Raw genomic sequence first — 138,490 nt, 5'->3', positions numbered from 1 at the left:
ATTTAAATTAGTTTATTATTATAAATGTTTAATTTGTTAGTTTAGGGTTTAGGGTAAAACAAAAAGCAGTTAATTAGTTTGTTAGTTTAGGGTTATATGATTGTTAGTTTAAGTTATTTAATTAGTATATGTTTGATAGTTATATAGTTAAAAAATAGTTAATTAGTTTGTTTTGTTAATAGTTAGTTATATAAAAAAAATTATTTAATTAGTTTGTGTTAGTTAAATAGTTAAGTTATATTTGTTTGTTGAATTTATATTATATAAAAAATTAGTTAGTAAGTTTATTAGTAGTATATTATAATGAAAAAATAGTTTATTAGTTAGTTTTAGTTATATAAAGAATATTTTATTAGTTGTTTAAGGGTTTAGTGTTTACGTTTAACTTATATTTTAAAAAGTTTAGTTTGTTAGTTTATTAGTTTATTATATTATAAGTTATATTAAAGTTTAGTGTTGTAAATTAGTTAGTTAGTTTATATTAGATTATTAAATGATTTTTTAAATATTGTGTTTAATTTTTTTTACAGATTCATTCCAATGGCTGACCAAATTCCACTGTTGAGGCTTGACAATGAGCATATTTCAAGTCATTTGGGAATAATGGTGAATAAAATATTTGTTTAATGAATTATAATTAATAAATATTTGAATATTATTTTATGATTGTGATAATTTTTTTGAAATATTTAATTGTAGGAGGACGAGCAGCGAGTCCTTTGTCTTCGACTACATAAAGTGCCCAAGCCACACCCACTGATAGAAGAAAATTTGCAAGAGGCTGGATTTTGGTATATAACATTTGTGCGAGATTACAAGTTGGTCCCAGGTTTGATCAGTGCGTTGATTGAACGTTGGAGACCAGAAACGCACACGTTTCATTTGCCGTGTGGCGAATGCACGATAACTTTGGAGAATGTGGCAATGCAACTCGGGGTCCAAACTAATGGGATGCCGGTGGTAATGTCACATGAGTTTAATAAGGTGGAACAACTTTGCAACTTGTTTCTTGGGAAAGCGCCCGTACCACCAGAGTGTAGAGGGTGGCGGGTGAGGTTGTCATAGTTGAAGAATGAATTTCAACTTCAACCAAATAGTACGGAGCACGAAATTATATATGCAACACGAGCATATATATTACAATTGATTGGGGGAATTTTGATGCCTGATAAACCCGGTAGTTATGTTCACACTCAGTATCTTCTTTTTTTAACAAATTTTGAGAATTGTAGGCAATATAGCTGGGGTTCGGCGATATTGGCGTTCTTGTATCGTGAGATGTGCAAGGCGTCATTAGTCGTGAATGATAATAGTACAGTAGAAATCGGTGGATGTCTGTTGCTGCTACAATCATGGGCTTGGCATAGACTTCCGTTTTTTACACCGATTAGTCGGACTGCGGTTGACTTTCCACTTGCCGGAAGGTAATATGAATCCTCTATTTTAATATAAAATATTAATTAAAAAATATTTATTTTGATTAAAATTATTGAACAAAATGTCTCTATTTTTGTTTTGATTGATATACAGATGGAGGCATAAAATTGAAGGCACAGGGTTGGTGCACAACAACATTAAAGAGTTCAGGTTGAAGATCGACATTAATGCCAAAAAGGAGGTATGCATAATCTGTATTTTTTAATTATTATTTAAATTAACTATATATTTGATTTAAATCAATTTATTGTTTTTGTAATTTTACAGTTTAATTGGAGACCATACATGAATGAAGAATTATTTGCGTTGATACCGCACGATATTTTAGATGGGTTTCAATATTGGTGTGCTGTTACACCATTGATCAATTTTGCTTTTGTTGAGATCCAATTTGGGGATAGAGTGCTGAGGCAATTTCACTTCCACCAACCTATTCCGCGGAGTCCATGGGATCATGACCTCCTCCAAAACTTAGATGGTCGTCGTCCAGTGAATTGGGTTGAGACGCATGACGACCTGCACAGATTTGATGGTCGTCGTAAAGAAAGCGTTAATTGGGTTGAGAAGCATGCAACCTACATTAATGCTTGGAACAATAGGGCTTCATTCATGCCAACTCTTGACGCCATTCAAGACGACGACTTTAATTTTGAGACTTCGGCTTACCTTGCTTATTTTTGGATAATGGAAAGTCGTTCCTCACAACAATAGTAGAGAGGCGACAATTTTGAGGTTTAAGAAAAGATTTGGTAAAGCTGAATACTCTCTACCGAGTGGGAGTGGGAGTTCATCTCTACAACCTGAAGCGGAAATGACCGATGTGGATAATAGCGCACCACAATCGTTGCATCACGCAGTTGATGATTCTACTGTCTCGGCATACATACCAGAGTTTGTGCAGCCTGAGGCACCCATCTATTCTCCTACGTTTTCGTCGACGTATGACTTTGAACACATGACAGTTCAAATACCCCCAATGAATGAGGGGGATAGGTACAATACTCCTGAGCCACAACGGCCACAACGTATCAGACGTCCGCCCGACATTATCATTCAACACACCCGGCATCGACAACAATTGTAAACTCGTTTGCTATTTATTACAAATTATTTATTGAAATTAGACTAGTTTTTTAACCTTAACAATGATTTTTAGTATCAAATCATTACTAGTATCAAATAATTAAATATTTAGTAAATCAACTATTTTAAATCATTAGTATCAAATAATTAAATATAACAATAAATCCTTATTAATAATAATTAGTAAATCATTAGTATCAAATCATTAAATATTTAAAAATCATTAATAAATTCGACTATGTATAAATTTAAACTCAGTAATCCACACTTGTACACTCATTTGTTAGTATTCTATAATTATTAGTAATAATTATTAAATCATTAGTATTAAATCATTATTATAAATAATTACTAAATAATAACTAAATCATTATTATAAAATCATTATTATATGATTATTATCAAATCATTACTAAATCATCAAATCATTAAATATTTAAATCATTATTAAATCATTTTATAATGATTATTACTAAATCATTATTATAATGATTATTATCAAATCATTACTATAATGATTATTATCAAATCATTACTAAATCATCAAATCATTAAATATTTAAATCATTATTAAATCATTTTATAATAATTATTACTAAAATTATTATATGATTATTATCAAATCATTACTATAATGATTATTATCAAATCATTACTAAATCATCAAATCATTAAATATTTAATCATTATAAATAATTTTTATAATGATTAATAAATACATAGAAATACATATATGATTACTAATGATGAGGCCTATATCTTGGTAAATTAGGACAATTGTTTTTTGAATGGCCTTCACCCCTACATAATCCGCATCTCTTTACTTGACCTCTCTCTATAGCAAGGAAATTCATACTGGTATGAATTCGAGTGGACTCAGGTCGACCCTTTGGACTTCTGCGAAGCATTGGATTTGGTAGCCATTCATCATGATCCTTTTGGGCCAATATGATTCATTTGGGATCTGTCGAACACATAGCTGTAGACATTTAATATCCTACGTAGGTGGAAGCATTCATCAACATAAGTGTATGCGCTTACACCAGCATACATACATGCAGCGACTGCATGAGCACATGGATATTTCCATGCCTGAAAACGACCACAATCACACCATTTGTTTCGTAAATCAACTCTAAATGTTTGGTCTTCTCCTCCGACGTTACGACGTATGCACGACACGACAAAAGTATGACCAACTCAGTCGAAATTATGAACAACCATTGATGTTGCCAATTGCTCTTTTGCTTCCATTGATTCCACCACTGTAGGAGCCCAAGTTTTACCTCTATTTATGAGACTCTCAATTTCCTTGCCTTTGTCCGACCAAACTTTACCCAGTCTAAAGTACGTCTCTTTCACCACACTCGCTATTGGGAGATGGCGTGTACCTTTTAGTACCGAATTAATGGCCTCAACAAGGTTTGTGGTCATATGTTCGTATCTCCGACCTTCATCGTATGCTTGCGACCATTTTTCCCGCGGTATTTTTGAAGCCCATTTCCAAACACGCTGATCATAGTAAAATACCTTCAAATTCTCCAATCTCTTGTCAAAATTTGGTCGACGTAGTTCGTATCCTGTTCCATAATATATTGTGTTAAACCGCAATTAAAAAAACCACGTAAAAAATACACAAATATTGAAAATAAAACTTACCCATTCTGACTATCTCGCTACGAATATGTGCGTTATGAAACTGGTCGATACTATTCTTGCCAATATGATGGATACAAAATGTCGGATATGCATACAGAGGTATCCAACGACTTCCTGGTCGTTTAATTGCCGCCAAAATACCCGTTCCTCTATCGGATATCAAGCAAACTCCATCTTTACTAACGACATATTGACGTAGATTGGTCAGAAAGAAATCCCAAGCCTCTGTTGTCTCTCCCTCAACAATGGCGAATGCAATTGGGAAGATATTTCGCTCACCATCTTGAGCAACTGCCATCAAAAGTACATGCCTATATTGACCATACAACCACATACCATCTACTTGGATACGTTTGCAAATGGAAATCCTTCAATACATGCCTTGAATGCCCAAAATAGTCTATGAAATATTTTCTTCCCTGGCAGAAGTTGACCTTCTTCGTCATATGCGGGCATGGTTTGAGACTTCACTATAGTTCCTGGGATAAATCGCTTCATTGCTTGTAGAAAATATGGTAGCTCATTGTATGATGTATCCCAATCTCCATACGTCAACTTCATTGCCTTCATTTTCGCATTCCACACCTTGCCATATTTTACTTGATATCCAAATTGGCTTCGAATAAATGCAGCTAACACTGAACAAGATATCCTTGGATCCTTTTCAACCATCGCCTTCACGTATTCACATATTACATCGGAGTCCAATAGTCGGTGGTCTTGTTCGATGGAGTTTCGCAAACATGTGTGCGAACCATTGTACCTCGTGATGACCAAAACATCGTGCCTTTGATTTTTCGACACTCTGATCTTCCACTTGCACTCTGGGCCATATTTTACACACTTTGCGTATAGGGTTTTCTGGTTGGACTCTGCAACATGGACATCAACATGGCATTTGATGCAGTACTCTTTAATCGCCAGCGTAGCTTCATTTTTTCCTCTGAATTGCACCCCAACTGAAAATTCACCAGAATTATCGAATGAGTCAGTCATTTGGTACGGAGGTAAATGTGGCATGTCTAGGAATTCAGGTGCCCTCATTGCATCATAGTCTATCTCGTACATGTGAGGAGTAGCTTCATACGGTGTCGGAACTTCATCAATTGCACCTCCACCAAAAATATTTTCGTCGCCGCCCAAAACGGGTTCTTCAGTTTCTTCATCTTCGCTTGAATCATCATGAATTTCTCCCCATCGATTTTCAGCGTCAATATCAACAACCAATTCTGGTATGTTTCTCGTCTCATACTCTGCTGCTACAGATGTCCCCCCGACTTCATTTACACTTTCCAATAGTTCCATAAAATTGTTTGGGAATCTGTATGTCGGCTCCTCAAACTGACTATATAAAGCCATTTCAGATGGATTTTGAGCCACACCTCTTGATGACCCAGGAACATCACATATGTTACGCACATCAACAAATAATTCAATAACTGCTATATTGGTTGACTCATGTAATCCAACCATGGTTCCAATATCATCATCTTCTTCAAGTGGAACTGCAGCATATCTGACTGGGTTAGAGCATATCATAAACCTATACCTCAAACCATCAACTGCAGCTCGAATTTTTCTTTCTATCTTATGCTTCATTTCTATAAATGTGATGTCTTTTTTGAACATCATATTTATTGTTTTTTCAGACTGAAAAACTACTCCGACCTCATTTTTCATAATCTGTCCATTATAATGGACAATCGTGAAAAAGTTGTTGCTCATTTTCTCTACAATAAAAAAATAAATTAATTTAGATTAAAAAATTAGATAAGATAATTTCATAAATCATTAAATATAATAATATACTATTATATTAATGATCAAATAAAATTTATTATTTAACTTGATTGATGCTTACTAATAAACCTAATAATGATTTGATATTACTATTAATCTAATGATTTGATATTTAATGATTTAATAATAATATGATTTAGTCATAATCACTAATAATTATTTATTATAAATATTTAATGATTTAGATTTGATACTAATCATTTAGTAATTATTACTAATAATAATGATTAGTTTGATAATATTTTTTATTTTTTAAAAATATCAAACAAATTTGTTAGGCAAAACTGTCGAGATAATGTTCTCGAAATAATTATTTCGCGAGATAATGCGTTGTCCGGATTATTTCATTCAATTAATTTTTACTCCTTACTAATATACACATACAATGTAAATTAAACAAAATATTTTTAAAACAACACTAAATGTTTTTAAACACAATATTTTTTAAAACGAAAATTATCTCGCACAAATTAGTTTATATAATCTAATATAAACTTACTAACTAACTAATTTACACATACACAACAACAAAAAATGGACAACAAAAAATAATAAATTACTCACGTCTTTATGCCTTCTTCCTTTACTTTCTTTTCCTGCCTTGTTTCTTTCTTCGAATCAATCTGTACTTGGGCAAATGTTGTGAAATAATGTCTTGTATGTGTAAACAAAATATTTATTTAAACAACAATAGCTTCCACAAATTAATTTTATATAATCTAATATATTATATATACCTTAAACTAATAAACTATTTCTTTATTATAATATAACTTAGTTAAAATAACAAACTAATTAAGCACTAATTAATTTTTTTATAATATAACTTCAACTTCAACGAACAACCTAATATACGTTTAAAGACACTAACAAATTAATTAATACTTTTTTTATATTTAATAACTTAAACTAAGAAACTAATTAACTAATTTTTTATATAATATAATATATAACTTAAACTAATAAACTAATATAATATAACTTAAACTAACAAACTAATAATTTATACTAACAAACTAATTAACTAGATTTTAGTTTTACCCTAAACCCAAAACTAACAAACTAATAATTTCATATAATAAACTAAATTAAACAATAAAAAAATTACCTCACGAACTATGTTTGAGCCTTTATCTTCTTTTCTTCTTCTTCCTTTTCTTTCTCTCGGCAAAGTTTATATGTGCTTATGCTTCTGGTTCTGCTTGTGCTTGTGCTTCTACCCTAAACCCCATATCCTTTATATAAAGCAACTGAGCGTTGGATAGAGTCATTAAATTTGACTGTTGAAGCAAATAATATTAGCATTGCATCGTATAACTATTGAGCATTGAAAGGCTGCAATTGAACAATAATATTTGCTGCATTTGGCAGCTAAATTAACGCTGTAATAACGCAACTATGGATGCAACACATGCAGCTACGGATGCAGGAATCTCCCAGCTATGGATGCAACGCATGCAGCTACGGATGCAGGAATCTCCCAGCTAGAATCTAGCTGCAACGGAGCTTGGTCGCCGAGACTCCATGGCGACCTACCTACCACGCCGTGACTCCATGGCGACCTACACCGTTCGACGTGCATGGCCCATGAACAGTTCCCACGTCCCATGCACAGCTCCCACATGCATCCCACAACTCCCCCAAGCATGCTCCAATACTATTTGATTGCATGGCGACCTACACCTGCTCCTTTGCAAAACACCGCACAGGTCGCTCGGATGTCATGGCGACCTCCAAGGTCGCCCGGATGCCATGGCGACCTCCAAGGTCGCTCGGATGCCATGGCGATCTCCAAGCTCGCCCGGATGCCACTGTAGAATTCACCCCATTTCAGCAATTAATCTGGGATGTGCATTATCTCGTGAATAAAAAAGTTCGAGAACATTATCTCGTGGATTCACCCGTTTTTAGTGATTAAAAAGTTTATCACTTTCGAACCAAGCAATCACGAGATACCCTTGAGAATCTCTGCTTTGAATTCATCTTTCTGCTGCTAAACCACCTTTACATGCCGTGAGAAATCTGAACCATTTTCTCTGCATTTCAAAAATACCATGAATTCGCTACCAATAACCAGGATCACTTGATAAATTCTCTTTGATTTTATCGTTTTTTTTGCCTGAGAAATTCATGAAACTCATTCTTCAGCAAATCCCATGTTTTTGAATCGGTTCATGAAGTTCCTGAAATCAATCCACACATTCAGAAGGAAGATACCTTTTGATTGTTTGTTTTGACACTAAACAGACACTTACCCTTTCAACTCCATATCACAAAACGAAAAGATTTCAATGGGAACCTCATGTTTCCATTCGTTTCGCCTTCGAAAATCAAGGAGCAAACACCTGCTGCAATTCCTATCGTCGTCTTCGTCGAAGAAACAGATGAATCCTGACATGGTGAACATGGAGAAGAGTAGATTCGATAGTTTGGAGTCGTGGTCGATGATTTTGGACTCGGAGAATGTCGAGACGTGGGAAGTTTCAAAGGAGGATCAAGAAGAGTGAACTGCTGATCTTTCTCAAGTGTTTATAGGCAACAAATTCGCATCCGGTGCTCATAGTAGGATCTATCGTGGAATTTATAAGTAGAGAGCTGTTGCTGTAAAATGGTGAGGATCCCAAACCAAAACAAGGAGACGAGATCGAAACTCGAACAGCAGTTCAAGTCTGAAGTAGCTTTGCTCTCACGGTTGCTTCACCCCAATATAGTTCAGTTCATTGCTGCTTGTAAGAAGCCGCCTGTGTACTGCATCATCACAGAATACATGTCACAAGGGACTCTGAGGATGTACCTGAACAAGAAAGAGCCTTACTCGCTCTCGACGGAGACGGTATTGAGGTTAGCCCTCGACATATCTCGGGGAATGGAGTATCTTCATTCACAAGGTGTGATCCATAGAGACCTCAAATCGAACAATCTTCTGCTAAACGATGAAATGCGGGTTAAAGTGGCAGATTTCGGTACGTCGTGTCTCGAAACACAGTGCCTCGAGACTAAAGGAAACATGGGAACGTACCGCTGGATGGCACCTGAGATGATTAGGGAGAAACCGTATACTCGGAAAGTCGATGTGTATAGCTTTGGGATCGTGTTATGGGAGCTCACTACATGCTTGCTTCCCTTCCAAGGAATGACCCCTGTGCAAGCTGCTTTTGCCGTGGCTGAAAAGGTATTACACATAAAAGCTTGTTCCTCTATGCTTAACCTTATGATGCAGCTCCTCTGACGTCGGTACTCTTTTCGGCAGAACGAACGGCCTCCGTTGCCCGAGAGTTGTCAGCCGCCAGTTGCACACCTCATAAAGCGCTGCTGGGCAGAGAACCCCGCAAAGCGGCCGGATTTCTCCGACATTGTTTCCACCTTGGAGAAGTACGACGAATGTGTAAAGGAGGGCTTTCCGTTAACTTCACACTCCAGACTGGTCAGCCGAAATGCCACTCTCGAACGGTTAAAGGGATGTGTGTCTATGAGCTCATCTTCTATACCTGTACTAGGTTGAATCTTTCCTGTATGATCAAGATTGATTCATAATAATTTGTACATATTTGATGTTCTTTTAATCATCCGAGGCTGCTGGTGGAGGAGTAAAGTGAGTTTACACAGTGATTTAGGGTTTGAACTAATTATTCTATCGTTCTATGGTTTACTGAACTGAATGAATGTTCTTTGTTTTCTTTAAAGAAAACCCTAATATAGGTAAACATGCAGATTTGAACATTTGATTTTTACTAATTTGTTCTATATAAATTGTTTAACTATTGATTTTCAGGTCAGCCATTCAACGGCAATGGTTATCAATGTTACGCATTTGATAGACTTCTCCACAAATTAAAGTAAAAGGATTGACTTTGCAATTTTTACAAAAAAAGGGATGAAATTCAAATTATTCCTTTTTATTTTCAGAAAATGGAAATATATGAAGTGTCTTTATTTATGGTGAACTACATCATTGGTGACCATATTAGTACCTCTCTCCTATTTTAGTTACCATCCTTTTTTTTTACATAATCAATCACTGACATTACATTTTTTATATTTTGATCATTTACCGTTTAATATTTATAAGAGAAAGTGATGTGGTGTGGTATGGTAACTGTTTTAGTCTCCTGAATTTATACATTCTATCGATCTTATAGGAGAAAAACAATGAAAATATTTAACGGAAAAAGCGACCAAAATAAGGGGAAAACATAATGTTAGTGACCAATTACATAGAAAAAATAGTATCCCGATCAAAATAAGACAGTTAATAGTATGGTGATCAATGATGTGGTTTATCCCTAATTTTTAGGTTTTTCGAGGTTAGAATTCAGAAACGGGGGAGTTCCCAACGATTTCCTTCCACTTGTAATATTGTGAAGGGAAGACAAAGGGGGAAAAAGAGATGAAACATTAGGGTTTGGTTATTTGAACGAAATAACCAGGAAATCGTTGGACAATATAAGAGAGACACAAAGACGTAAAAGATGTCACATGCATGCAAGTCTTTCATAAAGTAAAATTAAGATAAGAACCCTTCTTTTCACGTGCATGCCACTGATGGGACGTATACATGCACGTACGTCTTACCTGTGGATTAATGATGTTTTTTCTGTTGCGGAGACAACTATTGAACGCGGCTGGCCTACACCGGGAAGCCTGAATTTGGGCCACACATTCAAAGCTATAATGGCAAGACAAAAGCTATGATGATTACTTAGATCATCGTCAAATATACTCACTTGACTTTGTTCAAACCGGGTGTATTTGTATTTGTTCTTTCTTCCCTCTCGCTTTTCAGTCTCCACTGCCCTCCCTCGCCTCATTTTTTTTTCGGAAGACGGCTATCGGATAGAGTAAAATTGCAATTAATAATTTGAGAAAATAAAAATAAAGATAAAAGAGACACAAAATTTACGTAGGAAACTCCTAAATAATATAGGGTAAAAAACACGGGTAACGGTAGAAAAATTTCACTATGAGAAAATAGGAATTACAACTTCTCTCGATCTACCAAGAAGAAAACAATGATAATTCTCTCTTGATAAAAAGGAGAAAACAACTCTCAAGAAACTCTCTAAATTCTCTCTAGTATTGGAAGAAAGCTAGAATGCTTTGGGATGGTTTTGAAGCTAAATGAGCTAGGGTATTTATAGTTGAAGCTAAATGAGCTAGGGTATTTATAGTTGAAGCTTAAGGACTAATTTGTAAATACCCTAAATTACAATAACTAAAATTTGTATTTTTCCCTTTCATTTTTTCAACAAATTCCAGCTTGAATTTGGTGCAATAAATGCACCACTTTCACCGAAAGTTTCCCAACAATTTCCACCGAAATTAGCCTACAAATGTTGACTTTTCAATAATCTCCCCACTTGAAGATTTGATTGGAACAATCATATCTTCACACCATTCTTTCTACCTTGTACCTTCATGTTGCTTACGTCTCTGACAGGCCACAAGAGGATCGACACCAGGTAAATTTATCAGCATTGATTGCCTTCGTCATGAAATATGCTATGTTGTCTTTGGTATGGATCTTCTGCATATCTACCGTTCATTCTTCCACCTTTTCACGAATGAAATGGTACTGAACTCGTATGTGCTTTGTCCTTGAATGAAATGTTGGATTCCTTGCTAGATGCAAGGCACTTTGACTGTCACAAAACAGAGAGACATACTCTTGATTGTGCCCAAACTCCTCCAATAACATCTTCAACCAAATTGCTTCTTTACTGGCTTGTGTAGCTGCTACATATTCTGCTTCTGTTGTGGATGTAGCCACAATTAACTACAATTTTGAAACCCAGCTTACAGCTCCACCAACAACTTTGAACACATATCCTAATGTAGATTTGCTTTTATCCAAATCCCCTGCATAGTCAGAATCTACATACCCATTTATTAGTAAGTTTGATCCTCCGTAATATAATGCAACATTTGAGGTCCTTTTGATGTAACTCAAGATCCTCTTTACTGTATTCCAATGCTCTTTGCCTGGATTCGCCATGTACCGACTAACCACTCTCACTGCTTGTGCAATGTCTGGTCTTGTGCATATCATAGCGAACATTAAACTTCCCACTGCCAATACATACGGCATTCGAGACATATACATCCTCTCTTCTTCACTGCTAGGACTCATACTGGAGGATAATTTGAAGTTAATAGGAAGAGGGGTAGAAATTGGCTTACAATCTTGCATGCTGAATCGTGACAAGATCTTCTTCAAGTAATTCTTTTGTGAAAGCCAAATCTTCCTATTACTTCTGTCTCGATGAATTTGCATCCCTAGAATCTTGTTTACTGATCCCAAGTCCTTCATTTCAAATTCCCTAGCCAATTGGGCCTTCAATTCTTCAATATGATCTTTGTTGGGTCCTGCAACCAATATGTCATCCACATACAACAACAATTTGACAAAATCATTATCACCAGACCTCTTGAAATAAGCACAAGGGTCTGCATTAAGTCTATTGTATCCAAGGCACATAATGAATGAATCAAATCTCTTATACCAACACCTCGGCTGTACAGAGATTTCCATACAGAGATTTGCTCAACTTGCAAACCAAGTTCTTCTTTTCTTTTTCTTCAAAACCTTCAGGCTGGAGCATGTAAATCTATTCTTCAAGATTTCCATGAAGAAAAATTGTTTTAACATCTAGCTGCTCTAGATGTAAGTTCAATGTAGCACACATTGCCAAAACTAATCGAACTATTGTTAGTCGAACCACAGGAGAAAATATTTCATTGAAATCAATACATTCTTTTTGAGCATATCCTTTGACCACGAGTCTTGCACGATACCTCTCCACTTGATCGTCATAATTTCGCTTGATTTTGAAGACCCATTTGTTACCAATTGGTTTCTTTCCTTGTGGTAGTGGCACAAGGTCCCATGTATTATTTTTATGAAGGGCTTTAATTTCTTATTGCATCGCCATCATCCATAGTGAAGCATCTAAGCTGTTTATTACCTCCTAGTATGTTGATGGTTCACTGTCCTCTGTTAAAAGGCAGTATGCAACATTTCATTCTATAACATAATCTAAGTACCAATTGGGACGTCTTCTCACACGATTTGATTGACGAGTTGTTGGAGCTTCAGAACTCTCTGGTTCTTGTTCATCATGTGCTGGTTCTGCTTCAGAAGAATCTCATTGTTCAACCTCTTTTTTCACATGTATCTGTATAGTCTCTGACTTTTCAACGCTATCATCGTCTTCTTTTCTTTGTAGTTTATCTTCTACAAAGATAACATCCCTGCTAATGATCACTTTGCAGGCAGTGAGATCCCACAAGCGATACCCACCCCTTTACACCATCAGCATATCCCAAGAATTACATTTCCTGGATTTTGGATCCAACTTTGAAATTTCTTGGAAGTTGTACATCATATACACAATACTTCCAAATACATGGAGATTTGAATAATCAGCTGGTTTACCAGTCCACATCTCCATTGGTGTCTTCAACTCTATTGCAGTTGATGGAGCTCGATTCACCAAATAACAGGCGGTATTGATTGCTTCTGCCCAGAATGATTTTTCTAGGCTTGCATCCCTCAACATTGCTCTTGTTCTTTATAACAAGGTTTTGTTCATCCGCTCTGCCACTCCATTTTGTTGAGGAGTGTTTACCACTGTGAACTGTCTTTTGATGCCTTCTTTCCTGCAAAAGTCATCAAATTCTTCACTTGTGTATTCTCCTCCATTATCTGTTCTGAAACACTTGATCTTATTTTCATAATCAAGTTCCACCCACGCTTTGAAGTTTTTGAAAGTTGAAAACACATCTGACTTCTTCTTAATAGGATACACCCAACATCTCCTGGAGTAGTCATCAATAAATGAGACAAAGTATTTTTCTCCACCTAGGGATGTAACTGGTGCTTGCCATACGTCAGAATGAACCAATTCTAGAATATTTTTTCCTTTAGAATTTGATGTGTTGAATTTCAACCGGTGTTGCTTACTTGTTATGCAATCCTCACACAAAGTAAGTGATATCTTTGTTAAGCCTGGAAGTAGCTTTTGGTCCATAAGGACTTTCATTCCTTGTTCTGACATGTGTCCAAGTTTCTGATGCCATAGCATTGCAAAATCTGAACTACATGAGGCAACAGAGGCTTCTGCTTCTAGCAAAGTTTCTCCCTTCAGCATGTACAAGTTTACTGCTATCTTTTCGCCTTTCAACACCACAAGCGCTCCACGGAACACCTTCATGATTCCTTTTTGTGTTTCAATCTTGCTTGCATTATTATCCAACAATCTGTAGGATAATAAATTTTTCTTCAGGCCTTTCACGTGCCACACATCTCAAACAACTTTAATTGTTCCATCATACATCTTCAATTTGATGGTTCCCACGCCAACGATATCTAAGGCATGATCATTGCAACTATACACAGATCCTCCTGAGACAGGTTCATAATGATGGAATCATCTCTTCTTGAAGTCATATGATATGTTGCTCCCGAATCAATGAGCCATATATCTGCAAATCTTTTTCTGCCTTCCACGGTGGTTGACACTTCACAACATAGAGCATCTCCATCATCTGAAGTGTTTGTGGTATTGCCTTGTGGATTGGAGTTTTTATTTAGACTCCAACAATCCTTCTTCAAGTGACCCTTCTTTCCACAGTTATAACACTTTAAATTCTTCTTGCTCCTCGAATTCAATTTACCATGTTTGTGACTGATGCTTTGGCCACGTTCTGTTGATCTCCCTCTCATCGTTGTCATCGTTGTCAACGCTTCTGCTTGTTGTAGATTTACTTGTTTGTCTTCCTTGTTCCTGCGTCGATTTTCTTCTTGTAAAACAGCAGCTGCAACGTCATTGAAGACTAGACTGGTGACATTACTGTTTGTCAAGTTGATGATGAGTTGATCATACGAATCCGGTAGACTTTGAAGTAGAAGTTCAGCACGTTCTTGTTCTCATATTTTACAGCTTAAGGATGTAAGCTGAGAAAATAAAGTGTTTAGTGTATTTAAGTGATACGTCACTGAAGTAGATTCTGGCATACGAAGAGTGTACAATTTTCTCTTAAGGAAAATTTTATTGTGCAGTGATGTGGCCTCGTACAGTTTGGTGAGATGATCCCATATCTCCTTAGCTGTCTTCTTCTCCTCGATGCTTGATAATACTTCATCTGCTAATGCTAGATGAAAGTTTGTCATAGCATTCCCGTCCATTTCAATCCATTTGTTGTCATCTGTGAAATCTACTGACCTTTCACTGATAGCTGCTAGATAACCGTCTTTCCTCAGGATAGCTTTCATCTTCAATTTCCACAATGAGAAATTTCTCTTATTGAATTTTCAATATCAAATTTCGTTGTCATAACTTCTATTACAGATAGCTCCCACTATTTCACTATCATGAATAGTTCTATGGAACCTTCAAAGAATGGGTAATACCTTCTTACTTTCTTATGTTGGAGGATCCACCTTTTGGTGGCAACCACAAAGAAAATAAGCATATATTACACACTCAAATCTGGCTTTGATACCAATTGTTGCGGAAGACGGCTATCGGATAGAGCAAAATTGCAACTAATAATTTGAGAAAATAAAAATAAAGATAAAAAAGACACAAAATTTACGTGGAAAACCCCTAAATAATATAGGGTAAAAACCACGGGCAACAATAGAAAAATTTCACTATGAGAAAATATGAATTACAACTTCTCTCGATCTACCAAGGAGAAAAAAATGATAATTCTCTCTTGATAAAAAAGAGAAAACAACTCTCAAGAAACTATCTAAATTCTCTCTAGTATTGGAAGAAAGCTAGAATGCTTTGGGATGGTTTTGAAGCTAAATGAGCTAGGGTATTTATAGTTGAAGCTTAAGGACTAATTTGTAAATACCCTAAATTACAATGACTAAAATTTGTATTTTCCCTTTCATTTTTTCAACAAATTCAAGCTTGAATTCGGTGCAATAAATGCACCACTTTCACCGAAAGTTTCCCAACAATTTCCACCGAAATTAGCCTACAAATGTTGACTTTTCAACAATTTTCCCCTCTTCCCCGTTACTATGATATTATAGTGTCCTGATGAACTTAAAATCCATTATGATGGAATCGCTATATTGCATTACGCCTTTAATCTTGAGGAAAAGCCAGTTCCGGATATTGTAAACAAATGATGATCAAATCTGCCAAGTCCTTTTTTTCTTGGGCAATTTTTTTTTATAAGTATAGGATGTCTCACTAAAAAACCCTCTTTCATAATTACCAATCCCCGGAGTGTTTGGTAAAAAGCAGAAGGGGAAAAGGGTACCTCATTTTATTATAAAATTGGCTTAAATGGCCCAAAAATACAACAAATAGTCTATAATAACCTTACAAAAACATAAAACCTTACAAACCCTGAAACAACTACATATATAAAACCCCAACCATACCCAAACTATCCTATTCCCTTTTTAGCTAAGTCATCGGCTTCCCAATTGGGCACCTACTAATCACCTTGATGGTAATATCATCTCTACGAATTATAGAACCTATCTCCTTTGCTAAACTAACGTAAGGAGCAGGGCATCCTGAAGGATCCTTTATCCACATAACAACGTTGCTACAATCGTAGTCCAAAATTAGTTGACCAAATCTACAACCACTGGACGAAGTTCCAATGATAATACCCTCTTTAACAGCTTTTAGTTCTGCAAAAACTGAAGGGACCGGACTAACTGGAATTGAGGAGCCCAAAGTTTGACCACACGAATCTCTTACCAGTCTGCCAATACCACCCTTTTCCCAGTCCAAATTAACAGCACCATCAACATTTACCTTGTAATAGCCTGGAGGAGGATGAGACCAAGAAACAGAAGGAGCAGCAGGCTGCCTCCACAACGGACTTGAATTTACTAGTAAGGGATCGCAAATCAAAGGATCCAGACTCAATCTAGAAATAGGGAACTTAGCTACAAACCAGGAGGCCAAACAATATCTTGCTACGAAGTATAAAGAAATAGAATCATCTGATCCATTGTCGAAAACCAATGAGTTCCTATATTTCCAAATTGACCAGATAACTACCCCGGGATAAATGGCCACATATTAGATTTAGGAATTATACTATCCCATTATGTCAGGAGGGAAATAAGATCCTCCGGAATGACCACTGATAAACCCTAAAAACTAATCAAATAATTCCAGAGACCCCAAGATATAACACAAGAAAGAACAGGTAGGCGGGAGACTGTTTCGAGGCACGATTTACACAGAGGACATAGCACATTTTCCACCGCTATGACCCCTCTTTTGATCATCTTCAATTTAACTGCCACCTTCTGAAGAGCTACTTGCCACAACAGTGTCTCCACCCTTGGAGGAACCGGTCCCTTCCAAACGTAGCTTAGTCCACAATGCCAATCTCCCTCATTACTAAGTAGCATCTCTCACCATTCCCCATCCGAATCATACCATCTTTAGCATCCAAAACAGGACTCACACTGGATAATAGAGTCATTAAGTTTACCCACTGATTTAGTTCCCAATCCGCTAGGTTCCTTCTCATCCGGATATTCCAAACCCAACACGCTGAATTAACGTTTCCATATTCTTCTATCTTCCCATCCTTACTCAGTGAGAGAAAATTCTGGGAAATTGAGACTTCAAAGGGGTATTGTCTAGCCAACGGTCTCCACTTAATATGGCTTTGATAACACATTCCAAACCTGTCTTCTTTCGTATAATTCTCAACAATCGCTCTCCATAACCACGAGGCCTGTTTGAAAATGCAATTAGTCAAAAATAATGACTGAGGATCCAAATTATATCTACTGCATATTACATTTTTCCACGATGAATCTGACCCACTGCCGAATTTCCACACCCATTTTCCAAGTAACGCTTGGTTTAGTGTTCTTGGGCAAATATCAGTCATTTTGCCTTCTTGTTTTACTTATGATTAATATTCTGAGCAATAGAATTGTTCAAGCATTATCTGCTGTGCAAATTTGTAATTTGATAACAATGTTTCTTTCTTCCCTCACTTTCCAAGGGTTTTAATTCAAAGCCCTACAAGCATAGGCTACCTACCAATGTCATCAAGAATTTGTCCTATTGAAACTCTAGGAAGAACGCTTAAAACAAGAAGGCTGATGTCTACTTATCATCGCATCTATTTCCTGAAACCACCTGCAAGGCTATACTCAATCATGTCCAAACTGCTACCCGATTTCGCTCTTTCCAATTCTGCATTGCGATTTGTTTCCGAATCAGACTTGCCATCGTTTGCCGTTCAACCCAAACTCAAATCCAACTTGCTTTCATTCAGATCTTGCCGCACTATTTTATTTTCCTCCTGAGACAGAAAATTGGGGTTAAAATTAAACCTTCTCTATGAATCAGTGCGATAGAGATGTCATTTATCATTCATGTTTTACGTTTTAGTTTCTTAAAGAACTCATTTATCATTCATGTTTACGTTTTAGTTTCTTAAAGAACTTAAACGACAAGGACCTGCAGGTCCTGTCCCAATCCCCCCAGCCTCCCTTTCAAATGACTGAATGAGTGTAGAATGAGAGTTTGCTGCTCACCTGACTTTCATCCATCGGTGTGTAGTTAATGTCCGGTTTTTCGTCAAAACCATCATTCCTGGAAGTTGGCTCTGCAGCACTAGCGTCATCCTCACTCGGTTTAGCTTCATCATCAACGTTTCAGCAGCTTCCATGTTCTGTTCCTCTAGCACAACAATCTACATGTTCAAACAGTCAAAATAAGTATACAATCTAACAATCTGAAATGATCTTATAACTTATTTCCACCTAGAATTGTTATACGAAGCAATTTGACAAACCTGTGAATGTTAGCATATCCGGATTATCCAATCAAAAACTTAAAAAGAAATCACAATAGGCAGACAAAAGCACCCATTCTCGGCGGTTGATATGAACAAGAGCAGAGAGACATACTAGATTAGATCAGATAGGTCTAAGCATTACAACAACCGTGTTCAACTTAAAGCAACTGCATATGGTGCCATTTGAGTTTAATTAGTCAGAGTAAAAGAAATGAGATGCTAGTCTCGGTCCTCTTCCCTTTCCACCTCCACTCCAACAGTTCCACTATCATCAAATTATTGGTTTCAAAGCTTTCCAGACTTCGGACTCGATCTAAGAGCATAAGGATGGCAAGCAGCTCAACTTTGTACCCTTATGGATAATTTTCAAAATTAGCTATCGAATTAAAGCTTAGCTGATAAGGAAGCTATGGTTCTAGGAAGAAATTATGACGAGTGAAGCAGAAATGGAAACTCCAATGCATCAAGGCCATGCCAAACTATAGTGAACCGATGTTGCTCAAACTCTTCATATGTTGCTCGGACTCTTCATTCTTCTTGAAATGCACATGTTTGACACATGGATTCGAGTATACGTCTTCCCGGTATATGGAAAAACTTGGAAAAATCTAACCGTACTCGTGTAAAATACATATCCAAATTGGGTACTCACACCTAAATTCGAGTAGCATAGTAGCGAAGAACAAACATTTATATGCTAAATTTTCAGTCATTTATCAATAAAATTCCCTTATAAACCATTTACATCTTTCCACACACATTAAAGCACTTAACAGCAAGCCAACTCATAGTTCCCTTGAAGAAACACGGAGCATTATCAAACCAAAACCCAGCTAACAGATCAACCAATTATACAGAAGACACAGCATAATAAAATCCTAAATTCCAGCAACAACAAAAAAAACACCAAGAAACTGACTTCAGTTAAAACAAGGTAAAATGAGAAGGAAAATTCGACATTGATGAACACCCAAGGAAGAGAATACAAGGATGTCTTTAAATTTCCGCCTCGGAGGCTCCTCGGGAGACGCCACGTCATCGTCCTTGGAAGAATCGTTGGGGCTACTGTTGTTGTTTTGGCTTTGTGATAAAGGGGTCCATTTAAAAAGCACGAGATGAGAGCCGTTATTACCGTTAGAAATACCGTTGGTGCTGTGGTGATTATTATTGTTATTTTGAGAGGGATTATTGTTGTTGCTGCTGCCAGTGTTAGATGGGAAAACGTGGACCCATTTCTTCTTCCATTTCCTGACCGGCCCAGTGAGCACCGTGGCTGGTCCGTACCGGGTGGAGGACCGCCCGAATCGAGCCCCCACTCCTTCCATTGACTCGTTCGCGTCAGATCGGTATCGTATTCGCTGTGAGCCTGTGACTCGGCTCTATGTTAAAGAGAACTTTTCTTTATTTCCCTCACCAGAAAACCAAAACATTGCAAACAGGGCAAAGACTAAAACCCCATTCATCAACTAAAGAAATATCAAAACTAGAAACTCTTCGATATCCAAAAAGCCTTAGCCTAGTATCAATTTTAATCAAAGAAAAAATATCAGGACATTGACGTATACTAACCACCATTCTTGCCAAATATGTTGAAAATCAAAGCCACCGGTTTTTTTGAATAAATTGGGGTTGTTTTGAATAAATGGACTGCTTTGATTTCAAAGTTTGACATCCCATTTTATTGAATTTGAGCAAGGGTTAATCATCAAATTGAGTCATTGAATTTTAAGGTATTTATAAGATTAGTCTTCAAGCTTCAACTATAAATATCATATCCTATTTAGCTTCAAAATCATCCTAAATCATTTCTTTCTCCCAATACTAGAGAGTTTTCTTGTGAGTAGTGAGTGTTTTATAAACACCTGTAAATTTTCTCTCTTAGTAAAAGATCTGCAGCAGTCCGGAGACGTAAGCACAATTAGCTGAACTCCGTTATCAATTTCGAGTATTATTTTTCCGCTTGTATTTCGCATTCTCACTAATCTGGTTATAGAAAAATTACTCGTACTCGGTTTATTTCCTAACAACTAGTAATCAGAGCTTTTGGTTGTCAATTTTGTCAATTTTTGCGAGGTTACTATTCACATAAATAGTAAAAAAATTATCGACGATACGAATTTGTCGACGGAGGTGTTCTAATACACGGTGATTCGCAAGAATTGTCAGAAACGATCCAAACGAAGCCATATTCGAGTGGGAGCGATGACTGCAGACGAAGGGAATGTGAAAATTGAAAAGTTCGATAGTGCGAACTTTGGCTTTTGGAATATGCAGATTGAAGATTTTCTGTACCAGAAAAATCTATATCAACCCCTCTTAGGAAAGCAACCAAAGTGCATGAAGAATGAAAACTGGGCTCTTCTAGACAATCCCTCAGAGTTATCCGACTGACGTTATCCCGCAATGTTGCTTTTAATATAGCAAAGGAAAATACCATGGCGGGTCTTATGGTGGCTCTCTCCAGTATGTATGAGAAGCCATCGGCCTCAAACAAAGTTCATATGATGAGGCGATTATTCAATTTGCGGATGGTGGAAGGGCCATCGGTGGCACAAATCCTAAATGAACTCAACACAATCACAACCCAGTTGAGTTCAGTGGAAATTGAATTTGATGATGAAGTTCGAGCTTTAATTATCTTTTAATCTCTACTAGACAGTTGGAATGCTACTGTTATAGCAGTCAGCAGCTCGTCGGGACACAACAAATTAAAATTCGACGATGTTCGGGATTTGATATTGAGTGAAAAAATTCTACGAAGAGAATCGGGTGAAGCATCAACCTCCTCAGCCTTACACACGGAGTCTAGAGGGAGAACTTCAGAAAGAAATTTAAATCGTGGCAGATCCAAATCCAGAAGGGGAAAATCAAGAACGGGAAAGAAATATTATACCTATTATAATTGCGGCAAGAAGGGTCACTTTAAAAGAGAATGTCGAGCACCAAAGAAAGATACTGGCGTACAGGAATCTGCCAACATGACAAAGGAGACAGGTGATGCCATGATTTTAAGCGTCAACAGTCCGATTAAATCATGGATCTTGGATGCAGGGGAATCTTTACACTCCACCCCATGCCAAGAAATCATGGAGAACTATGCCAGTGGTGATTTTGGGAAGGTTCATCTAGCTGATGATGAAACCTTGAAGATCATCAGAAAAGGAGACATCCGATTAAAGTTGCCAAACCAGACCACTTGGACGCTGAAAGGAGTGAGACATATTTCTGGCCTTAAAAGAAATTTGATTTCTGTAGGACAGCTTGATGGAAAGGATATAGCACAACCTTTTCAGGCTGTGAATGGAAGATTACCAAAGGAGCACTCGTCATTGCTCGTGGTAAGAAGACTGGTACTCTCTATATAACCTCAAATTTAGAGAACATCATTGTAGTAGCAGATACTGATGAAAAATCAAACATATGGCACCAAAGGCTTGGCCATATGAGCGAGAAAGGGATGAAGACACTTTTGTCAAAAGGGAATCTGTCGGATCTAAAGAACGTAGATGTCGGACTATGTGAAGATTGCATCTTTGACAAACAAAATAAAGTCAGTTTTGCAAAGATTGGCAAGATAACCAAGGCTGAAAAATTAGAGTTTGTTCATACTGATGTATGTGGACCATCTCCAGTTCCATCTCTTGCAGACTCACTATATTATGTCACCTTCATCGATGATTCAACAAGGAATGTGTGGGTTTATTTTCTGAAGAAGAAATCAGAAGTCTTTGATACCTTCAGAAAATGGAAGATCATGGTGAAAAATGAGACTGGTTTGAAAGTCAAGCGGTTGAGGTCTGACAATGGAGGAGAGTACAAAAATAGTAGATTCAGAGATTTCTGCACAAACAATGGGATCAAGATGGAGACAACAGTTCCCATGACATCGCAACATAATGGCGTAGCAGAGCGCATGAACAGAACTCTGAATGAACGTGCCAGAAGCATGAGGATACATGCCAGATTGCCCAAATTGCTATGGGCTGAAGCTATCGACACTTCAGCTTACCTGATCAACCATGGGCCCTCAGTTCCCTTGGATGGTGGAATACCAGAGAAAGCTTGGAGAAGAAAAGAAATAAACCTTTCACACTTAAGAGTGTTTGGTTGTATTTCTTATGTACACATAAATTCTGCTGAAATAAGTAAACTTGACGCCAAGTCCAACAAATGTGTCATTGTTGGTTATGGTGGTGATGAGTTCGGTTACCTGTTTTGGGACTACGAAAATCGGAAGATCATCAGAAGCAGAGATATCATTTTCAATGAGAATGTGATGTACAAAGACATGTCAACCATAAAATCAAGTAGCTCCAATACCGAAGCTGAAACAAATGAATTTGCTGAGTTCGAGGAGATTTCTGGAAATGATGTTCAGATCAATCCTGAAGCAGTTGAAGAACCAAGCACACCAGAACTGAGACGCTCCTCCAGAATTTCTAAACCAACCCAGTGTTATTCGCCTTCTTTGCACTACTTGTTGCTGACTGACAATGGTAAACCAGAGTGCTACGAATGAAGCAATGCAGGTGGAGGATTTAGTCAAGTGTGAGTCTTCCATGAAAGATGAGATGGACTCGCTTATGTCAAATCAGACGTGGTAATTAGTTGAATTATCACCAGGAAAGAAAGCGCTCCACAACAAGTGGTTTACATGATCAAAGAAGAGCATGATGGGAGCAAACGCTACAAAGCAAGATTGGTTGTCAAAGTTTTTTAGAAAAAAAAATGTATTGACTACAATGAAATTTTCTCTCCAGTTGTAAAACTGTCTACAATCAGACTGGTGTTGAAAATTGTAGCTGCAGAGAATTTACATCTTGAGCAGTTAGATGTAAAGACAACTTTCCTTCATGGTGATTTGGAGGAAGAAATCTATATGAGGCAGCCAGAAGGCTTCATAGAGGCAGGTAAGAAAAACCTAGTATGCAGGTTGAAGAAGAGTTTGTATGGTTTAAAACAAGCTCATAGACAGTGGTACAAAAAGTTTAATAGTTTCATGAGTAACAGTGGTTTTACCAGATGTCAAGCAGATCATTGTTGCTACATCAAAAAAGTTCGACAACAGCTTTATTATTTTATTGTTGTATATTGATGACATGCTCGTTGTAGGCTTAGACATGCAAGAGATTATAAACTTGAAGCAAAAATTGTCGAAGCAGTTTGCAATGAAAGATCTGGGTGCTGCAAAACATATTCTTGGGATGAGGATTAAGAGTGACACAAAGTCGAGGATTTTGATGTTATCACATGCTGAGTACATCAACAAAGTACTCTCCAGGTTTAACATGCAAGATGTTAAACCAGTAAGTACACCTTTAGGTGTTCATTTTAGACTCTACAAAGAACAATCACCAAAGACGGAGGAAGAACGTGCACACATGGTGAAGGTGTCGTATGCCTCAACAATTGGAAGTCTGATGTATGCCATGGTTTGTACCATACCAGATATTGCTCATGCAGTGGGAGCTGTTATCAGGTACATGAATAATTCGGGCAATGTACACTGGAAAGCAGTCAAATGGATCATCAGATATCTGCGGGGTACTACAAAACAAAGCACTTTGTTTCAAAGGTGGAGATACGATACTGACAGGCTATGTAGATACTAACTTAGCCGTAAATGTTGACATCAGAAGGAGCACTACAGGGTATGTCTATACTCTAGGAGGAACTGCAGTGAGTTGGGTTTCTTAACTACAGAAGATAGTTGTTCTCACCATAACTGAAACAGAATATGTCGTTGTTACGGAAGCCAGCAAAGAGATGGTTTGGCTCCAAAGTTGTTCTCACCGTAACTAAACGCACACCAATCGATGTGGATAATAGCAGCCCTCAAATACCTTTATTTCCCAAATCTTTACAGCCAATCAAGCAAAACTATCTAATACTTATGGGAAACAGAATAACCATAAGCCCGTAAAATCAACTGTCGAACTTGACTGGAATAGCAACACTCAGCAAATAGATGATCATGCGTTTCTAAAACATCTCCACATAACAAGCATAGAGGATTAACTTGACAGCCCCATCTTATCATCCTACTCCTAGTTGGTAATCTATCTTCAACTACTAACCAAGCAATAAAAGAATGACGGGGAATAACCACCCCCTAATGATTCTGTACCCAGGCACTTTGCCCTATTTGTGCCTATATAACTCCCAGGCCTATCTTGCCTCCCTCCTGCAAATTACCAACAAGGGCCAGATCATCTTTAAGCCGAATCAATTTCTTCCAAACCCAACTATGACTAGCCTTAACTTGGAATTGCCATATAATACAACTCTTTTAACAAATATTTATCCACCCAAGACATCCAAAGAAAACTGGACTGGAATAAAATCAACCATAAACACTTCATTACACAAGCCTTATTCTAGATGAAGATATCCTTAACCCCAAGTTCCCCTTCACATTTAGGATGACAAATTATCTCCCAACTAACTCTAGCCCCATGAGTAGAAATATCATTGTATTTCCAAAGAAAAGTAGCACAAACCTTATAACTTGTTTTAAGACATTCTTAGGCAAAAAAAAATCCTACACCAAAAGTTTTGAACACTAAAAATCACTGTCTAAATGAGTTGTAACCTACCAGCAAAAGAAAGACATTTCTCAGACCAACTCCTAATTCTTCTCACTATTTTTCCCACTAAACCCTCACAGTCTACATAAGAAAGGTTCTTAGTAACAAGGGGAACACCCACATAGCTCACCGGCAATGAACCAATACTAAATTCGGATACCTCAATAAGACTTCGAATATCAGAAATCTCTATACCATAACAGAACAATTCACTCTTAGTTGCATTCATCTGTAGCTCTGACATCCTACGAAACACTTCCAACACATTTTGGTCTGCCATAGCAGAAGAAAGATTCTATTTTGTAAAAATCAAAAGGTTATCATCAAAACAAACTTCAGTTAACTCAATCTTTCTATATTTAGGGTGGAAATCAATACCTCCATGCCAACCCCCGTTTAAGCACACATAGAACTTAGACCTAGTTATACAAGCACAAACCCACCCCCTAAATTGTTTTAGAAATCCCATCATCCTTAGAATCTGAGAGATAAAACCCCAGTTAATATAGTCAAAAACTTTCCTTAAATCAGTCTTCAATGCTAGGAGACAAACATTTCCTTCCATAACCATTCACAATTTCATGAGCTAACATAACATCTTCCACTAATCTCTACCAGTTAAAAAATCAATTTGATTAGGCAGAGTTAAAGAAGGCAATCACCGCTTTAACCTATTAGCCAGAATTTTTGTAATGAATTGAAAGCATTATGAAGAGAGATAATAAAAAAAGTATTGTACCACTTTCAAGAAGTCCTCCCCTACAATCCTCCAAGAAACTTAAAATTTTTTTGCAGAATAATCATCTAAACTCGAAGCCTTCTTTCCGTTCATAGCAAACACAACATCTCTAATTTCCTTTAGAGTAATAGGATCAACCAACGAATTCTGCATATCAGCGGTCAACTCCACTCCCAAAATCTCCCTCAGTAAACCATCAGGGACCAATTCCACCAACTCATCAGTAGAACATAAGGAATTTGAGAAAAACTGGACTAAATTAGTTGCAATAGCTTCCAAAGTATCCACCTTATTACCCTGGTTGTCTTTAAGTACATGAATAGAATTAGTTTCTGCCTAATACTAACTTGTCGCGAGAAAAAAATAGACTTTTGATCACCCTCCTGAACATATTGGATCTGAGACTTCTGCTTAAAAAAGATTTCTTCTGTTCTATCAACGCCCCTAACTCCTCTGTAACTTTCTTTTCCTTCCCAATAACTTCCACAGTAGGATTAGCCATCAATAACTTTTGAACATTAGCAAGCTCAAGTTGCTTTTCAAAAACTCTCTTGGAAATATCAATGAAACATTTTTTACTAAGCCTTTGAAGAGGCTCTTTCAACCTCTTAAGTTTGGTAAACAGAATATGTAAGGGATTACCCGAAATAGGCACCTTCCATGACTCCTCATCAATAATAAAGAATTCTGGATGGTCCACCAAAACACCAAAGAATTTGAAAGGTTTAAGAGGCTTAAACATAGCAACTTCCAAAACAAGATGACAAGGGAATTGATCCGAACAGTCTGGTGATAAAAACTCCACAGTTGCCTTAGGAAAGTAACAAAACCAAGCTTGATTCACCAACAATCTATCAAGCTTTCTAGATAAAGAAGCCTCCTCTCTTCCGTTACACCAAATAAACAAAGAACCATTAAAAAGATGATCAACCACATCAATGCTCTCCTGACAATCCAAAAATTATTGCATTGCTCCAGTAATCCCTTGACTTCCATCGAAATCAGAACTCTTATTTGGACGATTAAAAATATTAAAGTCACCAGCAACAACCAATGACAATTACCAATCTTATCTTTAATAGAGACTAAACCCCTTCTCAAGCCCTTTTTCCCTCCCTGTCACTACTTCCATAAACAAAGGAGAAGAAAAAATAAACATCAATTTTCTTCAACAAACAATGTAAAACCTACTCCTACTGGTCAAAGACATCAATATGCCAACCCCCTATATACAACACCCAAATCCTTTCATTCGAAGCATCAATATAATTATGTAAGAAATCTCAACCCTAAAAATTACTCTAGACAATACTGCCAGTATTTCCTTCTTGAACTCTAGTTTCCAAAACTCAGAGAATGTCAATATCCAACTTTTTAACAAGACGAATAACTCTTTTCTATTTTGAGGGATCATTAAACCCCCTAACATTCCAAACAAACACCGTCATTTTAAAGAAGGGGACACCCTACCCTTGGACCACTGCTTTTTCTTATTTACCTTTAGCCTTAGCTTTTGGCTTCAACTACTCCATTAACTCAGCAACTCCCCCTGCAACAATTCTTTTTCGAGGAGATTCATCCACCACCACAGAATTTTCATCATCAATAGATAACAAATCAAACATATTTGGACTTTCCACCACATAACCTCTTAAAACAACACCATCAACACTTACTCCCATTCCAAGAACCACACCAGAAACAACCGACGAACTAGCTATATCACAAGCTGAAACAACAACATGTTGACCTGTCCCAAGCTCAACAACCAATTGACCCACAAAGAAGTTGCACCATCAAAAGCACTAATAGCATGCCCTACCTCATCAACCAATTGACCCACAACATTAACCTTAAAAACAAAACCAACATAGGCAAGTCACTAACCATCTCCACGGGAACAACAAATTTTGCTTAGCACTTCTCCTCCAAATGACCAAAAATAACACAGTGACCACATCTTGAGGGAAACCAAACCAATTTCACACCAACATCAACAACATTCCCCTCAACCAACGCCACCATTATAGAAATTGGAGGAGAAAAACTAGCACTAACCTCAACATAATTTTTGCATACTCAACCTGTTGCTTCATCGTTGTCGGTTTATCAATATATAACGGCTTCCCAACATTGTATTTTTTAAAAATCTAATCATAATATAAACAATTTATAGCGTACTTTACTCTATATTTTTATAATTTATTCTGTCAATTGTCATTTCACTAGTCAAAACCTGTAGTAGTGTTTGATAGATATGTCTGAAACGTGAAGAATAACGATGATATTCACCGATTGACGAAGAGGTCCAATGAATTTCGATTTCTTTTTATCATCATCCCAATTCATTAGCCAGTACAAATGCAATCCTGCTTACACTATTCAAATGAACTAATCAACAAACATAAACAAAATGATACTCACTAGCAACATCCAGTCTTTTCTAAAACTTGAATTGCTTATTCTAATATATGAACAAATGTAAGCCTTGTTAGTGCCTTCAAAGTTCAAAGGCAGCAGCTAAATATCAACTTTGAACCCATCTTTGCTAGCAAAATCTTCCCTGCAGCGGAACGATATCGTCGGCCGGACCGGAACATCATTGACGGTACGCTTGTAAAGACCGAACCATTTGGACTGCATGTAGCCGCTTCGCCGCCACGGCGGCAAGTGCATGTCTTCGGCTTTCATGGATTCCCTCATTGCTTTGCACAGTAGTTTCATGACCTGCTTCAGCTCTTTGGGTTTACCGACGAAGATCGGTGGGATAAGTTCGAGTAATGAGGCGTAACTGGTTGTTGGTCGAGCTATTTTGAATTGAGCCACGAGATTTACTTCCACAATGTACTGAGATTCATTGGTATACACATCTACGTATTCGTAGGCTCCCGAGAGTACATTTCGTCCAATTAGTCCCACCGGGACTTGCACAGACCAACATCAAAGCCCTTGTCGCGCAGATGAGACATCAACCGACGCTTGAAATCATCAAATAACCCTCACCCTACGGGCATCTCACATGCATGTTCTGTCTCTTTCTTAACCATTTGCTTCACATCGTCCTCTTCTTCGTAGTGCAGCAAACCCAGCAACATACTTTTCGTCTCGGAATCCGACCAATAACCATCGGAGACGTCTCGCTCTCGATGAAACGTCGCCGTTTCATCGGTTTCGTCCTCAAAATCACCACCACTCTCAAAGAACAAATCATGAGATCCGACAGGTCGGACTCGGTCGAGTCATCGCGCAGTCATTCAAGATATTCTCAGAGAAAATCATGGAGATTAGTAAGGTAATTATTTGTTACAGACTGTACAACGGCTAAACACAATGTGATAAAGCATTGACGTGCAAGTACTGTTGAATTAATGAATCTGTAATCTTCTTTTTCTTTAAACGGAAACTGATATATTTCCACGTAGTTTTTGTAATTATATATCTCAATAAAAGAATAGACTATAGCGGGATAGGCCAGGCGTTTGAGATAAGCGTCCTTGCAAGTTCCACAAGGTTTACACGTGTTAGATTACACCAGTGCCTTGTCAAACTATGGTGCCACGTGGTATACATGATTCTACATTTCTACTCTTCTTTGTAACTTCCACGTGGAAATTATTCTCATAATTTATTTATTGATAATTCATCCTTCATTATTTTTAGTTCACTAGTCACTACCGCTAGTATTCGACCGACACGTCAGGCTGCGACGTACGCCGATATTGATCGAGTGGTACCTCGACAATGATAAAGAGGTCCAATGATTTCGATTTCTTTGATCAAAAACATTATCCACATCCTAGTTAGATAAGGGTTAGAGGATTAGGACAATAACGTTACAAGTAAAGACATAAAGGCGTAAATTTAATAAATTATATTAAAAATTTAAAAATATAAAATATAAAATATTTAAATGTGATGTGTTTTAATTTGAGTATATATCTTTCCTTACACTTATGTGGAGAGGTATAAAATAGGATGATAAACTGGTATAATTTCGTAGATTTCGTACCGTAACCGTTTCAATTGGGATAGAGATGGGTATAACTTTAGTGGGTAATGGGCGGGTGTGAATTTAGAAAGTGATACCCGTCGTGGATAGTGGACGAGTGATAGGTTTGAGACTTTATTCACCCCGCATCCGCCCGCCCACTAAATACCCGTTAAATTTTGGATCATTATGAATTTATGTATAATTTTAGAGACTAATTTATAAATCTTATTGTATAAGATATAACTTATAATTTAACCAAATATTAGGTATAATTTTAGAAACTAATATTATGTTTTTTAATAGACGTGTTTGTTTTATGTTTGTTTCTTATGTATAACTTAAGGTTGCTATCAGGCGGGTCTAGTTGGGGTATGTCTCCAGTTAGGTAATTGGTGTGGGGATGGATTTGAGAATGTACCCGTGTGGGTGGGTGTGAATTTGAAAAATTTTATCCATCATGGATGGTGGACAGATGATTGATTTAAAAATATTAGGTGTATATAAGAATAGAGGAGAATGTATCCACACCCGACCTGCCCGTTTACTATCACTAGCATGAAATAAGAGCATAGGGAGCAAATTAAGGAGAGAAATAATATAGGCCCAAGCTTTTCCAAACAGGCAAAGCGAAGCGAAAAGAGAGACTTGTTTTGTTACGTATTAGTAATATTTTGAAAAAATTATTAGATGGACTTCAATCTTATTTATAGTCCTAATTAATAAAATTTATATATCTTATTTTGAAAAGTGATTTTTATTCTTTCATACATATAAAAATATAAATAAGGAGTGAATATTTATTTGATAATTATTTTGAGATAGACGAATCAATTGTGACCATGAATTACGTAATGAGTCGTATTTTGAGATATTAAAAAACAAATAGAGGTAAAAGTTCTTTCAAAGTCCCTATACTGTGGGAAGAATTTCATTTTTATCCTGTACTTTGGAAATGAGAAAAATGTTAATTCTACATTACGAATAAAATATACACGCAATATCTTTAACTATGTCCGTACAAGTGGGAGGGAGAAAGAAACAGATCCGAAATAGAGATATTTCTTCTTCAACTTCTTCAAGAAACACGGCACTTTTCAATACAAAAAGCATAACCGATATAGGAAATTAAACATACATGGATCGGGTGTCGCACGATTTTCATGCCACACAACTGCATTTGCACCGCGACATGCATTTCTTGCAGTCAGAAAGTGTTAGCTTGCCATCTTTACAGCCACAGTGGTTGATACAGTCGGACCTGGCGGCGCCACCCCACAAGCACCGCGTCATGCAACGGATAACCGGCACACACGACGGACAACCGTAGCTCATCTGCTGAACGACGCAGTCCTTGCATCCAGTGCCGTCGCCTTTCGACGGGCATGCCACGGCGGGAGAACTGATCGACCATACTACCATTAGAAGAAGCATCATGGGCAGAGCAAAAGTAGGCTGCTTTCTCCCCTGCATTATCTCTTCCAATAACTATGGCTATTTTCTAGGGTGTTCATTTCTTCTTCAAGATTTGTCGACTTATGGACTTAATTAAGCAAGCAAAAATAATCAAATAACGCGCAATGTTGTCCACACTGTGAGGTGAGCTGGCTCTGAGTTTAACTAACAGCCGTTCGATGAAAATCTGGAGGACTGCTTAATCTGAATGCGCTAGTGTGAATGTGAGACTTATAATTTCCAGTATTATGGGTGGGTTGGTTCTACACAACTTATATTTTCATTCAATTATCTCATCAATTGTGCAAATATCCCATTTATTCAGTTATATTTCACTTTACACATGTTCGATATCAGATAATCATAAAAGTTTTAAATAAATTCATATTGAATTAGATCAAAATCCATTTCATAAGTTAAAATGTTTTTAATATTATTCTTTATTTATAATACTCGAATTCAAAATATTAAGAATTCTGGCGCTACGTTCAAGTTCAAAAACATAAGTCCTACAAAGTACGCATGAATTGAGTACTTTTACTGATCGGGAGATGTCTATAAATGCATAAATTTGATCGTGCTTAGTTTCAAATACAACTTAGATATCGCATTCCACATTACTATTGACGGATTGAAATATGATATCGAAATGGTTCTCCACTAATCGTACAACAAGTATTGTTCGTTTGTCTCATTATAAACATAGATGGTTGTATTCGAAATGTCTTGTTGCATTAATTTCATCCTGCTCGATTATACTTATATATATACTAATATTATGTGGAGAGGTATGAAATAATATACTTGTATATATACTAATATTATATATATATATATATATACTCATAAGTATAATATATACTTACATACATTATATATAAATGCACACCTATATAAGTACATACATCATATATGCTTAATTACATATATACTCATATAAGTACATAAGTATATTGTATATTATATATATATATATATATATATATATAAACTATATAGTTTTATACATAGTATATAAATATAAATATATAATTTTATATATAGTTTATATGTATTTTTACATAATATATAAATATAAACTATATAAAAAATTATATAGTTTATATACTATATTGTTTATATATAATTTATAACATATATAGTTTATATACCATAGTATATAAATATAAACTATATAGTTTATACATATTATATAATTATATAATATGTATATATATATATATATATATTAATATATTATAATTTTTTCAATTTTTTCTTCAACTTTTAAAATGAATGTAATTTAGTCTATTTTATAATTTTTTCACATTTTATAATTATTTTGATTTGATCCCTTTTGTTGTTTAATTTATTTAAATTTTTATTTGTAATTTCATATTTGTTCAATTTAATCCTTAAAATTATATTTGCATCTGAAATTGACCCATACTTATCACTTATTTTTATTTTTGTAACTGACCCATAACTTTTTAAATGGGTACAATTTAGTCCATTTTGATATTAATTTCAACTTCACGTTTTAAAATTATTTCAATTTGGTCCCTCATCAATGTGTGTTGTCTAGTTTATTTAAATATTTTTAATTTCATGTTTGTTCAATTTAGTCCTTAAAAATATATTTTATCCAAATTGATCCATAATTATTTATATTTTTTGTAATTTACTCCAAATCATATACAATTACAAATTGCAATTCAACGTTAATGAAAGACGAAAAATAATTAATCAAAAAATAAAAAATGACCCGACCTGAAGTCAGTCCATATTCAGTAAGATCTTATCTGAATTTTATCTATCAATGATGTGACACAATCTGAACGAGATCCGACTGAAGTCCATCCGAACCTGAATTAACATGTTATTTAACTGCTTCAGACCTGAACCATTTTGACCTGAACTGACATCAATCCGAACTGAAATTAACACGACTTGAATTCGAACTGAATATGATATCAAATCAGCCTAAAAATGACCCGAATTGATCTGACCTAGACCCGACTTGATTCGAGTCGGACCATTAGATTGACCTGACATGACAAGTATCCGATTTTATCTGACCTGATAGGATCTGACAGAAACCTGAACGATTAACTGCTTTTACATCCCTAGTTTTGAGTTTAATCAGATTTTATATTGATGCTTTGGTAGGGTGAACGTGGTTCAAATTCGGTACGATTCTTGAATTTTTGGAGGTTAGGTGGAGGAGGAGGAGGAGGAAGAAGAAGACATGTGAGTTTGACTTTCGTTAAAGGGTTAACGGGAATTAACGATGGAGAGACTTAAACGGGATGGACTAATAACGTTAGAGACTTAAATCGAACAAATCGATAATGTTAGGACCATTTACCTTTAATTTTTAAATTAATGCTAAACTCGATCATACAAAAAATAAAGGAAACTATTAGCATAGTTTAGCCTATTATAATTTACCCTTAAAGAGGGGTGAGCATTCAATCGAGTCGAGTAAAAAATTTTTGAGTTATTTGAGTTGATAAGTCATATTTTACAACTCGAACTTAACTTAAATTATTTTTGAGTCGAGTTTTAGAAATTCGAGTCGAGTTATTTGAGTTTCTGTACTTATTTATTATAATTATTTATAGTATTATGATAATGATTTGTTCCAATTTTTTTGACTTTATCTAACCATAATATATATATATATATATATTATTCTATCATAATATAATGTTGTTTAATATATCAAATACAATCTAAAATTATGAAATATATTCATAACATTATATTTTAAAGAAAGTATTTTGAGGGAAAAATATTGATGAGGGCATAAATGAGTCAAGTAATTGATGAGAAGAAAGAATTTGCAAACAATTATAGTTAAAAGACCAAATTGAGTAAAATACAAAGTTTAGGGACTAAATAAAAAGATAGTATATTTGTAGTTAAAAAATAACAATTAAAGTTAGATAAGTATTCTATTGTGGTATATGTGCATGTGGTTCAAATTTGGTAAAAACAACTTAAAATAAATCACAAATTGAAGGAATAAGTAGATTATGAAAAATTGAAGGACTAAATTGAAAAATAAAAAATTTGTTATCAAAAAGAGAAATTAAAAGTACACATGTATTATACTATGATTTAAGAGCATGTAATTCAAATTTGATAAAAAGGGGACTTAAAATAAATGATGAATTAAAGGAATAAAGAGATTATGATAAATTGAAGGACTAAATTGAAAAAAAAATTTATTATCAAAAAGAGGAATTGAAAGTACATATGTATTCTACTATGGTTTAGAAGCATGTGGTTCAAATTTGGTAAAAAATGAACTTAAAATGAAGGAAAAATTGAAGAAATAATGAAATCAGATACTAAATCATAACATTATCAAAGTACTTGGTCAAATTTTTTATTTTTCGAGTAATTCAAAAATTCAAAATTTCAACTCAATTCCAAAATAGAATTTATAATTCGAATTAACTTGAATAAATCAACTCGAATAACTTAAAATTAAAAAAAAAAAAATCAATTTTTAGAGTTTATATTAACTCAACTCGATTTTACTCACCTCTACCCCTTAATAATAAGACACACAAGCAATACGACACAGGAAACAAAGCTAAAGTTTTGGATCAAAGATCAGAGTAGGATTCAACGATGGCGGAAGATCTAGTTCTCGATACGGCGATCAGAGATTGGGTGTTGATACCTCTTTCAGTGGTAATGGTTCTCATCGGCATCCTTCGTTACTTCGTCTCCAAGCTCATGCGCTCTTTTCAAACCCCCGATCCGAAGATCGTCAAAGAAGGGCACGTCTCTCACAACAACACTGTTTTTCATATTTTTAAAAAAAAAATTAATTTCGGTAACCTTACTAATAGGTCTCATGTTCACTTATTCTCGAGTTTCTATTTTGCAGACAAGTAATCGTTAGGGCTCGGAATTTGCGAGCTGCTGCAAATTTTATCACTCCTAAGTCTTTTCGCTCTCGTAGGGTTTATTTCAGCAATGAGGTTTGCTTTTCTTCTTCTTTTAGAAAATCTATGATAAAAATTTATTCTTGTAATTGTTTATGTTTGAAATCGGTGTTTATTTATTCCTTTTTAAAACTTTGTTGAACTGTTAGCTGATTATGTGATTAAGTATCAGATATTGTAATCAGGTTTCGGTCAGTTTAGTTTCTTTTTTAGAAACAAATTGCAATTAATGAAGAAGCTGTGAATTTCAGCTAATTTTAAGTTTAATTGAGTGTTAAATCTAAAAGTCTGGTTAAATTGATGAAAAGAGTCTATTTTATATATTGTCTTAGAAAAGGAGAAAATTGAAGTATCACATGTTGTAATCAGGCTTCAGTTTAGTTTCTGTTTAGGAAGAAATTTCAATTAATCAGGAATGTGTGAATTGGAGCTAATATTAAGCTTAATGGAGTGTTAAAAGTCTAGTTAAATTGATGAAAATAGTGCATTTATGTTTGTATTTGTCCCCAAAGGGAGAAAACTAAAGTATCACATGTTGTGATCAGGCTTCTGTCAATTTAGTTTCTGTTTACGAAGAAAATTGCAATTTATCAAGAAGTTGTGAATTGGAGCTAATATTAAACTTAATGAGTTGTTAAAAGTTGGGTTAAATTGATAAAAACGACCCATTTATGTATGTATTTGTCTCAGAAAAGAAGGAAACTAATGGAATTTATTCTGGACTTTGTAGGAAAATGGATTACTGTTTGTCCCCAAGGGCCAGGCTCAAAATCTGCAAGCTCAAATGTTCTCTGACCCTAACATGGCTATGGACATGATGAAGAAAAACCTATCTATGATTATACCTCAGGTATTTTTATGATGCTTAGACCTTTACTGTTCATATGCTTTGGTTTGATTGCTCTTGTTTTAGAATTGACTGTTTTGTGTACACTGTTATTGCCAGACTCTCACTTTTGCCTGGGTCAACTTTTTCTTCTCTGGATTTGTTGCAGGTTTGATTCTTTACTACTGTTTCACTTCCAATATTTCTGAGTATTTTCCATTTAGTTCTACACCCAAGATTGAATTTACATTTCTATTTACGAAATTGATTCATGCATCTGTAGAATTTGCTAAAGTTAACTGTTTCCTATTAGATTGGATTTGTTTTATTTTCACTCTTTATGACACGGTGATGGGCACAATCTTTTGTTGTATTGGAATCAAAATTCTAACTTAACTGATCCCGTTATGTACTATTAGTAAATGGTAATGTGATTTGTCTTTTACTTTTCTGTATTCCTATATTGCAGCCAAAATACCTTTCCCATTAACTCAGAGGTTCAGATCAATGTTGCAGAATGGAATTGACCTTAGCACAGTTGATGTGAGCTATGTCAGTAGCCGCTCATGGTATTTTTTTTCCTTCTCTGGGCTCTTTTTATAGAGGCTTTCTTCGCTTGATACTACTATTTATTCACAAACTCTGTCACTTCCAGGTATTTCCTCAATTTATTTGGTTTGAGGGGTTTATTTAGTCTGATTCTGGGAGAGGAAAATGGTTGGTATCTGATCATGAACTTCCTGTCACGTAGTTTTATTATTTATTCAGTTCGTCTGGTTATTGGATTAGTTATCTATCTGTAGGGTTTCATTTGTAAATTGTGATTTCTTTTGGCAGCAACGGATGATACACAGCGAATGATGCAGATGAGTGGGTTTGGCTTTGATCCATCAAAGGTATTAAGTCAATTTGATCTCCTATAAGGTCAAATCAATTACAAAATGATGAAAATTGCATGGAACTTTTAGTTCGATGAGAGATCAACTCATCGAAGGTATTATCGTTTTAGTTGGTTTATGTATCGTTTAAATTTGTAAAGCATCCGAGAAAAGTTTCCAGTGAAACAAACTTTGCTTTGTTTCTCAGCTACAAGCAAATATTCATCTGAGTTGACTATTTCCAATTCTTGACCTAGCATGCCTCCCTAATCATTTGATTTTCTTCATTCATGGCAGAGCTTGAGTGCTGAGAAAGATGGTCTTGACATAGTCCAACATGAATGGGCACTCCCTAAATTCGAGCACCGAGCTGAAGCAGTGTTGAAAAAACTTGTCAGCTGAACATTAAGAGCGTGATAAACAACTGTCCAAAGGGGGTGGCTCGATCGAAGTGTTCATCTTACGAGCTCACTGAACTGTAAAAGATGAAACACCTTTAGAAACAAGGGTGGGCTTTGGTTTATATTCCAGTTCAACGAGAAGCAAGAAGAGATTTTCCAGCTTCCTAATTTTTTGCTCTCAGTAATTTTATGTTGAATCTTTGGTCGGCCGGCTGGCTAGCCCGACCAGTTCACATTTCCTTAATACATCATAAGTTGGTTTTAAAGTTGAATAATTCTTATTTACATTTTGATTATTATCTTGAGTCCTTGACCATGTAAATATCAAATGATCCTCAGGTCCGTTTGGTTTGCGAAAGAAATCATTATCAGGAATAGTCTTTTCGAAATTATATTTCATATTTGATTCACGAAATTTTTTTTATTAAAGAATAATCTTTTTTTCAATAATAGCATTTTTATTTTGATAAAATTATGGGAATGTCTAGGGATGGGCATGGAACCTGAACTCGATGGGTTCCGACCTGATCGAGTCGATTTTTTTTTTTAAATCGAGTTCAGGTCGGGTTGGATTTTTTTAAAGTTTTGTTTGGGCCGGGTAAAGTTTAGGTTTATGGTGAAAATACTCAATCCAAAAAAATTGTAACTTTACCTTATATATTTAAAGGTAATTGTAATAATATCATTTTATATATTATTTTATTTTAATTAAATCCATATTTTTATTGAATAAAAATAATTGTTTTAATAAAATATATTATTTTGGATTGAGATGGGTCGGATTCAAATTTTATCTCAAAAAATATGATCAAATTTGAGTAGAGGATTTAAATTTTTTGAGTCGGGTCGGATGGATCGAAAATTCGACCCATTCCTAAGAATGTCATTACCTTCTATTTTTTGGGCAAAAATACTTCTAAATTAGTGGACTTTTTTTATGATGATCATTTTCAAATTTTATTAATTGTGTTTTATTTAAAACTATAAACATAATAATAATATACAAAAGTTTGATTTAGTAAAATATAATAAATTTGAATAATTAAATTTATTTTTTAATTTTAATATTCAATATATTAATTATAATTTTATGAGGTAAAAAATAATATTATGATAAAAATATAATTTATTAAAATAATATTTAGTTTTGAGTTACTAAAAATGAATGGTATATATTGAAAAATAATATTTTTTTACTCAAGATCATAATATTATTTTTTAAATTATATTTTATATAAAAATTAATACTTATAAAAATTATTTAAAAATATAATTGTAATATATTAATTATATATTAAATATTTTTTTTTTCAAAAACTAGATTGTGTAACGATTAAACTATTTCTATGAATTTTCATTTAGATATTTATAATTTAATATTAAAGTTTAACGGGTTGGAATAAAACATATATCACAATGATAATTTGGTAAAATATGCATTTAAGTAATCGTATATTCCTCCAATCAAACATTGTAATCTTACATTCCTACTAAACAAATCAAACAAGATAATACAATATTCCCAAAGTAATATTACATTCCAATAATTTTGTTTTTAAAATTAATCTTTCATTTCATGAATCAAAAGTCCCAGAAATACATCACGTATCGCAAATAGAAAGAATTATTAAATTTAAGGAATAGTGTAGACTAGAAAACAAGTTAAGAGACCAAGTTTGATAAATTGTCAAACTTAATCGCCTCATATAAGATCGTACAAATAAAATCTAATTTATTTCTAACGCATATGTGCTCGTTTTCCACGTACCTTACATCAAATCCAGACTTAATTAGTGATGATTCACTAATAAATGCCAAAATCCAATTCCAATTATAAAATCCCAACACCCAAATAACAGACTTCAACGGAAACAACAACGCCAAGCAGCACTTGCGACATTTCCTTATCCTCTTGTTGTCTCTCTTTTCCCTTTCTCTTATTCGGGCCGATGTCGAAAAATATCCGGCGGTCGGATGGACACCTATAAAGAATGTCAACGATCAGCACGTGATCCAGATCGCGAAATTCGCTGTTAGCGAAAATAACATGCGGTCGAAAATAAATTTGGAGTTGGTGGCAGTGGTGAGAGGCGCCACACAGGTGGTTTCCGGGAAGAATTATCGGTTGTTGTTGAAGGCCACGGACGGAACCGCTACCAATCTATACCGTGCTATTGTTTACGAGAAGGCATGGGAAGGTTACAAGAAGCTTGCCTTCTTTGAACCTGCCCAAGGTTAATCTGATTAATAATATTGAAAATAAGATGTTGGCGTTACAGCGATAGAGAGTAATAAAATCTTAAGCATGATAAGATTAATCTTTATTTAAATCATTGAATGAATAAATGAAAGTATTCATGATTAATATAAAAAAAGTTAAAAATAAAATAAAAATAATATAATAATTATTTTGTATCTTTTAAAAATTTAAGAAATAAAACAATTATTTAAAGGGTAAACTACACAGTTGGCCACTAATATTTGAGTAAGTTTTCATTTTCCCCACTGAAGTTTCAAAAATAAAAAATCTATCACTAACGTTATAGATTAGTTACAAAATGACCACTCAACGTTAATTGTTGTTAACAGGCATGATGAAAAACACAGTTAGCGTGTTAACTGCCTACATGGATAGGGTTGACTGGGTTAACCACCACATTGGGAAGCCATATATTCTCCTTTAAAAAAAATCTCAATCCCTAAACTTAAATTAATATTTTTCATTCATATATATTCTTTAAAAATTGTCTATAAATTGTAAGAGAAATCCCGTGAAGATAGAAGACTTTATAGATGTTTCGCTTTGCAATTGTGGATTCCCAGTTAAGGTGGCCACTGCTTGGACTAATGAAAACCGTGGGAGGAAGTTCTTTGATTGTCGAAACTATGAGAAGATGATGACAAAAAAGTCTCTTTTTTCTTTGGATGGATCCTCCCATAGTATCTTGGGCAAGTTTTGTGTCAATATTCAACAAATTTTCAGATAAAAGCACTCTCAACAAATTTTCTAATAACATATCAAACATACAAACAATCATAAGATCAACATATCACAAATTTACAATTGCATATCACAAATGCTTATCATAAATTAATAATTGCATATCACATGCGCCTTAAACAAATACCATAAACAAAAACCCTAAAACCTCAACATACATTCTACTAAACATTTTATTAACAGAGAATATCATTTTGTTAACAGAGCATGCATGCATTAATATACAAAAGGTTCATATTTCAGAAAATCAACAACATACACTACATCAAAACAGGCTTTTGCGACGTTTTTTTTTACCTTTAACGGCGTTTATAAGCGCCGCTAAAAACACATGCGTTGTTAAGACAAACGCCGCGAAAACCGCTGTTGAAAATAGCACCGCTAAAGTTCGCGACGTTTTTTAACAAAAAACACCGCAATAGGTATTGATATTTAGCGGCGTTTGTGTGACAAACGCCGCAATAGGTGTTGATATTTAGTGGCGTTTGTCAGAAAAACGCCACAATAGGTGTTGATATTTAGCAGCATTTTTAAGACAAACGCCGCAATAGGTGATGTTTAACGGGGATTTTCTCTAAAACGCCATAGATTATTACCTTCAAGTAGGAGATCGACCATGGAAGGGTATGGAGCAATAGAAGTTCCTTTCGGGTCATCATCGAGTTTTGACGGCGAGATCGGACCGATAGCCTCCCAACGATAATTTGATCCATCGTCAGAATAAAGACGCAACGTAGACATTCCTACGATAATTTCTCTTCCTCAAGGCAACACCTGCTCCTTTATTTTCCAATACGTTAGCTTTCTGGGTTTTCCCCATTTTCAGAATACCCACAAAAACAAAAATGAAAAATATCATTAATTTAAGAGGGATCAAACCGTGCAATTGTGTTATAGTTCATCGATCAGAGGGCAGATTTGGTCGTCGGGACATTCAAAAGACGACGTCACTTGGAATCGTACTCAGCCTGTTGTTGTACCAGAGAAGAATGTTTGAGGGAAGAAGAGTTGAAATGATTTTAGGGTTCAGGTAAGAGAAAAGAAGGACCATATATTTAACATTTTGCGACATTTTTAAAAAAACGCCACTATATCACATACTTTTGCTACGTTTATAAAAAAACACCACTATTGATTAATACTATTGTGGCATTTATCTAAAAATGACGCTAAAGTATTAATTATTGCGGCGTTTGAGGTATAAACGCCGCTAAATTACCGTTATATTGTGGCGTTTGGCCTAAAACGCCGTAAAAATTCTTCTCTATTACGGCGTTTCTTATTAAAACGCCACTATATGTCCACTATATTGCAACGTTTGTACATAAAACGCCACTAAAAACAACCATATTGCGGCGTTTATCAAAAAACGTCGCACCATTAATACTCAATAGCGGCGTTTTTATACAAACGCTGTTAAATGACTACTCTTTTGCGGCGTTTGTTGATAAAACACCACTATAAATACTCTATACTGACGTTTCTGCCATAAACGCCGCTAAATTACCACTCTATTGCGGCATTTTTTGAAAAAATGATGCTATATTATCATTTGGCGGCGTTTGGATTATAAACGCCGCTATATTTCAAAATATTGTGACGTTTACTCTCCAAACGCTGCTAAAAACGCCGTTACAGAACCCTTTTGATATAGTGATATCAAAATCACTAAAACCTCAACTGTCATATGAATTTTCCATAACAAAACTGCAGATAAACCTAATATTCTTTTTTGTTAAAACTTAGGTTTTATTTATTTTTTCTATCAAACCCAAAAGAAGCTTACCGTAAAGCATATCATTGTCCCCTTTGCCGTATCTCCATGTAAGTACCATCTCCCCTTAAAACTTGGTTTTTTTCTCGATACTTTGCTCGTTAAATCAAAGTATTCATTGTTTCTTTGTTTTTAATCACTCGGACCCTCGGTTTTTCTCCCTTTTTCCCAAACGATTCTATTTTTTTTTGACTAGTTTCCTCTCAGACTCTCTCTAGACTAATTTTCTTAGACGAGTGGAAGAAGAAAGCGTTTATGCATTGGAACTTTTCGTTTCCCCCTTTTTTATGACTAGTTTCGTCAGTATAATCTTAAAAGTAGTGTTCATAACTTTTTGTTTCCCCCTTATTTATTAATCAGTTAAATATTCATTACATATTAGTTCAATTGCTGGTCAAAGTGATTTTATTTATTTTTCAATGTGGCGGGCAACCCATCCATGTAATCAATTAACACGTCAACTGTGTTTTTAACAACGCTTGGTAACGGCTGTTAACGTTGAGTGTTTGTAACTAATTGATAACGTTATTGATTGATTTATTACTTTTGTAATTTCAGTGTGAGAAACGAAACCCTATTAAATATTAGTGACAAAATATGTAGTTTACCCTTATTTAAATTTTGACCTACATTATCCATATTTTTTTAGTAAAATAACTTACGACGATAAGTCTTGTTGATTTTGATAGAAAACCCATCGTCCAATTCAAGGAACAAAGTGCCGGAGTCAAATCAGAAATAGGTCCCACAATTCAACTATACTTTTTCCGTGTCCATGTATAATAGGCTTTAGCGGAAACGTGATGTCGTCTTATACTACGACAGTCCGCACGAAACTATATCTCATCCGAACCTACCAAGTCTGCAGGCAAAGCCAAGCAGCACATAAACTAAAGGGTAAAATTAAAAGAATGGCCAATAGTATTTGAATATGTTTCTGTACGCCACTAAAGTTTTAAAATAACAAATTAGTCACTAATATTATTGATTTATATCAAAATGCTCACTAATATTATCAATTTATAACAAAATAGTCACTCCACTATCATCTTTATTGCATTATTGCTATGACGACATTAATAAAAAGGTTAATATTTAGTTTCACCCCTAAATTATCGCTAAAACATCAAATAGGTTCTTGAACAATGATTTTATATCTAATTTACTCTTAAAACTTTCTATTTTTTAAAATAAATATTAAATAAATATTTATTATTATATTTAACCTTAATTTTTATTATTTATAATAATATTATTTTAAATAATACAAATATATTTAGTATTTATTTTTTTATAAACTTGTCATTTTTAGGTATTTTAATTCTTAATTTTTATAATTTTAATATTTTTATTTTTAAAAATTTATTCAAGTATAATTATAAATTTTTGAAAATTATAAAATTTTAGGGAATACTAGATATAAAATCATTGTTTAAGGACATATTTTATGTTTTAGTAGTAGTTTAAGGGTGAAATTAAGTATTAACTTTCTTTTAATGTTACCACTTCATCAATTTAACGGAGATAATGGTGGAGTAATCGTTTTGTTACAAATCGATAAGACGATAACGTTAATAATCATTTTGTTATAAATTGATAACGTTAATGACCAAATTATTACTTTTGAAACTAAAATAAAAAAATAAAACTTAATTAAACTTTAGTGACCATTTGTATAGTTTACACTAAAATAAAAAAGCACACTAACCACCAACGACGGGTGACTCATATTGAAAGGAAATCCCAAAGCTTAGTTAAACTATTGGATGATATAGTAAAAAGTATCCAAAATTAAAGAGATAATAGAAGTTGCGAGAGATTTTTTTTGAAAAAAAAAATTAGACTTTGTTTGCCGAATCGAGCGGTGCGGCGAGTGGAAGCTCCGGTAACCTGCGGTGCTACTGGAAACCTCACTAAGTCATTGAGCTGAGATGAAAGGACTCTTCAAATCCAAGCCGCGAACTCCCGTTGATATCGTGCGGCAAACGCGCGATCTGCTCATCTATGCCGGCCGCTTCGCCGACAGTCGTGATGGTAAGCGGGAAGAGAAGGTGAGTTTTCTGATACTCCTTCACGAATAACACATTAATTATTCTTGAATTCAATTGGCGTGAGCATTTGATGATAAGCGAGAACTTTTTTTTTTCCAGAATTTGAGCAGCTATTTTTTATTTACTGAAAGGAACATGAAAATTCAGTATCCAATATTTAAAATTGGTGGTAATTTTGATGCAGATGGCGGACTTATTTAAACATATAAGGGAGTTAAAGTGTATTCTTTATGGAAATAGTGAATCCGAGCCAGTCTCAGAAGCTTGTCAACAACTGACTCAAGAGTTCTTCAGAGAGAACACGCTACGACTGTTGATCACTTGTCTTCCTAAATTGAACTTAGAGGTAATACTTACTATGATTTGGTTTTGATAACCAAATTTACCATAGCGTGAGTTATTATTGCAGCACTGTTGTGAGCTTATTTTAATTGTTGCTTCTTTGAACTTTGATAATTCGAGAGGAATATCCTTTTTGCAGGCGAGGAAAGATGCAACTCAAGTTGTTGCAAATTTGCAAAGGCAACAAGTGAATTCACGGTTGATTGCTTCTGATTACTTGGAATCGAACATCGATCTCATGGATGTTTTAATAGCAGGGTAAGTGGCAATCTGAAAAGATTTACAGATGTTAAGATCTTCTGTTACAATTTTTTTTATTTTCTTGGTGTTAAAGAGTTCAATGTGATTTTAATAGCTCCTTGTATCTTTGTCTCTTTGTTGTTGAGTTTCATCAACATAATGCTAGAGCTAAGATTATGAGTTAATGATGGTTTTCACTTTCCAGTATTCTGTTTTATTCTCTGATTAAGCAAAAGCAAATTTGGAGGTATTTCTGTTCAGGGATTCTACTTATTAACCAAATCACATGTGTTCCAAACATTTGCCTGGTTTATAATGAAGCTAGAATTCTATATCATATATGATATCTAATAACGCTGCCTTTTGGTTATGCTGTCAAATTGAGCTTTATTTTGTGTCTATTATTTTATTACTATCTTCTAAGTCTTAAGTGTTGTATTTTCAGTTATGAGAACACAGACATGGCTTTGCATTATGGTGCAATGTTGAGAGAATGCATAAGGCATCAGACTGTTGCAAGGTTTGCATAGTCATCAACCTAGTTAATTCATACCTTAATGACTTGGCTTCTTAACCTTTTAGTGAATATAATGATGCCCTAAGTCATTTCTACTTCCTCTATCTAATCCGCCAATGTTTTCAAAATGTTAGTACTCGAGGCAATCTTGTCCATTACTTACATTTAAAAGCTTTTCCTTTTTAGTTACATTTTTTATTTGGGAGCCTCATCTCCTACATTTTTTAGTAAAAAAATTCAAAATAATTGAAGATTTTCTGATATACTAATACCTGATTGTGGCACGTTTTGCCATTTCTTTTGCAGATATGTTTTGGAGTCACAGCACGTGAAGAAATTTTTTGACTATATACAACTTCCAAATTTCGATATTTCTGCTGATGCTGCTGCAACTTTTAAGGTTGATAACTGCAGATCTAATTATATGTTAAAATAATCTTTCTTTCTTCTCTCAGTTTCTGTCTGTATTTTCTTGTTGCACTTCTGAATCTGCATTTGCACTTGAATCCTGTTTCAGAACAACCTGTTTTGAAGTTGGGATCTGATTCCTTTTCAATCTTATATTGTTGAAACGGAGGTCTTTTCATTTTCAGTACATCAAGAAAAGTTGTTTTGTTTGAAGTTGAGTCATCATGGCATGAAGTTCCCCGTCTTCCTCCTTTCTTCATAATTTTAAAAATAGTGTGTAAAATTCTGATGTCATGTCATGTAACATCATGTTTTCTTGCAGGAGCTCTTGACAAGGCATAAGTCCACTGTGGCTGAGTTTCTTTCTAGGAACTATGACTGGGTAAGTGTTGTTCCTCCAGTACCGTTGTCCTTTAAATTGTGATTTTGTTATTTTATACTTGAACAATCATGTCAGCTCATAATTATTGGTAGAGCTTGTAAATTGTTTCCATTAGAAGCACATTATTATCTTCCATGTTTGACTAGATGTTTCCAATCACAAGGTTTTAATTTGTAATGATGCTAAAGATAGCTACGATAGAATTCTCTGAATTTCATCTCCATGCCTCTTTTACGTTGAAAGTTTTTATTCGTTGGATCTCAATGAACTCAGCCGTGTTTGTTGTTTCAGTTCTTTGCAGAATATAACTCAAAGTTGCTGGAATCTAGCAACTATATTACTAGAAGACAAGCAATCAAGGTACGACCCTTTCAAAAATTAAAAAGAAAACGAGTATTACTTCAATTTTCCCCCAATCAAAACAAAAGCTTGGTGCATCTAAACATGCTTGACTTCACATTAGTATTGCCAAAGGGTTCATTTGCTTATCAATAGTTTGCTAAGAGAGGAATGACCAAAAGTGCTGGTTTAGATTTGATAACTCAATCAAATTGAAGTTCCGATTTTAAATGTTGAAATCATAGTAGTATGATGGCTGTTTTATTTCTAAAATTTACTGAATAATATATGGCAGTAGCAATTGCAGTTATAATTTTCTTTGCTAAGGAGACCTGCCATATTTTATATTTCCTCTTCTTAATGCCACAGTTGTTGGGAGATATTTTGTTGGACCGGTCAAATTCTGCAGTCATGACCAGATACGTGAGCTCAAGGGATAATTTAAGGATTCTCATGAATCTTCTAAGGGTATGAAACTTCTCGGTCTTGCTTTTGTTTTTCTTTATCCCTCATTACTATGGAACGATCAAACTTTCTAAGAGTCTGATGTGTTGGATGTTATTCTATTATACCATCCTACATGAAATAGCTCTCAGAATGACACGCTATCAACTATTGTAAAAAATTTGCGGCAGATATTAACAAATATATGATTGTGCAAGTAGCTGCAACTTCTGAGATATTCCTATTCAAGTAAAAAGATCAACTACAATGTTTAAGTACTAAACGGTGAATTCCGTATACACAGGAATCGAGCAAGAGCATCCAAATAGAAGCTTTTCATGTTTTCAAGGTACGGTGCTAAATTTCTTCTACTCCGGGGCACACTTGATACATTAAAAAATTAGCTGACCCTTTTGCCCATATATAATGGGGTAAGGGGGAGGTAGGATAATAGGCTGCCCCCAACACCAGGTTAAGAGTAGCTTCCGTAGGAGACCTCCAAATTATGAAATGCCCTCCGTAGGACTCGATCCCACACCCCAAGGTTAATAGCCTTGTACTCTACCAACTGAGCTGGATGGTCATTTCACACTTGATACATTAAGTTGCTTACAATACCCTTTTGTGTATGTCTCGACAGTTGTTTGCTGCAAACCAGAACAAGCCTCCAGACATTGTTAGCATACTGGTTGCAAATAAAAGCAAGCTTCTACGTTTGTTTGCGGATTTCAAGACCGATAAAGGTGCGAATAAGAAACACATGTAACATTACTTTTGGTTGAGAAAAAATTTAGGCTCAGCACTTCTTATTTATAGTTTGGAGCGTTGATGGATTATCATGTCGTGCAGAGGATGAACAGTTTGAGGCAGACAAGGCTCAAGTTGTGAAAGAAATTGCTTCCCTTGAGCTTAGAGACCGGCCAGAGTGAGCTCTTGTATGCTCAGAATTGAATAACATTCTCCTAGTAATAGACTTGTAGTGCTTTCGGAAGGGCATGTAATATGTAAAAAAGAAGGCTTTTCATTTCTGTTTCCTCGTTCATAGAATCTTATTATCTATAATATGCAGTGTGTGGGGATGATTGCCGACATAAACGTCGGCGGAAAAAAAAAACCCGGATAGGTAGGGTGGATATAACATAATATTATGTATTGTAATAAGATGAATTCGATCAATCGAGATACTTAGATCGATTCAGCTCTACATTCGTGATTCTTAATGCTTGTTTCTGGTTGTTAATTGTTATGCGCTCACCGTTCCAAATTTGGCCGTACTTCCAGGAATTGCACACGGATTGTTTATAGATAGTCGTCTCTAATTGCTAGTTATGACATTCGAAATTTCGAATTAAGTCATAAATATTGTTTAAAGCTCAAACTTTAAAGCAATATTGCAAAATAGGAAACACATTTGATGTATTGATAATGATACATCCAACAATAATACTGATAAAAGCAGAATCGAATATATTAGTCGATTGAATTAGTTATCGGTTATTTTATTGATTTAATTAACGTTATCGAATCAGTAAACTATGGATGTTACTACAAATCGAACAGATCGACCTTGATGTATCATAATGAAGTATGCATGACATTATCTGATGCGAATTATTATTTGTTTTGAAGGTAAAATAAAAAAAATAACATATCGATAAAAAATGATTATTTGATCGGATTTAGAAGGGAAGTTGGGAAGGAAGTTTCAGTTGATGCCCCGTTTCGTTTCATGTAACTTTCAAATCAGATAGATAAGTGGGTGGTAGGCACATTGGCGCATTCGATGAATCTCCTTTGATCTTGAAACAACTACAGTTTCATCACAGGATAAGTAATAGGTCAAATTCTGTTGTTAGTCCCTGTTATATATAAAGTTGTAATTTAGCACTTATATTCTAATTTGTTTAATTTATGTATTTTAGTTAAAATATTGAAACTTAAAATAATCAAATTAAAAACAATAGTAAATCTAGTACTATTGTTTTTTTTTTTTAAATTGAAAAGTGGAAGCTACAAAACTATTGCAACAAAGGAGCAGCAACGGAGTCTTGTTCCAACAGGGAGATCACTTCGGCTGGAGGGAGGGATAGGCAAATCAGCTCCAGGGAATGAGGCGTAGCAGTTCTGGCAAGGTAGTCTGCTGGTTTATTGCATTCTCGAGGGGTCCAAACAACGTTTGTAGCCCTAGCGCTACATCTAATAGCATCAATGAGTCGAACTAGAGATAGGGGGTTACGACTCGCATTCGGATTATTCACCATGTCAACAGCTTTAGCACAACCAGATTGAATCTGAACCATTTCAAAACCTTCCTTTTGGTCACACTGAAGACCAATGAGAATCGCCCAAGGTTCGACTTGAATTGTAGAAACTATCCCAATAGATTTCTGAAAGCCGGAGATCCAAGTACCTCTGTGATCCCAAAAATGGCCACCAACTGAGCTTATACCTGTCGTTGAAGAGATGGCAACATCGACATTCAAGCAAAGCCATCCTGGGTTCGGTCTCATCCATTTGGCGGGTTGTTGAAGTGCAACAGGAGATATCGGAGGTACATGACTACCATGATAATACATGGCCCAAGTAATCCATTTTCTTAAGATGCCGACAGTGGAGACTTTCGAGATGTTTAAGACGTAATCATTCCTCGCATTTAAGAGCTGCTAGATTATTGACGAGAAAAGAGTTGGCCAAGGAAGCTTCTAGCTTGTAACAATAACGTTTGATAGGAGACAATCCCGAAACCATTAATTCATGCAAAGACATGTTAAAGAAAGAATGTAGGAGATTAGGCCGGAGCAGACGGTGCCATATAACCCATGCCTCTACAATCATGCAGGATGTGAATCGAAGATTCTTCAACTGAAGAACAAAACACGCAAAAGAGGGAAGACACTATAGATCGGCGGCACCTCTCCAAGTTGGTCATTAGTAAAAGTCCGAGAGAGTTTACCATAATCCCATTCCCCACGATTATTAGTGAAATCCATAATAGAGAAATCCAGGAAAAGGAATTCAGCATTCACCTCACGCTCGCTCAACAAGCCGAGCGAAGGTACCTAAATATCTTTGATAGGTCGAATAGAGATGCCATTATGTACAGACCAAGATATCCCCGCTTGGAGATCCTTCCATAACTTTGCTAAAGCTCGCTAGAGGGGGGTACAGTTGGTTCTCGAAATTGAATCCGGACATCGGTTAACCATCATGTATTTTTCGTGCAAGAGACGAGTCCAAAGAGAATTAGCGTTGGTAATCAAAGCAAAACCAATTTTGAGAATAAAAGCTACGTTAAACTCATTGACCTTCCTTAAACCAAGACCCCGTGATCTCGAGGCTGATAAAGAATTTCCCAATTAACCAATGACATTTTGGGGGTTTCAATAGAAGAGCCCCAAATGAATTTACGGACAAGTTTTTCAATATCAAGACAAACTCTCTTGGGAAGCATTGTAGGCTGCATAAAATAAACCAGAATAGCTAAAAGGGTTGAATTGGCAAGAACAATACGACCAGCCATAGTAAGAAAGCGAGCAGCCCATCCTGAAATACGATTACGTATTTTGTCAAGAATAAAATCATAATTTGAGCATTTGGTTCTCCTGTGTAAGACTAGAATCCCCAAGTATTTTCCAAGGCAATCAAGCTCCTGAAACCCAAGAAAATTACTAATATCAGAACGAATCGAAGGATACGTGTTGGGGGAGAAAAATATATTAGTTTTCTTGCATTAACGTGATGGCCAGATGAATTTCCAAAAACTGTGAGAGTGTCCTTAATGATTTTTGCATGGGTCATGACTGCACGAGAATAGAGAATAAGGTCATCTGCAAAGAACAGATGAGATAGTGGGCTGCCATTCTTCACAAATCTGAAAGGTTCCCAATCTTCCGTAGAGACGGAAAAATTAATCAGATGCCCTAAACGTTCCATCGCAAAGACAAAAACATAAGGTGATAAAGGTTCACCTTGTCTGATGCCTCTATGAGGACGGAAAGGCTGAGATAGAGAACCATTCCACTAAAGCTGAAAACTAGTGGAAGTAATATTATCCATGATAATGCGGCGAATGCCCGAGGGCAGTCCAGCGTCCAGAAGGGTACCGGCGATAAAGTTCCATTCAAGCCTGTCGAATGCCTTCTCCAAATCAACTTTAATTGTCATCCAACCCTTCTTAGTCTTTAAGGAACGCATAGACTGGATGACCTCCTGATTAACAATAATGTTCTCCATAACAGACCTACCGGTGATGAAACTGGTTTGATTATCTCGAATCAGCAAAGGGAATAAAGGCTTTAGCCGACGAACAAAAATTTTGGATATCAGTTTGTAAATAACCATACACAAACTGATAGGTCGAAAGTTGGCGAAAGATTTGGGATGGTCCCTCTTCGGAATAAGGACAATAATGGTGTTATTCAGAGCCCGCTCTAAAGGAATGCCACCGAATATTCTTTGGATTATTCTGCAAACAGACGGACCCAGAATCCCCCATTGCTTCTGAATGAACTCCGCATGTAACCCATCCCAACAAATGATTTTAGAGGAGCCATGTCCTTAAGAGCGTCATGAATCTATTGAGGAGAAGAGACCGAGTCCAGGGTCATAAAAAGGGTAGGATCAAGAAAGGGGAAAACACCCGAAATCGGAAACGGTCCGGCATTGTTGGAATCGCCAGTGAAAATATTGGTAAAGAAATTTATCGCAACCTCTTTAAGGGTTGTATCATCGTTGCACCAATCACCATCATCAATTTTTAGGGATGAAATTCTATTTCTTTGTTTCCTGCCAATATCTCGCCGATGAAAATATTTGGTGTTGCGGTCACCAAGCAAAACTCGATCCAATCGGGACTTCTGCATCCAAATAACCTCTTCTTGGTCAAGTAAAATTTCAAGCTCGATAAGAAGATCAGATTCCAACTTGGAGAGATAAGCTGAAGAACGAGCTTGAGTGGCCTTCTGAATACCACGGATACGAGCCATGAGGGTGCGTTTTTTAACTCCAATAAAACCAAAGACAGATTTGTTCCAATTGTCCGCTGCCGAAATGAAATTGGATAAGGTATCCGTCATGCAAAAAGAGAAGTTCCAGTTTTCTGAGATCATCCTACTGAAATCTTCGTGAGAATGCCATGCATAGATGTAGCGAAAAAGGGTTATAGTTATTTCTCCTAGGAGAGTGACCCACTTGCAAAAGAATTGGCCTATGGTCATAACGAAGACGGAGAAGATGCTGATGAACAATAGATTCTGGATAGTCTTCATCACAATAAGAATTACATATGAATCGATCCAAACGAGTGTGGCGAGACCTCTCGACTAAGTAAAATTCGGCCCAGAATAACCTATATCTCTTAAACCATAGTCAAAGATTAAATTGTGGAATGCGCGAATCGAAATGGTAATGGGATAGAAGCAGTGATTGTAGCGTTAAAGTCCCCGAAAATGATCCAAAGCGATCGCATGAAAACAACTATATATTTCAAATGAGGCCATAAAATCTTACGACCCGATCCCGAAGGGATAGCATAGACGACAGTAGCATAGAAAGAATTTCCACTCTGCTTGGAGGTGATAAGACAATGGATAAATTGAGTGTGATTAAAAATAACCTCCACCGAAATCGTATCATACCAAGCTAACCAAATACCACCGGAAAACCCCATGGCCTCAATGCGATGGGAATTTTAAAATCCAATAAACGCACTAACTGAATCTGCTTTACTGCCACTGATACGAGGTTCCACAAATAAAACCAAATTCAGATGAAAATCACGCAAGAATTGTTTGACTGCGAGAATAAATCTAAAGTGCCCACATGCCTGAACATTCCAAGACAAATTTTTTAGATTCATAAGATAAACAGGAGAAGGAAATTGAGGTTACCGTGCTTATTCAAGCATTGCCACGACATGATCACTTTCAAGCATTGCCACAGCATGGGTGTTGCGGAAGACGGCTATCGGATAGAGCAAAATCGCAACATATAATTTGAGAAAATAAAAATGAAGATAAAAGAGACACAAAATTTACGTGGAAAACCCCTAAAAAATTAGGGTAAAAACCACGGGCAACGATAGAAGAATTTCACTATGAGAAAATAGGAATTACAACCTCTCTCAATCTACCAAGGAGAAAACAATGATAATTCTCTCTAGATAAAAATGAGAAAACAACTCTCAAGAAACTCTCTAAAATCTCTCTAGTATTGGAAGAAAGCTATAATGCTTTGGGATGGTTTTGAAGCTAAATGAGCTAGGGTATTTATAGTTGAAGCTTTAAGGACTAATTTGTAAATACCCTAAATTAAAATGACTAAAAGTGCATTTCTACCATTGTTAATTTTCAACACAAATCCACCCTTTTTGACATTTGCCATTCGGTGGATTAATTAAATCCAACTTTCCACCGAAAGTTGGTTTAATTTTCAACAATCTCCCACTTGAAGATTTGATTGGAACAATCATATCTTCACACCATTCTTTCTACCTTGTACCTTTCATGTTGCTTACTTTTCTGACAGGCCACAGGAGGATCGACACCAGGTAAATTTATCAGCATTGATTGCATTCGTCATGAAATCTGCTATGTTGTCTTTGGTATGGATCTTCTGCATATCTATCGTCCTTTCTTCCACCTTTTCACGAATGAAATGGTATTGAACTCGTATGTGTTTTGTCCTTGAATGAAATGCTGGATTCCTTGCTAGATACAAGGCGCTTTGACTGTCACAAAATAGAGAGACATACTCTTGATTGTGCCCAATCTCCTCCAACAGCATCTTCAACCAAATTGCTTCTTTACTGGCTTGTGTAGCTGCTACATATTCTGCCTCTGTTGTGGATATAGCCACAACTGACTGTAATTTTGAAACCCAGCTTACAGCTCCACCAGCAACTTTGAACACATATTCTGTAGTAGATTTGCTTTTATCCAAATCCCCTGCATAGTCAGAATCTACATACCCATTGATTAGTAAGTTTGATCCTCCGTAACATAATGCAACATTTGAGGTCCCTTTGATGTATCTTAGGATCCTCTTTACAATATTCCAATGCTCTTTGCCTGAATTCGCCATGTACCGACTAACCACTCCCACTGTTTGTGCAATGTCTGGTCTTGTGCATATCATAGCGAACATTAAACTTCCCACTGCTGATGCATACGGTACTCGAGACATCTTCATCCTCTCTTCTTCACTGCTAGGACTCATACTGGAGGATAATTTGAAGTTAATAGGAAGAGGGGTAGAAATTGGCTTACAATCTTGCATGCTAAATCGTGACAAGATTTTCTTCAAGTAATTCTTTTGTGAAAGCCAAATCTTCCTATTGCTTTTGTCTCGGTGAATTTGCATCCCTAGAATCTTATTTGCTGATCCCAAGTCCTTCATTTCAAATTCCCTAGCCAGTTGTGCCTTCAATTCTTTAATATGATCTTTGTTGGGTCCTGCAACCAACATGTCATCCACATACAACAGCAATATAACAAAATCGTTATCACCAGACCTCTTGAAATAAGCACAAGGGTCTGCATTAAGTCTGTTGTATCCAAGGCACATAATGAAGGAATCAAATCTCTTATACCAACACCTCGGCGCCTGCTTTAGACCGTACAGAGATTTGTTCAACCTGCAAACCAAGTTCTTCTTTTCGTCTTCTTCAAAACCTTCAGGTTGGAGCATATAAATCTCTTCTTCAAGATTTCCATGAAGAAAAGCTGTTTTAACATCTAGCTGCTCTAGATGTAAGTCCAATGTAGCACACATTGCCAAAACTACTTGAACTGTTGTTAGTCGAACCACAGGAGAAAATATTTCATTGAAATAAATACCTTCTTTTTGAGCATATCCTTTGACCACCAGTCTTGCACGATACCTCTCAACTTGATCGTCACCATTTCGCTTGATTTTGAAGACCCATTTGTTACCCATTGGCTTCCTTCCTTGTGGTAGTGGCACAAGGTCCCATGTATTATTTTTATGAAGGGCTTCGATTTCTTCTTGCATCGCCATCATCCACAGTGAAGCATCTGAGCTGTTTATTGCCTCCTGGTATATTGATGGCTCACCGTCCTCTGTTAAAAGGCAGTATGCAATATTACATTCTATAACATAATCTGAGTGCCAATTGGGACGTCTTCTCACACGATCTGATTGACGAGTTGTTGGAGCTTCAGAACTCTCTGGTTCTTGTTCATCATGTGCTGGTTCTGCTTCAGAAGAATCTCCTTGTTCAACCTCCTTTTCCACATGTATCTAAGTAGCCTCTGACTTTTCAGTGCTATCATCGTCTTCTTTTCTTTGTAGTTTATCCTATACAAAGATAACATCCCTGCTGATGATCACTTTGCGGGCAGTGGGATCCCACAAGCGATACCCCTTGACTCCATCAGCATACCCCAAGAATTTGCATTTCCTGGATTTTGGATCCAACTTTGAAATTTCTTGGGCGTTGTACATCACGTACACAATACTTCCAAATACATGGAGGTTTGAATAATCAGCTGGTTTACCAGTCCACATCTTCATTGGTGTCTTTAGCTCTATTACAGTTGATGGAGCTCGATTCACCAAATAACAGGCGGTATTGAATGCTTCTGCCCAGAATGATTTTTCTAGGCCTGTATCCCTCAACATTGCTCTTGTTATTTCTAACAAGGTTCTGTTCATCCACTCTGCCACTCCATTTTGTTGAGGAGTGTTTGCCACTATGAACTGTCTTTTGATGCCTTCTTTCTTGCAAAAGTCATCAAATTCTTCACTTGTGTATTCTCCTCCATTATCTATTCTGAAACACTTGATCTTATTTCCAGAATCAAGTTCCACCCGCACTTTGAAGTTTTTGAAAGTGGAAAACACATCTGACTTCTTCTTAATAGGGTACACCCAACATCTCCTGGAGTAGTCATCAATAAATGAGACAAAGTATTTTGCTCCTCCTAGGGATGTAACTGGTGCTCGCCATACATCAGAGTGAACCAATTCTAGAACACTTTTGGCTCTAGAATTTGACGTGTTGAATTTCAACTGGTGCTGCTTATTTGTTATGCAATGCTCACACAAAGGAAGTGTTACATTTGTTAAGCCTGGAAGTAGTTTTTGCTCCACAATGACTTTCATTCCTTGTTCTGACATATGTCCAAGTTTCTGATGCCATAACATTGCAGAATCTGAACTACATGAGGCAACAGAGGCTTCTGCTTCTAGCAAAGTCTCTCCCTTCAGCATGTACAAGTTTGCTGCTATTTTTTCGCCTTTCAGTACCACAAGCGCTCCACGGAACACTTTCATGATTCCTTTTCGTGTTTCAATCTTGCTTGCATTATTATCCAACAATCCGTAGGATAATAAATTTTTCTTCAGGCCTTTCACGTACCGCACATCTCGAACAACTTTAATTGTTCCGTCATACATCTTCAATTTGATGGTTCCCACGCCAACAATCTCTAAGGCATGATCATTGCAACTATAAACAGATCCTCCTGAGATAGGTTCATAATGATGGAACCATTCTCTTCTTGAGGTCATGTGATATGTTACTCCCGAATCAATGAGCCATATATCTGCAAATCATTTTCTTCCTTCCACGGTGGTTGACGCTTCACAGCATAGAGCATCTCCATCATCTGAAGTGTTTGCGGTATTGCCTTGTGGATTGGAGTTTTTATTTAGACTCCAACAATCATTCTTCAGATGACCCTTCTTTCCACAGTTGTAACACTTTAAATTCTTCTTGCTCCTCGACTTCGATCTACCATGTTTGTGACTGCTGCTTTGGCCACGTTCTGTTGATCTCCCTCTCATCGTTGTCATCGTTGTCAACGCTTCTGCTTGTTGCAGATTTACTTGTCTGTCTTCCTTGTTCTTGCGCCGATTTTCTTCTTGTAGAACAGCAGCTGCAACATCATCGAAGACTAGACTGGTGACATTACTGTTAGTCAAGTTGATGATGAGTTGATCATACGAATCAGGTAGACTTTGAAGTAGAAGTTCAGCACGTTCTTATTCTCCTATTTTATAGCTTAAGGATGTAAGCTGAGAAAATAAAGTGTTCAGTGTATTTAAGTGCTCTGTCACTGAAGTAGATTCTGGCATACGGAGAGTGTACAATTTTCTCTTAAGGAAAATTTTATTGTGCAACGATGTGGCCTCGTACAGTTTGGTGAGATGATCCCATATCTCCTTAGTTTTCTTCTTCTCCTCGATACTTGACAATACTTCATCTGCTAATGCTAGATAAAAGTTTGCCATAGCATTTCCGTCCATTTCGATCCATTTGTTGTCGTCTGCGAAATCTACTGGCCTTTCACTGATAGCTGCTAGACAACCGTCTTTCCTCATGATGGCCTTCATCTTCAATTTCCACAATGAGAAATTTCTCCCATTGAACTTTTCAATATCAAATTTCGTTGCCATTGCTTCGTTTACGGATAGCTCCCACTATTTCACTATCGTGAATAGTTCTCTGGAACCTTCAAAGAATGGGTAATAACTTCTTACTTTCTTATTGGAGGATCCACCTTTTGGTGGCAACCACAAAGACAATAAGCAGATATTACACACTCTAATCTAGCTCTGATACCAATTGTTGTGGAAGACGGCTATCGGATAGAGCAAAATCGCAACTGATAATTTGAGAAAATAAAAATGAAGATAAAAGAGACACAAAATTTACGTGAAAAACCCCTAAAAATTTAGGGTAAAAACCACAGGCAACGGTAGAAGAATTTCACTATGAGAAAATAGAAATTACAACCTCTCTCGATCTACCAAGGAGAAAACAATGATAATTCTCTCTAGATAAAAATGAGAAAATAACTCTCAAGAAACTCTCTAAAATCTCTCTAGTATTGGAAGAAAGCTAGAATGCTTTGGGATGGTTTTTGAAGCTAAATGAGCTAGGGTATTTATAGTTGAAGCTTTAAGGACTAATTTGTAAATACCCTAAATTAAAATGACTAAAAGTGCATTTCTACCATTGTTAATTTTCAACACAAATCCACCCTTTTTGACATTTGCCATTCGGTGGATTAATTAAATCCAACTTTCCACCGAAAAATGGTTTAATTTTCAACAATCTCTCACTTGAAGATTTGATTGGAACAATCATATCTTCACACCATTCTTTCTACCTTGTACCTTTCATGTTGCTTACGTTTCTGACAGGCCACAGGAGGATCGACACCAGGTAAATTTATCAGCATTGATTGCATTCGTCATGAAATCTGCTATGTTGTCTTTGGTATGGATCTTCTGCATATCTACCGTCTCTTCTTCCACCGTTTCACGAATGAAATGGTATTGAACTCGTATGTGTTTTGTCCTTGAATGAAATGCTGGATTCCTTGCTAGATGCAAGGCGCTTTGACTGTCACAAAATAGAGAGACATGCTCTTGATTGTGCCCAAGCTCCTCCAACAGCATCTTCAACCAAATTGCTTCTTTACTGGCTTGTGTAGCTGCTACATATTCTACCTCTGTTGTGGATGTAGCCACAACTGACTGCAATTTTGAAACCCAGCTTACAGCTCCACCAGCAACTTTGAACACATATCCTGTAGTAGATTTGCTTTTATCAAAATCCCCTGCATAGTCAGAATCTACATACCCATTGATTAGTAAGTTTGATCCTCCGTAACATAATGCAACATTTGAGGTCCCTTTGATGTATCTTAGGATCCTCTTTACAATATTCCAATGCTCTTTGCCTGAATTCGCCATGTACCGACTAACCACTCCCACTGTTTGTGGATCCCTAGTCATAGTTTGAAGAAACAAGTGTGTCAACATCGCATCTCCACCGGGATGTTGTACTTTCAGCCATGGCCCGAAGCAAGTATCCTCAAACATTTTTTTTTGTGCAGGTGAAAGCTTCGACGCAATTGTTTTGGCCAGTCTGACTTTATTTCTTAAGGTCAATTGAGCCGAATAAAAGTTCTACAAAAACAATAAACATACTAAGTTAGATATACAAAAAACTACACTGTGAAGATATACCAAAAACAATAATAAACATAAAGAGTAGTAGTTTATTCTTCAAACTTAAATTTGCAACACTGTGAATTTCGTATTTGTCTTTGTTTTTTGGTTGAAGTAATGCAATTCATTCAAGTTTCAATTTGCAGAAGAAGAATAGTTTCTGAAAATGAAAATCGCAACACGAAAATGACTATCGCAACGCGAATTTGATTATCGCAACGAGAGAATCGCAACGCGAAACTAAAATCGCGTTGCGATTTGCATTTTGCGTTGCGATTCTCGGTTGATTTAATAAGAAATCTAAGTGAAATGGTTAATCTATTATTGAAATTACCAGTAAACGTATCATCAATTTCAATATGAAAAACCTAATAATAATGCAAAAATTTCAAAAAGAAAATAATTAAAAAAACTAACCCTCGTTGGTTGATTTGGTTGATTTTCCATTTCTGATTGTGAGGGTGGCTATGAGAGATGGAGATAGACGGATTTCGCCGGAGATGGGGACGGATTTCGTCGGAGATGGGTGAGAGAGTGAGAGATGGAGATGGGACTGAGTTGTGATTTTAGGTTTTAGGTTATGAGTTGCGATTACGGGATATACTGTGGACGGTTCAGTGTTCCAATATATTAATATTCGTGTTAGGAATTTAAAAATAAAATACTTGGCCAGGATACTAATGGCGCTTTGAAAATCGCATTGCGATTATGTATTATCGCGCTGCGAAAGTCAGAATCGCGTTGCGAAAGTCAGTATCTCGTTGCGATTTTGTATTATCGCATTGCGATAGTAAGTATCGCATTGCGATAGTCAGTATCGCATTGCGATTTTCCCAATTCGTGTTGCGATTTACTTATTCGCATTGCGAATTGGGAAAATCGCAACGACACTGTAGACCATCGCAACGCGATTTTCAACTATCGCAACGCGAAATGCAACGCGAATTTGCGATAATGGAGATCGCGTTGCGAATTAGCGATCGCATTGCGATTTTGTTGGTCATTTTGGCAAATCCGAAAAAGTTGGTTAAAATCGTATATTATGGGAATTTTGGTCACTGAGGCAATTTTCTCTTAATTAAATCCAACTTTCCACCGAAAGTTAGTTTAATTTTCAACAATGGGTACTATCAAGCATTGCCACGACATGGTCACTAGCCATAACAAGATGATCTCCGTTAAGATGAATACTCGACAGGGGTCTATTTTCTGTTGCTAAGGGAGGGACCTCTGGCTATAACTCAGTCATCTGCCTGCCATTATCAAGAGGATCTCCCGAGGGAGAATTCTATGAGTTGATGGCAACTCGACCTGCATCCGCGAGATATCTATGGTGTTTGGGTTAGCATTCTCATGTATCACAACGACCGAATGCTTGGATCCATCTAGAAGAACTGTTTTAAAGGTGAAAGCAGCAAGACGAGAACCTTTAGCTTTCCCAATATTTCGAGTAAGCACCAAAAAGTCAGTAAGAGTTGTGATGAGGGGTTTGCTTACATTAACTGTTTTGGATCGGTTGGTGACTGCCGAAGCTTTTCCTTTGTTTCTCAGTCTGGGTTTGGCGTGGGCATTGGTTGGTTGTTGAATTTGAACTTGAGGGGGAGTCGTGGCATCAACATTCTGCACATCGCCAACTTCGTTTTTATTATCAAATATCGGGTTGAATATTGAGTCAGTGAAACCCACAACATTATAAGTGCTCGGTAAGGTCTCCGATTTCTTTGTATTTCGGCCCTGTTGTCTTTCGACAATCATCCAAGGAGCAAAAGGTCCATCATTGGAGGTCTGGTTTATTGCAATAGATGGCTCACCAGTCGATTCCTTCTATTGCTCAGATTGACCTACACGACAGCCATCCAAGGTATGTCCATACGTACTGCATTTGAAGCAAACGATAGGAATAGACACATATTCAACAATCTGAGTTCTTTCATTGATGATAATTTTTGAAATAAGGGGTTTACTGAGGTCCACTTTAACTGCCATATGATCGAAACGACTTCTCCTACCGTTCTTAGTCTGGTAATCAATTTTAATGATAGGATCAATGCACTCGCCTATTTCCGTGATAATGCTTTGTTTATAGAGGGTGATCGGGAGGCTAGACAATCTTATCCATGCCATGACAGTCTTCGGGTAGGGATCAGAGGAGGAAACATTTGGAGTCCATGGATCCACTGTGAGATAATGAGCAAACACAGTCCACGGACCTTCTGAAAGAGCCTTGAGATAAACTGAACGGGTTTTGAAGGTAACGAGGAAATAATCATTTTCGATGTCCATAAGTTTTATCGTTTGTGAAGGCTTCCATAAATCATAAATCATATTTCTCAAAGTTATGTAACCAATCTTGCGTCCCAAAAACTTAACCACAACGGTTTGTTTAAAAGATTTTTGGACCAAGGACAGAACTAGAAAGTGATAGTCGGCAGACCGTCAGAAGTATTCCTTACGACATTGTCTTCCTCAATATCAATGTCTTCTTCATCCATAATCTCATCATCTTCGTTTGGGATAGAAGGATTTTCCTTCAAAAGGGAGTCTTTGTAAGAAGGAGCAAGACCTGAGTTAATCGCTTTGGTAGTCGCACTATCGATCCCCCCACGATAAGGAGGATCATCATCAATTCGTCGTTGCTTCCAGGGTTGCGTGGAGTGGAGGCACCGTCTTTAGAGAGAGTAGTCATTAGGTTTTTTTTAGAAAAAGTTAATCTAGTACAGTTATTAATCACAAAATAATGTGAAGAAGTAAAGGGCATTTTATTTCCAGTAAATAGTAAAAAATCAACACGAGTCTCATTTTGTTTGTTAACTCTACTGTTTGTTCTTCTTTTCTGAAAATGTCTCCAACCCGATTTCTGAAACACCCACAAATACATCATCAATATGTTACGGAATACCGCTATCGGATAAAGTAAAATTGCAACTGATAATTTAGAAAATAAAGATGAAGATAAAAGATACACAAAATTTACGTGGAAAACCCCTAAATAATATAGGGTAAAAACCACGGGAAACGGTAGAAGAATTTCACTATGAGAAAATATGAATTACAACTTCTCTCGATCTAACAAGGAGAAAACAATGATAATTCTCTCTTGATAAAAAAGAGAAAATAACTCTCAAGAAACTCTCTAAATTCTCTAGTATTGGGAGAAAGCTAGAATGTTTTGGGATGATTTTGAACCTAAATGAGCTAGGGTATTTATAGTTAAAGCTTAAGGACTAATCTTATAAATACCCTAAAATATAATGACTAAATTGTGATTTTACTATTGTTCAAAAATCAACATTTTCTTCACATTTTCAGTGCCCCTTTGGCAAATTAATTTGCATGCTTTCGGTGTTATGTGCACCAATTTTCAATAATTTCCCACTTGAAGATATGATTGGAATAATCATATCTTCACACCATTCTTTCTACCTTGTACCATCATGTTTCTTATGTCTCTGACAAGCCACAAGAGGATCAACACCAAGTAAATTTATCAGCATTGATCGCCTTCTTCATGAAATCTGCTATGTTGTCTTTGGTATGGATCTTCTTCATATCTACCATCCCTTCTTCCACTTTTTCACAAATGAAATGGCATTGAACTCGTATGTGCTTTGTCATTGAATGAAATGTTGGATTCCTTGCTAAATGCAAGGCGCTTTGACTGTCACAAAACAAAGAGACATACTTTTGATTGTGCTCAAGCTCCTCCAATAGCATCTTCAACCAAATTGCTTCTTTACTGGCTTGTGTAGCTGCTACATACTCATACTGGAGGATAATTTAAAGTTAATAGGAAGAGGGGTAGAAATTAGCTTACAATCTTGCATGTTGAATAGTGATAAGATCTTCTTCAAGTAATTCTTTTATGAAAGTCAAATCTTCCTATTACTTCTGTCTCGGTGAATTTGCATCCCTAGAATCTTGTTTGCTGATCTCAAGTCCATCATTTCAAATTCCCTAGCCAGTTGTGCCTTCAATTCTTCAATATGATCTTTGTTGGGTCCTGCAACTAACATGTCATCTACATACAACATTAATATAACAAAATCGTTATCACTAAACCTCTTGAAATAAGCACAAGGGTCTGCATTAAGTCTGTTATATCCAAGGCACATAATGAAGGAATCAAATCTCTTATACTAACACTTCGGCGCATGCTTTAGACCGTACAAAGATTTGTTCAACTTGCAAACCAAGTTCTTCTTTCTTCTTCAAACTTCAGGCTAGAGCATGTAAATCTATTCTTCAAGATTTCCATGAAGAAAAACTGTTTTAACATCTAGCTGTTCTAGATGTAAGTTCAATGTAGCACACATTGCCAAAACTACTTGAACTGTTGTTAGTTGAACCACAGGAGAAAAGATTTCATTGAAACAATAAATTCTTTTTGAGCATATCCTTTGACCATCAGTTTTGCACGATACCTCTCAACTTGATCGTCACCATTTCATTTGATTTTGAAGACTCATTTGTTACCAATTGGTTTTTCCTTGTGATAGTGGCACAAGGTCTCATGTATTATTTTTATAAAGGGCTTCAATTTCTTCTTGCATCATTCATCCATAGTGAAGCATCTGAGTTGTTTATTGCCTCCTGGCGTCCTTTGTTAAAAGGCAGTATGCAATATTTTCTTCTATAACATAATCTGAGTACCAATTGGGACGTCTTCTCACACGATCTAATTGACGAGTTGTTGGAGCTTCAGAACTCTCTGGTTCTTGTTCATCATGTGTTGGTTCTGCTTCAGAAGAATCTCTTTGTTCAACCTCATTTTCCACATGTATTTGTGTAGTCTCTGACTTTTCAGGGCTATCATCATCTTCTTTTCTTTGTAGTTATCTTCTACAAAGATAACATCCTTGCTGATGATCACTTTATGAGCAGTGGGATCTCATAAGAGATACCCCTTTACACCATCAGCATACCCCAAGAATTTACATTTCCTGGATTTTGGATCAATCTTTGAAATTTCTTGGGAGTTGTACTCATGTACACAATACTTCCAAATACATGGAGGTTTTAATAATCAGCTGGTTTACCAGTCCATATCTCCATTGGTGTCTTTAGCTCTATTGCAGTTGATGGAGCTCGATTCACCAAATAACAGACGGTATTGACTGCTTCTGCCTAGAATGATTTTTCTAGGCATGCATCCCTCAACATTGCTCTTGTTCTTTCTAACAAGGTTGTTCATCCGCTCTACCACTCCATTTTGTTGAGGAGTATTCGCCACAGTGAACTGTCTTTGATGCCTTATTTCCTGTAAAAGTCATCAAATTCTTCACTTGTGTATTCTCCTCCATTATCTGTTCTGAAACACTTGATCTTATTTCCAGAATCAAGTTCCACCCGCACTTTGAAATTTTTGAAAATTGAAAACATGTCTGACTTCTGACTTCTTTTTAATATGGTACGCCCAACATCTCTTGGAGTAGTCATTAATAAATAAGACAAAGTATTTTGCTCCACCTAGAGATGTAATTGGTTCTTGTCATACATCAGAGTGAACCAATTCTAGAACACTTTTGCCTCTAGAATTTGACGTGTTGAATTTCAACTGGTACTGCTTACTTGTTATGCAATGCTCACACAAAGTAAGTGATACTTTTGTTAAGCCTGGAAGTAGCTTTTGCTCCACAAGGACTTTCATTCCTTGTTCTGACATGTGTCCAAGTTTCTGATGCCATAGCATTGCATAATTTGAACTACATGAGGCAACAGAGGCTTCTACTTCTAGAAAAATCTCTCCCTTCAACATGTACAAGTTTGCTGCTATCGTTTTGCCTTTCAGCAGCACAAGCGCTCCATGGAACACCTTCATGATTCCTTTTCGTGTTTCAATCTTGCTTGCATTATTATCCAACAATCCATAAGATAATAAAATTTTCTTTAGGCCTTTCACGTGTCGCACATCTCGAACAACTTTAATTGTTTCATCATAATCTTCAATTTGATGGTTCTCATGCCAACGATCTCTAAGGCATGATCATTGCAACTGTACACAGATCCTCTTGAGACAGGTTCATAATAATGGAACCATTCTCTTCTTGAGGTCATGTGATATGTTGCTCTCGAATCAATGAGCTATATATTTGTAAATCTCTTTCTACCTTCTATGGTGGTTGACGCTTCACAACATAGAGCATCTCCATCATCTGAAGTGTTTGCGGTATTACCTTGTGGATTGGAGTTTTTATTTAAACTCCAACAATCCTTCTTCAAGTGATCATTCTTTCCACAGTTGTAGCACTTTAAATTCTTCTTGCTTCTCGACTTCGATCTACCATGTTTGTGACTACTGCTTTGGCCATGTTCTATTGATCTCCCTCTCATCGTTGTCAAGGTTTTCTGCTTGTTGCAGATTTACTTGTCTGTCTTCCTGTTCTTGTGCCGATTTTCTTCTTGTAGAACAGCAGCTGCAACGTCATCAAAAACTAGATGGTGACATTACTGTTTGTCAAGTTGATGATGTGTTGATCATACGAATCCGGTAGACTTTGAAGTAGAAGTTTAGCACGTTCTTGTTCTCATATTGTACATCTTAAATATGTAAGCTGAGAAAATAAAGTGTTCAGCGTGTTTAAGTGCTCAGTCACTGAAGTATATTCTGGCATCCGGAGAGTGTACAATTTCCTTTTAAGGAAAATTTTATTGTGCAACAATGTAGCTCGTACAATTTGGTGAGATGATCATATCTCTTAGATGTCTTCTTTCTCGATGTTGACAATACTTCATCTGCTATGCTAGATGAAAGTTTACCATAACATTCCCGTCCATCTCGTTCCATTTGCGTCATCTATGAAATTCATCGGCTTTCACTGATAGCTGCTAGGCAACCGTCTTTCTCAGGATGACCTTCATTTTCAATTTCCACAATTAGAAATTTCTCCCATTGAATTTTTCAATATCAAATTTCGTTGTCATAACTTCTATTCGGATAGCTCTTACTATTTCATTATCGTGAATAGTTCTCTAGAAACCTTCAAAGAATGGGTAATAACTTCTTACTTTCTATGTTGGAGGATCACCTTTGGTGGCAACCACAAAAGATAATAAGTATTACACACTCTAATCTGGCTCTAATGCCAATTGTTGCATAATACGGATATCGGATAGAGCAAAACGCAACTGATAATTTGAGAATAAAGATGAAGATAAAAGAGACACAAAATTTACGTGAAACCCTCCTAAATAGAGTAAAAACCAAGGGCAACGTAGAAGAATTTTATTATGAGAAAATAGGAATTACAACTTCTCTCGATCTAACAAGGAGAAAACAATGATAATTCTGTTTTGATAAAAAGGAGAAAACAACTCTTAAGAAACTTTCTAGTATTGGGAGAAAGCTAGAATGCTTTAGGATGCTTTTGAAGCTAAATGAACTAGGGTATTTATAGTTGAAGCTTAAGAATTAATCTTATAAATACCCTAAAGTATAATGACTAAATTATGATTTAATCTTATAAATACCCTAAAATATAAAGACTAAATTATAATTAACTATTGTCCAAAAATCAACATTTGCTGCACCTTTTCGGTCCCCTTTGACAAATTAATTTGCACGCTTTCGGTGCCATGTGCACCAATTTACACAATCAACATTTCTTAAATTCTATGTAACCAACCATTTTAACATGGCTGACAATGGTAGGAACTTGATTAATTCCCCTCTCTTCATTTTTTCTTTATCTTATTTATATTTCCCTTTCTGGGATTTCGATTTCTTATTCATAATCCTTTTTCTTTCGTAAATTCTATGGATTTCAGGTTCCCATGAAGAGTTCTTGGCCACTGCAGTCGATGCAGCTAAGAAAGCCGACGAGATTCATTAAAAAAAGTTTCATTTTCATTTTCTTCTTCTTTCGTAATTTACTTCATCGATTTATTCACTTCATTTCTCTCACCTTTTTATTCGATGTTTATAAAGATAATCCGTAAAGGATTTTACCAGACCAAGAATGTGGAGCATAAAGGCCAGGTTTCCTTTTTTTCTCTATCTAATTCTTTATTTTTGTGGTCAATTCTGGTTAGCTTACTATGAAAGACATGTATGTTGATAAGGTATTTAACTTTTTCTTTCGTAAATTCTATGGATTTTCAGGTTCCCATGAAGAGTTCTTGGCCACTGCAGTCGATGCAGCTAAGAAAGCCGACGAGGTCATTAAAAAAGTTTCATTTTCATTTTTCTTCTTCTTTCGTAATTTACTTCATCGATTTATTCACTTCATTTCTCTCACCTTTTTTATTCGAGTTTATAAAGATAATCGTAAAGGATTTTACCAGACCAAGAATGTGGAGCATAAAGGCCAGGTATTCCTTATTTTCTCTATCTAATTCTTTATTTTTGTGGTCAATTCTGGTTAGCTTACTATGAAAGACATGTATGTTGATAAGGTATTTAAAATTATTAACGTTGGTTGATTATATTGTTAAACCAATGCCCTCATTGATTAGTGCTAGAGTAGCCAATGAAACTGTATTATCTAATCTTATTAGAGGTTCTGGGGTAATTTTTCACTACATTTCAAATTGATTGTGATTCTATCTTTTAAATTGTAGACACTGCAACTTTCCAATTTAGAAATGAAAATACCTACTTAAAAGTTGCTTATTTGATCTAAATCCAGGTGGATTTGGTCACAGAGACTGATAAGGCATGTGAGGACCTTGTTTTTAATTATCTCAAGCATCATTACCTCTCTCATAAGGTTAGCGGGTTTTCTTTATCTAATATCTACCATGTATCTATCAAGATTTGAATACGAGTGTTCTCGGAAGTGAACCTTTTTCTTGATACAGCTATAAATGATGTTTGTTTTAGTTCATGGGGAAGAAACCATGCTTCTTGTGGTACATCAGAGCTGACTGATGAGCCTACTTGGATAGTTGATCCTCTTGATGGAATAACTAATTTTGTGCATGGGTGAAGGCTTTTCTTTTACTTGTCCTATATTTGAGTCTTGGGTGTTCGTGTTCGGTCATCTAAATATTGATCGTTGCAATTGTGTAGGTTTCTATTTGTGTGCGTATCCATTGGTCTTACTGTTGGGAAAGTTCCTGCAGTTGGTGTTGTTTAATCCATAATGAATGAGGTGAGAATTGCCCTTTAAGAAGATGTTTAAGTTTTTCTTAAATCTAGAGTTTTGTCTTTCTTTATCACAAGTTAAATGAATGTTACTGGGTTTATGGCATGCAGCTCTTTGCTATTGTACTTGAAAAATGAGCATTTCTCAATGGGACCCCTACAAAAGGTGAATCTAATGCTCAATGATTACTATATAGGTCCGAAAACTTGAACTGAAATCTCTTAAAGATTTTTCTTCTGCTATGAAATTTTGCAGTGTCATCTCAAACTGAACTTGTTAAGTCTCTACTTGCAACAGAGGTTTGTGTTGGGAAATAAACAAGTAACGAGTAATTTCCCTATAACCAGATTAGTGAGAATACAAAATAAAAAAGGGAAAAATAATACCGAAATTGATAACGGAGTTCAGCCAATTGTGCTTACGTCTCCGGACTGCTGCAGATCTTTTACTAAAGAGAAAATTTACAGGTGTTTACAAAACACTCACTACTCACAAGAAAACTCTCTAGTATTGGGAGAAAGAAATGATTTGGGATGATTTTGAAGCTAAATGAGCTAGGGTATTTATAGTGAAGCTTAGGGACTAATCTTTGAAAATACCCTAAAGTGCAATGACTAAATGTGTGATTAACCAAGCCTAAATTCAACAAAATTAGGCAACCACCTATTTAACAGCCCATGTGTTGCATGTGTTGCCATCCAACTTTGACTTCCAACAATCTCCCACTTGAAGACTGATTTTAATATGTCTTCACACATCTATTAATGCATCAGCTTTCTTGTCTGTTATTTAGCATGCCAACTGAAGCTGAACACAACTTCAGTTTGTCCGTGGTCACCGTCTTTGTCAACATGTCTGCCGGATTTTGAGCTCCACTAATCTTTTCAAGTTTCAAAATCCCATCTTCCAGAAGAGACCGGATAAAATGATATCGCAATTGTATGTGCTTCGTTCTGGAATGAAAAAATGGATTTTTCGCTAGATGGATAACACTTTGACTGTCGCAATACAAGACATTGTTTTCTTGTTTCTTTCCTAACTCTTCCAAGAAACTTTGGAGCCAAACCTTCTCCTTGTTGGCTTCCGTAACAACGACATATTCTACTTCAGTTGTGGAGAGCAACTATCTTCTGTAGTTGAAAAACCCAACTCACTGTGGTTCCTCCTAGTATAGACATACCTTGTAGTGCTCCTTCTGATGTCAACATTTCTGGCTAAGTCAGCATCTACATAGCCTGACAGTATCGTATCTCCACCTTTGAAACAAAGTGCTCCTTCCAATTGCTAAGGCATACGGCACCTTCACCATGTGTGCACGTTCTTCCTCTGTCTTGGTGACTGTTCTTTGGAGAGTTTAAAATGAACACCTAAAGGTGTACTTACTGGTTTAGCATCTTGCATGTTGAACCTAGAGAGTACTTTGTTGATGTACTCAGCCTGTGATAACATCAAAGTCCCCAACTTTGTGTCTCTCTTAATCCTCATCACAAGAATCTACTTTGCAGCGCCCAGATCCTTCATAGCAAACTGCTTCGACAATTTTTGCTTCAAGTTTATAATCTCTTGCATGTCTGAGCCTGCAACGAGCATGTCATCACATACAACAATAAAATAATGAAGTTGTTGTCGAACCTCTTGATGTAGCAACAATGATCTGCTTGGCATCTGGTAAAATCACTGCTACTCATGAAACTATCAAACTTCTTGTACCACTGTCTAGGAGCTTGTTTTAAACCATATAAGCTCTTCTTCAACCTGAATACCAGGTTTTTCTTGCCTGCCTCTATGAAGCCTTCTGGCTGCCTCATATAGATTCTTCCTCCAAATCACCATGAAGGAAAGTTGTCTTTACATCTAATGCTCAAGATGTAAATTCTCTGCAGCTAAAATTTTCAACACCAATCTGATTGTAGACAGTTTTACGATTGGAGAGAAAATTTCATTGTAGTCAATACCTTCTTTTTGCTGAAAACCTTTGACAACCAATCTTGCTTTGTAATGTTTGCTCCCATCGTGCTCTTATTTGATCCTGTAAATCCACTTGTTGTGGATTGCTTTCTTGCCTGGTAGTAATTCAGCTAATTCTCATGTCTGATTTGACATAAGCGAGTCCATCTCATCTTTCATGGAAGACTCTCACTTGACTGAATCCTCCACTTGCATTGCTTCATCATAGCACTCTGGTTCACCATTGTCAGTTAGCAACAAGTAGTGCAAAGAAGAAGAATATCGCTTGGTTGGTTTAGGAATTCTGGAGGAACGTCTTAGTTCCGGTGTGCCTGGTTCTTCTTAAACTTCTTCAGGACTGATCTGAACATCATTTCCAGAAATCTTCTCGAACTCAACAAATTCCTTTATTTCAGCTTCGGTGTTTAGCTACTTGATTCTATGGTTAATCTGTCTTTGTACATCACATTCTCATTGAAAATAACATCTCTTCTTCTGATTATCTTCCGATTTTCATAGTCCCAAAACCGGTAACCGAACTCATCACCGCCATAACCAACAAAGGCACATTTGTTGGACTTAGCATCAAGTTTACTTCTTTCAGCAGAGTCTATGTATACAAAATAAATACAACCAAACACTTTTAAGTGTGAAAGGTTTATTTCTTTCTTGCTCCAAACTTCCTCTGGTATTCCGCCATCTATAGGAACTGAGGGCCCACGGTTGATCAGGTAAGCTACAGTGTTGATAGCTTCAGCCCATAGAATTTTGGGCAAGCCGGCATGTATCCTCATGCTTCTGGCACGTTCATTCAGAGTTTTGTTCATGCGCTCTGCTACGCCATTCTATTGCGGTGTCATGGGAACTGTTGTCTTCATCTTGATCCCATTGTTTGCGCAGAAATCTCTGAATCTCCTATTTCTGTACTCTCCTCCATTATCAGACCTCAACCGCTTGACTTTCAAACCAGTCTCATTTTCCACCATGGCTTTCCATTTTCTGAAGGTATCAAAGACTTCTGATTTCTTCTTTAGAAAATAAACCCACACCTTCCTTGTTGAATCATCGATGAAGGTGACATAATATAATGAGCCTACAAGAGATGGAACTGGAGATAGTCCCATACATCAGTATGAATCAACTCTAACTTTTCAACCTTGGGTGTCTTACCAATCTTTGCAAACCTGACTTTATTTTGTTTTCCAAAGATGCAATCCTCACATAGTCCGACATCTACATTCTTTAGATCCGACAGCTTCCCTTTTGACAAAAGTGTCTTCATCCTTTTCTCGCTCATATGACCAAGCCTTTGGTGCCATAGGTTTGATTTTCCATCAGCATCTGCTACTGTAATATTCTCTAAATTTGAGGTTACATAGAGAGTGTCAGTCTTCTTACCACGAGCAATGACAAGTGCTCCTTTGGTAATCTTCCATTCACAGCCTGAAAAGGTTGTGCTATATCCTTCTCCATCAAGCTGTCTTACATAAATCAAATTTCTTTTGAGGCCAGGAATATGTCTCACTCCTTTCAGCATCTAGGTGGTCTGGTTTGGCAACTTTAATCGGATGTCTTCTTTTCCGACGATCTTCAAGGTTTCAGCATCAGCTAGATGAATTTAGGTGGCTGCCTAATTTTGTTGAATTTAGGCTTAGGTTAATCATACATTTAGTCATTGCACTTTAGGGTATTTTCAAAGATTAGTCCCTAAGCTTCAACTATAAATACCCTAGTTCATTTAGCTTCAAAATCATCCCAAATCATTTCTTTCTCCCAATACTAGAGTTTTCTTGTGAGTAGTGAGTGTTTTGTAAACACCTGTAAATTTCTCTTTAGTAAAAGATCTGCAGCAGTCCAGAGACGTAAGCACAATTGGCTGAACTCCGTTATCAATTTCGGGTATTATTTTTCCGTTTTTTATTTCACATTCTCATTAATCTGGTTATAGGGAAATTACTCGTTACTTGTTTATTTCCCAACAACTGGTAATCAGAGTTTTTGGTTGTGAATTTTGTCAATTTTTTGCGAGGTTACTATTCACGTGAATAGGCGATTATTCAATTTACAGATGACGGAAGGGGCATCAATTGCACAACACCTAAATGAACTCAACACAATCACAACCCAATTGAGTTCAGTAGAAATTGAATTCGATGATGAAGTTCGAGCTTTAATTCTTATCATCTCTATCAGACAGTTGGAATGCTACTGTTACAGCAGTCAGCTCGTCGGGAAACAACAAATTAAAATTCGACGATTTTCGGGATCTGGTATTGAGCGAAGAAATTCGACGGAGAGAATCGGGTGAAGCATCAACCTCCTCATCCTTGCACACGGAGTCCAGAGGAAGAACTTCAGAAAGAAATTCAAATTGTGGCAGATTGAAATCCAAGAGGGGCAAATCAAGAACAGGAAAGAAAGATCTTATCTGTTATAATTGTGGCAAGAAGGGTTACTTTAAAAGAGATTGTCGAGCACTGAAGAAAGATACAGGTGCACAGGAATCTGTCAACGTGACAGATGAGACAGGTGATGCCATGATTCTAAGCATCAATAGTCCGATTGAATCATGGATCTTGGATTCAGGGGCATCTTTCCACTCCACCCCATGCCAAGAAAACTCTCTAGTATTGGGAGAAAGAAATGATTTGGGATGATTTTGAAGCTAATGAGCTAGGGTATTTATAGTTGAAGTTTAGGGACTAATCTTTGAAAATACCCTAAAGTGCAATGACTAAATGTGTGATTAACCCAAGCCTAAATTCAACAAAATTAGGCAGACACCTATTTAACAGCCCATGTGTTGCATGTGTTGCCATCCAACTTTGACTTCCAACAGTTTGAAGCTTCTTATGATCTGAAATTTCATTTTACCTTATTTTGTTCATTGTTGGGTATAACTGAACTTGATAATGTTTAGCTTCAGTTTCTAATCCTGTTTTAGAAAATATTATCTTGTTACTGCTGGCTGGTTGTTAGCTGATAATAGTATGGGACTATTCGACACAATTAAGATAGGAGCGTTGTAAGCATGTAAAAGCTTTGACTAAATTTTTCCTGTTGAGCAAGTTGGAACAAAACGAGAAGTGTTAACGGTGGATACCACTACAAATCGAATCAATAACTTATTTTTCAAGGTGACATAAACTAGTGATTTTTTCCTTCTTTTGTTACTACATGTTGCAAACTTGAAATACATAGCGATTTTCTTTGATTAAAAGGTGAGATCACTTCGAATGAGCGGTTCATGTGCATTGAACCTTTGTGGAATTGCATGTGGAAGGTTTGACCTGTTTTACGAACTTGGATATGGTGGCCCGTGGTATGCGTTTAATCATTTTAATTTTGATGAAGGTCTGGGTTCAGTAAATAATTGACAGTGTCGGCCTCTTTGTTCAGGGATGTAGCAGCTGGTGTTTTAATCGTTAAAGAAGCCAGAGGCCTTGTTTATGATCCGTAAGAAGCTAACACGTTTAACCAATCATATCTTTGTATTTCATTTTTGTAATCTAAACTGAAAGTTTATACTTGATGTTAACCGGTTGCGGCTTTTGTTTTTGGGTTAGGTTTGGTAAAGATTTCGAAATCACAGTTCCCAAAGTTACTGCTTCAAATCCATTCCTCAAAGACGCATTGTCGAGGTTTTGAAGCAAACGGAGTGAGGTTGCTTTTGTGTAATCTACCATTATTTGATTTGGATATGGATATGGATATGGAAAGCCTATATTGAACTTATAACTCGCGTCATTGCATTTGCCAATATAAATTTGCTTTTGTTGAATGATTATTAGTTGGTGATTGATCAAATTTACCGGAATCGAAAACAATCTAATGGGAAATTATAGTAAATTACTGACCATTGTTGTTCAAATCAGATCGTACTGGTCGGTTGAATGGGAAACCGGTGGTTTATCGAGGCAAATCCATTGAAAATGTCCCTAAACTGGTAACGCTATACTGCCTAAGTGACATGTCGCTATAAAGATTCAAAGCTGATGAACTCTCAGAGCTGTGTAAATCCTGTTTATCGAACAAAAAGTGAGTCTCCTCACGGTTAACTTGATGCCAAGGATATTTGTAAATCTGTCTTGACCCGGCGAGCTCTAACACCACTTCTTTCATTGTAGGCTGTTCTTCGCCCTTCAACCAAAGACATCTCATTCCAAGATCTGCAATGGCTTCAAGTTGTTCTATGTTCCCCTCATTTGCAAGTCTGGCTCCAGGATTCGACAAGACGACCCTGTTGCATTGCTTGAATGAAGTAAGAAGATAAATTATTTGGGCTTCAGGTCTTTGAGATGACACCGGCAACTGCCCTGTCAGTAGTTCCACTAGCACCACCCCAAAGCTGTAGACATCACTCTTCTCTGTCAGTCGGCTTGTTTGGAAGTATTCTGGATCCAAGTACCTGAGGGTTCCTTTAACCAGGGTCGTTATTTGAGACTGGTCAGCAGGAATCGACCTTGAAGCTCCAAAATCTGCGACTTTCGCGGTGTAGTTGTCGTCCTATAATATGTTGGAAGATTTGATATCACGGTGAATGATGGGAACCTCGAATGCAGAGTGGAGATAAGCAAGAGCACTTGCAGTTTCGGTGGCTATCCGTAATCGATCTTCCCACGAGATCAACCTTCTCCTGGTGAGATTATGAATATGGTAGTGAAGGCTCTCATTAGGAGCATATTCATAAACCAGTAGCGGAACCTCGGTTTCCAAACAATATCCCAAGAGCTTAACGACATTGTGATGATTGATTTTAGTGAACACAACAACCTCATTGATGAACTCATTGATACGGTTCCTGTTGACCATTCTCGACTTCTTTACGGGGATGACCCGACCGTTGCATAGAGTTCCTTTGTAAACTGTTCCACTGCCTCCTCGACCAACCACTCGACTCTCTGCGTAATTATCAATGGCCTCTGCTAACTCTTGTATAGTAAAGATTTTTGGGGGTTCTCCGGAACCTTCATGGAAAGCAATTTGCTGCAATAACGAGAAACCTCTATTTTGTCTGAAGTACTTGTTTGAGGTTCATTAACTCCGTCTCTTTGTGCACATGTATACAGATGGGGCTAGGAGAATCTCAAACAAGAGACAGTCAAAAAATGTGACGTATTTGAATTCGTTAGGTCGTGTAAATAATTATTTTACCCTCTGAATCATTATATCAAAGTATGAGGTTACCTAGAACAACCGGCAATGGAAAGCTGCAACTATAGCTACCAAGTAAATTAGTGCAAGTACCGTTCCCTTGAGCAATGTGCTGTTTGTCTTCGAGAATCCATGTTCGACACTGTGTTAGTTGATAGTATAACTTTGCTAGATGACATAAAAGATTAATCGAGTGTCGCATCATCAAAATGATTAAAGATTTACGTACCTGGGCATCCTGAGCTGAGATAAGGGTTCCCTGTGTAACCATGTTTGCATCTGCAACGATAACCTCGACTTGTACTACCTGATTCATATCTGACACAGTCGATGTTCATTCCTTTGCAACTTGTTCCAACTGCTTCACTATTCTCATTGGCTATAACCCAATCGAGAACCAATGAGGAATTCTCAATCTTCGATGAGGAACAACTATCGAGATCCGATGCCTTGAACCTGTAGCTCTCTTGGTCCACCACGAAAGCATACCACAATTATCATTAGCCGTGGAGACATTGTATAGATCATTTATCTTGGAATCGTTGAGAAGGTTCTCAATAATATCTACGTGAATCGTAGTAGTACCCTCAGGAATGGAGTCTTGATAGCATCCGAGCCCCGAGCAGGGCCCACTGGTAACATCCTGATACTTGTCGTTGCACACTGAGAAGCAGCCAGTAGTGATATTCACATCCTGAAGGTATAATAAACCGAGGGAGTTCTAGCCTATGACCGTGAACTGTTTGCAGTGTTGTGAGAATAAACGGTGTATTGGTCAAAATGATGTTGGCTACACTCGAAACTGGAGTTCCGTACCCTGTGCCACAGAACATGCTGTTCCTTACACGAACCTGGTTACAAGCTACGGATATATCGACTACCTCATGCAGATCAGCCCCCAAGCGTAAGAATGGCTTCGGTGAATTGTAGGAAGCGTTGCAAGTTATTTCGAAGTCGTGCATAAAACATCCTTCACTGATACCGAAAGGGTAATCGATTGAGAAATTCCCACAGCTCCGTTGGCAGCCGGGCTTCGGGTCTCCTGTTGCCAATGATAAAAACAATGCCAAAATAATCCATGGAAGCCTGAGCAAAGGACGATGAGATGAAACCATTCGCGTAAGTGGTGTATAGAGTAGAGCACAATACGAATTATGATAAAATGGAGGACAATCATATTATTAAAGATCATAAGTGTCGCTCTCCGAATAAACAAAGAAAAAACCTAATAGTTTAAACTATATTAATGCCCTTTCCTTTTCTAATACGTTTATGACATTATCACCTTGTTTATCATATAAGGTAAAGTGATTGTATAGAGACACTTGTCACGTACGAGGAAATGAAATCAGATCAAGTAACATAAAAAAATATGTAGAGATAAAGGCAAAAGTCCCCCCTCTAATTTGTTTAATACTAATCTACACATAGTTTTGACCATACATAATAGTAAAATGTGTTTGAATTCTTTAAACAATAAAATTCTAAAACTAACAAATTTCAAGTTCAACGCAATTTTTAAACTTCCTTTCACAATTTCAATAGTTAAGTCATTAATGTTGATTGATTATTATGGTTAAAGCAATGCGCTCATTGGTTGGTGTTAGAGTAGCTGATGAAGTTGTGTTGTCTAATCTTGTTAGAGGTTATTGGGTTGATTTTCACTACATTTCATAGTGATTGTGATTATATCTTTTAATTAGATATAGATGTTATGAATCAATGAGTGCAGTTAAATTTTTGTTATCAGGCTGTTGTTGATTGTGCTGCACCAGTAGTTAGGTTGTTAGGCTTCTGTTAGTATGCTCTTAACTGGTCATTTGCATCCATTCATTGTATAAGTTGTTGAAAATCAATTCAAAGTTCACGGCTGCTGCTTTGGTCAAATTTGGAAATTCATGGCTGCTATTTTGGTTCAAATTGGGCAGTAAAATGGCTGAAAATTAGCAAGGTACAATTACAATTTTAGTCACTGTAATTTTAGGGTATTTATAAGATTAGTCCTTAAGCTTCAACTATAAATATCCTAGCTCATTTAGCTTCAAAATCATCCCCAAAGCATTCTAGCTTTCTTCCAATACTAGAGAATTTAGAGAGTTTTTTTAGAGTTGTTTTCTCCTTTATCAAGAGAGAATTATCATTGTTTTCTTCTTGGTAGATAGAGAGAAGTTGTAATTCCTATTTTCTCATAGTGAAATTCTTCTACCGTTGCCCATGGTTTTTACCCTATATTATTTAGGGGTTTTCCACGTAAATTTTGTCTCTTTTATCCTCATTTTTATTTTCTCAAATTATCAGTTGCGATTTTGCTCTATTCGATAGCCGTCTTCCGCAACAATTGGTATCCGAGCCAGATTTGAGTGTGTAATATCTGCTTATTGTCTTTGTGGTTGCCACTAAAAGGTGGATCCTCTAACATAAGAAAGCAAGAAGTTATTACCCAATCTTTGAAGGTTCCAGAGAACTATTCATGATAGTGAAATAGTGGGAGCTATCCGTAAAAGAAGTTATGCAACGAAATTTGATATTGAAAAATTCAATGGGAGAAATTTCTCATTGTGGAAATTGAAGATGAAGGTTATCCTGAGGAAAGACGGATGTCTAGCAGCTATCAGTGAAAGGCCGGTAGATTTTACAGATGACAATAAATGGATCGAAATGGACGGGAATGCTATGGAAAACTTTCATTTAGCATTAGCAGATGAAGTATTGTCAAGCATCGAGGATAAGAAGTCATCTAAGGAGATATGGGATCATCTTACCAAATTGTACGAGGCTACATCATTGCACAATAAAATTTTCCTTAAGAGAAAATTGTACACTCTCCGGATGCCAGAATCTACTTCAGTGACGGAGCACTTAAACGCGAACACTTTATTTTCTCAGCTTACATCCTTAAGATGTACAATAGGAGAACAAGAACGTGTTGAACTTCTACTTCAAACTCTACCTAATTCACATGATCAACTCATCATCAACTTGACAAACAGTAATGTCACCAATCTAGTATTCGATGACATTACAGTTGTTGTTCTATAAGAAGAAAATCGGTGCAAGAACAAGGAAGACAGACAAGTAAATCTGCAACAAGCAGAAGCGTTGACAACGATGAGAGGGAGATCAACAGAACGTGGCCAAAGCAGTAGTCACAAACATGGTAGATCGAAGTCGATAAGCAAGAAGAATTTAAAGTGCTATAACTGGAAAGAAGGGTCACTTGAAGAAGGATTGTTGGAGTCTAAATAAAACTCCAATCCACAAGGCAATACCGCAAATACTTCAGATGATGGAGATGCTCTATCCTGTGAAGCGTCAACCACCATGGAAGGTAGAAAGAGATATGCAGATATATGGCTCATTGATTCGGAGCAACATATCACATGACTTCAAGAAGAGAATGGTTTCATCATTATGAATATGTCTTAGGAGGATCTGTGTATAGTTGCAATGATCATACCTTGGAGATCGTTTGGCGTTGGAACCATCAAATTGAAGATGTACGATGGAACAATTAAAGTTGCTCGAGATATGCGGCACGTGAAAGGCCTGAAGAAAAATTTATTATCATACGGATTGTTGGATAATAATGCTAGCAAGATTGAAACACAAAAAGGAATCATGAAGGTATTCCGTGGAGCGCTTGTGGTGCTGAAAGGCGAAAAGATAGCAGCAAACTTGTACATGTTGAAGGGAGAGACTTTGCTAGAAGCAGAAGCCTCTGTTGCCTCATGTAGTTCAGATTCTGCAATTCTATGGCATCAGAAACTTGGACACATATCTGAACAATGAATGAAAGTTCTTGTAGAGCAAAAGCTACTTCCAAGCTTAACAAATGTATCACTTACTTTGTGAGCATTGCATAACAAGTAAGCAGCACCGGTTAAAATTCAACACATCAAATTCCAGAGGCAAAAGTGTTCTAGAATTGATTCACTCTGACGTATGGCAAGCACCAGTTACATCCCTAGGCGTAGCAAATTACTTTGTCTTTATGATGACTACTCCAGGAGATGTTGGGTGTACCCTATTAAAAATAAGTCAGATGTTTTAACTTTCAAAAACTTCAAAGCGTGGCTGGAACTTGATTCTGGAAATAAGATCAAGTGTTTCAAAATAGATAATGGAGGAGAATACACAAGTGAAGAATTTGATGACTTTTGTAGGAAAGAAAGCATCAAAAGACAGTTCACACTGGCGAACACTCCTCAACAAAATGGAGTGGCAGAGCAGATGAACAGAACCTTGTTAGAAAGAACAAGAGCAATGTTGAGGGATAGGCCTAGAAAAATCATTCTAGGCATAAGCAGTCAATACCGCCTGTTATTTGGTGAATCGAGCTCCATCAACTGCAATAGAGCTAAAAACACCAATGGAGATTTAGACTGGTAAACCAACTGATTATTCAAACCTCCATGTATTTGGAAGTATTGTGTACGTGATGTACAACTCCCAAGAAATCTCAAATTTAGATCCAAAATCCAGGAAATGCAAATTCTTGGGGTATGTTGATGGAGTCAAGGGGTATCGCTTGTGTGATCCTACTGCCCGCAAAGTGATCATCAGCAGGGATGTTATCTTTGTAGAAGATACTACAAAGAAAATAAGACGATGATAGTACAGAAAAGTCAGAGACTACACAGATACATGTTGAAAACGAGGTTGAACAAGGAGATTCTTCTGAAGCAGAACCAACACATGATGAACAAGAACCAGAGAGTTGTGAAGCTCCAACAACTTATCAATCAGATCATGTGAGAAGACGTCCCAATTGGCACTCAGATTATGTTATAGAATGAAATGTTGCATATTGTCTTTTAACAGAGGACGGTGAGCCATCAACATACCAGGAGGAAAAAAACAACTCATATGCTTCACTGTGGATAATGACGATGCAAGAAGAAATTGAAGCCCTTCATAAAAATAATACATGGGACCTTGTACCACTACCACAAGGAAGGAAGCCAATTGGTAACAAATGGGTCTTCAAAATCAAGCGAAATGGTGACGATCAAGTGGAGGTATCGTGCAAGACTGGTGGTCAAGGATATGCTGAAAAAAAAGGTATTGATTTCAATGAAATTTGCTCATGTTGTTCGACTAACAACAATTCGGGTAGTTTTGGCAATGTGCTACATTGAACTTACATCTAGAGCAACTAGATGTTAAACAGCTTTTCTTCATGTAAATCTTAAAGAAGAAATTTGCATGCTCCAGCCTGAAGGTTTTGAAGAAAAAGAAAAAAAGAACTTGGTTTACAGGTTGAACAAATCTCTGTACGGTCTAAAGCATGCGCCAAGGTGTTGGTATAAGATTTGATTCCTTCATTATGTGCCTTGGATACAACAGACTTAATGCAGACCCTTGTGCTTATTTCAAGCGATCTGGTGATAACGATTTTGTTATTTTTTTGTTGTATGTGGATGACATGTTGGTTGCAGGACCCAACAAATCATATTGAAGAATTGAAGGCACAATTGGCTAGGAATTTGAAATGAAGGACTTGGGATCAGCAAACAAGATTCTAGGGATGCAAATTCACTGAGACAAGTAATAGGAAGATTTAGCTTTCACAAAAAATTACTTGAAGAAGATCTTGTCAATTCAACATGCATTGTAAGCCAATTTTTACCCCTCATATTAACTTCAAATTATCCTCCAATATGAGTCCTAGCAGTGAAGAAGGGAGGATGGAGATGTCTCGAGTACCGTATGCATCAACAGTGGGAAGTTTAATGTTCGCTATGATATGCACAAGACCAGACATTGCACAAGCAGTGGGAGTGGTTAGTCGGCACATGGCGAATCCAGGCAAAGAGTATTGAAATATAGTAAAGAGGGTTTTGAGATACATCAAAAGGACATCAAATGTTGCATTATGTTACGGAGGATCAAACTTACTAATCAATGGGTATGTAGATTTTGACTATGTAGTGGATTTGGATAAAAGCAAATCTACTACAAGATATGTGTTCAAAGTTGCTGGTGGATATGTAAGTTGGGTTTTAAAATTGCAGTCAGTTGTGGCTACATCCACAACAGAAGCAGAATACGTAGCAGCTACACAAGCCAGTAAAGAAATTTGGTTGAAGATGCTATTGGAGGAGCTTGGGCACAATCAAAAGTATGTCTCTCTGTTTTGTGATAGTCAAAGCGCCTTGCATCTAGCAAGGAATCTAGCATTTCATTCAAGGACAAATCACATATGAGTTCAGTATCATTTCATTCGTGAAAATGTGAAAGAAAGAACGGTAGATATACAGAAGATCCATACCAAAGACAATAGCAGATTTCATGACGAAGGCGATCAATACCGATAAATTTACTTGGTGTCGATCCTCTTGTGGCCTGTCAGAGATGTAAGCAACATGAAGGTACAAGGTAGATAGAATGGTGTGAATATATGATTGTTCCAATCAAATCTTCAAGTGGGAGATTATTGAAAATCAATTCAAAGTTCACGGTTGCTGCTTTGGTCAAATTTGGAAATTCATGGCTGCTATTTTGGTTCAAATTGGGCGGCTAAAATGGTTGAAAATTAGCAAGGTACAATTTTAATTTTAGTCATTATAATTTTAGGGTATTTACAAGATTAGTCCTTAAGCTTCAACTATAAATACTCTAGCTCTTTTAGCTTCAAAACCATCCTAAAACATTCTAGCTTTCTTCTCATACTAGAGAGTTTCTTGAGAGTTGTTTTCTCCTTTTTATCAAGAGAGAATTATCATTGTTTTCTCCTTGGTAGATAGAGAGAAGTTGTAATTCCTATTTTCTCATAGTGAAATTCTTCTACTGTTGCCCGTGGTTTTTACCCTATATTATTTAGGGGTTTTCCACGTAAATTTCATGTCTCTTTTATCCTCATTTTTTATTTTCTGAAATTATCAGTTGCGATTTTGCTCTATCCGATAGTCGTCTTCCGCAACATAAGTTACCTTAGTTCTCGTTTATGAAAAATCTCATAGTAATGCCTCTTTCTTCTAATGGTGAATCCAACAGTATACATTGCTACTTTCCTATTTAGAAATGAAAATGGCTACTTAAAAGTTGCTTATTTTACTGATAATGCATGAGAGGACCCTGTTTTTAATCATCTCAAGCAGCATTACCCCTCTTATAAGCTTAGCGATTTTTCTTTGTCTAGTTATCTACCATGTATCAAGATTCGAATACGAGTGTTCTCAAAAGCAAAACTAAAATTGATTAAATTATGGATTTGATTATATTTCGTATTTTGCGATTAGGTTGAAGATTTGGATAAAACAATTCAAATCTTATGATAGCATGATCTTCACAAAATCCCCGAATTAAAGAGGAAAATCGGAATTCAAGAAGCTAGCAAGACCAGAGAAGGTTTTCGCGTAAGGCGTGGGCACGGCTTATTCATTCTGAATACCGTAGAAGAAGTCTACAGTTAAGGCGTGGGCGCGCTTACCAGTTCGTACAACCCTAAATTAGGGTTACAATTTCAAGGAAAAAGAGTAATGCGGTTGGAAGACTCTTTTGAATTATTCTTATCTTTAGAAAAAGATGAGGGCATTTAAACTCCTATTTTTGTGGGATTTTCTTTAAGGGAAACTTCTTATCTAGAATAGGAAAATCCTTATAAAAGGGGAGCTAGGGCCATTAGTTTTGCATCAAGTTTTACATTAAGTTTTCTTTATTTTCTTTTGGTTTTCTTTCAATTATGAGTAGCTAAATACTTTTGTTCCAATAGAGGATATGAAGCTTTGGTTCTTCAAGGATTGTGAGATCTAAATAATTTTCATTGTTCTTTTACTTCTTTGCTATTTATATATCTTTTATTTTTATTAAGAATTATTGTCTTGATTGATTGTGCAAAGGATCCGTTGTTCAATTATCAAGTTGATAAATTGTCATTTAGAACTTAAATCCGTAATTGTTTAAACGTTCTAATATTAGTGGTAAAGTAACATGGTTGATTATGATTATGTATGAAGGTATATAACCTAGTCTAAATGAATCGAGCTTGTGTATTCGTTGGCTAGAATTGGTGGTCCCTCTAGTGATTAATGTTGTTGGTGGATTAAATCTTAAGAGCTTGTCTAGGGTTGTTCATTAATAGGGAAATAATCAAGAGCTTTTCTTGATTATCGAGAAACTAAGGAGAGACAGGTTGTTAGAGCTTCTCATAGCCATAACCAATTTAGTGAAAAGTAAAGATTTATCATTGCATCTATAATCAATTCTCTGAACCAATTCTGAAATTACACTTTAGTTGAATATTTGCTTAATATTAATTTCTTTAAATTCTTAGTTAATATAATTGTTTTTTTCTTTTTATCTTCTCAATTTTAAAACCCCTTTTCTTTGCTTTAATTTTCATTAAAAAAATCTACTCAATCCCTGTAGATTCGACATTACTTATCGCTGCTACAATTTTATATTTCCAAAAGTAAGTATTATTATTTGTTGGATTCAAACACCTACCAATTAGATATATCAATAAAATATAAAAAAAATTTAAAATATAAAAGAATTTAAAAATTTTAGGAGTTCGACCGTACCCAACCCTCAGTCGATCCCAGTTCCTACAGTTGGTGTTGTTTACAATCCAAAATGAATGAGGTAAGAATTGCCCTTTAGAAGACGTTTGTCTGTTCTTTATCACAGTTAAACGAATGTTCTCGGGATTATGGCATGCAGCTCCTTACTGCTGTACTTGGAAAATGTGCTTTCTCAATGGGACCCCTGTACATAGGTCCGAAAACTTGAACTGAAATATCTTAAAGATTTGTTCTTCTGCTCTGAAATTTTTTCAGTGTCATCTCAAACCAAACTCGTCAAGTCTCTAATTGCAACAGAGATTTGGAGCTTCTTATATCTGAAATTTCATTTTACCTTATTTTTCATTGTTGGGTGTAACTGAACTTGATAATGTTTGGCTCCAGTTTCTAACCCTGTTTTAGAAAATTAGCGCTGGCTGGTTGTTAGCAGATAATAGTATGGGACTATGCGACACAATTAAGATAGGAGCGCTGTAAGCATGTAAAAGCTCGACTAATTTTTCCTGTTGAGCAGGTTGGAACAAACGAGATGTGTTAACGGTGGATACCACTACATCGAATCAATAACTTACTCTTCAAAGGCTTAATATCTATGAACAATCGTGAATCCTGATAATAAATAACCCAACAGTAAAATAAAAACGACCTTTGTCAAAAGATCTGCTATAAGATTCATGTATGTCCACACACTATACTACACTTGGCGATATTATCTATACTCCTTTTCATATACATACATGTAATCTATATAAATTTACATATGCATATGCATATGCATATGCATATAGAACAAATACAAAATTTTATACTTAATATATTATATATACAGCCCGCATAACACATATTTTAGCTAAACACTTCCCTAAAAACTTCTAATATAAGAATGATTAACGAGGGAAATCCATTGAAATTGTTCCGAAATTGTGAATGCTATATTGCCCAGTTGACATGTCTCTGTAAAGATTCACTACTGATGAATTCTCAGCGATGTGTGAGTCCAGTTGTTCATCGAGCAAGCAGTGACTCTCCCCATGGTTAACTTGATCCCAAGATTTTTGTTGATCCCTCTCGTCCCTGCAAGCTCTAACACCACTTCTTTCATCGTAGGCCGTTTTTCACCCTTCAATCGAAGACATCTCATTGCCAGATCCGCAACAGCTTTGTATTGTTCTTTTTTCCCTTCATTTGCGAGTCGGGGGTCGAGAATTTGAAAGAGACGATCCTGTTGCATTGCCAGAATGAAGTAAGAAGATAAGTTCCTTTGGGCTTCAGGTCTTGCAAATGATACTGGTAACTGTCCTGTTAACAGTTCCCCTAGCACCACTCCAAAACTGTAAACATCACTCTTTTCTTTCAGTTGCTTGTTTGGAAGTACTCCGGATCCAAGTACCCAGTGTTCCTTTAACCAGAGTCGTAATTTGAGTCTGATCAGCAGGAATAAGCCTCGAAGCTCCAAAATCTGAGACTTTCGCGTTGTACTTGTCGTCCAATAATATGTTAGAAGATTTAACGTCACGGTGGATGATGGGAATTACAGCTGAAGAGTGGAGATAAGCAAGAGCATTCGCAGTTTCTGTGGCAATCCGCAATCGATCTTCCCACGAGATTAACCTCGCCTTGTTAGGATTGTGAAGATGGTAGTGGAGGCTGTTATTGGGAAATATTCATAACCAGTAAAGGAACCTCGGTTTCCAAACAACATCCTAAGAGCTTCACACATTTCGATGGTTGATTTGAGAGAGAACAACAACCTCATTGATGAACTCTTCGATATGGTTCTCATCGACCATTCTCGACTTCTTTACCGCTACCACTCTACCGTCAACTAGGATTCCTTTGTAAACTGTTCCATTGCCTCCTCGACCAACTACTCGACTCTCTGCAATTGTCAGTGGCCTTAGCTAACTCTTGTGTTGTAAAGATTTTTGTGGGCTCACCAGAACCTTCATGGAAAACAATTTGCTGCTGCAACAATAAACCTCCATTTTGTTGGAAGAATTTTTGTTTGAGGTTGATTAACTTTCTTCTTTTTATGCAAATGTATAAAGAAGGAGCTAGGAGAAGCAAGAACAAGAGACTGCCAATGCCTGCAAGAATTAAATCATGCATAAGGTCCTTCTTTTTCTCACTGGAACGAATCATTTATTTGTCAAATTGCTTAGGAGGTTTACCGAGAACAAGCTGCAATGTTGGAAACTTTGAAACCTTGCAATGATATCCACCAGCTAAGTTAATGCAAGTCCCTTTGCCTTCACAAGGGTTGTGCGGAGCTATACACTCATCGATGTCTTCAAGAATCAATATTCCAATATTATGTGTTAGCTGATAGTAAACAATTTGCTAGATGAAATACAAAACATACATCATACGATGAGTGAAAATGATTAGCAAGAGATCAAACTTAGAATTTGATGTCAATTAGGAGTTGAAGAAGATGTTGGATGACTAAAGCATGGTACAACGTTCACAGTGGCGAATTCAAAAAAAAATTATTAGGTAGGCCAATAAAATATAATAAAAATAAACATAATATCAAAAGTAAATCATAATGTTGATTAAATGATCATTTTGGCCCCTATTCAGTTTTTGGAGCATTTTGGCCCCTAGTGTTTCGTTTTAGGGCCAAAAGCTCTCTCTATAGATAAAAACTATCAGTTAACATATAAATTAATGCTCCAAAATAGAAGTTTTTTAACCTAAAATAAAACGTTGAAGGTTAAAATGTTCCGGAAAAAATAAGGGACAAAGTAATTATTTTATCAAATGATAGGAGTTTTTTTTGTTCTAAAATGAAACTTTGAGGTCAAATTGATGAATATGACTTAAAATAACTATTTTAACAATTGTTAGATATTAATTTTGACACAATACTTAAAAAAAAATTATCTTAGCATAATTTATATGTATTTTTAAATGTTAAAATATAATGAAAATAATATATACTTAGACTCAATCTAAAAATATATATACCATGCCAATATAATTTTTAATATAAGTTATATTTTTTATTTGAATTATATTTTCATTTTTTAAATTTTTAAAACATGAGGTGGGTTATAGGCTAGGTAGGCCCACTCTTAGATACGTCACTGAACGTTGATATCTTTTAAAGATCATGGTCTAATTCGAAAACGTGAGAGTTTTAAGCAAAGATTTTCATACCTTGGCATCCTGATTTGAGATAAGGGTTCCCTTCATAACCATGTTTGCAACTGCAACGATAACTTGGACCACCATCCGGTCCAGATCCAACACACTCGCTGTTCATCCCTTTGCAGGCATAAGCACCCCTACTTTTTTCAGCTTCCTCACAAGTCTCGTTACCAGTAACCCAATCAAGAACCATGGAGGAATTTTCGATCTTCAACGTGGAACAACGATCAAGATCGGATCCTCGAACGTGTAGCTCTCTGGTCCGCAACGAAACCATATCCACAACCATTAGGCCTGGAGTCGTGTGATTCGTTGTACATATTCATGATCGTCGAATCGTTAAGAAGATTTAAAAAAACCATGTCGATTGTTTTAACACCCTCATAAATTGAGGTCTGACAGCAGCCACGCCCAGAGCAAGAGCCCTCGGTAACACCCTCGAGGTTGTCGTCGCACAGAGACAAGCAGCCTGTCGTGATGTTTCCATCAAGGATAATAAACCAATGGAGTTGCAGCCTGTGACGGTGAACTTGTTTAGAGTTTTGTTGAAAACGAACGGTGTATCGGTCAAATTGATGCTGGCTTCACTCAGAATTACACTTCCGTTTCGATGGAACCCTTTGGCACTGACCATAGGGCTCCTTACACGTACCTGATTGTGAGCTACGGATATGTCGACAACCTCGTATTGGGTAACCCCGAAGTGTAGGAATGGTTTGGGTGGACTGTAGGAAGCATTGCAGGTTATTTCGAAGCCGTGCATGAAACATTCTTCTCCGATACCGAAAGGGTAATCAATTGTGAAATTCCCACAGCTCCGTTGGCAGCCGGGCGTCGGGTCTCCGGCTGCCGATGATAAAATTGATGCCAAAACAACAATGGACCATATTCGAAACCTGAGCAAAGGATGCTGAGATACAAACATTTTGTCCTAAGCAGGTCAATAAAGTTGGCGAGCATTAGTTATTCTTATATAGTGTAAGGAAAGTAATACATAGGGCGAAAACGAAAGCGATATAGTCAAGTGAGACGAAAGTTCCGTTGGTCAGCGATATATGATAACATTTCAAATTCTATGTTCGGCGTCCAGACGCCATTTCCAAAGAAACATCAACGTTACTAAACCGTGTGTACATTATCCCTTTCAGTTGGAATTTTTAGTTATTGAATTACGCACCACTGCTATATTTTGATATTTTATTTTATTTTATTAGAGTTGAAAATTTTATTTTTAAAATATTTATACCTAACAGCTGTTATCATATATATATATATATAGGGTGAATCCACGAGATAATGTTCTCGAACTTTTTTATTCACGAGATAATGCATATCCCAGATTAATTGCTGAAATGGGGTGAATTCTACAGTGAGCTTGGAGGTCGCCATGGCATCCGAGCGACCTTGGAGGTCGCCATGGCATCCGGGCGACCTTGGAGGTCGCCATGACATCCGAGCGACCTGTGGGGTGTTTTGCAAAGGTAGGTCGCCATGCAATCAAATAGTGTGGTGTTTTCATATTCAATTTTTAAAGCATTTTTAGTCTATTATTGTATTTTATTTACATTTATTTATAATATACATTTAGGCATCTTTGTTTCTCTGTTTAATTTTAAGATTAACAGAGTGTGTATATATAGAAATTTATTATTGAATTTAGAGAAAAAGATTAATTATGAAGTCTAGCATTTGTATTGGAATGTCCAGCGTGAAACGTTGTTGTAGGTCGCCATGCACGTCCCAACACGCTGGGCATCCGAGGCCATCCGAAAGCATTCGATGCCATCCGAGAGCATCCGAGGCCATCCGAACGAGCTATGTGAGGGCATCCGAGGGCATCCGAGCGAGCTATGCGAGGGAATCCGAGGGCAACCGAGCGAGGGTAGGTCGCCCATGTCGCCATGCACTCCGGGCGACCTTGTAGGTCGCCATGTACTCCGGGTGACCTACCCTCGCACGGTTGCCCTCGGATTCCCTCGCATAGCTCGCTCGGTTGCCCTCGGATGCCCTCGCATAGCTCGTTCGGATGGCCTCGGTCGGATGGCCTCGGATGCCCAGCATGTTGGGGCGTGCATGGCGACCTGGTAGGTCGCTGGGCGTGCATGGCGACCTACCCCAGGGACTGTAGAGATCACCCTATCTGAGCAATTAATCTGGCGAGGGCACTATCTCGTGAAAAAAAAATCAACGCATTATCTCGTTGATTTTGCCTATATATATATATTAAGTATATAAATATATTATAATATTTTTAAATCCGGACGATATCACCTTGCTTATAAATCTATTATGTTTTTTTTAGGGTTGGAAATTTTATTTTTTAAGACACTTGCTTATAATATAAGGTAAGGTGATTGTATAGAGGCACTTGTCGCGTTTGATGAAATGAAATATGGCAAAGTAGCACTAAAAAAGACTATGTTTGAAATTTGTATTCTATACAATACTAATCAACAAATATAGTTTTGACCATAAAATAATAGTAAAATATGTTTGAAATTTATAACGAAGAAAATTCTATATAAAAAAAACAAGTTTAACGATAATTTTAAACTCCCTTTGACAATTTCAATAACTTAAATATAAAAATATTTATATTAATTAATAGTACATTTTAATAATACATGTTGAGATAAGTAATAAGATATTATATGTTTCTAAATTAAATCTAAATTTTTTTAATAAAAATAAGATTTTTAAACCGTTTTATACAATCATTTTCTCTATTCTTGGATTTAAGATTAGCACTTTTTATTCAACAATACAATTGTAGCTGAATTATAAGGATACGAATAACAAAAGTTATCGTCAGCAAACTGATGAGAAGGACAGATTCCAGTTAGCTTCTGGTTCCTTCGTCAACCCTTGTTTCGGCACCTTAGCCTTACTCTTTTCATCCTTAGTCTCTTACGAGATTTTCCTAAATACTTTTGGCCAAAAACCGGCCAAAAGCAGCTTCTCCACCTCCTCGAACTGCAACCCTTTGGTTTCGGGTACGAACCAAAAGATGCAAGTGAGTCCAATGACACAAAATAAGGCAAACAAGAGGAAAGTACCGGAGGAGCCGAGTGCTTTGGTGAGCGTCAAGAATGTCTCGCTCACGATGAGATTCGACACCCAATTCGCAACTGCAGCCAATCCACGGGACCGTTCGCATCCCGGGGGAGTATGCTATGATGTACAATCCAAGGAATGCCACCGCTAAAAATCCGAATCGGCTTGGACAACCATCCTTGTACCAGGTACGACGTTTCACGCGACATGAAGCCCTTAGATCATCGGTCAAAGCCAAGCATGCTCCGGAAGTATACTTCGAAAAGAAGGAAGAACGGATATGTCCAATGTCAGCGATTAATGAAATTATGTCAAATTTGAGGGACTAAATCTAAATTAAACCAAAAAAATAATAATCACTTTGTTTACCCCATTAGCACAGAAACCACATTCAGCTCTCAAGCAAGACATGCAGTTCTATGATGTTGGGTTATTAGCTTTGACAAAACTCGAACATGAAGCATTTAGGGAATAGTGTGTGGATTCGAATTGGTCAATTTTCGGAGAATGCATGGCGGCTTGAGAGAAGATAATCGACAACGCCAAAAGATCACAAGCAATGATCCCGATCATCGAAACAATCATCATCATCATCCTCCCATATCTGTCCACAAAGGTCATGCCGACAATAGGGCCGACAGCATTGATACCGGAGGTTATGAGAGAAAGTGCCAATGCCGTCTTGTTTGAAGCGAATCCGGCGAACTGGACTATTCTGGGGCTATAATACATGACCGTGTTAATGCCCGAAAACTGCTGAGCTACTTGAACCGTCACACCTGCATATAGTCCCCTTCGGACAACGACATTCTTAAAAGCACCCTTCAATTTTTGTCCTAGATTGTCCCCAATGGCATGCTCATTGGCCTTTTCGGCTTCTACTGAGACTTTCAAGGCATACAACTCGCCTTCAACTTCATCAGCAGGATATATTCTTTCTAGGATGCACTTTGCCTCGTCTACCTTGTTCTAAACATCAACACTTATATTATTAGGTCCAAATCCGTTGCTAGTCCCTGTACTAATGTTTTATTCTTAAAAAAGCTTTTACCTTTCTGCAAAGCCACCTAGGAGACTCCGGAAGTGACAACATTAACACAAACTGAACCGCAGCAGGGACTCCAGCTATTCCAAGCATCCAGCACCAGGTTCCTGTAACCTGAAAACACATAACGAAATATTAATTAATAATGCTATTAATAATATTATATTTTAATTTTTCAATTGAGTTAAAATTTAGAATTTCATCTCTTTACAGTTACATTAAATTTTATAAATTTATTCAATATCAAGCGAAATTTAAGTTTAATCGTGTATAACAAACAACAATTAATAGTATTATTAATTTAGACTTAATAATAATAATATAAAGTAAAATATTTCCTTACATCGACCGTATCAAACTTGGGCTTTACAATGTTATTTATAGTATATAGGGTCTAGGGATCTAGAGATTTAGGGTTTAGACCAGTTTGTGATTTAATATTTTAAGGTTTAGGATTAAAATAAATAAAGTTTTGAGCAAAAGGATTAAAATTATAATTAAACCTACTATTATCAATACGAGTACGACATACATGAGTGAAAGCCAGATTGATACAGTAAGACAGGAATTGGCCTCCTGTGATCAGCAAACCATTGGTGCTAACAAGTGCACCTCGGATCCGAGCAGGTGAAGCTTCAGAAATATATAGAGGTACGGTCATGGAAGCCATCCCGACACCGAAACCAACGAAGATTCTTCCCACGATAATCATCCATGGTGCCGGTGCCAATGCCATCACTATTAATGCCCCAACAAAGAACAGAACATCGGCAACCAAAATTGGCATTCTTATCCCGAACTTGTCGTTCATCCAACCTCCCAATCCGGCTCCAACGATAGCACCTGCTACAGTCATACTCACTATGTTTTCCTGACATATAATGTACTATTAATACAACCGACAAGGGCCGATGATGTTACGGTTAGAATGATCAGACATTATTGTTTCTTCTTACCTGTAGCCATGTCTTCCTATCAACTTCACGGAAGTTCTCACGGATATAAAGTAGTGCACCAGAAATCACTCCTGTAATACAACATTTGTGGTTTATTTCAGGTTAATTTCACCATAAATCCCTGTGAGTTAATGCTGGAATTAACAAAAGAACTCCATTGAAATGATAATTTAATTTTACGATTCTTTTTGAAGTTTAAGTAAAAAATTAATAGAATTTGATAACTAGTTTTAAGGGATGTGTAACCAGTGTCATAACCAAAGAGGAACCCTCCAATGCCAGCAGACAGTGCGAGCCTCATTATATAAGGTGTCTTCCATGTTGTCTTCCAGCACTCAGTAAACTGTGTCTTGTCTGGTTTTGAGATACCATGTTCCACCATTTTTTTTGACACAGCAAACTCAAAATCTTCCTTGGCTCAAAAGGGTTTCTTCAACAATTATCTATATATGATCCAATCATAATATAACTTCAAGTTCTAAAGCATCTGGATAATTCAGTTTATTAAATAAAATATATCAATCAGAAGAGAATTAGATGATAATTTTTGTCGTAATTGAGAATTGAACATGCAAATTCACTCTTCTTTGGATGAAAATAATAGTATTCAATCATTAAAAACAATAAAAGAGATGAAAAGCTAGTGTACAAAGTATTGGGATAACTAAAAAGTCGATTAGGATAAATACCTAATTAATAATATAAAACGGGTTTTAAAAGACTAAGTCGCGTAAGAAACCTGATTTTCCGGGTGTTGGGTGGGATTGTTCCCAAGCTGTGGCTCCATTTGGTTTAGTTTTAAGAGTGTGTAACAGTGATGATATAATTAGTAAGCATGTGTGCTTACGCGTAAACATATATTTAGAAAGATTAGAAGTCAGTGAGTTACAGAAAAGAAAAGAAAATATATTAAAACTAGTGTAAAGTACATAATTTATGAACTTTGACAGGTATATAGTTTATACCACTGAATTTTTAATTGCTTCAATTATAAAATTAAATTCTGATTTTGACTTTAATTATACCACTAGACTATTAAAATCCAAGCGATGTGATGACATAAAGAAAATAACGTTGTTTTGGTGTGACAATTGAAACTTAAAACGGTGTGATTTTAGGCATTGAACTTTAAGGAATTATTCAAAGAAAGAATTTATGGATGTATCGATTTTTTCACTATACTTTTAAACGGTTCACTTTTAGACACGTATTTTTCAGGTCGTAGTGGTAGTGAATTGTCGATTGGCCGCTACTGGTCACCATTCGTAGAAAGATCGATATCAAAACATTCATTTCACTCATCTTTCTTCTCTTACGATTGATTTTTCATGAAATTCACTCAAAATCAAAGAAATTTTAATAGCTTGTCGATTTTAAGTATATTTTATAAAAAATTAATCTGATATAAAAAAATAGAAATGAAATTTAAATAATTTAATATCAATTTAATCACGAATGATGACTTGATATACCAAGTGGAAATGATGATATACCAAACGGAAATGGTGGAGCATTTTTTATGAAGTGGATAGGCTGTCCAGGGTCGTAGCTCAAGTGCAATTCTTGTATGTTCCGAGAATTCAAAAAGGTATGGCAGACCTTTTGGCGAAAGAAGGTATATCGAGAGAAGAATTATTCAAAGCATGGCCGCATGAGGTACGCACAGAAAGGTTTTTGTGTTGGTTGTAGCTTGGGGGTGCTGTTTATCAAGTTTGAGTGGTTGGCTATGTAAAATATTGAGTAGCGTTTTTTACTGAAACAGTGGAGTCTTGAGTAAAGTTTAATTTGGAGTTTGCACTTTCTCAAGTTGATGAGTACTCTTTTACTCTAATCAGAGTTAGAGATTTTTAACGAGACACTCGACTTTAGTTCTTAATAACTAATAGTTTTTGCTGAGAGAAAGAAAATATACCAAGTAATACCGATAACCAAAAAAAATTCAGTACGTAAAATTGAATTATTTTGAAATGTCCGATTCTGAGTGGTCCAAACATAAAGAAAACCCAGAATGGTGCAACGTACGTATAAGATACCGAAAGTATTGGACTTATTGGTATCCCTAAAGCTCTTTCAAACTGTCGGCAGTCTATCTACCAATGTGTATCACCATGGTCGTCCTATATATACATATAAAGCTTCTGTTGATGTATAGCTATACAATGCAGAGAAAGCAAGTGTTCTGGCACTGATTATAGCGTTTAAAGGGAGCAAAAAAGTCGAGAAAGACAATGAATGGTGGTCCAGTGAGGAGGCAAACTATTGAATATAACCACATGGAAAGGTGGCCAAGGTTTCTGGTTTCAGCTCAAGTATCGGTGCATGGCCAAAATAAAACTGGTAAAGGCAGCTGACACGTACGGTTTGACATCGACAATGGCGTTGGCGTTGCCATTTCATTACTGCAACTGCAACGCCAATTCAACGAGGTTGGCAAATGCTGCAGACCACGAGAGCCTCTGGTTTTGTGTAGCTTAGCTGCTACTGCCGCTGCTGCTGCAAAAATTATATACTCAAGGGCGTATGGCCCTACAATTTATGAATTTAATGAACATGTCATGTCAACAGCTACTAAATCAAAGTTTCACGTACCTGATGAACATCCCTAGGGTAGGGCTATGGCCCTCCACTCCCAACATTCCTGTTCCATTTCAACTATAGTTTCAGAACACAGTTCTCCCACAGTATAACCATCTTTCCATTGGCATTGGAAATCAATTATTTCCGTAAATCATTGAAGTGCCTGGCCTGCTTCTCCTACTTGTTCTCTCTGTCCTAGTATTTATGTGCTTTATCTATACTTCATATCATTAACACGTCATTCATATTAGATTTAGATATTTGATTTTAATTTACACCCACAATTCTAATTCATTTTTTAATCGATATTTTTGTGTGTGTGGTAATTATAAGAATTTTAATTAGGTATAAAGTTAAGTAGAGTTTAACCTAACTCGGGAATAAAGTTTTTCCATTTAGCACTTACAGGATTAAACCTCAAGTTTGACTTAATTATGATAGTTTAATCTAATAAATTAACACTTAAATTAGGATGAAGATTAAATTGATAAAATTTTTAAATATCAATGATTTATTATTTTAAATTATGATTAAATTTATAGAATATATAAGTTTGAGTCAAAATTGTCATTATATCATGTCATCTCACAATTTTCATTAAGTTTTTAGCGACTGATAACTAAATATGAAAATAGATCATGTTGTAATAGTTTAAAAAATCCAATAATTGTTTTGTAATATTTAAAAAAATTTAAATCTACATATAATCAGTTACGAGTTTACCAAAAAAAAAGGTTGGTTGACCAAAGTAAAAAATTATTATTGATATAGATTATTTTATAATAGTTCGACAAGCTTAATGATTATTTTAAAATATTTAATTTTTTTCAAATAAGAAAATAATTTTTACATAGTTCAATAACTTCTTATGTACTTTATCTTATATAAAATTGTAGAGGAACAAACAAGTGTCGAGTTGAGAATTTACTCACTTGAACTCAATCTAATTGTTATATTCATCATCTAATCAGATTTAAAGAGGATCAATTTGACCCAAAACTTGATTTAATTTTGGGATAAAAATTTACACACACATCCAACCCAATATTGATACATATACATATATATATTCTTATTTTTAATCAGTACAGTAGAAACTTAATTGAGAAAATAGATAAATATATTATTACCATTATCCACAATTATTTAAGAGATAAATATATCATCTCGAAATAGGTCGGTCCAATATTTTCACTATAAACTTGAATATGATAGAATCTAATATTAATTTTTTAAAATCTAACTCAACCAAATCCAAATTCAATTTTTTTAGATAGAAAGTCGACTCTATAAAAAACTCTTCCTTAACATAATCTTAGGTAGAAAAAGAAGGCCCAAAAGTGGGCCCAGTAAATTATAGGGGATAGCTATACCGGTAGGCAGAGTAAATGCAAGAACGAAAAATCTGGCTGGCTCTGGCCCCCGACTCACTACTCAGCTTGAGCCTGAAGCCTGAAGCCTGAAGCCTGAACCTGAGCTTCCTCCTCGTATCACCTCCTTGCAATTTGCGTCTAACCCTCTTTTTTATTCCTCCACTTGATCAAACGAACAAAAACATTAAAATCATTTGATTTTGTTGTTCTCTCAGCCCATTCGCCGTTACCCAATCATTGCATTTTTCCCACATCAGATCCTTTCTTAACGCTTACCATTTTAGCCATTTCATCGTCGTCCACACACGAAAGAAGGGCTCCTCTGCTTTCAGCTTCGCAGCTCGTTGTACAGTTGGTGAGTACAATGAAAACGCGATCTATTTCTTTAATCTTTTAGTGTATTCATTGTTTTTTATATTTTACAATTTGGTGCGGCAACAATGGCTTTGATTTATAATTTTTTATTAAGAAAAGTTTATCTCGTTTTTTGTTTTTTACTCTGCAATGTGAATTCCTTTGGCCATATGTGAGACTTTGCTGGTGCTGTTAGGTACTTAAACTTGTTTAGGCCAACTGCAAATTATATATTTTGATAGTAGTTTGCTTGGTGACTTGAATATCTAATGGCATCTCTTTGATGGAAAACTGAGTCTAGATAGGTCATAATTCCATTTTGTTTGTTCATTGCTTGTACTCTATGATCAAGAGCATATCTCGATTTACTATTCTTTGGTTGTTCCAGTCACTGTTTATTAGTTTTCCCGATCATGGTTTCTTTTTCTCAGTGAAGAGTTTATGGGCTGCCTACATAGCAGTAAAGTTTCGGGATCTGCAATTTTAACTCTTTTGAAAAACTTTCCTGTGAAGAAATAAAAAACTTTTAATGACTCAGTTTTCGGTATCTGTCATGACCCATGAGGCGCATTTAGGGATTGCTGAAGAAGAAAAGGGGAATACGAGGAAATTAGGGATTGAAATTAGGAAATTAGATGAAGGGCAGAAGGATATGGTTGTTATTACCTGATGGACCAGGAACTTTGGCGTGGGCTGATGAAGCTAAGGAGGGAGTGCTTAGTGGACCTGAGAAAGAAAACGAGCCCAATAACCTACATCAACAGTAAAAGACAAATCTGTTAAGGGAATCTAGTTTGTTGATAAATAATGGACAGCTGGCATTCTGTTATGGCTATTTCTATAAAATCAGTTGAAATGAGCATCAAATTTTATGAATGAAAATATTGAGAATTCTGTTTCTTCAATCTCTCTTCTCTTTTTTCTTAATCCTTTCTAAAATTCTTGAGCAAATCATCACAGTATCTTTAACATTTTAGACAAGGAATAAGACAAGAAACCTTATTGATGGAGCCCCACATGCACTTAAAACTGAAAGTACAAGGCTTCATATATAAATAAAGTTTATGTTTGCGGATCACATTTGAGAGGTAACGTTCAGACTTCAGAGCGAGCCTATTGAGCTATGATATTTATCTTGTATGGTGCAATGCATAAGTTCATTCTTATTTCAATAGTATAAAGTATCTTATACTACAGTTGTAGGTGATAATGCAATATTGATTTCTTGAAGATCTTCGTTGCTATAGAATTTTTGTTCAAAGAATATTAAGAAACCTTATCTTCCCCGTTCTTGCCTCCCATTTTTTGTTATTTAATGTCACTTTTGTCTGTAATTTTGAAGTTTATACAAAAAACCAGTAGGATGTTTTACTAGTTAATAGGCAAAGTGGAAGCATAGGAATCTTAGGAGCACTACTATTTGGGATGAATATGTAATGTATTTTTAGTTCCAGTGTAGTAGTCACATATTGTATTAGCTCTTGTTTGAGACTTGTAATATGGCATTTATGAGATTCTTTTCAGTATCCTCTAAAGTAGCAAGTTGTTCAAATGTGATTCCCACTGATGACCAGACATTTATCTTATGTTCTTGTTTTGTGCTTTAAAGATCCAAGTCATAGAAGGAGCGTAAGGGGGATTGCATGTGCCAGGCAAGTTAGAAGCATGTTCACCGGAGGGATAAAGGTATTGTTCCTTGTCTTCATGGGATTACATGTGTAAGACCTTAATTAGTAGCATGTCACTTGTCGCACCAAACCAGATGCCTTTCTTTACGTTTTATGTTCTGATGAAAAATTTACTTATCATGAATCTTTTAGCTGAATTATATGTTGTATGCTCTTCTGACTAGTATTTGCTGTGAGTTGCAGTATTTGTTGATGGTTTTAGTGTTTCCCTATGGCTTTTGTTGTCACTGCAGTGAACTTAACACCTAGAGCGTTGAGGATAGATTTTCCTACTCTACTGGATACAGAGTGGATTAGAAGTTACCGATTGATGCAATATCTGCTTCATAATATCAGCATTTTCTCAGATTCTGCATATAAGCAATTGCTGAGTAGCATTTTGTACTTATTATACCTTCCCTTCCTTTCAAGTTTCCTTTTCCAGCTGCTTTTGCTCCTTTATTCTCTAAACCCATATTTATTCTTGAATAGGAAAAGGTTGGCTTCTCCTATGAGATAATTTTAGTCCCAGAAAAGAACCTGAATGCTATTCATTATTGATATGATTGTATAGAGTGACAATCTTTGGAAGGTTGGAAAATGGCTTTTGTTTCGGAGGAAGAGACAACTAATGAGTACCTTTTCAAGATTGTATTGGCCGGTGATTCAGCTGTTGGGAAATCGAATTTACTTGCAAGATTCGCGAGGGATGAATTCTACCCTAATTCCAAGTCAACCATAGGAGTGGAGTTTCAAACCCAGAAGGTGGATGTAAATGGGAAAGAAGTCAAGGCACAGATCTGGGATACAGCTGGTCAAGAGCGCTTTAGGGCTGTTACATCTGCATATTACCGAGGTGCAGTTGGAGCTCTCCTTGTTTATGACATCAGCAGACGACAGACTTTTGAAAGCATCGGCAGATGGCTAAATGAACTTCAGTGTAAGAACCATGATGAACTTTTGTTTTCTTGATTACACATGCTTACTATCCAAGTATAAACCTTCTCAATATGAATCTCATTTCTATGCCATCAAAAGTCACTTGAAGTTCAAAATGTGCTGGCTCGATCCTGTTTTCAGACTTCAAAGGGACTAGTTGCCATATTATGGCATATTTTACCAACTACAAAGTTTTTCCCTTTTGATTTCCTTTCTTGGGAATGTTATAGAATTATCAGTTTTGGGCCTTGATAGTTAAGTACTAACTTGTGCCGTTTATCGTTTTGGACAGCTCACTCGGATATGAATGTAGTCACCATTTTAGTAGGCAACAAGTCGGATCTCAGAGATGCGAGGGTAGTATCCACTGCTGAAGGAAAGGCCTTGGCGGAGGCACAGGGTTTGTTTTTCATGGAGACTTCTGCTCTTGATTCGTACAATGTAGTAGCCGCATTTCAGACAGTCGTAAAAGAAATCTACAATATATTGAGCAAGAAAGTTATGATGTCTCAGGAGCTGAAGAAGCCGGAGTCATCTTCATTTAACGGGAAGACTGTGGTTCTACAGTTGGAAGAGAACCAGCAAACTGATACGACTCCAACTGGTGGTGGTGGGTGCTGTTAGTCCTAATGCTTCATAAATATAAACCCTATGCTCCGGTCCAGTAGGTTCAGCCTAAAGTTTCAAACTGGAACAAGTTGCGGTAATTTATTCTTGCATTGTTCATTTTTTGATGCACTGCTGGTAAAATGTTAATAAACATTTGTTCGACTTGTTCACGGTAATCTTATGGTGGCCGAGAGTTGCAAAAAGAATGTAAATGGAATGATTTAATTCAAAGCTTATTAGATTTTGCAAATTAAAATTATGGATTTAAGTACTCTGTCTGTCTTCCAAATTTCGATGTACCAAATCCAAAATAAATAAATAATAGAAGCATTAAAGAAGAACCCTTTCAGTCCCAACACTGTTGGCACATTGCAACCTATACGCATGCCACTCATTTCAGTAACTTAAAGACAAAGCATATTTCGAAAGAGAAATAGTGCATGGATGAATACATGCATGCATGTATGCCATTACCGGCCCTAACCTATTATTCCATCAAACATGTCCTTCCAAGCTCCAATTCTATTACATGTGCTATACATACAAAGAATATTATATAAATAATTTCAACATTCTTTTTGGACTCTTCTTCCTTTTAACGTAGCTTTTGCACCTTCTCACTTAGCTTCCGCATACACTAACGCTTTCCTTTTGGACAATGCTGCTTTCTGCTTAGCTGCCGATTCTATTCCCTTTCTTTCAAATCATTGTTTATATCTCTATGCCTTCAACTAATTCAACTAACCATGCACGGGAAACCATGTCGCCAACATGGATCCTACTATATATAGCTATAAATTGAGTACACACGTAAAGCAAACCACTCAAGCCAAGGCTCCTTGCATAGCAAAACATCGACTATATAGAGTATTTGAATTTGGCGATGGAAAGCATTAATGAAGCTACTGTCATGCAATCATCCATAGCTCTACTGCAAGAGAGATTCAAGCAGTTGGAGAGAATGAAGGAGAAGAGAGAACGGAATAAGCTACTGCTACTTCAAAGGCTGCAGCCTAAACAGTTGACTTATAGCTATGAGTCGCCGTCGGGGTTGTTGTTCTTCCATTTCCTGCCTACTGTAGCAGCGGCTCATCATGGTGGTGGTTTTGGGTGCATGGACGCACCATTTTTTGCTAGATTTTCTCCCGCTGTCTCGGAGGAAACCTGTTCCATGCATGTCTCTCGGAACAGGTTGCATGATTGGGATTTGAATGATGATCATCTTGTGGATACCTCGCTTCATCTGTAACAAAATTAACCCCATGGGTCTTGTTAAGTGTTTGATGCGTGTGGTAAGTGGCGAGCATAAGACTGAATTGTCCCACACATTCTGTTTTGTTGATTTTCGTTAAATGTGTTTTGTTGTTAATTCGATTTAGACTAATTAAGCTGATCATTCCATATATAGTTAAAGGTTAATAGATTATGTACGAAACGCTGATTGAACTAACCGACTCGACCCAATCCATTACATGGTAGCTTATGGAGTAAAATACATATCCCATATCCAATTGAGAAGTTGCAAAAGGCACCTGATGTTTATATTGTGCTTTATGGAGAGAGGGAGGTTCCCATATACCGTAACGGGCCTTGCCCTTTAACTTTCTTACCCAATGTAACATGTTTCCATTTCTAATAGTTAAAAGGATTTCAACAACATACTACACACCATGACTCAATATACAAGATAAAATATGATGTGATTTATGAATCATGTTCTCTTTAGTATGCACTCTCGAGTTACTTTTAAAGATTAAAAGATAAAATCTTTGAAATTAAGGCACTTTGAAAATATACTACTTTGGGAAGATTCCTTAATAATTTTTATTATTGTCATGACTTTGGGAAGTGAGGATCGAAGCAATGTAGGCCGTAATGAGAAGTGGAGATACAGATGGTTTGTACAAGAAAGGTGTATCTTTCATATCAGCAAGAACATCATTTAATAGGTGTACAATGGCTAATAACGGCTCAACAGCTTCCTTCTAACTGCATAACTGCCTTAGCTAACCTCTTAACAATCTAACCACCTCTTAACAGACTAACCACCTATCCAATGCACATAATGCACATACACTCGAGCACACACCAGCAGTACAACAAACCAGTAGTCTAACATTCTCTCTACTTTTTCTTTCCTTTTTTTTACAACAACTACACTATAGACACCACACACACATTGTTGCGAAATTCTTCAAAAGAAGTTTTGGACAGAGCTTTGGTGAACCGTCTGCAACTTGGTGCGCGGATGGAATGTAGTTTACTTTTAATAGTCCAGCAGCAACTTTTTCCTGGACAAAATGAACGTCCATGTCAATGTGTTTGGACTGAGCGTGATAGACTGGGTTTGCACTCAACGCTACTGCCCCTGAGTTATCGTACCATATCACCGGTTCCTGTCGCTTCTGAATACCAAGTTTAGCAAGCAGAGCATTTACCCATGTTATTTCAGCTGTAGTGTATGCCACACATTTATATTCTGCCTCCATGGTAGATCTTGACACAATTTTTTGCTTTTTAGAGCTCCAAGCAACAAGGCACTTTCTTGCAAATACGCCATAGCCAGAGATGGACCTGCGATCATCAACACTCGCACCTCAGTCTATCAGTAAACGCAACAACCCTCAAGTAATCGTCTACTGGTCGAAATAACAGTCCATAATTAAGAGTACCAGCCAAGTATCTTAGTATGCGCTTGACTGCAACATATGCGCTTCACGTGGCGCATGTATGTATTGAGCCACTTTCCCAACGCTATAAGCCAGATCAGGTCGTGTGTGGCACGCGTATAACAACGATCCAACTATACTGCGATATTCTGTAGCATTGGTTAGGAGATCCCCATCGTTTGCTGATAATTTGGAAGCTAAGACCATTGGCGTTCCACAGCTGGTAGCTCCCTTGAGTCCTGCCTTTTCAAGAAGCTCAAGTATAAATTTTTTCTGACTTAACACAACATTGCCACGCAATCGATGTACCTCTATTCCCAGGAAATAACTAAGCAGTCCTAAGTCTTTGAGAGAGAATTGTTCTCTAAGCAACTTCACTACCTCTTGAATTCTACAAGCTGATCACCCAGTAATAACTATGTTATCGACGTATACTAATATATAAACTTCAGAGTCATGTTCCTTACTGATGAACAATGACGAATCTGCTCGGGACATAGTGAACCCCATTCCAATAAGACTGCCTCTAAGCTTGGTATGCCAATTCCTGGGCGCTTGTCGAAGGCCGTAGAGTGCCTTGTGTAGCTTGCAAACAAGAGGGGTTCCATCCTCAGCCATTTGCTCGAATTCCGTCGGTTGTTTCATGAAAACAACTTCCTCTAAATCCCCATTAAGGAACGCATTATTAATGTCCACATGTCTCAATTCCAAACCATTCGTAACAGCTAGAGCTAGCACAATATTGAAGGTGGAAAACTTCACAACCGGGCTAAAGGTATCTGTGAAGTCATAGCTGGGAACTTGTGAGAAGCCCTTTGTAACTAACCGAGCTTTATACCTATGGACAGATCTATCAGGATTTCGCTTGAGTTTGAATAGCCACTTGTAGCCTACAGGGACACGCCCAGCAGGTAGTTTTACTACGGACCACGTATTGTTCTTTATGAGGGCATCATATTCGGCTTGAACAGCTGCTCTCCAGTTATCAGACTGCAGTGCATCTTGGACTGAGGAGGGAACTTCATCTTCAAAATAGCTAGAGAATGACTTGGGCTTAAATACCCCGCATTTGCTGCGAGTTAACATGGGGTGATAGTTTTGCCTTAGTACATCTACATCATCATTACGAGGATCACAGGACAGATTATCACACGTATCAGTTCCATTGACAGCATGCTCATCTGCAGCAGTTGTGTTAAGATCTGAGCTGGTTGTAGTAGTTATTTCTAGAACGAGCACAGCTTCTCCGACAATATCTGAGGCCGGAACGGTTTCAGCAACAACCTCAGGCAGCGTTTGTTGTTGTATTTGAGCTGTTGCAGTTTCAGCCTCTTCTTCAGGCACATTATCATTGACAGGAACAGCTACTTGACGCCACATTGTAGGATTAGAGACAATTGGTATTTCTCGAGTCTGCCACGTTGGCGGTCTTTGGTGAACCTCGTCAGAGCCTTTACTTGCAAACGAAAACACTAGCTCATTAAATATAACATGGCGTGATATATAAACTCGTCCATTACTCGCAAGGCACTGATAGCTCTTATGCTTAGGACTGAAGCCAAGGTACATGCAAGATTGAGAACGAAACGCCAGCTTATGATTTTGAAACGGCCTTAGATGCGGGAAGCATTGACATCCAAACACTTTCAGCGTGGAATACTCGGGTTTCTTGCTGTACAGCTTCTCAAAGGGTGAGACCCCGTCAAGGACCTTGGTGGGCAATCGATTAATGAGGTGTACCGAGGCTACCATGGCATATGACCAAAACTGAACAGGCAGGGATGCTTGAGCCAGTAGTACTAATCTGAGTTCCACTATGTGTCGGTGCTTTCGTTCAACGACACCGTTCTGTTCTGATGTATGAGGGCAAGACAGCCGGTGTACTATGCCTGCTCATGCTAACAACGTAGAGAATGGTCGATATTCTCCCCCCCAATCAGTTTGAACAACTTTTATTGATACTCCAAACTAATTTAGAACAAACTTGTGAAATAATTGAAACGCAGGTAGAGCTTGAGCTTTATCTTTTAGGAAGTAAACCCATGTAAATCGAGTACATGCATCTACGAACGATATGTAGTATCGATATCCATTAGATGCCACATGTGGGGGACCCCATAAGTCTGAAAAAACTAACTCAAAGGGGACTGTATGCTGAGTAACAGAAGGTACAAAGGGAAGCTTGTGGCTTTTCCCCATGTGACAAGCCACACATGTTTTATTAATTTCAGGATCAAGTTTTACATTGATTTCCTTAGCTATTTTGTCTAATGCATACTGAGCAGGATGCCCTAAACGCCTGTGCCACAATTCAGACTGGTCTTGAGACAAATTTGTTGCAACAAGGTGCACAGCAGCACGCGGTTCTTCTTTGTGTGCACAACCAAAAGCAAACGTATACAGTCCACCCTTTTCTTCACCACGCAGCAGAACCTCTCCAGTGGATTCATCACGTACGAGATAATTTGAAGCATGAAACTCAAAGTAGACTGCATTGTCCCTAGCAAGCTTGGATACCGAAATTAAATTTTTTGTTATACGGGGTACATGTAGCAAATCATTCAAAAATAAGGTTCTTGAAGAGTCCAAGGCAGAATTACCAATACTACTAATGTTAAGGGAAACTTCATTACCCACAGTGAGTTTACCTGGACCACGAAATTCAGCAGAGCTCGCGATATTGGAGACATCAGGAGTAACGTGATGCGTTGCACCCGAATCGACTACCCAAAGGTCTGCTGATTTGGAGGCAATATTAGCTTGCGATGACCCTGCTATCGCGTGAGAACGTCCCTTGCAGCATTCGCAGCTTGAGCAGGGAGATTCGGCAGTTGTATAATGACTGTTAGCCGACTGGTTCTTGTGAGTACGAGAATCAGAGGTCACACACATAAAGTCTTCATCGAATCGGTGCCAGCAACGGTCAACAAGGTGACCTAGTTTGCCATATAGTTGGCATTGGATTCGAGTCTGTCCTCGGCCACGACCAGCTGGCCGGTTTCCTGAAGCCGACCGTGAGGTCCTAGAGTCACGTCGACTACTGTCAGAGAAATCAACCTCACCCTGAGCAACATTGGCGCTCATAGGCAGCAAATCCATTGATTCATCGAAGCCTGCCAGCTGAGCTTCAGCATCCAAAAGCACCGTGTAAAGATCCTCTAAAGACAGAGTTTCTTTCATCATCGTAATAACCGCCATGAACGGTTGGTACTCTCTGGGCAACCCTTTCAAAACGCTGGCTATGTGACCGACATGAGAAACAACACTTCCACAGGAAGCAAGTGCATCGCATACTTCCTTTACACGGGTAAGATAGACTCGCATACTATCATTCCCTTTCTTTAGTGACTGTAGCTTGCAATGTAAGCCCATGGCTGCAGTCGTGGACCTGCTGAAAAACAACTGTTGTACTGTACTCCACACCGCAGCAGCCGAGTCTGCTCCTACAAACTGAGGTAAGAGATGTGGGCTGATGGTAGAGAGGAGCCAGGATGCCAACGCACTGTCCTGTGCAACGAACTCTTCGAAGGCATCATTGATAGCTACAACGCCATTGTCATCAAGTATTGTCTCCGGTGGTGGCTTCAGATCCCCGGTTAGTAACCGTTCAAGCCAGTAACTTCGCACAGTAAGCAGAATCTGTTGTTTCCATAGCAGAAAGTTCATTTCATCTAGGACAACATTCACTTTCTTATGTGCAAAGCTCTTGGAGGACTCCATGACCAACCAATCAAGAGTTGAGCAGAGAGAGTTTTAGAGAAGAATCCCAGAATTTTCGGCGAAAGATACCATAATGAGAAGTGGAGAGACAGATGGTTTGTACAAGAAAGGTGTATCTTTCATATCAGCAAGAACATCATTTAATAGGTGTACAATGGCCAATAACGGCTCAACAACTTCCTTCTAACTGCATAATTGCCTTAGCTAACCTCTTAACAATCTAACCACCTCTTAACAGACTAACCACCTATCCAATGCACATAATGCACATACACTCGAGCACACACCAGCAGTACAGCAAACCAGTAGTCTAACAGGCCGTGTAGAGCATAGTGATGGTTAATGGCAATCGGTAAGGGCTTCAATGATGACGAGAACGAATTGATAAGACTTTTTAACTGACAAGGCTAAATTGTCGATTCTTTTGGAATTATAATTTATTTAATAATATATATATAAATATTGCGGCTAAATATATTATTATATAAAATAAAGAAAGATTTCATGTTATTTATTTAACAGTGAGTCGAAAGTTAAAATTTCAGAAAATTTAGTCACCGAAATAAAATAAAATCAAAATCGAGTGACCAGTCATGTACTTTATCCACATTAAAAGTACAAGGTTTAGCTGGTCTGGTAGTGGAATGAAGTTGTTGGGGCATTTACTTCTTTTATCGAAGTTAGATCTTCAGCTTTTTGCACTTTTTGCACCACACGCGTCAGACTCTAACACACTAACACTGTTCATTAAAAAATATTTATTTTTTAAAAAAAATTAATAATTATAATTATGTACTTGCACACTTTCAATTGTATAAATAAAACGGAGTCAGTTAAATTTGGGACTAAATATAATTATTAATAGAAAATATTTATATTTATTTTCCCGGATATGTGTTTAAACTATTTTTTGACTCATCTTCGAGCCTAACGTTATTAGCATTACCACTTTAGGTGCTCGGACCATCAACATTGTTAGTTTTCCTCTTTCAGTGACACATGTCACAATTTGATAATTTTAAAATTTTATTTAAAATTAAAAAATTAAATTATATATTTTAAAAATATAAAGATTTTGAAATAATCCCAAAACTTTGAAAACTTTCATTTCAACCCCTAAGCCCATGCCAATCGTCACCCTAGGATGAAAATCGCGATTCCGACAGTCAATCGACGATAACTACAACGACATATGACTAAGATGATGGCAGGGACTATGCCGACGACTGTGATTGTGGTCGAAAATGGCGGTGACAGTCGATTAAAGTTAGGATATGAGATTTTAGGGATTTTGGTGTTTTTTATAATTTAAGAGAAATTAGGATTGTTTATAAATATAATAATATTTTTTAATATTTAAAAGAAATTCAAAATCATCAAATTGTGACACGTGACACTTAATAGAAGAAACTAAAACCGTTGACGGTCCGAGCAACGTTAGACATCAGGATTAATCAACAAATAGTTTAGGAACACCTATTTGGGAAAAGCGACATAATTTAAGCACTTATTTTAGTATTAAACCTAAAAAATCTATTTTATAAATGGTCAATTTTTTGAAGGACAAGATTATATTCAGTTTCGAGTAGAAAAAAATATCTTTAATCCAACTTAATATATACTATAATTATTTTATATATATTTAAAAATAATTACAATATCATGTATCTCAATATTTTCTAAAAAAAATTAAAATTATATATATCGGGGTAAACACAAAATTTTACCCCAAAAAATAATTTTATCTTATTCAATACTGACATATATCCACCCTCTCATCTCAGTTCTATCACTGTGTAAATAATATATAAATTATCCTCACATATCTTATACTTATTTAAAACATATTTTGTTTTCAAAGAATTTTCAAAATATACAAATATTTGAAGGAAATTCACATCCAATAATCATTGCATGTGAACAAGGTAACTAAAACAAAAGGCAGCCACCCAAAAGGACCCTACCAAAATCACCAAATCCAAAAATGATCAATTGGATTTATCACCTTTATTTATACTTATATTTCATACAAATAAGCTCTCTTTGCCCTAGCTGAAACTCTCATGTGCGGCAGTCATAATATTCGATTAAGAAAATGTGTTATCAGATTTGTTATTTTTTTTAATAAAATAAATAAAATTTTACCCGAAATATTATTATTTTTACCGGTTTTATTATTATTGAGTGTTTTACCGGTTTTGTTAACATATCTGATAAAGTACCACTGATTTTATTATTTTTTTCTACAGTTTTGTTATTATTGGCCACTTTACACGAAATATTAAAAATATTAATGTTTTAAGTATAAATAATAATATTTTAGGTAATTTTTATCGGTTTTGTTAAAAAAATAACAAAACCGACAGTGACTTTCCTTAGTCGTATATTAAGACTACCGCACGGTAGAACTTCCCGTATATTATAGCTGCCACACGTGGAAAGTCTCACGTGCGGTAGCCATAGTATATGACTAAGAAAATGTGATACCGATTTTGTTATTATTTTTTTAATACCCCTGCCCTAGTGTTTAAAGTATATGATATATTTGGAAAATATTTTTTTGAAAAAATGTATAATTCTCTCAATACTCCATATAGTTTTTAAATTTCTGAAATTTAGTGTCTCTTTTTAATTTTTAAGATTCTAATTATTGTCCTTTTTCTTATTTAAAAGTTAAAGCAATTAAAGGTGACACATGTCACCAATTATGAGGATAAAATTAAAAGAAACTATTCTTGCTCTTGGCATGAAATGCAAGAAACTTAACAATTGAATTAAACTAGTCATTTATAATAATTTATCATATTTTGTATTAAACTTGTATAATAATATCATCACAAAATCAATATTTTTCGATGATTATAAAATTCAAATTTATGACATTTTAAATTAATGATTGAAAGTTTAATCATTCAAAAATAAAGCGAATCTAATTTTATTATATCAAACTGAATACTTACTTGTATCATTATCAAATTAAAGAGTAATTTTTCACTTTATTTGGAAATAAAAAATAATTAAATAATTAATTTTTTATATTTATAAAATTTATATTAAATTAATCTAAAACTTTTATTTATAATATTATGAAAATATTTTAAAATATTTATTTATTTTTAAAATTATATTATTTATTTATTTAAAATTATATTATTTTTAAATTGTATATTTAATTTTAAATAATATTGTACATAAATCAAAGTAATAGTTAGATAGTAAACGTATAATTTACTCTAAATTTAAATTATTTAAAATTATATAGATAATATAAAAATAATATTATTTCAAATAAATAACTAATTAGATTTTAAAAAATAAATAAATATTTTTATAATATTATAAATATACCTTTTATAATTATTTCATATAATTTTTATAAAAATATATGAATTACTTAATTATTTTTTATTTATATGTAAAGTGAAAATTAACTTATAATTTAATAATGATACGAGTAAGTATTAGATTCAGTATAACAAAAAAATCACATTATAGTTGAGTGACTAAACTTTCGGTGATTAATTTAAAGTGTCTCATAATTGAATCTTATAATCATAAAAAATATTGACTTTGCGGTGATATTGTTATATAAGTTAAATTCAAAATGTGATGAAATTTACTCAAATGGCTAGTTTAGTTCAATGATTGAGTGATTTGTTTCTCATGTAAGATACTCAAGATCAATTTATATTAGGAGCAAAAATAATTTATATCTTTTTATCCCATAGGTTGAATAAAATTAATTAAAAATACTGACAAATAAAAAAAATGTGATGTGGTAATTAAAAAATTAAAAAATTAAAAATTGACATGTCATGCCACATAAACATTATCAATTTTAAAAAAAATGAAGTTTAAATACTAAAATTAAACAAAAATGATAATTTAGGTACAAAACTATAATTTGTCCCTTTTAATATTTACTTAATAAAGATAAATTAGGTAGTGGTGCGTTTCGATACATCGTTCTAGTAGTATATTGTGGTATGTGATGTACATTGTAGACTTTTCCTCAACGAAACACCTAATATAACAATAGAAAATTCTATTAAAATAAAGGGTAAAGTACACAAATGGTTCACTGATTATAAGGCTATTTGTTGAATCCCTTCAATATTAAAAGTTACAAAATAGTCCTCTGGCTATAAGATGCTGCTTTGTTAAGTCCATCAAATATTAAAAGTTAAAAAATGATCATCCAATTATTCATATGTTCCAAACTCGTCCTTTTACGTAAAAAATCGATGACCATCTAAATTAGATGTTAACATGTTAAATGTGACATGATAAAATTATATTTTAATGATGTATACTTAAATCGTTGTTACTTTCAAGTACTAGTTCGATGACATAATATTTCAAGTATTAGTTTGACGATAAAATGTAAACAAAGTCTCAATCAACAAATATTATTTTATAATTTCCAAAAAAACAGAGGATCCAAAAAAATACAATATCTTATAACCGGAAAAATCAAATATAACACCAAATTTAAATTCAAATTAAAATTGAATTATTAAATCAATATGTGTCATTGAATGCACCCATCGATCAGCCTTGAAGTATGGGTAACGACAACCACCGAAAGCCTTGTGAGGTGGAACATTCATTTATGGAAATCGGTTCCATGTTTTACCCTTCTAATCCCATGGAATATAGTGTGGAAAAATAACTGAATGTGTTCAAATAAATTATATTGATCGGATTATTAATTCAATTATTCAAAACTAAACTTGTGAACCCTTTAGTTATTATAATAATATCAATTCAATAATTTAATGATTGAATTTTTTGATTTAATCTCATATATTCAATCTATTAGTTAATTAATTATGATAAAATATTACATAAAATCATTATAAAACAATCATTCAAACTCAGTTTATTTCATTAACATCTCATGATTCAAACTTATGATATTATTTTAAAAATTCTAATACAAACTTCTCACTAAACCAATTAGTTGTACAATAATTGAACAACAGTTGTACTAAAACTTCTAAATCATTTACTTTTTAAAATGGTCTATAGTTTTTATAAGATAATATTTGTTTAAATTTTTAATAATACACACATTGCAAGCACAATTATTTTAAGTTAAGTTCTCTAAACACGAATCAAATAATGTATGCAATATTAGAATTGTTATTATTCATTAGAGATCCGAGTACGAGTACTATAGATGTCAATGATATAAACATTTAATGTCAAAATATATTACCTTGTACTTATCCATATTAATGAAAAAATTAAATTTTCTAAAAAATAATTTTTTATTATTAATATCACTTAATAAATTTAAATAATATATTTTTACCTTATCAAATTGAATTTTATTTCATATGTACTTAAAATAATTCAAGAATGATTAATGACTTAATGTCCCACAAAGAGTTATATCGAGGTGCCCCACGCCTCCACGTCTCATTAGCATATCTTACTATGTGACACGTGGCACTCACATACTCGTACAGCAAACCTCCACCACTAATCAGAAACTGCATTAAAAGAAAATTGTATAATTGTGGTTAAAATTTAAAAATATATAATAAAAATATACAAATTAAAATTTACCTTTAAACAAAAAGGAAAGGAAAAAATAAATATAATTGTGGTTAAATTAAGTAGGTCAATAATCCCTTTTAAGTTGATCAACTAACATGGAGCGGGCACGCCTATTTATGCAACGAGGGGCGTGGTTGCCTGGTTAGTTGAGTCATTCATATCGAAGGCTTTGTAAATGCTTTGTGCTTCACGGTTTCTCTCAGGGCTCTTTCTGTTTCTTGTTTCCTTTTCTGAGTGGCCAATTAAAGAAAATGAATTATTTGGGTGTGGGGATCAGTCCCGGTAATGTCCCCGTTTACCACGCCACCAATTTGAAGGTAATCGACAGAAGAGTGAGAGTTGCAGAGCTGGTCCTAAGGTGTTTGATATGTGGCTTCAGTCTTCTCGCAGCTCTTCTTATCGGAACCGACTCTCAAGTCAAAGAAATCTTCACCATTCGAAAGAACGCTAGGTTTACTGACATGAAAGCTCTTGTGTAAGAAACTCTCTATTTCCCTCCCAGTGAAAAAAAAAACCCAACATTCCCTTGTTTTTTTAACTTGATTTTGTTTTATGGCCGTTTTTATAGGTTTTTGGTGGTGGCTAATGGGGTATCTGCAACTTATTCGTTCATACAAGTGGTTCGTTGTGTTGTAGGTATGGTGAGAGGGAGTGTGCTTGTGCATAAGCCTTTGGCTTGGGCCATTTTCACTGGAGATCAGGTGCCTTATTTCTCCCTTTGGCTATTTGCTTTGCTTGCTTACCTGGTGGGGGAAACAATGTTGAAGTGGCCAATTTTAAGAGCACTAACCAAATCGGGTGAAATAAATTGAAGGTCTTTAGCATTTAATGTCGAAATTAATGTGTTGGTGAGGGTCGTTGATATTTGCTGTCAAGCCTTTATGTTTTAGGTAAATTACACCATAGGTCATTAAATTATGCTCAAATAATCTTTTTATCACTGAGCTTTTAAAAGATATAAAATGGTCACTTATAACAATTCTATAAAATTCAATGACCATTAGCATTAGTGACATTTGAAAGTTCAATGATCAAAACGATCATTTGAGCATAGTTTAGTGACTTTTGGTATAGTTTAACTCATATTAAGTGATAGATAGTGTTGAAAAATGAAAAATCTCTCCGTCTCGTTTGGTATCAATAATAAGAGAGTTCAAGGTGAAGGCATACCGTGTTGATAACGTGAAGGTATTGTCTTTTTGGGTGCTGCTGTTGATAAGGGTAAAATTTCGAGGATGCATTGGTTCTTCAGCGGCACCGAAAACATGAATCAGTCCTTTGAAACACAGTTCAAAGTAACACATATTATGTGTATTTTGCAATGTAAATGCAGGCCATGGCGTATCTGAACGTGGCGGCTGTTGGAGCTGCCGTGCAGTCGGCGGTGTTTGCAAAGTTGGGGCAAACTGAGCTTCAATGGATGAAGATATGCAACATGTACGGCAAGTTTTGCAACCAAGTTGGGGAAGGAATAGCAATGGCTTTACTAGTTAGTGTGTGCGCGGTAGTCCTGTCTTGTACCTCTGCTTTCTCTCTATTTAGGTTATTTGGTAAAAACAAAGCCAAAGGCAGCTCTGGGCGGTAGATTTTAGGCCAAAACTACTTTGTTTCACAGGCCTAGTCCTGTGGGTTGCTTAATTTCATCTTTGTCATATATGTAATAATAGCAACAACTGCAATGCAAGACAGGTGAAACACGTGCAAGCCATTGATCAGTGGAGTATGTAATGTATCTATATATATGTAGGAATTTTGAGCTTTTTACTTGGATGAATTTAATAATTAATGCATTAAGCAAAGGAGTTCAGTTCAGCTGATACAAATAGATTTATAAATTGCAAATTAATGATTTCAAATGTTACATGAAGCTTTATATGAAATATGCATGGACAAGTAAAAGATGGATATGCACATATATTCTCGCAGTGGAAATGCTTTATTCTATAAATATTGTAGCGATAATTACCAATAGTACATTTCATTGACTTCTGATTGTAAGCAGGAGTAGCCACAACAATCAGAACGCATCAGCACCAAGGATTTAACTCGACAAATATTATCCCTTAATTTTTAATGAGCTTAAAGCATTGATGCCATTTAACACCAGAGGAAAGGTGACAAATATACGAAACAAATAAAACAAATGCCTAGCTGAGGGATACCATAAAAAGCTATGGACAAAGGTTCATGATGATGATGATGATATTTGCTTTCTGATCCGCGATTGGTCCGAGCCATGGTGCTTCCTTTATAAGAATCCCTGTAATGACCTGAACTTTCGGATAGCTTCTTGCTATGAGAGCTAAATCCAAGCTCATCGAATGCTTGCCGTTTTATTGACAGATAAGGCTTCGTTATGCAGTAGGTCGTATTGAATCTCATCAAATTTCTGCAAGATGTTTATTAAAGCACCTGTTCCTCATGTCATGTAGGCATCTCTACAATCTATGACTACTCATAATGGATATGAACAACGACATCTATAATTTTAGGACTGTCATCTACCTTGGATTTTGTCTTGGCATAATAAGGTGTCAAACAGGGATTTAAATCTTGGAGGAACAAGTCATGCCGACTACTAGGAGTTGTTAGGTTCGCAAGAACTGAATTCCTGAAATGTTGTTCGCGATGTTATTACTGGTAGAAGCATTGAAACCACAGCACATGACCTTCTATGTTCAAGCAATATCTTAATAGCAGGATGGTAATGGGTTCTAATTACTACTATATTATGAAAGATTTTTTACTTTGCCACGACAGATATTATACCAACGTCATGTAGTGCAAATTATACCGCCGGCGAGGTGTTCCCCCCTCTGATGACATGCGGGAAGCCTTTTGCGCCGTCGCCGTACACCTTACGCTCCACTGGTTACCCGTCTCGTGGGATGACTACTACGATGCTGTACGGAGGATTTGGGCAAAGCAAATTGTTAATTTGGAGCTGTCTGGTGCCTCCGCCTTCTTTCTACTGGTTTAGCTAAATGGAGGAAGGATATCGAAGCGGCACTATGGGATCGAGAGTCCGTTAAGAGGCTGTTACCTATTAATACTCTTGATAAAGCGCTGCACCTAATTCGAGTTTATTTAAAGGAGGCCTTCAGTCTATTGCCAGGGGATCCCACTGCAGATGATTTTGACTATGCTTCTGCTTCTGCTCCTACTGAAGGGAACGGTAGGCTCCTCTTCCCTTCTTCTTTTGATTTTATTTTAAGTCTTAATATTTTTTTATTATGCTATGCCATATATGTTTAATTTGCAATATAATATGTTGTTATAAGATGTAGAATGAATCATAGCTCAATTCTCTGTGTTAATTTGCCTCCGATAATGTTGTCAATGGTACAGCTCAAGACCCTTTGAGTTGAGTCCTAATTGTAGCATTGATGAAGTGAACAGTAGGCTTCTCTTCTCTGTTTTTTCTTGTTTTGTTCCAAGTTTTAATTTTTTTTTAGGAGATTATGCCATGCTCACCATATAATTTGCACTACATTACGTTGGTATAATATCTCATGATATGCATGAATAATTTGCTGTATAATATGTTGGTCTAAGAATGTACGTAAACGAATCTAAGTCTCAATTCTGTGTAAATGTTTCTCGTAATGCTGTGCATACCCATTTAACTACAGTAATGGTATTCTTGGTCTTTTTGGATCTAGTTTCCTCGGTCATCCGGAGAATCTGGTTATACGTGCCCAAGTAGCTTTAGTTATGGTAATATTGGTCTTGATTTGTTCTGATTACCTTGTTCTGCAGAGATTTTAAGGGCAAATTCTCACACAAAACATAAGTGGCATTCTTCCCGCATGCAACATAAAATTGATGGTTTACAGGAGGACCAGCCTTGTTGCACAAAAAATGTCTCCCAATCTGCTTCCGAATTTAAAGGAATGCAGAAGCTTCCATTTAAAGATATGACTGGTGCATTGGTAGATGAAGTAACTGATTCCCTCTCTGAAGCTTTGGATGCAGTTAAAATGGTCGCCTCTGGCACGAAAAATGAAAAATCACATGTTGAAGGCATTGTGGAAGACTCCAGTAAGGAAATGGATGATCCTACTAATTGTTGCACTGACAAAGGAAAACGTAGATTTCTCTTCTCTAGTAAAAATGTTAATTTTTTTTCTTAAGATTATGCAATGCTATGTATGATTAAGTTTTTGTGCAAAAGCTTCTATTTTGTTGGTTTAAGAATGTTTGTCAGAATGAATTGTCTCATTTCTCTTCTTACATTTTACCTCGTATTGTTATTACTTAGTTTAGATGTTGTAACCTTGGTCACAATGGTCCTTTGTTTTTTCTAACTGGTTTGTTCTTTAGGGATTTTGATGGTGAATTCTCAAACAAGATGTGACCCTAGTTCTACACAGAGGCACTATGAACAACCTGCTGTCATTGTTGATAGAGAGGACTGGCCATCCTGCAGGAAATATGTCTCTCTATCAAGCCTTGAAATTGACAAAGCACGAGACTCGCTTAAGTCGAGTATTGTTGACTTGGTAGCTAATGTAGATGATCCTCTCCCTATGACCTTGGAAATTACTGAAAGAATTGTATCATATGTGGCAGAAGCAAAAAAAATGCATTCTGAAGGCAATGGAAATAAGGAACATGGGTCACCTGATGAGTCCATCAGAAAAGACCTCGACAGGATGGATGGGAATGTTCCTGCTCCATTTGCTGATCATACTGGAGAACCCTCTCAAGCTAAGGAGGGGAATGAAGCTTTTAGTAGGCCTAAGAAAGTGCCAAGGACCGGATTAATGGAGAGGAATGACACTGCTTGCTGTTTTGAGGTGTGTGTGCACATATTTATATTTAGTATCATTATTGGCGTTACGTTGCATGTTTAATTGTTATAACTATTGCTTTTCATTGAATTGCTTGCTTTAAATCATAATCGTAATCTCCTGCTATGTTTTTTTTTTATATATATATCCTTAAATGATATTTCTATTTATTCCCTGTCTGACTGGGTATTGTTTTGTGAAATCTTGGGATGAGCTTTTATGGTCATTTGATTTTTTTACTTGCATTCTTTAAGTTAAATCCCTATTTGATATTTTAACCATATTATGTTGTCTTTTCATCTGTCTTATGTTTTGAGTGTTATTGTAGTGGGAGGATTCTATTGATGACTCTTTCGAAGGTACAAATAGTTGTCTGAGCAGATATACTTTACCAAGCCCCAGAACGAAGCATGTGTCTCCCCTGAACATAGACAAACCCAAAAGGTGGGGGAGAAGGAGAAATATTAATAGATGGACCGACGAGGAAGAAAAGGCTTTGACAGAGGGTGTAAAAAAGTAGTGGTTAACTTATATCTGAGGTTCTGCATTTAATTTTCAGTGAATAATCTTGTTAGCATATTAAACTTGCTCTAGGTTTTTGCTTTAGAAGTTGTTACTACTTGTTTAGCCAATATGAGATGAGTTATTTCTGGTAGTTTTATAACCTTGCTTTCCCACTATAATTATTTTCATAATGCAGGTATGAAAATCACTGGGCACTATAATTATTTTCCACACTAGTTTTAAAAAAATATTATCTGCTTTGGCTCAATAAATTCCAGAACTTATGGGTAAATTATACATTTCAAAATCAATTCTAACATTTGATGAACGTGAGAGTCGTGATTCAATTGGAAAATCCGACTTAAGATTAAATGAAAATAAGTACATGTTGAATTTGAGCTCTATTGAGAAGTTGAAAAAGTGGGGAGGTGATTAGGAATTGATGTTGCTGGGTTGTCTGCTAGTTTGTAGTGTGGGAAACACTTGTTTGGCCATTTCACGTCATCCTCTTGGCGTTTGGATACTGGCCAGGGGACGAGGAGCCCACCGGAGGTAAACTTTTCTTCTTGGATGCATGGTGCAATTATTGTCTAATTTATTCCACCTCTTTCACTTCTGTATATTAGGGTTAATCCCACCAGGTGTCCTCAAACTATTACCCGAATTTTATTTTTGTCCCCGAATTTTAAACCGTTCAAGCAAAATGTCGCAATCTTCCGGCACTAGCATTGCATCCATCAGAAAACTGAGATGAAATATTACTTCATATTTATTGTAGAGAATATTTCAAACATATGTGTGATACAAACTTGCATTTGAGAAGATTCTTTCAATGACTGATTCTTTTTGTTAATAAATTCCTCCGTATATTAAAAACCAAGGCTCTGACAAATTGGAAACTTCATTTATTTTTTGAACTCTTAAGAAAAAGAAAAAGAAATAAAATACACAAATGACTCCATTTTCAACGAAGTAACACGAGAGATTACCAAGTATATCATCAAATTCAGCACCACGTTCTTCTTACATTATCGAGCACCCTTGCGCGTTTTCATCGCTAAAACATTCACCGGTGCGGCCGCCGCCATATCCGTACCTGTAGTAGCCGCCGCCGCTGCCCCAGCTGTCATAAACCGGCCTACCAATAGTCTCGTAGTTTTGAAACGGTTGTTGGGGTGGTCCACCATAATAGCTAGGCACCCCACCACCCCAGCCATGATGATAACCATCCATATACGAATAACCGAGCGCATACGCCGCCGCCGGTAAAGGCGCGGCTTCCACTGCCTTCGGTGGCGCCGCCGGAGCAGCCTCTTTGGGTTTCTCCCCACCCTCTTTAGGCTTCTCAGCCTCTTTTGGTTTATCAGCCTTCTTCTCCCCAGACTCTTTAGGCTTCTCCGGTTTCTTCTCGGCCTCTTTCGGCTTCTCTGGCTTCTTCTCGGCCTCTTTCGGCTTCTCTGGCTTCTTCTCGGCCTCTTTCGGCTTCTCAGATTTCTTCTCGGCCTCTTTAGGCTGCTCGGGTTTCTTCTCAGCCTCTTTAGGCTTCTCGGGTTTCTTCTCAGCCTCTTTCGGCTTCTCTGGTTCCTTGGGCTTCGCCGGCGGCTTGATCTCAATGCTCTTGATGGATCCGCCACCTTTGTAGCATATCTTGTCCCTGATCTTCTCCGGGCTACAGCATATCACAGCGATGGTCACTGTGTTGGCCTTTTCATCGTAAATCTGGTCTCGTATTTCTCTTGTCCATAACAAAATCATAAAACAAGAACAACTCAAACACCATTTGGTTTCATCTTCAGCTCAAAGATCAATCAACTTACCAAAACTAACTGCAAACAAAAGATAATATAGAAAAATCAACAAGAAGAAACTCACGAGGGAATTTGCAGAGAACTTTCTTGACCTTCTTGTAGCATTTAAAGCACTGAAGGTCCACCTTCAGCACCATTGTCGTCACCTAAAAAACTTACCCCGTGTCAGAATGCATGATGATAGATCAAGCATTGACAAATGAAAAGAAAGGGTATTAGCAGTTAAGAACAACATAAGAAAAGGAGATAAGATTTTGGAAACCTTCTCGGCCATAGCTTGGATGGATCCCTCGCTGATCTGATCTCGAAAATGAAAGTAGTAAAGCAACCGAGAGGCTAAGAAGAGTTTATGTATATATATAGAAATATAATAAATTTAGGTTGTGTTTTAAGATGTTGGGTTAAAAGCCACGTGATGGTGCTGATTGGAAGGGGTATTAAGATTGTCGTTATTATGATCCGAGGACGGTCGAATGCAGCTTTTGCCGTGATCTGGCGTCGAGTACATCTCACCTTCCGGTCACAAAAAATAAAAAAATGATCAATTGGCAAGCCTTTTTGCCCAATTATTAACTAATAATAATAATTTTTTAATTAACAAGATTGTAAATTAATTTTGTGAATGGATTTTTTAATATTTTAAGACGGTTATAATTTAATATTTGTTTAAATTTTTTAATTATTAATGATGTATATATATATATTCATAGACATAATTATTTAAATTTAAGATTTTGCATCATATTCTATATATATTTAAAAAATATACTTTTAAAAGATTTTTTTGATAAAGAATATATATTATGTTCACTTTGCAATAATAGTTTAAAACTTTTAAAAATATAGTCAAAATGAAAGAAAATAAATAAACTAAAAATTATTCATTTTTTTCAAAAAGATTAAAAATATACATTACAAGTCGAAGATACATAATTATATGAATGTAAATATGAGTCGAATGACATTTACGATATACTTTTATAAACCTTATTTTCAATCATTCTCAATACATATTTAAAAAATTATATTTAAATATTTAAAAAATCTGATGTCTAAACCTAGTGAAAACTGAAACAAAATCTTAATTAAAGACGCTAATTTTAAACTAACAAAGATAAATTCTGAACTTTATTTGAAACACAACATAAGCTCTTAATTTGTATAATGTTAAAAATCATGAGTTTAAATACATTTAGGACTACTTTATTTTTAATTTATAGATTGAAAGTTAAGAATAGTTTAAATTATTTTATCTCTTAATTTGATTAATTTAATTAAAAAATCATTTAATAAATAGACCACGTAAATTTTACATTTTAACATCATGAGTCATATTTATTACATATTATTTAGAATTTAAAATTTAAAGTTTATATTTATTATTTAGAGTTTAAAATTTAAGATTTGAAATTTAAAACTATTTTTTTTCTTCTTTGTTGATCGGTGGTGCACCAATTTTAATGTTAGTTGTCAACCATCAATATTTTTTATTGTCTTTTTCTTTCTTTATATTGTATTTCTATTTTCTTTTGTTTTTTGATTTTCAATAACTCTATCGATATGACACATTTTTATCTTCCTTTATGACACATTTTCTTATGCTTTTTGGCATGTTTTTCAATTATTTAGCATTTTTTCATGTATCTTTTTCTAAATGTTGATTTGACATCGCCACGATTGATCAGGATAACGTTTATATGATATCTTGTTGATTTTCCCTACTTTGAACCTTTGGATTGGATGTGGATACTCGATTTACGTTTGTGGATAGCTTTTCACATCTCTCGAGTTTGATTTGTGGTTTGTCGTTGGTCTTTCAATAGCTTGATCACCTTTTGTGGTTTATTTGTCGATGCGATCAGATCTATTTGTATTTATCTTTGTTCGAGTTTCTTGGTTAAATTTTTAATCTTTCCTTGTTTGGTCCTTATATGATCTTAAGTTGCTAGTTTTGTTACAATGATTATATAAAATTTCCTAATTATGTGCTTAATTTACAATCGTGATTGCAAATCTTTATTGTAATTTGAGATGTTTAATTTTAAATAAAATTAGTTGTTTTTATAAAAAAAAATTAAAATTAAAATAAAGAGTAAAATTATTTCACACAATTTACATATTAAATAATAATCCTTAATTAGATGATGCAACATTGAAAAATATGAGAGCAAGATGTAATCAGTTTTGTAGTATAGGGGCTTGTATCGTACTTTTACCAATCTTTATTAACATTTTTTTAAATGAAGGAATATTTTTAAAATTGTTTTTTGTTCATTAATATATTTTGTTTTTAGGTGCAATTAATTATGGGGCATATGCATTGCACCCCCACATGCGAACCGTACACGTGGTCTTAAGCATAGTGGGTTGCATCATCAGCGGCGCCCTCCTCAATGACGGTTAAACTCCATGTAGTAATGGTAAATCAATCTTTATTAATTCCTGGAGATTGGCGCTAATTCTTAGTTTGGAATATTTGGGGATTTGGCGCTTAATTAAAGGTAAATACATGAACAAACCCATTTGCATATGCTAATCCCATTTGTAAACTACATACATTTTCATAATGTAAGCATTCAAATGCTACCGCTTTACCAGATTACTGTTGTTTAAAGGCTACCTGCTTCAATGAGTTTGATGAATTTTAAGTTAAAGACGAACCCTAACCCTGACGACAAGGATAAAAAGACCCAAATTGTTGATCTTGGAAACGGAAGCAGTGTAGTTTACGTTCCCAGGTTTTTAGCATACGATGCTTCCTGGGAATTCTTCAATTACCTCGACAATCACATTCCTTGGACCAGACCCACCATTCGCGTCTTTGGTCGATCTTGCATTCAGGTTCTCTTTTTCTTATAATTCCATGTATTTTACTCGAAATTTTGATGCATGGTTTGTTGAAAGAATCGATCTTTATGTGTTCTGTTAGAATATTTGAAACTATGGGCAGCCTTCTAGGATCGAATCATGAACCGGTATCGATTGAAGATTCGAGATTATGTCCTTTGTCACTCCATCCATGGTTTAATCGGCACACGATTCCAATGTTTTACTTGGTTAATGGTTTTTACTTCGTTTAGTAGTGGCAGTTGAAGAGTAATGTGGTGTGGTATACACCTTTTTGTGTTGGTTATGATCATGTTTTGCCTTCTGTTGCATTTCTCTATGTTGCCTTGAAGAAGTTTGTTTTTCGACAAATCACCGGTTTGGTATCTTTGCTTTTGAACTATTCTATACTTGATGATGGTCGCTGCAATTTTCAATTTTGTTGTTAGTGATGGATATATGAACCAACTGATGTTGATTTACCTTGGGGAAAAGGCATGTGATTTAAGCAGGAATTGTTGATAATGCTACCTTTTGACGTGCATATGGTCCATACAATTTTTTATTTTGTTGTAGTTACGGATATATAATCAAACTGATATTGATTTGTCTTAGATAAAAAAACATGTTTTTTAAGCATGAATGGTTGGTGACGCTACCTTTTGACAATCATAGATTTCTGCAATTTTCAATTTTGTTGTAGTGATAGATATATAAACGAACCAGTAACAGTTTTACTTTGAGAAAAAGCATTGTTTTTTTTAAGCATGAATGGTTGGTTGTGTTACTTTTTTAAGTTCAGTTCCACTAATCTCTAATTCTGCATTTGCCCATGCGCGCAGCCAAGGGACACATGTTATGTAGCTAGTGCTGGATTGCCCGACTTGATTTACAGTGGATATCAGCCTCATGCTTATTCTTGGGATGATTTCCCCCCTCTGAAGGACATCTTGGATGCGGTTAGTATGCAGTCACCAGTGTTTCCTATGCCTTTCTCTGGTTCCATCTAATGCGGTTGCCTATTTCCTTAAGGTCCATAAAATGCTTCCCGGGAGCAAGTTTAATAGCTTGCTTTTGAATCGGTACAAAGGGGGTAATGATTATGTAGGCTGGCATAGCGATGACGAGAAGCTCTATGGATCAACCCCTGAAATCGCTTCTGTTTCCTTTGGATGTGAACGTGATTTCTTTTTGAAGAAGAAAAGCCCCAAGTCATCCCAAGGTGCAAAAGCCTATCCTTCTCTACAACTTTGTAGAAGCTGTAGTGATTTATTCGGTTTAATGTCGATCATCATCACACCATGTTTTTAATATTATTTTCATTGATTTGTTCTGTCTGTTCTTGTTGCGAGTGGTAGAAAGATCTGATGAGAAACCTCCATTGAAGAGGTTCAAGAAAAGCAGCCAAGACGATCAGTACCGTTTCGCACTTAAGCACGGATCACTGTTGGTAATGAAAGGGAACACTCAACGCGATTGGCTACACTCTGTGCCTAAGCGTGCAAAGGCGGGGACAACTCGAATTAATCTCACCTTTAGGCGTGTTATTGAAGGGCCGTGTGCAAGGAACTGAACCTGATATTAGTAATCAAGGGCTGTGTGCCCCTGTTTTCTTGGGCGGCAGATCTCAATTTTGCGGCCAACTTAGCTGTGGTTTAAGCAGCAAGCTTCCATATGATTTTACTGTTATTATCCATTTATGAAGTTATTGTTAATGGCATACCGTCTTCGTAACAGAAATATAAATTTTTGGTCCTCTCTAAGCTTTATGAAAATTATGAATTTAGTCTTTTATACTTCTATTTGTTGTAATTTGACCCTCATAATTTATCAAAATTGAGAAGTTACTTCAGTTGATTAATTTATGCACATATAAAATGGTTGTGATGAAAGGTGAGAGACCAAGTCCGATCGATATCTGCATAATGGTACCTAAAGAACGAAAAGAAATATTACCAGATTCAAAAAGACAAACTATTACCAGATTTATCAATTTTCGTTATGGAACAAAATCAATAATTAAACCCAAAATTTCTAACCATAGTATGCAATTTAATTCCTCTACGAAATAATTAAATTTACAAGTACTCATATTTGGCATACATATATCATACGGGAAATGGTCAAAAACAGAGGGAAATATCCATTGGTTTTAACAACTTATTTGCACCAGAAATATCAAAACAAAAGATGATATTTTTGCATGGCGTATTATGCGAATTTTGTAAAACCATTCAAAATCCGAAAACCTAGGGGGATCTCTTCCAAATAATACACCACCACTCGTTCTGGGCAACATTTTGTTTCCTTTGTCACCCCCCATAAGTTCCGGTTCCATTTCGTCTTCAAAGGCTTTCATTTTCATTGTTTTCTCGCCTTCGACGTATCTACTTCTGGTCAGGTTTCTTTCCGATCATCTCGATTTTCGGGCATTGCCATATTGATTTAAGCTCCTTTGGTTCATATTCATCCCATTTATGCATGTATGCGTTAACGTTAGCATGAACATTTACGTACGTTTAGATTAGAGGTTGTAGGCAATGCATGCATGTGTATGCATGTGAAAGTTGTATTGATGGAATGATGACATAACATCCGCAGGTTAATGAAATTTGTTTCCGAAGAAAGATAGGAAAGACAAGTTAAAATGGTGAACATTTACCGCCGCGCCCAAAGCGAACGCGTCCCTGCTGGCAGTTCGCCAAAGGCGGAGGTAGGAGAGATCGATACCAGAGCGCCGTTTCAGTCCGTCAAAGCCGCCGTTAGTTTATTCGGTGAAGTTGCCGTTACCAAGGAACGTCGCACTCCCAGAAAATCAAGAATTTCAGCGGAGGTAATAAAACGCAACGCAAACTCCTTTTCATTTTATACACGGTTAAATTACCGTATAGGTCCCTTTACTTTAACAAAAATGCATTTTGGTCCCTTTATTTTCAGCATTATCAGTGCAAGCAAAATGATAATTTTGTAACAGTTAAAAAACAAACTGCTGCATTTAATATAACTCGATTTCATACCTTTCTTAATCAATTAAATTCACTGGATCCGGTAAATATATCACGTCACTTTAAAATGTGTATGTAAATTTTAATTTAATATTCATAATTAAAATGTAAAGGGACTAAAATGTACTCTACACTATAGTATAGGGACATGTACAATACTTTTTACCTTTATAATTATTATCAAATTACTCCATCAAGATTTAATTGTTTAACAATTTACTCCTAATTTAACTTTGCCAGAATGTTATAGACAAGGAGACACAGCTTCTTCTAGCTGAGAAAGAATTCAACAATATCAAGCAAAAGCTAGAGAGCGATGAAGCCACAAAGGCTAAAGCAGATAGTGAACTTGAAAGCGCAAAGCAAACATTACAGGAATTGTCTGAGAAACTTAAAGTAGTAATCGAGTCGAAGCAATCCGCAATCGAAGCAGCCGAAGCAGTCAAGCAACATGGCACTGAATTCGACCCCTCGAAATCGCAACACAGCCAAGAATACGAAGCGTGGAAAAAAGAAATCGAATCGGCTAGGGAGCAATACCTCGCCGTCGCATCCGAGCTCGATGCCAAGAAGCAAGAGCTGAATAAAATCAGGCAGGATTTCGACTCGGCGTTGGAAGTCAAGTTGGCGGCGTTCCAACAGGCGGCCGAAGCACAGCTTTCGGCTAAGATGCATTCGGAAAGGGTCGCCGAGCTCACGAAACAAATTGCGGCCATGAAGGAAGCTATCAAGCAAGTGAAATTCGCTACGCAACAAGTGCACAACGAGCAAGAGGCTATTGCAGCAGAGAGAGAGATATTGAAAAAATCTTACGAGGCTGCTAAGGAGGAAGCCGAAAAGAAATTGAGTGCTTCGAGGGAAGTGTATGATCCCGAGTTAACCAAGTCTCTCGAACAGAAGCTAATGGAAACTACGGCCGAGGTCGAAGCGTTACAAGAAGAGATGAAGAAGGTCCATGCTATAGAAATGGATTCTGTTAGACTTTTAACTTCGGAGCTTAACGAAGCTACGACGACGCTGCAAATGGTGGCCGATGAAGAGTGTTCTCTTCGGAATTTAGTGAGCTCCATTAGGGTGGAACTTGAAGAGGTGAAGATGAAACAAGCACAACAAAATGAAATTAAGGCAAACAAAGAGGCTGAAGGGGAATCTCTTAATGGTGATCATAATGTTAGGCTGCAACAGCTTCTATTAGAAGCCGAGATTGCAAGAAAAGAAGCTGAAGAGATGAAGAAGATTATCGAAACGCTGATGAAAGAAGGCCAAGTGGCGGAAATGACAGTGATGGAGGTGAAGGAAAAGCTAGATTATGCATTGGAACAGGCTGAAGAGGCGAAAGCAGCAGAGAAGAAAGCGCTCGATGAAATGCGAGTATTAGAAAGGGGGATCGATGACGGAAAGATAAGGCTTTCCAAGGAGGAATATGAAGCACTGCAAAAGAGAATAGAGGAATATGGGAATATTTCAGAGCATAAAATAGCCATTGCAATGGCAGAGCTGGAAGCGATAATCACAAAAAAATGAAACGGATGAGAAGGTGGAAGAAAACTTGAAAGCGATGGAGGAAATCAAGACAGCGACAGAGTTCGCGGAGAAGTCAGCAACTATGGCAGAGGCAGCGCAGAATGTGATCGAAGGTGAACTTAGAAGACGGCGTCAACAAGAAGAGGTAGTTGCTGCATCTTAACACTTAAAAAGGCCGCTGCAGCTTCCTCGACTCGGACTCTGTATCGTCTCACAGCCACCGATTATTTCCACAGCTTAACTCACTCATTGTACACTTTTCCCTATATATGCATGTATCAAAGTGAGAAAATTATTCATATATATATATATATGTATAAAGAGCTTGATGATATCAAACTTAATTTAAAGACTCTTTGGCATAGAGAAAATGTTATTTAATTCGAGCCGAGTCTCCCTAGTAATGTTCACAAGTATTTTTCAACCTAGTCAGAAATACACAGACAGAATGAAAAGAATATCATATAGGACATAAACTACAACTCCGTTCTTGAAGCCTTTCCCAATCGACCGTCATTTCTGATCGATATCCTAGATGAAGGATAAAACTGGTCAGCAACGAAATCTGATCGTGTTTGTTGGTAGGAGGCACTTTTGCTCGAGTCAAATATGTGGTGTGGAATTACTATCTCGGGTTTAGCAAATGCTACCAGTTGCTTCTTTATCAACCTCTTGCTCTTAGCCCTCCCTGATGAGGAACCAACTTGGCAACCGGAATCTGGGGTCAAAGGCTCACACGGAGACAATAAAGATTCTTCAATCGAGAGGCTCTTGGTAGGGGCTCCTTCTGTAGCAGCCTTATCTGGTAGAGGGGATTCTGAAGTTGGGGCTGGAGTTGCAGGGTCAGTCTTGTCATATTCCAGGCCATTGTCACACAATTCTGTGAGAGAAGCTCCACATCCAGGTGTTTCTGCAAGGACTCAGCTAAGACGCTGTTGCTCCTCGATAATTTTCTTTAAATACTTTCCTTGAGCCTCTATCCGCAACTGTAGCTGTCTCTGCACCTGTTGTAGATCACAGGCAATAGAAATTGCAGACTTGAGTAAACTAAACAATTATAAATACAACACCTAAAGCACCCGTTAACCATTTTCGTAAGGAATAAACAGAAAACTACTGCATCTGAATGCTGGTGACATTCCTCAATACTATGCTACTCTTAATAACAAGGAGGATCCGTTGATAAATATATAATCAAATTAATAGTAAATTTGCACCAAGAGTACATGCCTCCAATTGTTCATGCAATCGCTTCTGAACTTCCATCTGCAACTTTAGAGCTTCCGTAATTTGATTGCTACTGCAAACAGAGAAAAGAATCCCTCAACTCTCCAATTCTAGTTGATCAATCCATTTAAAAAGATCATGTTGAAACTAACAAGAACTGTTCAAATCGAAAGGCTGATACTCCACTTACTTTAACCCGTCCAAGTCGGGAAGCATATCCGCAGTTTCTTTCTTGTCTGGCATTTTTCCTCCGTTAACAAATACGATAAACAAACAGTATTAATAAGGAAAAAATTGTATACAACAACTTGGGTTTAAAATGACCTTGAGGATGTTGAAGCAGTATAAAGAACAAATATTGATAAAAGAAACAGATAAACCTACCATCAGAAGAAGATTCAGGGAGATATTTTGCTAGCCGATATTTCTGGATGCATCAAGATAGTGGAGTCAGCAAAAGCCAGAGACAACAAAGGGGTATGTTATACGAACCGAATCAAATTCTGTCGGTACAACTACGAACCTGTAATGGCTTTTGACATGGTATATTGTCAAACCCTACACACCCATGACTCTAAGAACTCCTTTAGGTGCAGCTCCTGCGAGGAGGGAGAAATCAAACTCGTTCACCGTCGTAATCAGTTACAAGCACATACATTTAGGCTAGGAATCAATCATTAGATAGTGTTATCTTTGACGAGACTTATGATCTGGTCCACCAAGTTGAGCAACAGCGTCAACAAAATGTTCATGAAGCTCATGTGTCCAGCGCAACCGTTGCTTTGATGCAAGATTAGAGTTGTTGGGGTGGTCATTCCCTCCACCTACAGCATGCATTATAATAGCACCACAATCTAAATGCTGACCATGAACCGATGAGTTGTTGCGGCCTAAACTTGAGCCCAGAGCAATCTTTGGTTGATACATTTATCATTCATCTACAAACAATGGGAAGAAAAGAGACTCCTGAGGATTAAAACAAGCGTGCAGCGATTCCACATTATCGGAAAACCACACACATCATACATGACATTTCTACTGTCCGAACAGAAATGAAAGATGAAAGGTAAGGAAAGAATGAATAGAAGGGTTATTACCCCTCTAATCAACCAATCCCATACACGCTTCTTTTTCTTCTCTTGTTACTATTTAAGTGCTTTGCCTGAAAGTGCCCTAAAAACATAAAGGTTATACTATCTAATAATTATAGCCAGCCATCATACTTCTTAAAATCAGAGCAAGCTGTGGAAAGTCAATCCTCTAGAAATACATAGGAACCCTAGTTTCACACACAAATTATAAAATTTCTCAATTTCCATTTTTTCCATGAAGTTTTCTGCATATCAAAGTGTATAGAATAGAACAGTGTTTAATTGAACGATGCTGTATTTTTATGCATAATACTATAACAATATGAAATGATACCAATATACATAGCATGTCATAATTCCTATTAATACTCCATGAGGATTAATTAGGGTAACTGTTTATATATAAGGTCAAGTAAGAGCGATCGAAGAACAATTGGTCGAGCAGAGTGATAGCTGAGCTGATAAAACTGTAAAAAAAAAGAAGAAAGAAATAGAGCATACCATAACAGAAGATGCAGATCTAATACTCGTACTCGAAGCAGATCTATTCTTACAGTTTTTTATAAAAGAAAAAAAAAAGAGAGAGACTCCTTTTATGAATATTTGAAGACTAAAATCAAAGAGAATGAAGAAAGGGCTTAATGACAGTCAGAAAGGAAGCAGAAAGCACAGCCACAGCCCACAGCCCACCACAACCACAGCACAGCCACAGCCACGAGTTTTGGCTTTCGTTTTTCCCCTTAAAATATTAATATAAATTATTGGTAAAATTTTGTTATCACTCCATGTATTATACATGTTCCAGTTTTAGTCATTATATTTTAATTTTCTGTAATTTATTCTTTATATTTTTTATGATTTAAATTTTTAGTCTCAACTTAAAATTCTTATGATAATATGATTAAATTATGAAAATGTAAAATAACTTATTCAGATCAAGGGTTGAGAAAAAAATATTTTTTTAATATCAATAATATCATTATCTAAAGGAGTAGATGTTATATTTTTATATTGTGTATGAAATTTATAAATCTTAGGATAAAGTATACAAATGATCCTCAATTATAGATTATTATTTTTTTGAGTCTTCAGACTATTATATGTTATAAAATGATCTCTTGATTATAAGATATTGTTTTGTTAAGTCTTACGACTATTAAAAGTTATAAAATGGTCATTCAATCGTTAATATGTGTCAAACTCATCTTTTTCTGATAAAATTGATGATAAATTGAGTTGAACGTTAACCTATTGATTGTGATATAATAAAATTTGATCCTAAAATATCAAACGATTATCATATCTCAACCAATAAGTTAAAGATCGACATATGCTACCATTAGTTTTTTTTTTTAAGAAAAATGACAAGTTTGGAATATATGAATAGCCTATAACCATTTTCTAACTTTTAATAATATAAAACTAAACAAAGTAATGTTATATAATTGATTGATCATTTTATAATATTTAATTATCGGAAGATCCAACAAAGCAATGCTATGTAGTTGAAGACTATTTGTGTACTTTTTTTCTAATTTATTAATATTTTCAAACTATATTAATATTATCAAATGTAATTCTTTTTAGACAATATGTAATAACAAGTGTTCAATGTATATTTAAATAATTTTTCGTTAAAAATAGATGTCTTTTTATTATACTTTTAGGTGTCTAACGTTTCTGATGTTATAATTTTAGATCTATGGATTATAATGACCGTTAAGTGACTAATGTCAAACATATACAATTTTATTTTAAAATCTCAAAATTAAATTTTATTTTTAAAAAAGTTCAATATTTTTCTAAAATTAAAAAAAAAACTCTAAAATCCCAAAAAATTATAATTTCAACATTTTAGTATTGTCGGTCACCACCAACATCGTCAAATTGACAGAGTACCCAACTCTTTTTGACCGGCCAACCATCCAATAAGCAAAACCCCTTATTTTCACGATCAATCGAACTTTTAGTGGTCGTGTAAATACAAAATTTCACGATTGGCTGAAAATGAGTATCGATTATTATTCGCTACAATTAGATGTTGGAGCAAGTGTTTCAATCATTGCATGTTCAAGCAGTCTCACGTCGTTGAAATAGATGTCGATTGGCAAGGACGACAGTGACAGAGAATGAAATTAAATTTTGAAGAAAGTTTGATTTTATTAATTTCAATAATGATGATTTTTAAATATTTTTTAAAGCTTTTTTAAATAAATTTTTTAAAATTTTATAAAATCTATACATATCATTTAACAAATTTACGCACTTACTTTCAACCTGCTTTGAAGGCTTATTTTACATTAATCCTTTTTGTAAAGATGTTATATTCGACAAATAAATAAAAGAGGCTATATTTCGTTGGTTTTTTTCTCATCATTATATCAAATTTCGGGTTCATGGATCTTAATTTTCTTTCTCCCCTCCGACGAGTATTGATTTAGGGTTTCAGGTTTCTGCTTTGAATCGCTATATAGGCATGGCGGGTGCTGGAATCCACCCTTATCACCAGCAGTGGCCGCCGGCACCAGCTCCTCCGCCCCCTACAGCCACATCAGCTTCCGCTCCTCTTCCGCCGCCTCCTGTCCACCATCCTCCACTTTCTACTCACGACGAGGTTAATCTCACTTGATTTTCTCTACCTCCTTTTCTTTTTCTTTTTTCAAGCTTTAATTTTGAGCTTCGATTGTAAGATTTGATGGCAATAGAACTCTAATTATCTCTCCCTCGCTTTCAATCAATTTTCTTTATGAAACTGCCAATACAATAGTTTCTTTTCGCTCTGCTTAGTTTTACAGATTCCCTTGTTTATCTCTCTAATTCGTGGTTTTCCTTTTGTACTTGCTTTTTTCTTTCTCAAAAGTTAAAATGGTATTTTATAATTTAAAATTTAAAATTAAATTCCTTGACTAGCAACGTGTATCATTCCATGATTTTGTCAGTTCTGTTTGGATGTGCATTACAACAGTTTAATTATTTGGTCTTGTTTTGGTGACTTTTTTCTCATCTGTTTTAGCGGGTGGAATAAGAAGAAAATAAGATCATAAGATTTGTTTTATGTAGATATGGTTATTATATAGTTATAATTTTATTGCCTCTATGAGAGTTACTTGAAACAAGGTTCAATTTGGTTCGCTGATCAATAACTGAAACATAATACACTATTTATCAAAATTTTGATAAGGTAAAAGTGGTGTTCTTTGATTCATTTAGGAGGAATAAAGTTCAGTCCTTTTTTTTTATAGAATAAGGCCTCATTAAAACCCCCCCTTCATATCCTACATGTTACAAACATAACATGAAGGACATTGGAAGGAGGTAAAGAGCGCCTCTAACTTTTATTAATGAGAACAATAATACACCTCCACACCTCAACAACTAACAACTCCTTACATAACAAATTAACCATAATTCTGTAAACATAACACACCCTAATACTCCCTTAATAAAAATAACCAAGGCATAACACCTTTAAGCATTACACAAACCTAAAAATCAACCTATACCAGCTTTAGCTAATTCATCCGCTTCCCAATTTGCTGCTCTCGAAATATGCCTCATGATAATACCCTTCCTCTCCACAATGGTAGCTATATCCCTTACCAAGGATTGAAACAAAGTAGTACTAAGGTTCGGATTATTAATCCACTTCAGAGCATTAGAAGAATCCGATTCCAAAATGAACCTCTGACTTGGAAAGTACTCAACTTCATCAATAAGATCAACCCTCTATTGATCGGCAATAGCTCTGCGAGTAAAGGAGGGCCTCCCCCTACCTTCTCTGAAAACGTCCCAAGCACCAAACCACTGCCATCGCTAATCAAGCCACCTATTCCACCCTTATCTCAACCTTTGACCATTGCACCATCTACGTTAACTTTTAAGAACCCTTCTGGAGGAGGACTCCACCTAGAAGAAGGAAGAGACCTCTTTTCATATTACCATGCTGATCCGCTAATTTTAAATCCCCCATCAAGAATCAAAATGAATATGAACATCCTTAAATGAAGTTCAAACCAAGAAACAATTCTGAATCGTGTAATGAAGAACAACAGCGCAGAATCTATCTTCCCATTCTGAAAAATCACCAAAGTTCAGTCCTTTGAAGCATAGTATGTTACAATTATTTTTCTTTTTCATATAGTCATTATTGTTGTGTATTTAAAATAAACTTTAAAATTTAGAGAAATTATCAACTAATTTTTAAACTGACTTTTAGTACAGTAATCTTCCATATAATATCTAGGAAATTATAATCAACTTGGTTAAATTCCTTGATTTTACAAACATATCATTTCATTGCCACTTTTGATATCTATGAATCTAGTTTTCAATTTGAATGGTTTAACCAAACAGATGATTTGCAATGCATTATTTGTGATGCATGCATCTACAAGTTTATTTTTATTTACTTCTATATTCTAAAAATAATAGAGATACTTGTTCTGTATCCAGGTTCGAACCATCTTCATTACTGGTCTTCCTGAAGATGTCAAAGAGAGGGAGTTGCAAAATTTAATGAGATGGCTTCCGGGTTTTGAAGCTTCGCAAGTGAACTATAAGGGTGAAAAACCAATGGGTTTTGCTCTCTTTTCAACTGCACAACTTGCAGCTGCTGCCAAGGATGCTCTTCAGGTACCATAAATTTATATAATTGGTGGTTTTATTTAGTGATCTAAGATACGTCCTCCTTTTCAAAGCACTGATTTTGTTTGATTCTGGTGGTATTAGGATATGATTTTTGATGCCGAGTCAAAGTCGGTATTGCACATAGAGATGGCCAAGAAGAATCTATTTGTTAAAAGAGGTTAGTGATCTCTGTAACTACTTGTTTCATGCCAATTGAAAAAGACTTGTGTATTTATCAAGAGACAAAGGAAAAATGTTTTAATCTGGAGATAGAGTAATGCGAAATACATAATTTTGTTCTAAATGTTTTAAAGTATTTCTTATTTGCTTTTACCTAGAGAAGGATACTAGCCTTTGGTTATTTGCCACTTTATGGTTAGGATTTAGGAATGCGTTGTGTGGGTTGATTGTGAGCAGGGTATAAGTGAGTGAATAAGAGAGAGGCATGGTGATCTGATAATATTAAAGTAAATTGTGGCGGTAATAAAGATCTTTCTTTATTTTGTGATATTTAATCTGTAGGAATTGTAGCAGATTCTAATTCATATGATCAAAGTAAGCGTTTGCGCACTGGTGGCGATTATTCACACAGTGCTTATACAACATCGTCTCCATTTCACCCTCCACCGGTCCCTGTCTGGGGACCTCATGGGTAAGAAGCTATGTTGGATATTGAATACTGCTATGCTACTGTTTGCTTGGTCGTGAATAATTTAAGCTATAGTTACAGCATTGCTTGTTAAGTTCAAGGCTTTTTTTATTTGTCATAGGTATTTAGCTCCAACTCCTCCTTATGATCCGTATGGAGGCTATCCTGTACCTCCAGTCCCAATGCCTACCCCTACTCCTGTACCAGCTCCTAGCAGTTATGTGCCTGTTCAGGTAATTTCTATGCTCGGCATGTCTTTTTCCCCTGCAGCTTAGATTTTGTATAGTTTTTTGGCCATCAATTATTTTCTAAATTGTGGCCACTTTTGGCTATTTATTTAACAATTGACCTTGAAGCAACTAAACGTGTTGTCAGCTTATTCTATACCTGGATTTACTATGAACATTCACCGAAAAGTTGGCTTGTTGGACACTGGATATGACCCTTGTGCCCAATAATTTTGTGGATAAATCAGTGAATATATCTGAATTTGCTAAAGACCTTGCTATTCATCAAGTTTTTTTCTCATTCCTTCTTAGAATTCTTAGGATGCAACCTCCATTATGTGTCTTTTTTATGGCATTAAATCGAAACTATTTTTTGGCTGTCAGAATACCAAAAGATAACCCTCCTTGCAATACTTTATTTATTGGCAATCTTGGAGAGAACATTAATGAGGAAGAACTACGGGGCCTCTTTAGCGCGTGAGAACATCTCATACCTGTCTAGTTTTATGAACCATTTTATTTCTGATGTGAATTTGGGGTTAGTTTCTGATGACAACCTGGTTTTTGTTGCACTTATGCTTTATATGCAGTCAACCTGGTTTTAAGCAAATGAAGATCTTGAGACAAGAAAGGCATACCGTTTACTTTATAGAGTTTGAAGTAAGTTTCTTTCTTCTCTAACCTACTTGGATGCAATCAGTTATTCATGGAATGCAATTTCTTGGGTTTTATCCTTAAGCCAAAAGTTTGTTTCCCCAACTTGCAGGATGTGAATTCTGCAAGCAATGTGCACCACAGTTTACAGGGTGCTATGATCCCTAGTTCTGGTTCTGTTGGCATGCGAATACAGTATCATTTTTTGTATTTCATTGCGGCTTTACTGTTTTAAATTTTTTCATTGTCCTTTGTTTTTTCTTTGGCATAACAACTGTTGCATATATATATATGTGTGTGTGTGCTTCATAATTCATTCATCTGCGGTTTATGGGCATATGGATTGATTCTTGAATGTTACAGTCCAGATAGGTTACCCACATAAAAATACCCCTTCCACTGGGTTCCACTGCTTCTGTCATCTCAGTGTGGCTTAGAAGGCGATATTCCTACAAACATTTCCCCCCCATGAAGATCTGTTTTATATGTCAAATTTTGATTCTGAGAACTTAATCTCTAAAAAGAGTGGCCGGGGAGAGAATTCTTTATTTCTTTACGGTATATGCATAAGTGTGTGTGTGTGTATATCAAAATGCTCGAGAAGGCTATATAATCTTACAATGTTGAATGCCAAATGATGAAAGTAAAAAATCTAGGGGTGCCAAGTTAAGCTATATATGAACATAAGGAAGTTATGTTATTAGCTTTACATGTCTCATCCGTAACTTTACTATATAAATGCTTCTGTGAAACATGGTTTTCTTGACTTGAAAATAGATATTCCAAGAATCCCTTCGGCAGAAGGAAGGACTCCAATCATTCAGCTGCTTCACCTAGTGCAAATGGGGCTCCGCCGGTTCCGACTTACCAGTAGATGAGGGGATATTCTCTGTTTTCTATGCTCCAACAAATACAATTGCTACATGCTAGGATGCATATTGCATGCACCCATTTCATTGTCAACATCAGCATTATCATCGCTTGTCATGTGTTTGAATGCACATAGTGATATCATGAACGCAACATTTGTTCATGTTTCTATCAATTTACCTGAGACATGCATGTGTCTGCAGCATTTGTTACAATGGGTTAACTTTATAGGGTTTCGGATAACATTAATATTCTGTTGAAGTGGCACATTATCCACGGGTTTGGTTGATTTGTGTGCTGTACCACCTCATATTGACCATGCCATGATTCTGGATTAGTGATGCTCAATATCACGCAGCATACATACAGAATTGATCAATACACATTCATGACTAACATGACTTTATAGGCATTTTTCATATAAAAAAAAAGCGAAAACATGCCCGCGTGGATGTTTAGCTGACAGCTCTTAGGTACTGATTCCTTTATTTATTTATTTCCGGCCAAAACGGAATAAATGCTTGTTGGCGACACTCTAACTACCAGTTTCATTTTTGGCTCTCTATTTCTGGTTTCTCTTTTGTACTTTGTTTTTTATGCAGAAGTGTGACTCAGTGCAGTGTGGAAAGAAATGAAAAATGGTAACGATTATGGTTAATTTTACAGCGGAGTTCATTTTCCTAGGAAAGTAGGGTTTTTTTCACAGGCTATTTTGTGTCTTTGCAACGTTATAGTAAATGATTAAGCTTTGCATTGCGTTGAATTGAATACAACCTCATATAATACGATTTGGTTATCCATTCAGCAAGTTCCTTCATCCTTGAGGAAGAGGTTGGTGCTAACACATTACTGGATTACCAACCTGTATCTGGTTTCACTTTGACTCATCAATTTTGAATTGAACCGAGGCCAAAAACATGATTCGGTTTACTTTGACCGAAAATTAATCTAATTTGATTTGATCATAAAAAAGGTCGATGACTAGTCCTGTAACATTCCGAAATCCGGGACAATAACCAAAATAGAATTTTGGTAAATTTAGTGACCAAATTCAGAAAAGATAAAAAGTTCAGGGACTTAAATGAAAAGTTTTGATGATGGATTGAATAATAAAGTTTGAAAGTAATAAGAGTATTATGGTCATTTTTCAGGGAAAATTTTTATTTCCCTTTATAAGGGTAATAAGCACGTGGGAATGAGATAATTTTTCCAGAGTCTTCTTCAGTTTCTTCTTCCTCTCAACGTGAGCTCTTCATGGATAAGGTGAGTTTGATTTTCAATTGATTTTCTTGTAATTAAAAGAATGATTTTAATTGATGGAGCATTAGGAAAGATTAAGAGAACTTAAAAGGAGAAAGAAAACTAAAGATAAGGAAGTTATGGAAGATTTAATATAAGGGGTGATCAAGTGAAAATTCGAATAAGAGGGTTTAAATGAAATTGGAAGTTGAATTTGACTTGTCACCAACTTGATAAAGGGATATGAAGTGTTAGAATTATATTTAGAACATGTTGGAATTTGAGTGAGATTCTTAAATTCTATATGGAGGATTGAATTTTTAAGTTTTAGAGGTATTAAATGGATAATAATTAGTTTAAGAAGATGTATGCAAGTTAGGGACATAAAAAGAGGTGAAATATGAAGTATTAAGAGGATTATGAAGGGATTTTCGTGCTCAAAATAACATTTCTGGGTTGTGTGCATCGATACACATTTAATGTGTACCGATGCACTCTCAAATAAATGAATATCGAATACAATTAGTGCATCGATGTATAAGGAGTGCATCGATGCACCCCCTAAAATACAAACATCGAATGAGATTTGTGTACCGATGCATAGATAGTGCATCGATGCACACGTTAAGGGATGCATCGATACATTGTGTAGTGCATCGATACATACCTTCATTAAGAGATGAAAATAACGTTTCTTTTATACTAAGAAATGATAGTTTAGAATATATTAATTAGTATACTGATATGTATCAATGTATTAATATGTAGATACAAAAATGTAACATTGTTCCAGAACAATCGAAAGATTAGGATCAAGTCAAATCAAGTAAGGCTAAGGTGAGTGCATTTTAGTGATGTATGATGAATGGAAACAAGACTCGCGATGAGTCTATTTCCTATGGTAGTATGCATGAAATCATGAGCATGATCATGGGTGTAAGATGAGTATCTGTGCTATTTGTGATTATATGTATTACATGATTTGTATGTGTGAATGACTATATAATGGTGAAACGAACCTATAGGATAAGCACTATAGAAACTACGATATATGAGTTATAAAATGAAGAACTATAGAATCCCTATGAGAAGGATTATAGGAGTTATATGGAACTGAATTAAATAAATAGAATAATCTAGTATTTAAATATTGTGAGATAAGTGATATAATTCATATGTTATTTGTTGAGTTAATCGATTGACGAATATGGCCAAGAGGGGGGGTGAATTGGCAATTATAATTTTGGTGGAAGCTTTTGCAGAAAATTGAAAGAAATTTGCACAGCGATTTAGAGTGGTTCGTCTTTCTCAACCAAAGTCTACGTCCACTATCTTAGCTATCCAGACTAAGGATTTTCCACAAATTCACTAATTTGTCTTTCTTTTGAGGACAAAGAGTAACCTTACAAACCCTCAAGAATTATACCTCAAATTCTTGAGAACACTCTCTCCCAAAGAGAACAATACAAATTTGCAAACTTACAAGGAAATCCTCACAAGGTAGATTGTTTGCACAATTCTAGAACAAAGAAAAGAACACTCAAGAATGAATACAATTGAGCACAATAAGTGTTCTTGAAAGCAAAATGAATATTGAATGAAAAATAGGCTTGAAATGCTCAAACTTGAGGTTTGATGCTTTCTCTTTGATTCTCTCTTGATTCTAGTTGCTTGATGTTTCTTGTTGTTGATCAATGGCTTCTAAGCTTGCTTAAATACACCTTGAATCAATTCTGAACGTTGGGGATCATTAATGAAGTTTTTGGAGCCGTTTAAGTGTGAAAATAATTAATATTTCTGCTTGAAGCGTGGGGGGAATCGATACCCCTAATAGGGAATCGGTTCCCTAAGTGTAAAATTCAATTATTTCGACCGTTGAACAGTGGGGGAAATCGGTACCCCCTGGGGGGAATCAGTTCCCTCCTAGCATACTGGAATTCTTGGAGCCAAACCATTCAGGGGGAATCGGTACCCCCTTG

At 36.1% G+C, this 138,490-nt stretch overlaps 13 protein-coding genes, 1 long non-coding RNA gene and 5 pseudogenes across 15 annotated transcripts; 11 read left to right on the top strand and 8 right to left on the bottom strand.

Moving 5' to 3' along the window:
* The first annotated feature begins 8,122 nt into the window (after positions 1-8,122).
* Positions 8,123-9,496, top strand: LOC120174831 (annotated as a pseudogene).
* A 10,072-nt stretch (positions 9,497-19,568) lies between these two features.
* Positions 19,569-20,108, bottom strand: LOC120174868 (putative uncharacterized protein DDB_G0277057). The gene is made up of 2 exons (XM_039181596.1): positions 19,770-20,108; positions 19,569-19,616 (listed from the first exon to the last, which is right to left on the bottom strand). The coding sequence occupies exons 1-2, from the start codon at positions 20,106-20,108 to the stop codon at positions 19,569-19,571; spliced, it is 387 nt and encodes a 128-aa protein (XP_039037527.1).
* An 8,521-nt stretch (positions 20,109-28,629) lies between these two features.
* LOC120174867 lies at positions 28,630-29,204 on the bottom strand. The gene is made up of 2 exons (XM_039181595.1): positions 29,129-29,204; positions 28,630-29,033 (listed from the first exon to the last, which is right to left on the bottom strand). Exons 1-2 carry the CDS (start codon positions 29,202-29,204, stop codon positions 28,630-28,632), a joined length of 480 nt encoding a protein of 159 aa, XP_039037526.1.
* A 226-nt stretch (positions 29,205-29,430) lies between these two features.
* On the top strand, positions 29,431-48,240 carry LOC120174895. Its single transcript, XR_005521204.1, has 3 exons — positions 29,431-29,441; positions 30,742-30,747; positions 48,042-48,240. It is a non-coding gene; the product is annotated as an uncharacterized LOC120174895 (long non-coding RNA).
* LOC120174894 (ER membrane protein complex subunit 3-like) lies at positions 35,174-37,914 on the top strand. Its single transcript, XM_039181617.1, has 8 exons — positions 35,174-35,325; positions 35,436-35,529; positions 36,224-36,343; positions 36,440-36,488; positions 36,789-36,888; positions 36,975-37,036; positions 37,157-37,215; positions 37,495-37,914. Exons 1-8 carry the CDS (start codon positions 35,174-35,176, stop codon positions 37,597-37,599), a joined length of 741 nt encoding a protein of 246 aa, XP_039037548.1. The 3' UTR covers positions 37,600-37,914.
* On the top strand, positions 44,196-48,156 carry LOC120174893 (putative MO25-like protein At5g47540). Its single transcript, XM_039181616.1, has 11 exons — positions 44,196-44,424; positions 44,609-44,770; positions 44,906-45,024; positions 45,452-45,526; positions 45,830-45,923; positions 46,254-46,313; positions 46,605-46,673; positions 47,022-47,120; positions 47,401-47,445; positions 47,737-47,839; positions 47,946-48,156. The coding sequence occupies exons 1-11, from the start codon at positions 44,305-44,307 to the stop codon at positions 48,023-48,025; spliced, it is 1,026 nt and encodes a 341-aa protein (XP_039037547.1). The 5' UTR covers positions 44,196-44,304; the 3' UTR covers positions 48,026-48,156.
* A 13,678-nt stretch (positions 48,241-61,918) lies between the features above and the next one.
* Positions 61,919-73,818, top strand: LOC120174850 (annotated as a pseudogene).
* A 199-nt stretch (positions 73,819-74,017) lies between these two features.
* On the bottom strand, positions 74,018-76,377 carry LOC120174866 (wall-associated receptor kinase 1-like). Its single transcript, XM_039181594.1, is given in 4 exon segments — positions 74,018-75,075; positions 75,492-75,641; positions 75,752-75,956; positions 76,057-76,377. Coding segments are annotated over 4 exon segments (1,734 nt in total).
* An 8,243-nt stretch (positions 76,378-84,620) lies between these two features.
* Positions 84,621-85,929, bottom strand: LOC120174865 (annotated as a pseudogene).
* LOC120174864 (wall-associated receptor kinase 3-like) lies at positions 85,930-87,229 on the bottom strand. The gene is made up of 2 exons (XM_039181592.1): positions 86,950-87,229; positions 85,930-86,075 (listed from the first exon to the last, which is right to left on the bottom strand). Exons 1-2 carry the CDS (start codon positions 87,227-87,229, stop codon positions 85,930-85,932), a joined length of 426 nt encoding a protein of 141 aa, XP_039037523.1.
* Positions 87,230-89,847: 2,618 nt separating this feature from the next.
* Positions 89,848-92,409, bottom strand: LOC120174849 (annotated as a pseudogene).
* Positions 92,410-95,889: 3,480 nt separating this feature from the next.
* LOC120174887 (ras-related protein RABA5a-like) lies at positions 95,890-99,702 on the top strand. Its single transcript, XM_039181612.1, has 4 exons — positions 95,890-96,300; positions 97,909-97,985; positions 98,221-98,906; positions 99,198-99,702. Exons 3-4 carry the CDS (start codon positions 98,567-98,569, stop codon positions 99,527-99,529), a joined length of 672 nt encoding a protein of 223 aa, XP_039037543.1. The 5' UTR covers positions 95,890-96,300; positions 97,909-97,985; positions 98,221-98,566; the 3' UTR covers positions 99,530-99,702.
* An 11,919-nt stretch (positions 99,703-111,621) lies between these two features.
* LOC120174886 (CASP-like protein 2B1) lies at positions 111,622-113,213 on the top strand. The gene is made up of 3 exons (XM_039181611.1): positions 111,622-111,943; positions 112,037-112,169; positions 112,802-113,213. The coding sequence occupies exons 1-3, from the start codon at positions 111,720-111,722 to the stop codon at positions 113,051-113,053; spliced, it is 609 nt and encodes a 202-aa protein (XP_039037542.1). The 5' UTR covers positions 111,622-111,719; the 3' UTR covers positions 113,054-113,213.
* Positions 113,214-115,361: 2,148 nt separating this feature from the next.
* On the top strand, positions 115,362-116,813 carry LOC120174863. Its single transcript, XM_039181591.1, has 3 exons — positions 115,362-115,557; positions 115,792-116,267; positions 116,590-116,813. The coding sequence occupies exons 1-3, from the start codon at positions 115,362-115,364 to the stop codon at positions 116,779-116,781; spliced, it is 864 nt and encodes a 287-aa protein (XP_039037522.1). The 3' UTR covers positions 116,782-116,813.
* Positions 116,814-117,787: 974 nt separating this feature from the next.
* On the bottom strand, positions 117,788-118,921 carry LOC120174884 (heavy metal-associated isoprenylated plant protein 6-like). 2 transcript variants are annotated; one of them, XM_039181608.1, is made up of 4 exons: positions 118,836-118,921; positions 118,638-118,719; positions 118,298-118,498; positions 117,788-118,165 (listed from the first exon to the last, which is right to left on the bottom strand). In XM_039181608.1, exons 1-4 carry the CDS (start codon positions 118,845-118,847, stop codon positions 117,789-117,791), a joined length of 672 nt encoding a protein of 223 aa, XP_039037539.1. In that variant the 5' UTR covers positions 118,848-118,921; the 3' UTR covers position 117,788. The 2 variants fall into 2 exon arrangements, with proteins under 2 accessions (XP_039037539.1, XP_039037538.1); XM_039181607.1 differs by having other exon boundaries at positions 117,788-118,498.
* A 2,207-nt stretch (positions 118,922-121,128) lies between these two features.
* On the top strand, positions 121,129-122,987 carry LOC120174885 (DNA oxidative demethylase ALKBH2-like). The gene is made up of 4 exons (XM_039181610.1): positions 121,129-121,414; positions 122,242-122,358; positions 122,432-122,621; positions 122,752-122,987. The coding sequence occupies exons 1-4, from the start codon at positions 121,202-121,204 to the stop codon at positions 122,970-122,972; spliced, it is 741 nt and encodes a 246-aa protein (XP_039037541.1). The 5' UTR covers positions 121,129-121,201; the 3' UTR covers positions 122,973-122,987.
* A 1,018-nt stretch (positions 122,988-124,005) lies between these two features.
* Positions 124,006-126,174, top strand: LOC120174883 (WEB family protein At1g12150-like). The gene is given in 3 exon segments (XM_039181606.1): positions 124,006-124,232; positions 124,645-125,912; positions 125,914-126,174. Coding segments are annotated over 3 exon segments (1,632 nt in total). The 5' UTR covers positions 124,006-124,046; the 3' UTR covers positions 126,092-126,174.
* A 141-nt stretch (positions 126,175-126,315) lies between these two features.
* Positions 126,316-128,898, bottom strand: LOC120174888 (annotated as a pseudogene).
* A 1,701-nt stretch (positions 128,899-130,599) lies between these two features.
* On the top strand, positions 130,600-135,582 carry LOC120174846 (cell wall integrity protein scw1-like). Its single transcript, XM_039181585.1, has 9 exons — positions 130,600-130,860; positions 132,699-132,878; positions 132,975-133,050; positions 133,395-133,524; positions 133,643-133,758; positions 134,138-134,225; positions 134,339-134,408; positions 134,515-134,597; positions 135,180-135,582. The coding sequence occupies exons 1-9, from the start codon at positions 130,723-130,725 to the stop codon at positions 135,274-135,276; spliced, it is 978 nt and encodes a 325-aa protein (XP_039037516.1). The 5' UTR covers positions 130,600-130,722; the 3' UTR covers positions 135,277-135,582.
* Positions 135,583-138,490: the final 2,908 nt, after the last annotated feature.

This window comes from Hibiscus syriacus, unplaced genomic scaffold, assembly GCF_006381635.1.
Source record: "Hibiscus syriacus cultivar Baekdansim isolate YM2019G1 unplaced genomic scaffold, ASM638163v2 tig00112127_pilon, whole genome shotgun sequence".
NCBI classification, from domain to species: Eukaryota; Viridiplantae; Streptophyta; class Magnoliopsida; order Malvales; family Malvaceae; genus Hibiscus; species Hibiscus syriacus.
The sequence above is the reverse complement of the archived record's forward strand: the minus strand, read 5'-3'. Positions and strand labels throughout refer to the sequence as shown.

Bases quoted from the DNA above. Each gene is read 5' to 3' on its own strand.
- LOC120174887 (XM_039181612.1), top strand. From the start codon at position 98,567: ATGGCTTTTGTTTCGGAGGAAGAGACAACTAATGAGTACCTTTTCAAG. The intron at 98,907-99,197 runs GTAAGAACCATG...CGTTTTGGACAG, and splicing joins ATGGCTAAATGAACTTCAGT to CTCACTCGGATATGAATGTA.
- LOC120174885 (XM_039181610.1), top strand. From the start codon at position 121,202: ATGAGTTTGATGAATTTTAAGTTAAAGACGAACCCTAACCCTGACGAC. The intron at 121,415-122,241 runs GTTCTCTTTTTC...CCATGCGCGCAG, and splicing joins TTGGTCGATCTTGCATTCAG to CCAAGGGACACATGTTATGT. The intron at 122,622-122,751 runs GTGCAAAAGCCT...TCTTGTTGCGAG, and splicing joins AAGCCCCAAGTCATCCCAAG to TGGTAGAAAGATCTGATGAG.
- LOC120174846 (XM_039181585.1), top strand. From the start codon at position 130,723: ATGGCGGGTGCTGGAATCCACCCTTATCACCAGCAGTGGCCGCCGGCA. The intron at 132,879-132,974 runs GTACCATAAATT...TGGTGGTATTAG, and splicing joins CTGCCAAGGATGCTCTTCAG to GATATGATTTTTGATGCCGA. The intron at 133,759-134,137 runs TTTCTATGCTCG...CTGTCAGAATAC, and splicing joins TTATGTGCCTGTTCAGGTAA to CAAAAGATAACCCTCCTTGC.
- LOC120174886 (XM_039181611.1), top strand. From the start codon at position 111,720: ATGAATTATTTGGGTGTGGGGATCAGTCCCGGTAATGTCCCCGTTTAC. The intron at 111,944-112,036 runs GTAAGAAACTCT...CCGTTTTTATAG, and splicing joins ACTGACATGAAAGCTCTTGT to GTTTTTGGTGGTGGCTAATG. The intron at 112,170-112,801 runs GTGCCTTATTTC...ATGTAAATGCAG, and splicing joins CCATTTTCACTGGAGATCAG to GCCATGGCGTATCTGAACGT.
- LOC120174863 (XM_039181591.1), top strand. From the start codon at position 115,362: ATGCAGAAGCTTCCATTTAAAGATATGACTGGTGCATTGGTAGATGAA. The intron at 115,558-115,791 runs GTAGATTTCTCT...TTTGTTCTTTAG, and splicing joins TTGCACTGACAAAGGAAAAC to GGATTTTGATGGTGAATTCT. The intron at 116,268-116,589 runs GTGTGTGTGCAC...GTGTTATTGTAG, and splicing joins ACACTGCTTGCTGTTTTGAG to TGGGAGGATTCTATTGATGA.
- LOC120174868 (XM_039181596.1), bottom strand. From the start codon at position 20,108: ATGGAAGGAGTGGGGGCTCGATTCGGGCGGTCCTCCACCCGGTACGGA. The intron at 19,617-19,769 runs GTATTCTCTTCC...TTGATCTGTTAG, and splicing joins GGAAATTTAAAGACATCCTT to CTGGGTTTTGGTTTGATAAT.
- LOC120174867 (XM_039181595.1), bottom strand. From the start codon at position 29,204: ATGTTGCTGGGTTTGCTGCACTACGAAGAAGAGGACGATGTGAAGCAA. The intron at 29,034-29,128 runs GTGAGATGCCCG...GGTCTGTGCAAG, and splicing joins GAAAGAGACAGAACATGCAT to TCCCGGTGGGACTAATTGGA.
- LOC120174864 (XM_039181592.1), bottom strand. From the start codon at position 87,229: ATGGTTGTGGATATGGTTTCGTTGCGGACCAGAGAGCTACACGTTCGA. The intron at 86,076-86,949 runs GTATGAAAATCT...TGATTCTTGAAG, and splicing joins TCTCAAATCAGGATGCCAAG to ACATCGATGAGTGTATAGCT.
- LOC120174893 (XM_039181616.1), top strand. From the start codon at position 44,305: ATGAAAGGACTCTTCAAATCCAAGCCGCGAACTCCCGTTGATATCGTG. The intron at 45,025-45,451 runs GTAAGTGGCAAT...TTGTATTTTCAG, and splicing joins ATGGATGTTTTAATAGCAGG to TTATGAGAACACAGACATGG. The intron at 46,314-46,604 runs GTAAGTGTTGTT...TTGTTGTTTCAG, and splicing joins TTTCTAGGAACTATGACTGG to TTCTTTGCAGAATATAACTC.
- LOC120174894 (XM_039181617.1), top strand. From the start codon at position 35,174: ATGGCGGAAGATCTAGTTCTCGATACGGCGATCAGAGATTGGGTGTTG. The intron at 35,530-36,223 runs GTTTGCTTTTCT...TGGACTTTGTAG, and splicing joins GGGTTTATTTCAGCAATGAG to GAAAATGGATTACTGTTTGT. The intron at 36,889-36,974 runs GTATTTTTTTTC...TGTCACTTCCAG, and splicing joins TATGTCAGTAGCCGCTCATG to GTATTTCCTCAATTTATTTG.
- LOC120174884 (XM_039181607.1), bottom strand. The intron at 118,499-118,637 runs GTGAGTTTCTTC...TATGGACAAGAG, and splicing joins AGTTCTCTGCAAATTCCCTC to AAATACGAGACCAGATTTAC.